Source organism: Ochotona curzoniae, unplaced genomic scaffold (genome assembly GCF_017591425.1).
Source record: "Ochotona curzoniae isolate NIBS_2020 unplaced genomic scaffold, NIBS_Ocur_1.0 scaffold_2476, whole genome shotgun sequence".
Classification (NCBI taxonomy): Eukaryota; Metazoa; Chordata; class Mammalia; order Lagomorpha; family Ochotonidae; genus Ochotona; species Ochotona curzoniae.
In genome coordinates, this window is record NW_024467095.1 from 18,795,955 (window position 1) to 18,940,133 (window position 144,179).

Below are 144,179 nucleotides of genomic sequence, written 5' to 3' on the forward strand. Positions count from 1 at the left end.
CCCAAAGTATTGGGCGGTTCTCCACTGCTTTCCCAGGCCACAAGCAGGGAGCTGGATGGGAAGTGGAGCTGCCGGGATTAGAACCAGCACCCATATGGGATCCTGACGTGTTCAAGGCGAGGACTTTAGCTGCTAGGCCATGCCGCCGGGCCAAACAGCTTAATTTTTAAATTAATCTTTTAGGAGAGATCTTCCATTCGCTGTTCTACTCTCCAGCTGGTTGCAACAGTTGTAGCCTAGCTGATCCAAAACCAGGAGCTAGGAGCTTCTTCTGGTTTTCCCACACAGCTACAGAGTTCCAAGGCTTTGTACTATCCTCTACTCTTTCCCAGGCCATAAGCAGGGAGCTGGATGGGAAGTGGAGCAGCTGGGACACAAAACCCACATGGGATCCTGGTGTTTGCAAGAAGATGAGGATTTAGCCATTGAGTCATCACATCTCATTTGTTTAATTGCATCTTTCCATCCTTTCCAAGTTGTGGTGAATGGTGACAGATCCTGCGATTCTCTCACTCCACACTGTGTAGTCACCAGGCTCAATGCACAGATCACAGTTTTTCAATGGATATTTATTGAACTCATTGGTAAATGAATGTAGCAAGCATCTCTATGTTAACTATGTTGAACACTATTCAAGGAACGAATATTAAACAACTCCAGGAAGCATGAATGAATTCTCTGATGAGAAATCTGAGGCATAGAAAGACTGAGTGATTTGCAATAAAATCACACACTAGCAGTAAATACCCAAGTCAGAATAAAACTCAGGCAATCTGGCCCCAGGCTCTAAGTTCTAACCATGTAGGTGAATGAATGAATGAAATATCTGTAGGTATTGTATAATCAGTACAATCATTCTGGGATTGTAGTTCCTTAAGCTTTTGTGGCCAATTAGTTTTCCTAATGGCCTCCTGATCATTTTCTTTCACTTGGGTTTGCTATTTTTCCCTGGCCTCCCCCTAGAGGAAATATGAATATTACAACTGAAAGCAGCTGAGTGAAGTACCAGATATTTCTGCCTCATTTACTTGATTGATTTTTTAGAGTCTCTATAAATGTCTCTATGTGGAAATAGTTTTCTAAATCTTAGGAAGAGAATTGCATCTTCAGGTACCTAATGAGGAAGAAAATGATAAGATTTATTTCCAAATCTGAAACAGTATTTTGCCATAATCCCTAAGATCCCAAATAAATTATGAAATTGTAGAAATTATGAAATTACAAAAAGTTCTCACATGGAACTAAATATATGAAACATATATGTAAAATATTTAAACCAAAACTTCTACTAAGATTTTTCCTACTCTGTTAGCTTATCTTATCTGTTCTATAAAATCTCATGCCATAAAAATAAGATCTTCTTAAAACTGCTGGAAACTTCTGGAATACTTGGAGAAAGAAAACACATAATTGGAAAGTTGATGTGCTTAAATATACAAACGCCTTTCTTTCTTTTAAATTTTCAAGTCTCTTTAGTGATGTTCCAATCATTTGGAATGAAAAAAATCACACAGAGCTATGCTTTCAAGTGTATTTCAAGAGTTATCTATACTGGGCTGATATTTTTTCAAATTTATTCTCATCTGAGTCTAAAAGTTATTTTCAGAACATGAGCCACTCGTGTAATACAGGCCTGATGCAATTGTAGATGTTCAGTCAGAACGTGCTGGTTGAAGAAGTAACATGGCAGGAAAGATACCATTAGATATCCAACTCTGAACGTACAGGTCAAAGTCGACCTCTTCAAAGAGATGTGACAGCAACAAATCTGTTTTCCAGAAAGTTTTTTTTTTTTTTTAAAGAAAGATCTGTTTATTTTTATTTGAAAGGCAGATTTTACAGAGAGAAAAGCAGGGAAGAGGGAGAGGCAGAGAGAAAAAGAATCTTCCATCTGGTGGTTTACTCTCTAAATGGCTGCAAAGGCCAGAGCTGAGCTGATCCTAAGCCAGGAGCCAGAAGCTTCTGGGCCGCCCGTGTGGATACAGGGTTCCTAAGACTGGGGCCGTCCTCTGCAGTTTTTCCAGGCCATAAGCAGAGAGCTGGATTGGAAGTGGCACACCTGGGACTTGAACAGCAGCCCATGTGAATGCTGGCGTGACAGAGCAGAGGATTAGCTTGCTGTGCTACAGTGCCGTCCCATTGTTTTTTTTTTTAATATATATTTTTAAAAAGATTTACTTATTTTTATTACAAAGTCAGATATACAGAGAAGAGGAGAGACAGTGAGGAAGATCTTCCGTCTGATACTTCACTCCCCAAGTGAGTGCAATGACCGAAGCTGGGAACCAGGACTCCCACACAGGTGCAGGGTCCCAAAGCTTTGAGCCGTCCTTGACTGCTTCCCCAGGCCACAAGCAGGGAGCTGGATGGGAAGTGGAGCAGCCGGGATTAGAACCAGCGCCCATATGGGATCCTGGCGCGTTCAAGGCCAGGACTTTAGCCACTAGGCCACGCAGGCGGGCCCTTGTCCCATTGTTTTCTAGAAAGTTTTTAGTGTTAATCAAACTGAGAGAAGAAATCATAAAGTATTGGGCCTGGCACGGTAGCCTAGTGGCTAAAGTCCTTACCTTGCATTTGTCAGGATCCCATACGGGTGACAGTTCATATCCTGGTGGCCCTGCTTCCCATCCAGCTCCCTGCTTGTGGCCTGGGAAAGCAGTAGAGGATGGCCCAAAGCCTTGGGACCCTGCACCCGCGTGGGAGACACAAAAGAGGTTCCTGGTTTCTGGCTTCAGATCAGCTCAGCTCCGGCCATTGTGGTCACTTGGGGGAGTAGATCATTGGACGGAAGATCTTCTTCTCTGTCTCTCCTCTTTTCCGTATATCTGAAGGGACAAGAGTTGCATTTGATTTGTCGGGACCATGTCATGGATATTGGCAGTGCCCATCTGAGCCATTCAGAACAATGGTGACAGATGTGACGCCAGCAACACCTGCATTGCTCTCCAGACCCTCTCCAGCTGGCAGCCTTCTGGCTCCTGCCTGTTTTCCAAAGCTGGTTCCCATTTCCCAGCCAATTCTGTGAGTCATCTGATAGCCTTCCAATAATCTATTTTCTACTCATGTTAGCCATGGTCCTTTGTTGTCTTCAGATTCAAGAACCATGATTAGCACAGCAAACACGAAGGTAGGAAAGTGACTCCAGCTGGTGTTGGCCTCTGTCAGAAACAAGCACAGAGGCAAGGCCCTCCAGAACCGAGGCCTAAATGGTACAACCTGTGACGCCGGGATGTACACTCTATCTTCCCACAGAAAGCTAGAGAAGCAAAAAGGAAGACAAAGTAAGGGTGGCATTAGTTTCTGGCAATTGAATAATTCTCTTTCCTTTTGATGGGGGTTAACAGGACTGTGAGATGATAAATGTTAGAGTTCTCTCCAGCAAATGGGAGCTGGTTGGGTGCACATGGGGAAAAACAGAGGGTCTAGAGGCAATGAATTGAGTATTCAGAGCGAAGACATCAAGTTCAAGTCCAGGTTTAAATCAATTGGAAGTTAACAGAGAGATGGCAACGGGTGTGTCACATGGAAATGATAAGCAATGGAGGAGTGATTCTTTCAACACTGATACAATTGAGCATTCCCACTCCATCCATTAGCAGCAGGAACTCATGTGTTTTGCTCACTGCCTTATCCTCTTTTGGGATCCACTGTAGGTTCTCAATTAGTATATTGAAGCAGTTTACTTCACTGTAGCACTTCATTGCTACAGGTGAAGCAGTGGAAGGATTGTTATAGATCGGATACTCACCATCGCTAAGCCTGGTGTTCCGCCAAGCATCCCCATGATATGTGGGATGTAATGTCATGTGGGGTTTGAATTCAGATCTGTCTGACTCTGAAGCCCACACGCTTCATTGATGAGCGAAACCGTCTACTTCCTAGACCCCAGCATCAGGAATGCTTACGATTCTACTGCCTGCCAAGTCATATATAGGAGCTGCTGGTGCTCACCAGGCTGTCTCTTGCTCTGGTTGCCTGCTCCGCCCTCTCTGGGCTTCATCCCACTGGATACACTGAATTTTCAAGGTGCCAAAACCGTTCTGAATTCTGGACAAATCTGTTTTGGATAGCACATTGTAAGACTGAATATAGAGATACGATGCGTGTATATCAATATCACACAGTCGCTTTAGGGAAATGTCTCCTGTGTTGAGTCATGCGTAGCTCACATGTCTCCCTCTCTCCAGCACAGACACCTGCATTTCGGTGCCCACAATACTCAGACATGAATTTATGGATAAGGATGAACTGAGACACAAATCCGAGTACAGACTGACTCAGTAGCACTCACTCCTCCGCAGTGACTAAGGTTTTGTTACAAGCTTGTATGCCATGTCCTTTCCTAGAGATTCTGTTCTCTCAGATATCTTGGGATCTACTACAGGTGGCTCTCTCACAGTCTCCTGGAGGTGCTCAGACTTCTATGAATCCCCAAAGTACAAGTGAGCACCTCTCTGAGGTTCTTCTTGGACAAAGCTGACAGCTTCAATCATCCATAAATCCTTTATAACTCCCATGAATCAAAAGCACTAAGATAAAGACTTTGCTGTATCAAGTTTCCATTTTCTATAAAAGCAAAATTATCATGAGAGCTGGACAATGGTTGCTCAAGGCAAGTGATGAGGAGGGATCATCCACAAGCCGGGCCACAAGGGAACTTAGAAGGGCAAGGGTTCCCTGTCTTTGATTGCCTGAGGTCACATGCTTGCAGATCTGATGTATTCACCTCAAAAGCAGACTGTTTCAAGAATGTGGATGGCGGCTAGCACTGTGGTACAACAGGTTAAGTTTCCACCTTCATTTTTGCTGGTATCTCATATGGGAGCTGGTTGAGTCCCAACTGCTCCACTTCCCATCAGCTCCTTACTAATGCACCTGAGAAAACAGTGGAATACGGCCCAGATTCTTGGGCTCCTGCCACCCAAGTGGGAGAACTGGTTGGATTGTAGGCCCCGGCTTTAGCTTGGTCCAGCTCCAGCCATTGCAGGCATCAGGAGAGTGGACCAGTGGCTGGAAGACCAATCTCTCTTTTTCTCTCTCTTCTTTCCTTTAAAAAAAATTTTTTTTAAAGTGGGTGAAGCTAGTTATGTGGAAGTTGATCCCAAGATATACAAGTGAGGAAGCTGGAAATGAGACACAGAAGAACAGAAAGTTTGTATTGCTGCCGGGGAATTGGGACAGGATGCTCATGCCCAGACCTATTGTGGACTCTGAGAGCCTAAGTCTGGATGCCTTAAAATTTCCTCACTAGGAGGACAGAAATACTGGTCTTTTTCTTCACCAATTAAAAAAAAAAAACCAACAACTGTTGTTGGAGGGCTGCCTGGTACATTAATTTGACTCGCATACACTCAGAGGTTGTTTCAGACTACAACCAAGATTCCAGTGACATACAAGTTTTATATATAGGAAGCTGGAAACTGTCTGAATCCAAAGCTGCTGTAAAGAACTCCAGTGCCATGGGACGGAGGATGGATGACACTTATGACACACGAACATCAGAAAGACTTCTTGGTTGCAGATAACCGAAAGCCTAATTCAGGCTTGCCAGAGCCAATGAGAAAGTATCTTAGGTTAGGGAACCACATGATTATAAGGCGCATGATTATAAGATCAATGGACTCAAACTACATTATTAGGCCTCTCCTCATTGTTCAGATCTGATCTTCTCTGTGGGGGCTTTATGTCTGTGTGGCAATGAAATGGATGCTAAGGTCTATGGCCATACCACCCTGAATGCGCCCGATCTCGTCTGAAATGGATGCTGAGAACCTTTGGTTTACTTGCTCCAGATTCGTCATCAGTGGGAATGAAAACATCTCTTCCTGCTTACTCTTGCCTAAACTTCTGGAATCTGAGCAGATTAACTCATATTGGAGTATCTGGGTTCTAGTCCTGGCTCTGCTACTGATTCTGTTCTCCCTTCCTGCTAATGAGGGCTCTGGGAAGCCACAGTGATGGTTCAGGTCATTGGGGCCTGGTGCCAGTTTGGGAGCCATGGACTGGATTCTAGCTGCCAGTGTTGGGCTGGACTGGCACTGGTTGCTGTGGGTACATGGAGAGTGAGTGAACCCACTGAGATGAGCTGTCGTTCTGCCTGTCTATCTGTGTCTCACAAACACATTTTAAAGATCAAAATGGAAATACCATTTAGTTTTGCCTGTTCTTGAACTTTCCATAAATTGTATTACACTACTATCTTTTAATCTGTGACTTACTTCCTTTGCTTTCTAAATTTTTTCAAAAGTCATTTGAGTTGTTTCTGGTGCTTTTACTGTTACAACTCATACTGATATTCAGGTTCATGGTTGGGGCAGGGGGTGGCAGTGCTGTGGCCTATAATATTGGGATTTGTGCCACAAGACTAGTATTCTCTTTCACAGCATTGGTTTGAATCTGGGTACCCCTTTTCCAGTCCAGCTCCCTACTAACACACCTGGGAAAGCAGCAGAAGACAGCAGAAATACCTGAGTCTCCATCATCAGGTAGGAGACCTACATGGAGTTCCAGGCTCCTGGCTTCAGCCTGGCTCAGTTCTGCCTATTGCAGCCATTTGGCGAGAGAACCAGTGAATGGAAGATACCTGTTTCTGTCCCTCCCTCTCTAACTCTTTTAAATAAATAAAATAAATCCTTTTTTCTTTTCTTTATTCACAAAACATTTAAAAATTTATTTTTCTATACAAAAGACAGATTTATAGAGAAGGAGAGACAGCAAGCTCTTCCATCTGCTGGTTCACTTCCCAAATGGCTGCAACAACCCGAGCTGAGCTGATCTGAAGCCAGGAGCCAGGAACTTCTTCAGGGTCTTCCACACAAGGGCAGAGTTCCAAGGCTTAGGGACATCCTCCACTGCTTCCCCAGACAAGCAAGGAGATGGACAGGAAGTGGAGCAGCCATGTCTTGAACTAGGACCCAATTTGGATGCCTATACTTGGAGATGGAGCATTAACCAGTTGAACCAACACACACACCCTATTCTTTTTTTTAACAAAAAGAAAGTCTCATGGCATACTTGTATTACAGATACATACATACTCATGCTTGCAGGAGTGGACTTATCTGGTTATAGGGGCTATATGACAGACTGTTTTGTTCTCTTATGTGAATTATCTAAAATAAATTGAACCAGTGAAGTCCAGCCTGAGAGCCAGCCACCTGAAGTTTCATTGGCACCAAAGTTGAGATTAGGGTAATGGAGGTGAGGTAATAATTACTAAATTCGGTCTGAGTCTTTTTCATCTATATTGTAACAGTCTGTTCATTTTTTATACTAGTCTTTATTGAAAAATGATCAAAACGTTTATCAACTCTTTTGGCACTCAAATCTTGTGCCTAAGCAAGCGCCTCATTTACCTCAGCTGCCTCAGCTCCACATGGTCGCATCCCCAGGCTGCTCCCTGATTGTTTTTCCCACCTCTATCTAACTGATCCATTTTTCCACATGGCCACAACATTGTGTCTTGAAAAGATAGTCATGTCATTACTTTGTGTTGAATCATTCAAGTCTCTTATTAAGATTCATTTTATTTATTTGAAAGATTGAGAGTTATATAGAGAGGGAGACACACACAGAGAGAGAGAGAGAGAGAGAGAGAGAAAGAGAGAAAGAGAGAGAGAGATCTATCCATTGGTTCACTGCCAAAATGTCCACAACAGTAGGGGATGTGCCTGTCCGAAGCCAGGAGCTTCTTCCAGATCTCTCACATGGGTAGCAAGGCCCAAGCACTTGGGCCATCCTGCATTGTTTGCCCAGGGTCATTAGCAAGGAGCTAGATTGGAATTGGAGCAGACAGAACTCAAAACAGAGCCCCTATGGGATGCTGGCATCACAGGTGGCTCGTAGTTATTTCTTACTCTATTCAGAATAATATCCAGGCTTCATGAAAAACCCTGGACCATCTGAATTTTGTCCCATTTCTTCACTTCATCTCCTACCACTCTGCCTTTGCACCCTGTCCCCCTATTTCACTGGGTACATTCCAACCTAGCTCCTACACTAGTCTTGGCATGGGACATCTTTAAATGGATATACTTCTAATCCTTTAAATCTCAGATTAAGTTATCTCTTCAGACTCACTTCCCAATCTAAAATAAATCCTTTCATGTTTCAATTGCTGTGACTTTTTCCTGAATACTCTGATAAAATGATATCTGATTTGCTTTATGTTTTTTGTAATTTATTTTATTTATTTGTATCTTGTGTTTCCTTGTAAGCTCTAGATTTTTGAGATAGTCTAGTGCTTTGCTTACTATTATATACCCAATATTTAGCACACAAATGTTCACATAATGAATAAAACTTGAAAAAGGTAGGAGATAAGGAGGCTGTTACAATCTCATAGCATACTAACTTCCACCTGTGGTGCCAGCATCCTATTTGGGTGCCAGTTTGAGCATGGCCTGTTCTACTTCTGATCCAGATCCCCAATTCCGCATCTGGAAAAGCAGGGAAAGGTGGCCTAAGTGCTTGGCCCTTGCACCCAAGTGGGAGAACCAGAAGAAGCTCCTAGCTCCCAGCTTTGGACTAGCTCAGCTCTGACCATTACGGCCATGTGAACCAAGAGTGAGCCCAGCTGGTGGAAGATCTCTGTCTTTCCCTCTTTCTCTTTCTGAAACTCCGATTTTCAAATAAAAACAAATAAGTTCTTTTTTAAGGAAGACTGGGAGTCAAGGGAAGATGCGCAGCACTGGCACCTTACAAGGGAAAGAGAAGAAGGGCATCAGCCTCGGACCTCAGGTGGACCAAGGAGAGGATGTTTTGGTGTCTAACATGCCTTTGCTTCTGACAATGACAGTTTTGTCCATGTCCCTAGTCTGTCTTGCAAGGAAACCATTTGCCATGTGATGAGGGGATGGGATGAAGGTGAAGGCTGATCGAGATGAGCCCTTGCCATGTGTGGCCATGTTGACTGCCTTGGATGTGGCCCAGAGGTGCAAGGAGCTGGGCCATGGTTGTTGCTTGGGAGCAGGACTCGGGCCATGGTTGTTGCTTGGGAGCAGGACTCTCCAGGTTATTTTGTTAGTAAATAGTCATAGTGCCAACAAAGCAAAACAAAACAAGAGAGAGAGAGAGAGAGAGAGATAAGACCAGAAGTAAAGGGGTTTTTGAGGAAAAAAAAGACTCACGGGTGGTGTTCCTTACTATTCATTAATATTAAAACAATCTTACGGGGCTGACATTGTAGCATAGAGGGCAAAACTTCTCTCTGCCATGCTGGTATCCCCTATTCTAGCTCCGACCCAGCTCACTGCTATTGACTATGGAAAAGCAGCAGAAGTGCCTGGGATCTTGCCACACACAGGGGAGACCTGAATGAAGTCCCTGGCTCCTGCCTGGATCAGTCCTGGCCAATGCCACTTGGGCAGTAACCAGCAAATGGAAGGTCCCTCATCTCGCTATCTCTGTACCTCTGATTATCTTTTCTTTTTAAACATTTATTTATTTTTATTGGAAAGGCAAAGAAAGGGAGAGAGAAAGATCTTCCCTCTGCTGGTTCACTCTGCCAAAGTTCACTCTGCTGGTTCACAACGGCCGCAATCACCTGAGTTGATCCGAAGCCAGGAGCCAGGAGCTTCTCCCAGGTCTCCCATGTGGGTGCAGGGTCCCAAGGCTTTGGGCTGTCCTTGACTGCTTTCCCAGGCCACAAGCAATGAGCGGGTTGGGAAGCGTGGCTATCGGAGCATGAATCAACACCCATATGGGATCCTGGCACGTGCAAGGTAAGGACTTTAACCACTAGGCTACCATGCCCAGCTCATTTCACCATTTTTCTTTAACTAAAGGTATAACATTTACAAAGGCCACTAAGTCAGAAAATCTGAAAGTCTTTCATGAAAATTTCATATCTACTTAGCCCAAAACCCTATTATTTAATGTCAACAAATTTATCTTCAATTCATCACCTCTTTCCGCTTACTGTCAGGACAATTAAAGCCACCGTCTAGATGACTGAAATGTTTGCTTTTAATTACTTGATCCCTTTTTGTTCTCACCTTCTCTAATCTAGAGCAGAATGATTCACTTAAAAAATGTATAAAACTAATTCCTATGCAATGCAGTAAATCAATGCAGCAATTTGTAAAAAACAGCTACATTCTCTACCTCTTTCCAGTCATAATGCTCCTAGGGCAGCAACTACATACTAAATATTGCATGTGTAATGAATCCTTCCCTTTTTTCTATGTTTATACAGAAGTACATTTTTTGAACTGCATTTTTAAAAAAGGGAAATCACATTATACACAGTATATTATGTTGTAATTTGCTTATTATTTCTTTAACTAACAATATAGTATTTGATTTGCCAAGTTTTTGAGGCTTCCAGATCGATATGTACTTTTTTTTTCTGGGTCTATTTTGATGATTCACATAAAATTCCAAAGAACTGAAGTAAGAAAATTAAATAACTTTCCCTTTGATGGACACTGAGTAGCATCATCTTTTAAAAAATACAAATAAGGGGCCCGCCTGCGTAGCCTAGCAGCTAAAGTCCTGGCCTTGAACATGCCGGGATCCCATATGGGCGCTGGTTCTAATCCTAGCAGCTCCACTTCCCATGCAGCTTCCTGCTTGTGGCCTGGGAAAGCAGTTGAGCACGGCCCAAGGCTTTGGGAACCTGCACCCGTGTGGGAGACCTGGAAGAAGTTCTTGGATCCTGGCTTTGGATCGGCATAGCATCGGCCGTTGCGCTCACTTGGGGAGTGAATCACTGGACAGAAGATCTTCCTCTCCATCTTTCCTCCTCTCTGAATATCTGACTTTCCAATAAATAAATACATCTTTAAAAAAAATATAAATAAGTTCTTTCTTTCCTCCAAAGACATTTTTTCCTGTAGAAAAAGAGCTATATTTCAGGTACCTGGCACGGTGGCATAGCACACTAATCATCTGTCTGCGGTGCTCTCATCCCATATGCATGCTGGTTTGAGTCCCTGCTGCCCTACTTCTAATCCAGCTGCTTATGGCCTGGGAATGCAGTGGAGAATGGCCTAAGTCCTTGGGCCCCTGCATCCACATGGGAGACTCAGAAGTTCCTGGCTCCTGGCTTTGGATTAGTTCAGCTGCATCAAAATGCTGGCCCCTACAATTTCTACTCAACTTAATATAAATTTTCTCTCACTAATGCTAACGAGGTTCCTTTCTGCTATTTGTTGCATCTCATAAACTCCTCTTCTTAGTACTTTCCTACTGATAAGCATACAGAAATGGAACTTTACACACTTGCACGTATTTGTGGGAATGCTTCATCTCCACATGCTGTTCTATGAGGACTGACACTGGCCAGTTTGGGTGACCCACCAGCACCGGGCACTTATTAGGGCAAACCTGCAAATATACGTGTAGCTACAAAGTATATGAGGCAATGATAAAAGGTAGTGCAGCAAAGGAGCACTGGTCTGAAATGGTGGTGAGTGCAACTGTCACTTTTTTTTACTGTCTCCACGAGGGATACTCAGTGCAGGTGTGGCATTGCCCCCTAGTGTTGGACATTCTGGGATGAACTGCAGGCCTCCTAAGTACAGGAACTAGGTACCCTAGGCAACCTGCAAATTGTGGGACTGTTTTCCTGTCTTCCTCATGACCTCCTAAACGCCCCAATGTCAGACGAAAAATGATAACAACTGTCTGAACCTAAGAGGTAGCCCCCACTTCACACATATTTGCTTTACTTCTAGGAGTGTATGTTCTGGGAATGGCTAGTGATCCCTGGAGAAAGATTCGTGTTGTCCACCAGAGGTAGTCACAACATCATACTTGTGTCAGTAGTTATAGCTTCCATATTCATGGTACATTTATTTATAAGTGTTTGCAAATCGCCTTAATTTTCTTATGGTCCTGCCTGAGCATTTATATACTGAAATATAAATCATCTCATACTTCCTTTGTGTTTTACATATTGTAAATACAGCAACATCTTAAAACAAAATCACATGCATGGTAGATTATGAGTTTCATTTTATGCAAATAAGAGACATTCTGAGAATTTATTTTAAGAAGGAAGTTTGGGCAAAACAAGGTCACCACTGCATTAGGTGATGCTTAACATCCCTTCCAGTGTTTTTTTTGTTTGTTTTCAAGATTTATTTATTTTTATTGGAAAGTCAGATATCCAGAGAGGAGAGACAGTGACTCCTCAAGTGGTTGTAATGCCTGAAGCTGAGCCTATCCAAAGCCAGGAGCCAGAAGCTTCTTCTGGGTCTCCCATGATGGTGCAGGGTCCTAAGGCTTTGGGCTTCCTCAACTGCTTTCCCAGACCACAAGCAGGGAGCTGGAACAGCCGGGATACAAACAAGGTCCCATATGGGATCCCGGTGGATACAAGGCAAGGACTTTAGTCACTAGGTTATTGTATTCCCCGCCCCCCTTTTAAAATCTATTTTATTTGAAAGAGACAGAAAAGTCTTCTATCTGGTTCATCCCCTAAGTGCCCGTGAGTCAGTATTAGGACAGACTGAAATGAGCCAGAGCTCTACTCAGGTCTCTCAGGAGCGGAGCAGGGGACCCAAGCCCAAGAAACATCATTTCCTGCCTTCCAGAGTGGACATCAGCAGGACACTGGCGGGGCAGTGGAGGCAGGATTGTATCCCGGCACTCCCATATGGACGAAGAGCATCCCAGCGGCAGCTTAACCCGCAGTGCCACGCAGCCCCTCCTCTCTCAGTGCTTAGGAGTTCTAATCCTCAGTAATACACAGGATTCTATTTTGCTCTTTTCATTACTTTGTTTATACACCACTACAAAATTGGTTATCAAGAAAAATAAGCAGATGGCTAAAAAAATTACAGGTAGATAAATAAAAAAGAGAAAGAAAAAAAAATTACAGGCCACTTGTATTGAATGTACAATCTTACCTAACAATGAATCCACATGATTTCCCAAATTTATTTACTAGTTAACTATCTTAAGTGTCTCATTTAAGATTTATAGTAGAATGTGAGCTTATTTCATATTTTTCCATTTGTACTAAATAATTAGCATCACTAGGTAGGAAGCCAACTCTCACCTATTCCCCCCCCCCCCTCTTTTTTTAAGGAATGAAATGTGGGCTTACCACTGTAAGATTAGGTGCTTGGGTCTACAGCCTTATCATCCTGAACCCACCGATCTGGTCAGATCAGGTGCTTGGATTTAAAAATACCGTTTCTTTCCCTACTCCTCACAATGATGACATACTACCCATTTTAACCATGAAATTTAAAAAAAAACTATCCTTCACCACAGTGCACAGACTAATAGGGACAGAGAACTGGGTCTAAGGAACACGGCAGGCACACAAGACTCGCCTGGAAGAATGGGTAAATCAACGCAAGAGGCAAAAAGGGACTTGGAGGAGGCACAGAGGAGGGACTTAATTTGGTGATAGAGGAGGACTGCTGGAAGCGGGCAGGGGTTACGGTGGTGTTCTTGCATTCTCCGGGCTGCTTCGGGGAGCGCGCAGTTTGCAAACCCGAAGCACACACCGAGCCCACAATGATGTGCACCGAAGTCCACACAACGCTGTTAAATTTACAGCGTCGGAAAACCCACGCTCTTGTTAGATCCACCGGGCCTCCGTTCTCTTGCGCAACCTGCACAGGACAACGGAAGACACATATTTTTTGCAGGGGAGAGTTGACGCGGCGGATAGGACCAAGGGCGGTGCCCCCAAAGCGCGAAAACACGGGGAAACTATCGCGCGCTCACCGACCTCCCACAGACCCCAGTCAGGATCAGAGTCTCTCCCGAGATCAAATCCCGCGCTCTTCCTTCTCCACCCGGCCTCCCGCTGCACTCCGCCCCCTTCGCATCCCTCTCTCGGGCGCGGCAGAGAAGACAGGTTCTGGCCTCCCTCCAAAAGGGTGAAGCTCGCCTCGGGTTTTAGTTTACCACTTGCGAGCACATACCGAGAAAACACAACCGCCGACCAAATGACATTGCAGCAGCACACGCGGCCCGAGAAGGAAGCAAAACACGAAGAAAGGCGTCAGTCTAGCAGCCACGTGAGGTGGGCGATCCCGTCTGCCCTCAAGGCTAAGGACTTCAATTCCCGGCTTGCCTCCGGGCGGGTAAACTCCGCAGACTACAACTCCCAGAGTGCCGCGGGAGAGGCCGCCTCAACCTCCCACTCGACTGCTTGCCGCTCCTCCCGCCCCTCCCCCGCCCCTCCCAGCCGGATCGGCGTGCGCCTGCGCACCGGAGGCCAGAGGAGTCTTACCCAAATGTAAGATGGTGGCCCGTCTGGCTGTGGAACCCACCGAAAGCTGAGAGTCTGTCTCTCAGCCGTAAAGGTCGGACTCGCTGAAGCAATCAGGCCCGGTTCTGGAGAGTTTTTTTCCTCGACACTCGTTCAGTGGTCTCTTTGTGAGGACGCGGCAGCGCCTGGAGTCGTCTAAGGGAAAAGCGAGGCAAAGCAGGCGGGTGAGTCTATGCGGGGCTGGGCTTAGGGGAAACCCGGGGCTGACCGGCTACGAGAGAGCGGAGGCTTCGCTGGGACTGTGCAGGCCGCACCCCCTTCCTCCCCACCCCCCCCGCTCATCTTCACCCTCCTCTTCCTCGGGCTTCCTCCTCCTCCTGCTCTTTCTCCCTCACCCCTCTACGCCACAGCAGTTACCACCAGGAAAAGGGAGCGAGCAGAAGACAGCGCGGCCACCAGCGCCGACTCTTCAATAATTTCTTTAATTGGGGAGGGTGAGGCGGCTTCTGGTCTTCAGCTCTCCCCCACCCTATATTTTCGTAGGGACAGGAATCTTAGGGCTCGGTCCTCCTCGTTTCCTCATCCCCGCACCCCGCCACCCCCTCTGACGTCCTTTCCCTCCGACCCCGAGACCACTCTGCTGCTGGTCAGTGCACCCCTGCTCCTTGCTCGCTCGTCCTGCTGCTTTGGTTTTTGCTCCACTGCTGCCTGCTCTGGAGTTCTTCTCCTCTGCCCCCCTCGGGTGCTTCCAGGCGGCCCCGGGTCCGTCCGGCACGGTTAGAGCGGCTTCCGATTTGCACCTTGTCTTCCTTAAACCGCATCTGTCAACCGAAAGCCGCCCCTTAACAATCTAGGTAATGTTGCTTGCTCCTTCCGACCCACCTGTTTCTCAGCCTGCTTGGGAATTGCCCGTCCCTGTCCTTGGAGCCGGCACAGCTTCTTTGCACACTAGAAAAAGCTTCTTTGCATGCTGGAAAAAGGGGTGCCCCGTCTCGGTCCTTGAGAACTAAAGCAAGTTGGGAAGTGAATGAATCGAGGCAGCATGCTGTTCCGCGCCGCGAGTGGGGATCGGCTCCAGGCAGTCCAGGAAGGAGCGCTTTCCTTGGGCTCTCAGTAGTCTGTCGATTATTCGCTCTGTTGGGACGTGGCTTTTGTTTTTGTTTTTCCCATGCTGCTAAGTTTTCTTCGGAATTGCCTCGCCCCAGGACACTTGAGGTGTCTGATCATACCCATAAACTAGTCGAAACATTTCAAAATAAGGTAAATCTGGCGTACACGCAAGCACATAGAAATGATGTTTAGACGATCTGTGGGTTACAGAATTGATTAGCTGATTATTGACCAAAGGGAGTTATATTGATGTTAAGCTTCATTGGTGACATTTTTTATTTATGGTTTGAGTGGAAAATTCCTCTCTCGTTAATAGCAGGTTTACTTTGGATTTGAAAAGTTCTGTTTGATGTTTCTAGAGTGAAAGTTAACTGAATCGGTTGTCTTCAATCTGTTATGTATACTAAAGAAAAACCAGTAGCAAGCCCACATCCCTGATACTGTTTTTTCCCTCCTTTTTAAGGAAAGGGGAGGCTGGGAAAAGAAATGACAGAGCTGGGCACATACCTGTATTCAGGGACTATCACTGTGCTGTTATCTAGAGCAGAGAACTGAAGCAGGAGGTGGCTTCTGATGTGTTTTGATGAAAGCACAATTGCGATGCACTAATTGTATGATGGAAAGAAAGGGCCTTTGCGCTTGAGACCCACTGTGAAAATGAATTAGCAGACAGGATGGCAGGATTACCTAGAGGAGATACAGGCAGGGCCATTTGACAGATAAATAGGCCATTAGGTACTTTAGATATATGTAAAGATGTTTAAAGTTACAGTAACAATCTCATTCAGAACCTATCTCTATTTGCAAAGGTAAGAATACCTTAAATGTAAACATACATACAGTACCCCTTTAGCTGCTTTTGCATATCACTGGATTACGTATAAAACCAGAATCTTAGATTTGGCATTATAGTCACTAGTTGTGATGAATGGCCCGTTGTACCCAATATAAGCTAAGATTAGAAAAGCTGTTTGTAAAACTTTTCCTGTCAACCCCTTAAATCCTGATTTGGAGAAATTAAATAAATCCCTGCTCTTCTGGGAATTGGAAGTAACTTACAAGAGAAATTGTCCTAGGTTGTAACTTGAGGTTTAAGAAAATACTGTCAAGTATGTTCAGTACAAATTGCTTTTCATCTTGTGGGTTATATCGCACGCTGGTGGAGGAGCTTTCCACTCTGAACAGTCCTAACTCAGGTTTGAAAACCCTTGGCAGTCATACTTGGCTGGCTGGTAGCATTGTGTTCTAGGAGAGGGCTGTTTGTGTGGCAGAGGGGGAAATCATTTTAATACATCCTTTTCTGAAGTGGTGGTTTTTTTTTTTTTTTGCTTTACTAATTATTTGTTCAGTTTTCTCTCATATTTCTTGATGGCAGTCATCAGAGTTTTAGTTTGAGCTCTCTCTAGTAAAAGCTGAATTCACGCTGGGGTGATTTACTTTGTCTGATGAAGATACCTAAAGGTCTTTGATATTTAGATGGAGAGTATCTTCAGTATCTTTGTCTAGATTTTTACTTGTGGCGTTATAAACATTGCAGCTTCCTACTTTATGGATTGTTTTAGCAATTTGAAATACTCTGCCAGATTCAATAGCTGAATACCGCACAGGAGTAGGTTATCGTGTAAGAAGGTTCTTGAACATGACTTAAAGTTGAGTTACTTCAAAACTGTTTTCAGAAAGTTGCATCGACCTTTAGTTCTGTTCAGATGTGACAGTTAAAGGGATAAAACTGTTTCAACTTAAGTCTAAATGGGAATACTGGTGATAGCTTACAGCTCATTGTTTTGTTGCCTGAGAATAAACTCCTAGCATTAAGGAATTTTATTTAAAAAAAGATTTTATGTCTTAAGAGAATGAAATAAGTATCTTTTCAGTTCAAGTAGTTTGGTTTTTGAAAGTCTTGCTTTTTTCTTTTCTTTTTGGGGCGTGGTGGGGGAAAGTCAGATACACAGAGAGGAGAGAGACAGAGAGGAAGATCTTTCGTCCACTGGTTCACTCCCCAAGTGGCCGCAGTGGTCGGAGCCTAGCAGAGCCGAGTGGAACCAAAATCAGGAGCTTCTTTCAGGTCTCCCATGTGGATGCAGGGTCCCAAGGCTTTGGGCCGTGCTCGACTGCTTCCCCAGGCCACAAGCAGGGAGCTGGAAGGGAAGTGGGGCTGCCGGGATTAGAACCAGGATTAGAACCGTCACCCATATGGGATCTGGGTGTGTGCAAAGCAAGAACTTTAGCCACTAGGCTACCACGCTGGGGCCAAGTCTTCCATTTTTCTTCCTACTCCCTGTTTTAAAGTGAAGTAAGCTGCTTTTGTCATTTTGATGAATTTTTCAGTGTGCTTGCAAATAACACTTAAGGGACTCAATTAAAGTGTTATTGTTTAGATTGGCCATCTAAGTGAGATAGAGGGTTTTAATTTGTGAAGCTTCACCTTGTGCTGAAAATTCACTTAGCTCACTGTCGGTAACTATAATAGTGTCTTGACTTTTGGCGAGAAAAGTTAGATGAACTCTGTTGGTGTGGAAGAAAACAGTTGGGAAATAGGTTATAGAGATATTTGCTGTTCTAGAAACAGTATAACGAGAATGTACTACATACTTTTCTCCAAGGATTTCTTCGTCTAAATGGAACTTGTAAATGGTTTTCATCCCACTGGGATTGTGCGTATTAGAGAAAACTTGTAACGCATTCTGAGATTTATGAATTTTACGTTACTTCCAAGATGTTAGGAAAAACTACAAGTAGCCATTCTTGAATAAAGTATGATAACAACTCCAATATTCTTAAGATTTCATATATATTTCTAAAAAATTGAGAGTATACAAGTCATAAAGACAACAACTTTTGTGATGGAATTAATCATATATTTAGTGGTTTTCTGATAACTTCAAAAATGTTTTTAATCTCATTGTGTGGATTCTTTATTTGAGGAGAATATACAGTAAATCTTACCTTTTTCCAGTGCAGTAATATCTTGTGGGTTCTGTCACACATTGCTTATTTATTGGAGAGGAAGTGAAAGCAGCAGGCAGACATGGAGAGCTCCCCTCTGGTGATTCTAGCCAAGAGACAACACTGGCTGGGCTGTAGCTGGGACCTCAGTCCCGGCTCCCAGGTTGGTGGCAGGAGCCCAGCTTCTGGAGTGGTCACCATTACATGAACAGGGAGCTGACATCAGGAGCCAAAGCCAGGAATCGAACTCAAGGCATTCAAACAGGGTGTGGGCGTCTTAACCACTGGGATCCTGCTCCCACATATTTCTTTTTATGTATTACGATCCTTTTTTTTTTTTTCAGTCAGAAAGTTGTTTATGGAAAATTTCAACACTCTTTGAGATTCTGGTTGCATGTTTTTTATCATGGGAGAAATGACATGCTACTAAAGAGGGAAAACAGCATGTTAGAGATAGAAGGGGTACAGGCAGGTTGAGTGTGAGTTTACTTCCTTTCTGAGGAGCTTCTGTGTGAGCCTGGCTTCTGCATTCAACTTTATACTTGGAGGTTGTCATGTTTTTAATTACTTTAGATGATGGGTAATGCTATTTGGATAAGCCTTACTATTTGTATAGGTAAATATCTCAGATATTGCCCAAAACTAACTCTTTTAAAGTTACATTTGGAAGAATCTCTTGAGTTGTTCCAGCAGTTAGACTCTGACTGAGGAGCAGGATGCTCAGATTGGTTGTCTATGCGACCAGTTTGGGATGAAGGGGGAAATCAAGGCAAAAAAGCAGTGTAAGTCAATTAAAATAGGTACCACGTGACTGTTTCTGAAAAGAATTAGTGAACAATGTTTTAGTGAAAAGTAATGTTTGAATTGTGCAAAGTAGCTATGGACTGAAATATCAAAGAGATAGAACATTCCTTAAACCTCAACAGATACGTTATCATTCAGTCAAATCTGGAATTCGGTCCTTGGAGTGAAGAGGAAGTGCTGTTTTCAGATTACTTAAGACTTTATTAACTCCTTCCCTGTTAGCTTTCTGTGTATTAGGAATTTCCGGAAATAACATTGGCTAATGCAGGATTATTAAACTTCAAATGTAGCAACTTATTTTGCTTTCTAAAGATTTCTTGCCTCACATGTTTTGTTTATAATTTTTCTGATTTTTTGTTTTCAGCAGTTAATTTCAGTGGACGATTTTGTGAATGCCGTAATTGGAAATTTGTAATACAGATAGTAATACTTTAACGATAAGATTAAATTTTCTTATTACCCCCTCTATCTTGATTATATTTTCTCCTCTAATTTATTTTTGGTAGTTCTTAGATAAGAATTAGGATATTGAAAGTTCTGTGTCAAATTATTTCTTTCTAATAACTTTTTTTCTTGTTCTCCATGTGGATCTATGTTTTGTTGGGTAAAGAAAATATTATTAATGTATTTTGGTGTTGCCATTTGAAATGAGTACACATCATCAATACTTTTGAAAGAAACTTCTTGTGAAAAATTGTAACAAAGTATAATATGAGCCACCAGCTTCAGAGATGATCAACTCCTAGCTAGTTTAATCTGTACCCCCACTTCATCCTTCCTCCCCATCCTCTTTTGTTTTGCATTATTTTGAAGCCAATTTGAGCATCATGTTATTCCATTTGTACTTCAGCTTTTGTGATTTAAAGGGAAAAAAACCTGATCTTTAAAAGCAGGATTATTAAATCAGCTTTTTCAAATAGTCTTTGGGTGCTTATTGTAGACAAGCTCATTGAAAAGTGATAGTCTTGTCAAGAACATTGTTAATATAACTGGTACTATTCATGAAATGTACAAATAGCACGTACATAGTCTGGACTGCGTCTGTCTGTTGGACTTGTCTTTAGACCAGAGATTTTGAAATGAGGCTTTCTGGAGAAAGCAGGACTTGAATAAGGAATATGTAGTATTATTTGTATGGTCAGAGCATCTCCCAAAGGAGAGCATTCCATACATTCCTTGTGGGGGAGGGGGCATGAGCAGCCACTTGGTCCTGGGGACTGGTGTGATGTGAGGGGCATGGAAGGAGTCAGAGCTCTGGAATCCTGTTACCTTTGGGCAGTGATAGTAAGTTTGTATAGCTAGGTTAGAAGTACATATTGAAGGATATCTTTAGGGTCATGTTGAATTCTTTTTTTTTTTTTAACCTTAAATATTTATTTTTATTTAACAGTCAAAGTTATATAGAAAGGGAGAGATGGAGATCTTCCATCTGCTAGTTTACTTCCCAAATGGCTGTAATGGCTGGGAATGGGCAGGTTCAAAACCAGGAGCCAGGAGCTACCTCTGGGTCTCCTGCGTGGGTGCAGGGTCCTAAGCACTCAGGCCATCTTTTGCCACTTTCTTGGTATGCCTGCAGGGCGCTGGATTGGAAGTGGAACAGTCCATATGGGAGGCCAGCATTGTAGGCTGAAACTTCATCTACAGTACTACACTGCCAGCCCCTTAACGTTGAATTGTATCTGCTAAGTAATAAGAAATCAGAAGAGATTGTTAGGGAACAAGAGCTAAGGGCCTTTTTTTTTTTTTTTTTTTCCTGAAGATTTATTTTATTTGAAAACTAGAGTTAGAGAGAGAGTTCTTCCACTGGCTGATTCCCTCATCAAATGACTGCTGCAGCCAAGGATGGGCTGGCCAATGACAGGAGATGAGAACTCTCCCCAGGTCTCCCATTTGGCGCCCAGCAGCTTGGCCCGTGACTCGCCACCAGAGCAGTGGAACGCAGGTTAGTGCTGCTTGGCCCGTCACTGCTGCCATAGCAGTGGAGTGCACATCAGCAGGAAGCTGAATCAGGAGCAGAGCTGGACCTCAATCCAGGTTCTCTGATTGGAATGCCAGTTTCCCAAGTGACCTTGTGACAGGCTAAACACATGCCCCGCAAATGTTTTTGACTAATTTTAGATAATTGATTCACTTGGGAAAATGCAAATCTGAAAAAATAAAATAATCTATGATTATCAGAGGCTACATATTTTAGTGTAAAAAAATTTTGCTTCATCTCTTTTTTGTGTTAGTTAAGAATAGATGGTTATAAATATCATGTTTTGAATGGCTATAGCCAGTAAATATTTTATATATTTTTTAAATATTTATTTTTATTGGAAAAGCAGATTTACAGAGAGAAGGAAAGACAGAAAGATCTTTGTCTGCTGTTTCACTCCCCAATTGGCTGCAGCCAGAGCTGAGCAGATTTGAAGCCAGCAGCCAGGAGCTTCTTCTAGGTCCCCCACACGGGTGCAGGGTCCCAAGGCCTTGGGCCATCCTCGACTGCTTCCCAGGCCACAAGCAGGGAGCTGGATGGGAAATGGAGCTGCCGGGATTAGAACTGACACCCATATGGAATTTTGGTGTGTTCAAGGCGATGACTCTAGCCGCTAGGCTACCATGCTGGGCCCACAATTTTGAGTTAATTTACTATCTTTTTTGTTGTTGTTGTTACCTCTAGATAATTAGCAAGTACAAATAATGAGAAAGATGGTAACAGGAGTAGAGTACATTATTGGGAAGTAACAGGTTGTACTGTCCTAATCAGCACATCCAGAATCCTAGGCATTGTGAGCACTGACATGATGCAACAGTAAACAGTCCCCATCTGACCTCACGTGATGCGTGGGTTGGTCTCAACAGGCAGACTAACTAAAAATACTGTTTTAGATTATCTCCAGGCTATGTGTATATATAGGAGATATAAATCCATGTCTAGACTTGAGTCCCACCACCCAGTATCTCGTTATGTATATGCAAATACTCCGAAATCTGAAACAGTTCCATTCCCAAGCATTTCAGGTAAAGGATACTTAGCCTGTCATCTATTTAAAATTGATGTTTCTTCTGTTGTTAGACATCCTTATATTTGTAACATACAGAGTTATTTTTAACTTTTTTAACTTCTTTATTTAGCTGGTGTGGTGTACTATCAACTATGACCAACAGACTAGAAACCTGTTGCCTTCTCCTTGGGAATTTGTTTTAATGGGGACTTTAATGTGTTAATTTTGAAGGTTGAATCGAGATCCTTTTTGTATGGGGGAGCATTAAAAAAAGTTACATGCTTTTGTAATAGTCCCCAGTGTTTGGGAGAAAAGTTAATGTCAAATGTGCTATGTAGGAGAATTTTAGTATTTATTGAAGATTTATTGATTTATTTGCAAGGCAGAGTTGCAGTACAAGGTGGGTAGGAAGTTCTCCTCACCATCTACCTGCTGGTTCACTCTCCAAATGGCCATAATGACTGGGGCTGGGCCAGGTGGAAGCCAGGTGCCAGAAGTTTCCTTTGGATCTTGCACAAGGAACTGGACCATCTTCCACTTTCCTAGGCACACACATTTTAGCAGGGAGCCAAAATTGAGCAGCTGGGACTTGAATTGACCCCTGTATGAGACAGTCGTGCTGCAGGCTACAGTTTAATGGGCTGCTCCAGGGTACCAGCCTGAATGTTAGTGATTGAGAATGCCTTCATTGGTAGCTGCCAATACAGACTTGTTGCCAGTAAATTTGTATTTAATCCTTTGGATTATGCAGTCATTGAGTGTTTCAGTGGATACAAGAGAAAATAGCTCCTTGGTTTGAAACTTTCTTCCAGATAGTTTGGGAATTTGAGACTTACTGAATTAATCTGAAATTATTAATAGTTTATGCAGTTTTTAAAGATTTGTTTTTTATTTGGAAGCTTTTACAGAGAGAGGAGACAGAGGGAGGGAGAGAGAGAGGGGTCTTCCATATGTTAGCTTGTTTCCCACGTGGCCGCAATGGCCAAGGCCAGACCAGGCCAAAGCCAGGAATCGGGAGCTTCATCTAGATCTCCCATGTGGGTGCGGGTCCCAAGGCTTTGGGCTGTCCTCTGCTGTCTTCCCAGGCCACAAACGGAGCTGGAACTGACATCCATGTGGGATGCAGGCAATTGCAAGTCTCCATTTAGGATTAACTTTCTAAGCCACCACACCAGCCCCTACATTTTTCATTCATATAGTGCTTGGAAGCAAGTTTTGTCAGATGGCTGTGGTATATCCGGGGTAGCTAGGAGGGTAGATTGCTTATCTGTTTAGGAGATGTCATTACAGGCAGGGGATAAAGTGGGCAATCTGATGTTTTAATAATGGTCCTTGTGCATAAGGTATGGATGGCACTGTCTCCTTTATTGCTCTTGTGTATATACTGTTTCTAAGTTAGATAGTTTATTACTAGTTGGAAAGGCAATAGTTTTCAGTCTTTTTTTTAAGATGTATTTATTTTTATTGGACAGGCAAATTTACAGAAAGTAGTAGAGTCAGGGAGAAAGATCCTCCATCCTCTGATTCACTCCCCAAGTGGCTGCCAATGGCTGGAGCTGAGCTGATCCAAAGCCAGGAGCTTCTTCTGGGTCCCCCACACGGGTGCAGGGTCCCAAAGCTTTGGGCCGTGCTCAACTGCTTTCCCAGGCCACAGGCAGGGAGCTGGATGGGAAGTGGAGCAGCCAAGCCATGAACTGTCATGGGATCCTGGCACATGCAAGGCAAGGACTTCAGCCACTAAGACACTGCACCAGACCGTTTAGCCTTTTGTTACTCCAACTAATGTCACTGTCTTGGCTTGTTCATTTTAATCTTTCTAGATCCAAATCTGACAATTTCATGACTTCTCATTTGGAAGGATTAGGGAGAAAATTGAAAGAGGAGAAAATAATAGTATGTGCTCATCTGCTCACATGTCAGGATTGGTGTGTGGAGGAGCCTCTGTCTTTCAGTTTGTAACTGTATGGAATCAGTTGAGAATTAACTTTATGAATTCTTTATGAGTCTTTAGAAGCCTTTAAAAAAAGGTTCTGTGACCAAGTAGAGTGGGTGGTAGGTCAAACTATAACATTTTCAGCAGTATATATATGAAATATATATATATGTTATATAAATATATTATATATATTTAGGAATTTCTTGCTTCTACTAAAATCTCTTCTGCCATACTGAGCCTATTTTTTTTTTTAAAGATTTATTTATTTTTATTGTAAAGGCAGATTTATAGAGAGGAGAGAAAGAAAGAACTTTCATATGCTGGTTCATTCTCCAGGTGGCTACAGTGGCCAGACCTTAGCGAAACTGAAACCAGGACCCAGGAGATTCTTCTGGGTGTCCCTGGTAGGTACAGTAGCCCAGGGCTTTGGGCTGTCTTCTACTCCCTTCCCAGTCACAGGCAGGGAACTGGATGGGAAGTGGAGCAGCCGAGATATAAACTGGCACCTGTGTGGGATGCTGGTGCTTTAAAGGAGGGTTAACCTTAATTGAGCCATTGCGCTGGGCCCTGGGTCTACTCTTAAATATGATTTTGTTTTCAACAAAAAGCTGCTATTCTTTTTTGATCTTTACAAAAGCAATGAGAGTGCAATATGTTAACAGAAACATGATAACCAATTGTTTGATATTCCTGTGTTGTCATATGTTCTTTTCTCAAAGCAATTAATATTTTTGGTTATTTTGGAAAACTCTGGATAATAATCTTGGTATGTTCATGTTTATGAGTTTTGCTTTGTATGTTTTTAAACCTTATAATCTTAAATACTTGGGAAAAAAAAAACTTGCCATGACATTAAAGAAAGTATTGCTCTTTAGTGTTTGGAGGTAATGATTTTTCCTAGTTTTTGATAGCCTTCAGTTTTCGGTATAAGCTGTTTGAACTGTCTGTATTTTTACTTGTTGTTTCTGCTTAGACTGTATGCAGTGTCCGCAGCCTGGGAAGAGACTGGCTAAATCTGAATCCTAGTTCTACCAACTTGCTCTCTGCGAGTCCTAGACTAAATCGCTTAACCTCTCTGGGCCTGGGTTTTTACATTTGCCGGAAGTCCTAGGACGGTTATCTAATTCATGTAAAGTACTTAGAATAGTTTGGCACATACTAAACCTTGCACTTTAGCTACTGTAATATTTGTAGGAATGAAAAGACATTTACCTTTGAAGATTTAACTTTTCCTTCAGTATGCTTTTTTATGTCTAGACGCTGGACATGGATTTTCAGTAATTTGACTAAATGGAAAGCAAGCAGTTAGTTTGGGAGGCGAGTCAAAGAAATGATGTGCCTCGGTATCTTTTGAATCAGTAATGAAAAAAGAATCTGGAAAGATAGGTTAAAGGTGTTTTCTTTATTTACTTATTTTAAAGGTTTATTTTATTTTTTGCAAGGTAGAGTTACAGAGAGAGAGAAGGAAAGACAGAAGTATTGCATATTGGCCCAGTCCCCAGATGGCCATAACGGATGGAGCTGGAGAAGGTGGAAGCAGGTCTACATGGGTGCAAGGGTCCAAACACTCAGACCAGTCCTTCAGATACTTGTGTGAAACCCCACTGCTGCACATGTGATCCAGTGCTTCTGGGAAGGCAGTGGCAGATGGCCCAAGTGCTGGACCTCTGCCTCTGAGCAAACATGAGACCTGCAAGAAACTCTGGGTTCCTGGCCTGTGGCTGGCACAGGCCCCATTGTGGCCGTTTAGGGAGTGAATCAAGAGGGTGAAAGATGTCTCTTCCTCGCTTTGTAACTTTGCCTTCCAAATGAATCTTAAAACAAGCAAACAAAAACCAAACCAGGGCCTGGCGCTATGGCGCAGTGGTTAAAGTCCTCGCCTTGCACTCCCGGGATCCCATATGGGCGCCAGTTCTAATCCCGGCAGCCCTGCTTCCCATCCAACTCCCTGCCTGTGGCCTGGGAAAGCAGTGGAGGACGGCCCAAAGCTTTGGGACCCTGCACCCACATGGGAAACCTGGAAGAGGCTCCTGGCTTCGGATTGGCTCAGCTTCAGCCTTTGCGGCCGCCTGGGGAGTGAATCATTGGATGAAAGATCTTCCTCTGTCTCTCCTCTCTGTATATCTGCCTTTTCAATTAAAATAATAATAATAATAATAAATCTTAAAAAAAAGATTAGCATAGAAATTCTTAAAAAAAAAAAAAAAACCAAACCAAACTAAGTCAACCAACAATATATTGGTTTAATCTGAGCCCTTTGTGCTTCTGTCTATACAATACCTGAGACTTAAGATTCATCTTGGGCCCAGTGTGATGGCTCAATGACTGAATCCTCACCTTGTAAGCATTGGGATATATATGGGTGCTGGTTTATATGCTGGATGCTCTACATCCCATCCAGCTTGTGATCTTGGAATGCAGTACAGGATGGCCCAATGTCTTGGGATCCTGCATGCATGTGAGAGACCTGGGAGAAGCTACTATTTGTATTCTTTGTTGTTAATCTTTTACTAGTATAGTGATTGTTTTGTTCCCTGGTGTGTCCAAGGTTCTGGAAATAGTAGTTGGCACATTATATGTAATCAATAAATGCTTTTTGGATGAATAAATTAATTATTCTGTAATGGGATGGATGGGGAAATGAGTTAGAATGCTGTTGTTGATACTGTTTTGGGGGAGGAGACAGTGTTCTGAGACTGATGTATGGTACATAGAAGTGGACTGTCTCAGTGATTCCTCTTTTTTGCTTAAATGAGTTCTTAAGTCCATTTTGGGACTGGTTTTCCTGGTACCCATTTAGCCGGAAAGGGAAAATGTAAAACAAATTTTTTTTCTACAGTAATATTTTGTTTGATTAGCAAATACAAGGTTTGAGTGGTTAGCAGATCCTAGGTATTAGTTTATCCTCTGTGTCATTAACTTAAAGAATTTCTACAGTGACCCTACTGATACATTGCAGTTTCCTTTCAGATCCTCATCAGGGGTCACGAGGAACCATTTTTGCTGTGAGATTAAGAACTCACTTCCTTAGACTGGTCCTCCCCTGGCAGAGAGCTCTGACACGGTTAGAGCTTGGCGCCACAGGCTCTGATGGAGTGCGTTGAGTCCTCTAGCTCTTTTTATGTTACTGTCATTCTCCCAAGTGACGTTTCATATCTCACATTTTGATCACTATAAGGTTTTGTCCGTATCCTATCTTTTCGCTCCTCTCCAAGTTTTGAAGTCTTGCTGTTGTGCAGTCTGGTAGAATTCATAGTCTTTTATCAGCAAAATTTCTTATTTTCTTTCTTTCTCTCTTTCTCTCTTTCTTTCTTTCTCTTTATTGCAAAGTCACATATACAGAGAGGAGGAGAGACAGAGAAGAAGATCTTCTGTCCGATGATTCACTTCTCAAGTGAGTGCAACGGCCAGTGCTGCGCCGATCCGAAGCCAGGAGCCAGGAACCTCCTGAGTTTCAAGAAAAATAAATAAAATATCTAATTTTATTTTTTATTTTCTTATTGGAAAGGTAGATTTACAGAGAGAAGAAAATACAGAGAGAAGGATCATCTGCCCTCTGGTTCACTCCCCAAGTGGCCACAACAGCCTAAGCTAAGCCAATCCAAAGCCAGGAAAGGAAGCTAAGCAGCCAGGATATGAACCAGCACCCATGGGATCCCGGTGGATACAAGGCAAGGATTTAGCCACTAGGCTATCATGCCAGACCCAATAAAATATATTTTTAAAAAATACAAAGTATTTAAAAAACTGTAGAGTTAGGAACAATGACAATAAGCTAGGAGCTCAACTAGTCTGGGGTGCAGTAGATGCCATTTAAGCATTTATGGACATATCACCTATTAACAGATTAGTTTCAAAGAAGAGAAGTAGTTGCTGGGTAACTACCCCATCTCCATGCTCAGTAGAATCAGGCTCCTGGTCAGTGGAGGAGATCAGAGGAGTGAAATGCAGTTTTAGCCTCAATGTATAGCATCTTCCAACTGACCCCGAAAGACACTGTAAGAAAAGCAAAAAAAAGAAAAAGAAAAAAGTAAGTGCCAATGTATTAGGGAGCTCTAGGGGAATCAATGTCCTCAAAAGCAGAAAGTAGAGAAAATCTTCACAGAAGGAAACAACAATAATACAAGATATTTGGGCCCGGTAAGGTGGCCTAGCAGCTAAAGTCCTTGCACGTTAGAAGGAAGCTGTCAGAGGAGGAACTGCCAGGACTTGATTTTGCACTCTAATATGGGAAATGAGAGCAAGTGTTGGCTTAACCCACTGTGCCATAATGCTGCCTCCAGACAGTTGCCTTAGGGAGAAGACTGGATCCTTTCCTGTTAAAATAATCAACGTCAGAGGGAGATAGAGAGTGTGAGTGAGCTCGTATTTGTATTTATTGATTTATTTATTTTTATTTGAAAGGCAGACTTACAGAGCGAGAGATTCATCTCTTCCATCTGCTGATTCACTCCCCAAGTGGCCTCAGTGGCTGGAGCTGAGCTGATCTGAAGCCACAAGTGTCTTCTGGTCTCCCACACAGTGCAGGAACCCAAAGCCTTAGGCCGCCCTTGACTACTTTTCCAGGCCATAAGCAGGGAGCTGGATGGGAAGTGGAGCCTCCAGGACACAAATCAACATCCATATGGAATCCTGGTGTGTGCAAGGCAAGGACTTCAGCCACTAGGCTACCACACCCTTTTAAAGTATTATTAAAGAATTTAAGTCTAGCACAAGTGGTAATGATGGACTGCATCTTTCATCTGGTTTTCTGGAAGCTTCAAACTCAAAAATCCTCTTACTGTTTCCCCATTTTTCTCTCGCAGTGCACTGGATTATCTTATGTTTATATATATATATATATATGTTTATATATGGATAGCACATAAATAACATGCAAAGGTAATTTTACTTCATCCTTTATTTGGGGATATTTGGGGAGCTGCTTTAAACATCACTGCCCTGGCCTGATTTTGAGTGCCTTCAATTAGATTTGCCTCTTCTAGGTTTTCTGAATACCATCTCTCTCCTATCTAACCCGTGACTGGGCAATCACTTGAGCATCATTACTCCTGACTTCTGTTTTTTTTTTATAAGATTTTATTTATTTTTTTATTGGAAAGGCAGATTTACAGAGAGAAGGAGACAAATCTTGCATCTGCTGATTCACTCCCTAAGTGACTGCAGTGGCTGGAGCTGAGCTGATTTGAAGCCAAGAGTGAGGAGCCAGAAGCTTCTTCCAGGCCTCCTACGTGGGGGTGCAGGGTCCCCAGGCCTTGCTTCATCCTCCTGCTTTCCCAGGCCACAAGCAGGGATCTGGAAGGGAAGTTCAGTGGCTGAGATATGAACAGCACCCATGTGGGACCCAGGCGCATGCAGCTGGGCCAGGTCTACTCCTGACTTCTTATTTGGCCTCCTGCTAATAAGCTTTCTTTGTACAGGGCATGATATTGGATTCAGTATTTTGGCCTTCTGATGTCCACAGGCAATGGGTTCATCTTGATTTGCCAACAAAAACAATAGTCAATTTCAAGATTCTTAATCTCTTGGAGCGATTTGAATGTGGGTTTCACTCAAGAGCTTGTGGGTTTTCACCCGAGAACTTGTTAAAAATGCACAATTTCAGACTCCCAGCTTAAGCCCACTAAACCAGAGTGTTTTTGACAAGATATAAGTGCAATTTGTGTACAAGATCAAGATTAATAAACTCCGGATGAAAGGGAAATTAAATAGAACTGTTATATATTGATTTCAAGAGAGAAATCATGGTATGGAGTCAGTATAGATTTGTTTAGATTCTATATTAGTAATTCAGTTGAAATGGAGATTAGTCAACATGTAAGAGACTCCTTAAAGAAATAAAATGAATAGTATTGAATAGCCAGATATTATAGGGTGAAGCAAAAATTTATTTTGGATGCTAAATGGAAAATTATAATCCAGTTTGGTACTGGGCTATTGAAAACTGGGTGGGCCAGTGACAGGAAGTCAGAAGCCCGGGTGGCATCACAAGCTGTGATTTTTAACTGTGAGGCAACTAGAATCCTTTGTTAACAGAAACTCAGCATCATAACAGCACTGTAGAAAATCTTGAGAAAGGAATGAAAAAAAAAAAACTTACAATTCCAAACTACTAAAATAAACAGTCTTTTCAATTTTTGTTTGCATGTTATCCTGATTTATTAAAACAGATCTTGGTTTTGTACTGTTGTTTAAAGTCATTTTATATACTTTTTAACATTGTAAGTATTTTTGCTTCTACATGATTTGATTAGCTTTAAGGGAATCTTCACATCATGAACTGCATATAACCACAAAGCTTTAAAAATGTAAATTGAAAGTGTTTGTGCATTTAGTATTTATATTTTAGATTATTAAGGATCAAAATGGTTCTGTGGGCTTTGCTGAGAATGTAGATTGGAGCAACCTTTTAAATGACAATTTGGCAATGATTCTCAAAGCTAAAAAAATGTACATATCATTCTTGATCAACAGTTTCAGTTCTAAGAATTTGTTTTACTAAATCTATATCAATTAACCTACAGGGTGTTCATTACATTTACTAATTGTCTTGGCTTATTCAGGAAATTATTTTTTCTAATAAATATAGCTCAGTCACAGCATATTATGGCAGTTTATTCTGATTTTTTTCTAGTCTTTCAAAGTGGATTTATATATTTTCTTAGCATTTTAGTATGTTGTTGTTGTCAAAGATTTATTCTATTTGAAAGGCAAATTTTATAAAGAGAAAGAGAGACAAAGATATTCCACGCAGGCCTGGTGCGAAAGCTTAGTGACTAAATCCTTGCCTTGCATGCACTGGGATCTCATATAGATGCTGGTTCATGTTCCAGCTGCCCCACTTCCCATCCAGTTCCGTGCCTGGGGCCTGGGAAAGTAGTAGAAGATGATCCAAAACTTTGGGATCCTGCACCCATGTGGGAGACCTAGAACAAGCTCCTGGCTTAGGATCAGTGGGTCTGCCTTTCCAGTGAAAATTAATACTTTTGTTTTTTTTTTAAAGAAAAAAAGATCATCCATTCACTGTTTCCTTCACCCAATGGCCGCAGTAGCTGGAGCTGTGTATCCGAAGCCAGGAGCTTCTTTCTGGCCTCCCACTTAGATGCTGGGCCCAAGAACCTCGGACCATCTTCCACTGCTTTCCCAGCTCACAAGGAGAGATTGGAAATGAAGCAGCTGGTACTAGATCCACTGCCCATGTGGGATGCTGGCACTTGTAAGTGGAGGATTGGCTTGCTATGCCTCTGTGACATGCTCACATTTTATAATTTTGTTTTTTTAAGATTTATTTATTTTTACTGGAAAGGCAGATTTACAGAGAGATGGGGGGACAGAAAAATTTTCCATCTGCTGGTTTACGCCCCAAGTGGTCTCAGTGGCTGAAGCTTAGCTGATCCAAAGCCCAGGTGCCAGGAGCTTCTTCTAGGTCCCCCACAGAGGTGCAGGGTTCCAAAGACTTGGGCCATCCTTACTGTTTTCCCACGTCATAAGCACGGAGCTGGATGGGAATTTGAGCAGCTAGGATATAAGCCGGCACTTGTACGGCATGCCTGTGCGCGAAAGGGAGGATTAGCCAATAGAGCTATCTTGCCAGGCCCAACATCTTAGTTTTTTTGATTGTTTTGTCTGTGTCATAGACACAGCTTGCTTTCTCGTGATTTTTGATTAAGTTTTACTGCTTTTTGTGTTGAACAGGACAATCTTAACTGTTGAATGATTTTGGATAGGTTTGGTTAGTAAGTTCATTGCCCTTGTATGTTTATAAAATGTTATGGTCATGGCTTGGTATTTATATATTTAGTGCTCAGAAAAACATTCCACAAGCACTAATTATTACTTCACTATATTCATAACATATATTTACTATCAATTTTTAGTGTAACCACATCAGTAAGAAATGCTAATATATTGGCTATTGCATTAAAAATTAAGTATACTTTCCTAGTTTGCATTGAAATAAAATATCTACAGATGGGAATAATAAAGTATTCAAATAAAAATAAAAAAGAGCTCAAAGACTTACTTAGATTCCATCATGAAAGATACATTAGAAATTTTAATACTAGAAATACAAAATCAGTAAATATATTATAAATATTAACAAATATATATTATGTAAATATATAACAAATAATATGAACATTCTTTAGCCCTTTCAATTAAAAAAAAAGAATACATGGCAAGGCATAAAGTCATGAGTCTATGCTTATATATACTTATTTAATCTGGGAAAACTACAAGAGTTATTTGTGGTGGTTTTTATTATTTTCTTTTGAATATTGTTTCCACAGTTGAGTGCCATGCATGCCCATGTGGACATCTGACTGGAGTGGGAAGGGTCCAGGCATGGGGGAAGGTGGGTGGGACAAGTGTTTCCCACTCTTCTTGTTCTTGTGTCTGCAGTTGGGAAAGGGGGTTGGGAGATAGTGATTTGATGACTCCTTAAGACCCTGATGTGGGAAGGAGTGTTTCCGGGGTGTTACTAGAATGGTTTGGATAATTCTGAGACATTGTTGTCATTGTCTTCATTGCACCAGGGTTGAGAAAACCTTTCCAAGGTCTATAGGCTGACAGATTCTAGCTTAGGAACATTTTGTAATGCTTGACCACACTTGTCCAACTTGTTCTGCTTTCAGTCCTCTGATGAGGCAGTTGACATGCTACCTGGCCTAGATGAGCAGGCTGTCATGATCCCTGTGTGCATCGGGCAAGTGCTCCACTGCACAGGTATCAGTAGCGGAGGAGGTCCAATCCCAGCAGATGCACTCCCAGATCGGATTGTACATCCTGTGATTGCTCCTGTGGCTAGCATCTGAGTCCAGTGATTAGTTGGAGATTCCCTGAGGAAACCTTGTCTTAGGTGACCTCAGACTTGACTCTTACGTGCCAACCAGTGCAGAGTCGAGTGTGGTCAGCTGCACCAGCCAGCACACATAATGTTGGTTGAAGCTGCCTAGTCCATTTCCGCTCCCAGCTGATGGGTGCTGTGGCAGAGTTGGGATGATCCCCAGTAAACTCTCCCAGGTCTATTCCCAGTGCAGTTTTACATGTGCCAGCGTGTGCTGTGTGGTCTAGCCCGGTAGGTCCCACATCCCATCTGATCTCAAGCACAAACAGTGGTTGCTGGGTCTAACTTAGCCTGATCTTAGACCTGGCCCACACTTAGCAAGGGTGCTGCTACCTTAACCAGCCTGGCCTGCCCCCAGTCCTGGTTTTCTTGCCTACCAGTGGAAGCTACAACCCAGCAGGGAGTTCCCAATCAGGCCTGCTCCCACCCCAGATGTTCTGCTTGCCAGGAAGCACTATGATTAGACTGACATGACTCTCCAGTCCTGGCATTTGCCAGTGGGTACTACAACTTAGCTACGGTTGCTGACCTGCACCCATTTTGACTCTCTCATAGTGGTGAGTATGGCAGCCTAGCCCAGCCTGGCCTGAACCAACCTTCCCCCAGTCCCAGCTGTGGAAGCAAAGACCCGGGAGGGGAGTCCTAGAGGTTCTCCTACCATGCCTATCCCTAGCCTTGGATCTTGCATGTGCCAGTAAGTGCTACGGCTCAGTCTGAGTTGGCATGCTCCCAGTCTTTGGCATTTGCAAGCAAGTGCTGCAGCCTTGCTCAGTTCAGCCAACACCCATTCTCAGCTCATGCTGGTAGATGCAGTAGCCTAGCTCAGTCCTCACCATCATTGGAACCTGGAGTGTGTTATGGTCCAACCTGAACTGGATTGTGCCATGTCATGGCTTTTACTGTGCCAGCGTGCACTGTGTACTGACCCAGTGTGGTTACTCTTGACTGTGGCTCTTGCTTTTACCAGTGGGAGCTGCAGCCCAGCAGGGAAGTCCCCAGAGTTCCCCTACCAGACCCATTTCCAGCCGCAGGTCTTGTGAGTGCTGGTGGGTGCTTCTACCCTGGCCTGGTCCACCCGTGGTCTTGCTGGTAGGTGTTCTAGCCTAGCCTAGCCAGATATGGACCACACCATATCAACCTGGCTTGTTCTTAGACCTGGCACACACAGATGTTGACCAGCACTGCAGCCCTTTCTGGTCCTGCCTTCCTCCAGCCCCAGCTGTTGTGTTCCCCAGAGGAAAGTGCAGCCTAGCTGGGGAATTCCCCAAGTTTCCCTACCAGGTCTGCTCCCATACCTGGATCTCACAGGTACTGGCCGGTGCTATGGCCCTGCTTGGCATGGTCTGCTTTCAGTCCTGGCCTTGCATGTGCATGTAGGTGCTACAGCCTGGCCCAGACTGGCCCTCTCCAAGCCCTTGTTCCCACAAGTGTCAGGTGAGTTCCGTGGTACAACCTGGCTCAGTCACTACCCGTAGCTCTCTGTGCAAACTTGTGAGGATAGCAGTCCCACAGCCTAGCCCACATCACCTACAGAAATTGTTCCTCATCTGGTTCTCTTGCGTTCTGGTGGGTGCTGTGGTCCAGTCTGATGTGGACCACCCCTGGCCTGACACTCAAGGGCTCGTACTGCAGACCAGCCTGTGTCCCCCAGCCTCAGCTTTTGCATGCGCCTGTGGGCGGTAGGTGATGCTTTTGAGCCCAGTGCTGACCTCCCTCAAGGGCAGGTACTTTGGTCTGATACAGACATGTCCTCTGGTTTCCACCTTCTTTAAACCACTCTGTCTCAGCTTCCTTGCCTGCAAGTGCAGTGGCTGGGTCCATGGAAGACCCCAGAATTCATTCCTTCTCTGTCAAACATGTCCTAAGCCACTCCTACTCCAGGATGTCCCCAGACCTTTTTTCTTAAGCCATCTGCAGCACCCCCAACCCTCCTGGGGAATGGGGTGCCATGTCCCGGCTCATGTTCCCCATATTTTTTTTTTTCAAAAGAATAAGCAACTATACTGGCATTCTGGTATAGGTAACACAAATTTGGCACTAACAGGGTGCAGAATACCTACCAGCTATTGGCTGCTTTTCTCCCAGAAGTATATTACTTGCCTTAGTACAAGGCAGCTTAAGCAATTGCCTGCAGCTGTGGTATAGTGGTTTTCATTAAGGCTCTAAAAGGTGGATTCATGTCTTTTAACTCAGTAGATCTATTGATTCTTAAAAGATACGAGTATAAGCATTTTAGTTATACTAAGACTGATGAATTTTTATTAGGTTATCTTTCGTAGGAATTTAACTAAACTTGCTTGTTTTCTGCAAAATGATTTTAAGTCTTTTGACTTTTCCCTCATTTTTATTGGGCTTATTTTAAAATTCTAGAATGAACATTTAATTTCTTGGTAGAATTTTTGTTCTTTGGAGATTATAGTTTTTGTATGTAAATGTTTTTGAACTTAGTTTAATTTAGTTTTACATTAAATTTACACAAATTTGTCAAATTGATTGAATACATGTAAATTACATTGTATTTTTACTCACAGTCTACTCAGTTTTTTTAATTAACTTTGCATTTGATAACCTTTATAAATTGGATAAGAGACTGATATTTTAGGTAATGTATGAAGAAATCATGAGCAATTTATCTTTCTTATTATAGAGCTCCTAGGCAACTCTGTTGTCAAATTCATTGAATCAGAATTTGCTCACTTCTGCGTTGGGATTGCCTCTTCACTCTGATCCTTTTCCAATATTGGATTTTAAAATATAGAATTCGGCTTGCTTGTGACTTGTTCTTGACTTTGATAAAGTTTTATTCCAGTGATTGTTCTACCATGTAGATAACAGTTGTGGAATACTGTAAGGCAATTTGGATGTCTCAGATATGGATTATATCAGATTTTTGCCTCATGAAAAGTTGACTAGTAAGTTGTATTAACTGCAATAGGAACTACTGTGCAAGGCATTTCTTTTAGTTAATTATTCATTTATGCTTAATTTTCAGACATTGAAAGAGATTATTGAATCAGTATACTATTTTTTTATTCATTATGGATTTCCCAAAGGATTGAGCCGGATTATAATACTATCAGCTCTCCAACTGTACATTTTTTTAGAATTAGCTACCACTGTTTAAATGCTTCATGTAGCAGTAACATGGTATGAAGTTGCTTCTGTTTACTTTTTTAGTTACTTTGTGTAGTAATTTAGTGTGAACAAGAAGTCAGAAGCAGGTGAAATGGTTGTGGCATGTAGAGTTTGTTTTAAATCCACCGAAGCCTTTCCTGTTGCTCCAGAGCCTCTCCTAGCCTCATTCTGAAGGTCTGCTGTGCAGTGCACCACGATTATCTTGAGTATTCCAGGTTTAGTGTTGTAGGATTGTCTTGGGAAACTTCTGTTTCTCCCCTTTCCTTCCTCTACTGGACCCTTTTGTTTCCCAAGTCTTCAGCTCCAGCTGAATAGGGGAACCAAATTCTAACAGATCAAGCTTGCCTCCTTGTTCTGCAGGGGTAAAGATGAGCAGAGATTTTATTATTATTTTTTTTTCTAAATTTCAGGTGTAATTTAATGCACTGAAATATAAATCTTAAATCCATGTAATATATTTGGAAAGTGCATACTCCCATGTATCCTGGATCTCCACCATAATTTAGAATATTTCCATTACCCTAGAAACTCTTTCTTAGTCCATCCTACTCAGGATCTGTCACCTGGAATCAACCTTTGTTCTGATTCTGTCAGCAGAGTTTAGTTTTGGCTGAAAGGGAATTTTTGTAAATGCAATAATTTCGTGGCTGGTGTCTTTACTTAGCTTAATACTTTCAGATTTATCCCTGTTAGATCTATCAGCAGTTCCTTTTTACTGCTGAGTGATATTGTAGTATTAGTATTTTATTGAATGAATCTACTACAGTTTATTCACATACTGGTGGACATTTAGATTGTTTCCATTCTGGCTATTACAAATATAGCTGCTTATGTTTCTTAACAAACCCTGTTGTGGATTGGGAGTCCTTATCTCTCCTTAAGGTTAGAGCCAGGATAATAATACTGACCCTCAGATGAAATCACTTTTCTTTTTGGATGAAAATGGTAGAGACGTTTGTTTGTTATGAGTTCCTACTGCTTTATAAATTAGAAATTATTTTAATTTTATTTGAAAGAGTTAGGGATCTTTCATCTGTAGGTTCATTCCTCCAATGCCCATGCCCATCTGCCATCTGGAGCCAGAGAAAAGCCAAGAGCCTGAAGCTCAGTCTAAATTTCCCATGTCTCAGTGGCAGAGACCCAAGTACTGGAGCTATCGCTTGCTTTCCTAGGGTATGAATCAGCAAGGAATAGAGAGAAGAGAGAGGGAGATCCTCCATCCACTGGCTTTCTCCCCAAATGGCTGCAGCAGCTGGAGCTGGATCAGCCTGAGGCTAGGAGCCACGAGTTTCCTCCCAGTCTGCCATGTAGGTGCAGGGGCTCAAGGGCTTGAACCATTTTTTTGTTGCTTTCCCAGGCTGCAAAGAGGGAGCTGGATTGGAAATGGAGCAGCCACGTTTTGAATTGTTGCCTATATGGGATGCAGGCACTGAGAGCAGACACTTATTAACCTACATGCCATGATGTCAGCCCCTTACAGATTTCTTTAATTTTACTACAATCTTTTTCAATCTAATAATTACTGAGGAATGTATTAGGCAAGTTTTTTTTCTGTGGTTCGTGAATTGATGTACATTTCCGCTTAATTTTGTATGTGTTTGTTTTCCTGAAAAAGGACTATATGTATCTATAGATGATTCTTCTTCTTCTAATAGTATTACATCTTCTAGAAGTGTTGCAGGTGTTACAAGCAACTTCACATAATTTGCTTTGCGTTATAAAAATTGTTTGAAATAATACATGGTGATGTTCGGGCCGCTATTGAATTTTAGGTGCTATTACACGATATGAATAATAGTATGATTTACTGTTGTGTTTAGCATGTTATCATGTATGTTTATTGTCACTCTCATTGGCTTCATTCTTACATTTTTCCCTTATTAATGCCTACATTGTAGTTTTTACAGTAATTGTAGTGGAAGATAATGGTTCTATGCTTCAGTACTTAATAAGACTGTAACTGTTAGTGGGCCACAAGGAGTCTGTTCACTTGAGATCTCACCAAATAATCAGCCTTCAGTGGGAGTTGATGAAAGGAAAGTTATTTTTGTAGCAAGTAATGGAAACAGTGGGTAGGCATCGTTCCCTAAAGAAACTGCTGTGTTTCCTCCTCCACCTCAGCAAGATTTATTTTATTTATTTGAACGGAAAAGTGACAGAGGGAGGGGGGAGAGAGAATTTCCATTTGCTGGTTCACTCTTTAAGTGCTTTTGAAATCCAGGCCTAGGCTGGTAGAAGCCAAGATCTAGGGATTCCATCTGGGTTTCTCATGTGGATTGTAGGCCCAAGTACTGGGCCATCTTCAGCTGCTTTTCCAGATTCAATTCTAATTTGAAGTGAAGTGATTAAGAACTTGATACAGGTTTCCTGTCTTGCAAACAAGCTATGATTACTTGTTTATTCATTTTTTAAAGATTTACTTATTTTTTATTGGAAAGTCAGATATACAGAGAAGGAAAGACAGAGAGGACAATATTCCATCTGCTGGTATACTCCCAAGTAGCTGCAATGACCAGAGCTGAGCTGATCTGAAGCCAGGAACCAGGAGCTACTTCTGGGTCTCTCGCAGGTACAGGGTCCCAAGGCTTTTGTCCATCCTCGACTACTTTCCCAGGCCACAAGCTGGGAGCTGGAAGGGAAGTGGAGCAGTTAGGACACAAATCATCACCTATCTAGGATCCCATCACTTGAAGGGAGATGATTAGTCATTTCAGCCATCGAGCTTGGCTTGTAAGAATCTTTTTAAAATTTTGCATTTCCATGTTTAAATAGCCTCTTCTTCTGAAGAGGCTATGGTATACTCAGGTTCTACTCTTGCTCTGGCTTCTTTGGCTCTGCCAGTTACGTTCTCCTGCTTTGCACAGTCCTAGGTTTCATGACATGTAGTTTTTGCTCTGAGTCCCGTCTGTGCATATACAGCATGCTCTAAAAAAGGGGCCGGTGTGGACTAAAGAGTGTAAGACCTGTTGTTAAAGCATAACACTTGGAACACTGTCAGGACAGAATGGGGAGCATACAAGATGCTTTTGTCCTTCGCTTTGGAGAAACCAGAAAAAGGACAGTTCGGTAACAGCTTTGCTTACTGCTTTCACTGGTGTGATTCAGAATGGCCTTGATTGGCCCCAGCGCGATAGCGTAGTGGTTAAGGTCCTCACCTTGATCGTGCAGGGATCCCATATGGGTGCTGGTTCTAATCCCAGCAGCTCCACTTCCCATCCAGCTCCCTGCCTGTGACCTAGGAAAGCAGTTGAGGGTGGCCCAAGACTTTGGGACCTTGCCACCTGTGTGGGAGACTTGGAGGAGGCTCTTGGCTTTGGATTGACGCAGCACCAACCATTGTGGTCACTTGGAGAGTGAAATATTGGACGGAAGATCTTCCTCTCTGTCTCTCCTCTTTGTATATCTGTCTTTCCAATTAAAAAAAAAATGTAGCTGATTTATTAAAAAAAAAAAAAAAAGAAAGAATGGCCTTGATTTTATTGTTGTTTTGTGGCAGAGAAGTGTTGTGTTGCAGTAAATAATTTTCTAGTAATGTGTTTATTCTCTAATTTTGTCTAATTGGAAAATAAGCCCTTGTCATTAAATTATTTAATTTTTCAAATTTTGCACTAAGAGTATGAAGATGCATAAAGGAGTTTTTACATCTTACAGTAGTACTAGTAGATTCTTTCATACACCTGCTAGAGTGAAGGCCTGTGTGAAGGAAAAGAAAAAGATTTTCCCTATCATGTTCTCTGTCCTTGATACCGCGTACTTCTGCGACCAGATATGGGGAGGCTCTCCCCACACACCAAGCTGTTTTCCAACATGCACCGACTGAATGTTGTGTTATTAATTCAATTCTGACATTTGTATATTGAGTTAGGTTGTACAGACTAAGAGCTCAGTCCCACGGACTGCTGCCTTCCCCGTGTCAGACGCGTGCTGCCAGGAGTTGCTGTCTGTGGCCTGTGCGGACTGGTTAGAAATCAGGGTTCCCACAACCTCCTTCTCAGATTTGATTAGTTTGCTAGGATGGCTTACAGGACTCAAACATTTACTTAACATTCACTGGCTTATTAGAAAGCAGATTATGTTTAGTACAGATGAGCAGCCTGGTGAAGAGGCGGAGTGTGAGGTGTAAGGGTGGGGAAATGCTGCTTCCGAGGCCTCCTTGTGCCACCCTTCTAATGCCTTCAGGAGGTATTTAGTTGTAGAATTTTTGTACAGCATCATCTTCATGCTACCTGCCCAAGGTATGTGAATGGGATTGGAAGTCCAGCTCTTAGCCACTTCCTGAGGGTATCCTCAGACACCTTGCAAACTCATTATCATAAACTCAGGTGTGGCTAAAGGATTTCTTATGAATAACAGAATGTTCCTATAGAAAAATTCCAAAGATTTTAGTAGTGCTATAACTGGATGCAGGGACAAAAACTTTTCATATTATATTGCAGCATGTAAAAGTTAATGCTTGGAGTGGAGAGAAGCATTACTTAATGTATTAAGAAGACGACTTCCTCAGAAAAAGAAAGTTAAGAACAACATATGTGAAAGAAGCCTGCAGCTTAGACTTCTACTCAATTTTTATGCTGTTTAGAGCAGAGGAGGAATTGATCAGCTGTGCTTCACTGACTAGGTGTTTGTTTTTGGAAAAAAGATAGATTAATGTATTGGTTGTTGTTGGAAAAAAAATCAAAACTTGTATTTTGTGTTATGTAACATTCAGGTGAAGTTTAAATTTCAATATGCAAAATTTTTTGAACATAACCACATTTATTCCTTTGTTTTGTATGACTACCTTGGTATTTAAATAGTAGCAGGATTGGGCCTGTGGAATAGGCAACACTATATGGGTGTTGCTGTTTCTGGTCCTGGCTGCTCCTTTTCCAATCCATCTTGCTGCTAATGGCCTGAGTCTTTGGGCCGCTACACCCATGTGGGAGACTAGAAGAAACTCCTAGCTCTCTCATCTTCAGACCAGCCCAGCTCTGACTGTTTTAGCTATTTGGGGAGTGAACCAGCAGGTGGAGGGTCTGGTCTCTCCTTCTATCTCTGTTACTCTATCTTTGAAATAATAAAAAAAAAAAACTTAAAAAAGTAATAGCAGGATTGAGTGATTGCAACAGGCTGTATGTTCCACAAAATGTAAAATCTTTCAGTGTTTAACCCCTTTTGCAAAAGCCATACTGATAACCGGTTGAGACTTCTTTTTCTTTTCTTTCTAAAGAATTATTTATTTTTATTGGAAAGGCAGATATAAAGAAAGGAGGAGAAGATCTGTTTTTGTTGTTGTTTGTTTTTTTGGAAGAAAGATTGATTAATGTATTGATTTGAAAATCAGCTTTGTACAGTGTGGGGGAGAGAGTGATTCCGTCAGCATAGTCACTCTTCAGAGGGTCACAGAGGGCAGGGCTGAGTCAGGCTGCAGCCGGGATGCAGGAATGTCGTTCAGGTTGCTCATGTGGGGTAAGCGAGTGAAAGCACTTGGCCTTTCTCCAGTGCTTTTGCAGGCTACTGACAGGGAGCTGGTTTGGAAGTAGCAGCTGGGGCCTGAACTGATGGCTGTTTCGGGATGCCTGTGTACAGATACAGTGGTGCCCCCGGATTACGGGTTTGATGAGACCTTCACTTTGTAAAATGTTAGGAGCTGTATTTTCCATTCCATAAAACTAAGCAGGATAAATTTGATGTGAAAAAAAAAAATATATAAATTCCCTGCAATGATTTAAGCTATACATTTATTTAAATAGATCATTTGCTACTTGAATAAATATTTCTTTTTTGTTTGCTTTTTAAATTATTATTTTATTTTGACAATCTTTACATAGTTGATTAGGGCATAAAAGGTCAAGGGCTACAGGAAAGTGGGTAAGACCATTGTTTCCACGTTTCTTTTTCTGTATCTGGGGTAAGAAGAGAGACAAAAGGAGAAGCCCCACCCATCCCAGGGTCCCTGATGTGCCGCATTCTCGGAGGGCACTGCTCAAGTGGTTTTGATAGTTCTACAGTTCTGAATTGCTGCCAGTCTCGCCATTCCAAGCGCGATGTAACCTCCAGAATCCACTGGCTGACATAGTCCCCCTTAGAGTCTCCGTTTGCCCAGATATTCACTGCCAACACTTGGATAGGGCAGTTAGTTGATTGATTTGTTCTGTCCTTGATCCTCTGTTGTGGTTCCAGGTGTCTTGTGCAGGCTCTAATGGATTACCATATCCTCCATGTGCACTTGGATATGCTGTCCACTGCTCTGTCTAAGCCATTGAGGAGGCTCAGCTTTGACACATGCACTCCATGGTCAGACCATGGAACCTGCACTTCTCTTCATGGTTAGGGTTCTGAGATCAGTAGTTCAGTTGGAGGGATTCTCAAAGAAACTTTGAGGTGATCCCAAATCTGATTCTTCTGTGTACAGGCCGGTACAGGGTCTGGCACAGTCCGTTGCCCCAATCAGTAAATAAATGTTTCTAAGTTACTTTGTGTCACTGTCCCACAGCAATGGACTTGGTGCATGGAGCCAATAATAACACGCATAGACCCTGACTGATGGTCAAAAGCCAAAGTTTATTAGTGGCATCAGACTTTATACACTGAGGGTCATATGGGATAAGGGAGGAAATATTGAGTTCATCAACAAACCCCAGTAACAGTTTCTATGCTTTTGTTTGGAACTCCTTTTGTCTTGTATATTCCACCAACTGTTCTCCTACACATGCTGTCCACTCAACTGTTCTTATACAAATGATCAAGGATACAAAAGGTAGCCATTTGGTTGTTCTATGCAAATATTATCCAATCAACTGTGATCCTGTGCGCTGACCTTCTAGGGTCACATTGTCCTCCTACAACTTTGCTTATAATTGACCATGAACTTATATATTTGGAAGGAAGATTTGGCGAGCAGGAGAAACAGAACTTCCATCCACTGATTCACTCCCATAGTACACAGAATGGCCATATCTGAGCCAATAGGAAGCCAGGAATCAGGAACCTCCTCCAGGTCTTCCACATTGGTGCAGGGGCCAAAGACTCAAGCCTGTCTGCTCTGCCTTCCCAGACTATAAGCAGGTAGTTGGATCAGAAGTGGAGGAGCCAGAACACTGGTGCCCATGTGGGATGACTGCACCATGGAAGATTAGCTTGCTTTGCCAGATGGAAGATTAGCTTGTTTTGCCATCATGCCAGCCCTAATGAACTTATCTTTTTTGTGTTTAAACATGTTTATAGAGATTTATATGCACTTTTTTTTAAAGATTTATTTTTATTATTTTTTTATTGGAAAGGCGGATATACAGAGAGGAGAGACAGAGAGGAAGATCTTCCGTCCGATGATTCACTCCCCAAGTGAGCGCAATGGCCCGAAGCTATGCCCATCCGAAGCCAGGAGCCTCTTCCAGGTCTCCCACGCGGGTGCAGGGTCCCAAAGCTTTGGGCCGTCCTCGACTGCTTTCCCAGGCCACAGGCAGGGAGCTGGAAGGGAAGCGGGGCTGCCAGGATAGAACCGGCGCCCATATGGGATCCCGGGCGTGCAAGGCGAGGACCTTAACCACTGCGACACCACGCCGGGTCCTATATGCACATTTTAAAGATGAATAAAACTAGCACTACAGGTGAAGATGCTGGTTAAGATAACATGTTAGCAAAAAAAAAAAAAAAAGATAACATTAACAGTTGGATTTACTAACTAGCTCTGTGTCCTGTCTCTAGCTTGCAGTTAATTTCTGTGATGAATGCAATATTGTTGTTACTGACCATGTGGAAACTTTGAACTGAGCTCCTTATTCAGTCCTGACTGGGACTGAATTTCTGTCTTTGCTTCTCTGCTGTTCAAGTAAATACATTTTTAAAAAAAAGTTAAAAAAAACACCAACCAGCATCTACATCTCCTGTTTATTTTAAGGTTATTTACTTACTTGAAAGATAGGGTAACAGGGGAATCAAGATGGTGGAATAGGCTGAGGACATGTTTAAACAGACAGAAAAACATTAGCTAGTATGAAGCAGAGAGGGCACATTCCAGGAAATAGGAAAGAATGACAGCAGAAGGGCACCTGGAAACTGACAGACACAGGAAAGCAGTAGACACAATACTGTGGTGTTGCAGTGACCATTACCGCAGCAGCATCAGCAAGAAGGGGTCTGAACTCCACCGGCAGCCAGAATTCTACCAGCAACTAGGTGGGGAGGAATGTTTACTGGGAGCTCAGGAGGTGAACCCAAAGAACTGCCCATCCTGCTGGTCTGTTTGATTTGACCAGGAGCAGAGACAGAGTGGCAGATCCCAGACGGGCAATAAGGAAACAGGGTGGATTTCACAGCCCAGTCTACCACCTAGAGCCAAGTCTTGTGCCATTTTGTGTAGGACGGCAAAGGCTGTGGACAGTATTGTGCATGCACTGAGCTGGGAGTGAACTCATATCTGGTTCAGTGAACTGCAACAGCGTGGCATCCTACGGGCTTCACCTAAGATAGTTCTGAGTAGCCCTCAGACCAGATGGCTAGCTGATCAAGAACTGTAGTAGTGGCACATCAGGCACCAGCCATTGTGTACAGTGTAATTAAGACTGCAGAGACAACAGTGAGCTGCGCATGTGCTGAGCTGGAGCTAACTCACTGAGTCAGAGCATCGCACTGGTCCTGCAGGGAAAATAATAGTGACTTTGGCATTGTATGGGTCAAAATAGGTCCGTGTGACGCTCAGATTTCTGGCCATCAGGTTCTGGCAAGGTCTGCATCACCATCAATCTAGTTATGTAGGTCATCTGGTGTCTCCCTAATCCTGGGACCTGCTTGAAACAGAAGTGGGAGGAAGGTTGTATAGAGAGCAGTATAGCCTCAGCACAGCATCACAGGGAGTAGTGGAGACTGGTGAGCCAGGAGCTGGGGCTGCAGAGGCCATGGTGGAAGTGTAACATAAGAACCCAGACCTGGAACTCGCTGGAGGGAGTGGCACAAGTGACTGCAAACAAGGAGCCATGTTAACTACAATAAGTAAAATTGAACTGTAGACCTGTGTGTGACATAGCTTAGAAACCTGCCCCAAGGAAAAGAACCTGATAACCAGAAGACATCGAAGAAATAGGGGATACAGAATTTAAACCACTATGTAAAGCTTATCAACATTGAGAAGCACATAAAGCAGGTGTTCAAGGAATATAAGGAATATGTCACAGGAAATGAATCAGATGAAAGCTGATACATTAGAAACGAAGAATACAGTGGAGCAAATTAAGAGTACAGTGTAGAGTCTCCAAAATAGGATGAAGGAGGCAGAAGAAAGAATCTCAAAATTAGAAGATATTTCCTGTCACCAGGGGAAACAAACAAAAAGCTAAAAAGTATTCAAGAATTGAGAGGCACTATTAAAAGGCCAAATATAAGAGTTATGGGAGTTCAGTAGGCACAGAAAGAGAAGCTGGGATTAAAGGTGTATTCAATGAAATAATAAGAGAAAATTTTTCTAATCTAGAGAAAGAATTGGGAAACAACATCCAGGAGGGGCACAGAATTCCCAGCAGGTTTGACCAAAAGTGATCTTCACCAAGACACATGATCATCAAGCTCTCTTTAATCGAACATAAGGAAAAGATTCTCAAATGTGCACATGAAAAAATCAATTGACAAATAAAGGAATGCCAATTAAATTCACAGGGAACCTCTCACAGGAAACTCCACAGGCCAGAAGAGAATGGAGCAACATATTCCATATTCTAAAAGCATAATATTGTTGGCCCAGGATAACGTACCCAGCAGTTTTCCTTTGTCTTTGAAAATGAAATAAAATTCTTCCACAGTAAAGAAAAGAAAATTCTTCCACAGTTAAAAGAATATGCCTCTTCCAAACCTGCTCTACACAAGATACTTAAAGATGTTCTCTTGACCAAAGCCAAAGGCAAATGTGAAGAACATCTCAGTAAAATAACAGAAGACTGAATCAATTAACAACCCATTGCTAAACTTACAGGACCAAATTACCACCCATTCATATTAATTCTGAATGTAAATGACTTAAACCCATCAATCAAACATCATAGATTAGTTAAACCCATCTGTTTGTTGCCCACAGGAGACACATCTCAGCAACAAAGGCCAGCGGAAATTGTATCTAATGGATTTTGATTTTTTAAATTTAGTTTCATCTTTTCTAAACACTTTCTCATTAAATTCTTCACTGATTCATAGATCATACATCATTTTCTTCAAGAAGGTTCTTGGTTTTCTTTTTCATTTCTTCAGTAGGCATTAATAGCATGTTATTTAACTTCATGGTATTTAAAATTTTTTTTCTTCCTGTTGTTGATTTTGTTTTGTGGCTTTTCATTTAACGGGATGTATGGTAACTGTGTAATGGAGACTATCATATTCAGATGTGAGGATACAATGCAGTATACATTTCTACTTCCAGATCAAAGATAGACTTCCAATGAAACTGTTATCTATATCTTGACAATAGGATGCTGGACTCTGCCATTGCCCATGCACACAATGATGGACATGACTGTTTATGAAGAACTATGCTGTAGTTATCATTTGGGGGGGAACTCATTCGGGGGGAGGGAACTTAGGGAGGGATAAAAGAAATCCCAGGGCTTATGGAACTGTATCAGAAAATGATAATAATAATAAAAAAATATATATAAAAAAGAAAAGGGTAACAGGAGATAAAGGCAGAGAAAGTTTGTACCTCAAATTCCCCTAGTAACTGTATCTGGGCCAGGCTGAAGACAGGAGCCCAGAACATTGCGTGGGTGATGGACCCTAGTCGGTGGAGTCATCTGTTGCCTTCCCCGGCACATGACCAGGAAGCTTTTTTCTGTTAAGCACTTTTTACCCACATTAAGCTTTTATGAATTTCTGAACTGAAAATATGTTGATATATGCAACTGTTTTTCTTGACAGGTTGCAGGAGTGTGGGAGAAAACTAATTAGCACACTAATTAATCCCTTTGATCTTGTGCAGATTTGATTTTGACTTATTAATAACACTTTCATCATACTTATCCTTTAATTTCTTGACCTCGTAGCTTCCTCCTGAGAGAGCATCCAGTTAGTAATGTACTGATGCTGATTGTCTGTACATTAAGGTTTTTTCTTTTTTTTTAATTTGCCGCAGAACCCATTGGTTTACGTAAGAAATGGGCTGGAGATTGTACATTAACATTTTAATCTCATAACTTTACTATTTTCTTTGTCAATATTAGCAGGCTGTGTGATTTTCCTTGAATTTTTGCCATTCATATTGTTCTTCACGTTACCAGTGGAGCAGTTTATACCATTACCTTACCAACTAGGCATATTGTTTATTTTATTTTATTTTTTAAATATGACAGATATAGATGTTTTATATAGAAATACATAATTTATTTACTATTCCTTCATTTTCTGTTGTTTAATTTCTGATTATTCTGTGATCATTTTTCTTTTCCCTGAGGAGATGTTCCATCATTAGAGTCCTTTTATTATTAAATATATATTTTTGTTTTATTTATTTTAATTTTAAATTCAGCTTCATTATTTTCATTAAAGCTTTATTCGTTTTTATTTGAAAGGCGGATTCATAAGGAAGGAGAGAAGAGAAAAATCTTATATCCACTGGTTCACTCCCCAAGTGGCTGCAGTGACCAGAGCTGAGCTGGTCTGAAGCCAGGACCCAGGAGCTTCTGGGTCTCCCATGCAGGTCAGGGTGCAGGATCCCGTGGGTTTGGGCCATCCTTGACTGCTTTTCCAGGCCACAAGTAGGAAGCTGGATGGGAAGTGGAGCAACTGGGACATGGAAGGGTGCCCATGTGTCATCCTGGCATTTGCAGGCTGAGAATTAGCCAGTTTAGCCATTGTGCCAGCACTGCATTAGTTGACTATCATAAGAAATATAATTCTGGGTCCAGTGTGGTGGCCTAGTGGCCCAAGTCCTCACCTTGAACACACCGGAATTCCATATGGGTGCCGGTTCTAATCCCCGCAGCCCAGCTTCCCATCCAGCCCCCTGCTTGTGGCCTCGGAAGACCATTAAGGACGGCCCAAAGCCTTGGGATCCTGTACCTGGAGGAAGTTCATGGCTCCTGGCTTTGGATTGGCGCTGCACTGTCCATTTGCAGCCACTTGGGGAATGAATCATCGGATGGAAGAAATTCCTCTCTGTCTCCTCCTTTCTGTATATCTGACGTTGCAATAGAAAGAAATACATTTTTTTAAAGAAATATAGTTCTTCCCTCAGTGAAGATTTTGGCTAGGATATTTGGAAGGGTGAGATTTTATTTCAGAGTTGACCCTAGAAGTGAGCATTTGGGTGTCAGTTAAGCCAGTGTTTACCATTGCTATCAAGCGTGCCCAGGTTTGATGTCCAGCCCTAGCTCCTGACCCCCCGGCTTCCTGGTGATAATGCCCAGAGGAGACATCTTTGGATTTCTGCCACCCACATAGTGAACCTGGATTGAGTACCCAGCACCTGACTTGAGTTTAGCCTTTCCCATTTCTGGACAAGTTGATGGGAATTGTGTGTTTACCCTGCCTGCTGCTCCATCCCTCTCTCTGCCTCCCTCTGCCTCTGCGTCCTTACCTTTCTCTCTGCCTGTCAAATCCAAAGTTTTTAGTGCTTATTTTAAAAACTTGGTTCAGAAGTAGTACATTTAGGAATTCTCTTTATTGCCAATGAATTTGTGTCTGTTTGTATTTTTAGACGAGTAAATAATGCCCTTTAGCTTTAGAGTGTTGTTTTCGAGGTCATATAGCCACCCGGTGGGAGATGTGCCGCAGAAGTCAGGTGTTCTACCAGGCTAGAATACCCTCCTACGTTTTATCCTGCTTGGGTGGCACTCTCCAAGGTGCTAAGAGTGGCCCTGTTTTGCCTTTGAATTCTGCCTTTCCCCAGTCTGTTGCTGGGAGCTGGATCAGATGTGGAGCAGCCCGACACAAATTGGGCGCCACTGTTACAGGCCACAATATTAGTCCCAGGCACTTGTAATTCTTTTGTGAACTCCCCATCATATACTGCTTTCATTTTTTCTGTTAACTTACTTGCTTTGTTCTTACTGCTTTGTAACATCCCGTTATACATCCTGGACACTTACAATACGTATAAAAGACTTTCCTCTGATGCTTGCCTTTAATTTGTTTTTGTTTTTTGCTTAATGTGCTTAAATCAGTTGTAGGCTTTTAACAGCTCCTGAATGTTTGGTTGGGGGGGGGCCTCTAGCAAGCATTTTTGTATACCAAGATTGTTTTGATTGACTTTTCTATTCCAGTACTTGAAACAGTTTGTGTGTAACTTTTTAGCTATACTCATTAGGTCATTGGAAATTTTTGATTGTAGTGTAAGTTTGATATACATATATCTTCTCAAAATTACAGTCTAATGTCTTTATACTATTTATAAAATGGTTCGTGAGTTTACTTGTAATGTTACTTTTATTCACTATTACAACCACATAAATTTATATATATTTCTAGGTTCTTTATTCATTCTTTGTTCTTTTGTCTATATTTACACTAATGAAATTACTTAAATGACTTAGTTTGTAGTACAGCTTGGTTTCTCACAGGCCAAATTCCCACCTTTTAAAAAGGTGCTTCAAAATGATTATCATGCATTTATTCTTTTATGTAAACTTAAAAATAGTCCCTGGGACTTAAATGGGGTTATAAGTTTGTAAGCTCTGTTTTTAATTCAAAGTGGTGATTTCATCCTCACCTTGAAATATAAAGTGATGTTAACTTAAATTGTTACTTAAAATTTTTTTAACTCTCCATAGTCTTAAAAGTAGTATTTAATTTTTAAGAAATGTTTGGGATAGGAGAGTCTGTTGTTTCTTTTAGGCTTTTTATATAATTGTGATAGAAATACTTTTTAACTAATGTGCATATTTTTCTACAAGCTTTTATTGGTATATTGGTATATAATTAATTCTAAAAAGGTTTTCTGAAATGATTTTAATCTTACCTATATTTTCTATGGCAAAAGTTTGATAGTAATATGTAATAATAGATGATTGAAGTCTTTTTCAATGCTGTGTTTTGTAAATTGTGACACATTTTAGAAGAAATAGTCTTCAGCTGGGTGGCCAGTATTGTAGATCAAAGGTGTGAGATACTATAGAGAATATTTTAGAGGAGAAAATATGTATTTATTTCTCTAAAATGTTAACGTGTTCATAAGTTAATTAGTACTGTATATTAGCAAAAAGTAAGTGTTGTTGAGTTTGAAACCTAAGATAGACATTTTATCCTGATGTGAATGTTTTTAGAAGTCCTTCCTGAAATCCCTTCAAAGATGTTAGCATAAGTTGCCTGGTTAGTATTTTTTTTTTGACAGTTGATTTTTGATTGTTAAATAAAGTATATATATGTTTTTTTTATGCAGGTCATCAAAGTTCTGTTTTAGTTCTCTGTGCTGAACTTCCTTCTCCCTTAAGTTATTATAAACTTTTGCTGCTGTTTGATAAACGTGAAGATGTCTCGCAGTCCTGACGCAAAGGAAGACCCTGTGGAATGCCCTCTTTGCATGGAGCCCCTGGAGATAGATGATATCAACTTTTTCCCTTGCACCTGTGGCTACCAGATTTGCCGATTTTGTTGGCATCGAATTCGGACTGATGAAAATGGGCTTTGTCCTGCATGTAGAAAGGTAAGTACTTCAAGAATTATATGAAATTAGGAAAACATATTATATATTACATGTAGAGGTACATTTGCTTTAATTTGCTAATACACACTAGGAAAAAAAAGGTAGGTTAAAATGACAGACATCTGGGTTCAGAATGTAGTAGCTGTTTACTTGTTGGGCCCTTGTGACATTTCTAGGCTAATCGTCACAATATTCATTTTACATGTGAGAAATTAGAGCTTATGTGTCTGGATTTATCAATTGATAAGAGATAGCAGTGGTATTAAAATGTCTTTTGTAGGTCTTTGTTCTGTACTATTGTATTGAAAAAACCCTTCATTCTCTGGATTTTGTTGTTTTTGAGAAAGTGTACAACATAGTTAAGAGTACTGACTGAAGTATTAGAGTGGTTAGAACTGTGCATTTCTATTTTGAAATGCATTGTTTGTCAGCTTAGAGATTATTACAAATATCTGTTGCCTTAATATAGAACCTCTTATTTATAATTATTTACATATATTGTAGTACTGTTTTTGAACATTTGATATACTTTAAGAATTGTGAATATAAGGCTAAATGAAAACCGTATTATTGTCTTTGGTCAAAACTATATATGTGTGTGTATAATTTTTATAAATTTCAAAAATTTCATCACATTTTAAATTTAGTTTCCAGCCACTTTGTAGAAAACAGTCATATTAATCTATTTCATTGAAGAATGGGTGACTTTCATGATCACTTGAGTCTCCAAAGATTGCAAATTTTGATTAGCTTTCTGAAGTTTATCCTTTTTTGTCCTTTTGAATATTATGAAGCAGTACTTGTAATATGAACCGATTATTAAATTGTCATTGAAAAATCAGTTATTTGGGAAATCACAAAGAAAATTGTTTGTCTTAAAGAGAATTACTTCACATCCCTATAGAAAATAGAGAAAAATGGAAGCATTTACATAGAAAAGCAAAATAACTTTAGTGAATTAATTATCAGTAGAATGGTGCCTTGACAAGAATAAACCATGTGAGGAATTTTGGAAAGACTGAAAGCCATTGTGTTCTTTTTAAGAAGGAAGAACTAGTTTTGGTCCAAAGATTGCTGAAGAGAGGATCCTAGAAGTGCTAAGGAAGATAGCAGCGGGTTACTGTGTGTGGCATCAGGTAGCCTCAGGTAGCTGTGTGGTTCTTGTGTGATGTAGTAGAGACAGATGGTCAGTGTGGGTTTCAGAAAAACCAGTATCACAAGAGGCATGATTCTTAAAATGCATTAGATTGAAGATCCTCATATAAGGAAACAGAGACCTTTACAAAAAAAGATTTATTTATTTTTAATTGGAAAGTCAGATTTACAGAGAAAAGGAGAGATGGAAAGATCTTATGTTCGCTGGTTCATTCCCCAAGTTGCCGCAACAGCCAGAGCTGAGCTGAACCAAAGCCAGGAGTCAGAAGCCTTCTCTCGGTTTCCCACATGGATGCAAGGTACCAAGGCTTTGGGCCGTCCTCCACTGCTTCCCAAGCCACAAGCAGGGAGCTGGATGGGAAGTGGAGCAGCTAGGACACGAATTGGCGCTCGTATGGGAACTGGGTGCATGCATGCAAGGCGAGGATTTTAGCTGCTAAGCTACTATGCAAGGCCCAAAGAAACCTTTAGGGGTCACTGGTACTTTTCAAAATATAATAGTGTGGTATATTCATGCTTAAAGGATTTTGCTATTATTTTATTACTGTTTGAAGATTTACTTACTTGCAAGAGTTAGACAAAAAGTGAGTGAGAGAGATTTTCTATTCTCTGGTTCACTCCCCAGAGGACTGCTGTTGCCAGGACCTTACTAGGCTGAAGCCAGGAGCCAGGAACTTCTTCTGTGTCTTAAGCTCCACATGCCTCCCACATAGGTAGCAGGGCCACACAGCACATATCAAGGCCATCTTTCACTGCTTTTCCTGGGTCACTTAGGGTGTTGAATCAGAAATGGAGCAGCAGGTATGCCAACTGTTGCTTACATGGAATGTTGGAATTAAAGGCAGTGGCTCACCTGTTATGACACAGGTGCTGGTTGCAGAAATGTCTGATTAATTTTTATTGGAAAAGGCAGGCTTACAGAGAGAAGGAGAGACAGAGAAAAACCTTCCATCCACAGGTTCACTCCCCAGATGGCTGCAGTGATTGGAGCTGAGCTGATCCAAAGCCAGGAGCTGAGAGCCTCTTCTGGGTCTCCCATGCAGATGTAGGGACCCAAGGCTTTGGCACATCCTCTGCTGCTTTCCTAGGCCACAAAGCTGAAGCTGAATATTGTCTAACTTCATGTTGATATCAATTTTTTTGTTTTTTTCACTCTGTCGTGGACTGTGTTTTCTGGCTTTGTATTTTAGGGGATGTATAATAGAAGTGTAGAAGAGACTGTCAGGTCCAGATGTGGAGATATCATTCATTATGCTTCTTTGCATCCATACCAAAGATGGACTGCCAGTGAAATTGTTGAATGTATCCTGACAGTGTGAAGCTGGACTGTGACGTTGTCCATGCCTATAATGTTGGGAAACACTCCAATAGCGAAATGATGGGCTAATAACTGTTCCTGAAGGACTACCCATTATACTACTAGAAGGGAAATCAATAGGGAGTGTGAAGCTGGGGAGGGGATGGGAAACCTGAGAACCTATAGAACTGTATCATGAAATTGAGGGTGGGGAGATGGAACTGAACAGGAAGCAGAGCAGCCAGGGCATCAACTGATGCACACATGGGACCCCTGTGCTTGCAAGGGGAGGATGAGCCAATTGAACCATTGTGCCAAACCCGGAAAGATTCTTATTATAAAAAAGAATCAGTTGCATTTTGAATATGAACACTCTATGATAATCTGAAGAACAGAATAGTTTAAAAGCACATTGTACTTAGCCTTTTTCTTCCTTCACAGAATATGAAGTAAAAGGATAAAAAGTAGAAAGCATGAAAAAAATGATCAGCAAAATAGAGGATCCATGGATTCTAGTGAATGCTGAGAGCAGTTGTATAAGGAGATAACTAAAAGTGGATGGGAAGAAATAATGAAGAGGTTGAATGTGAGAAAACAGATAAGTTTTTTTGAGGACTATCAAGGAAATGAAATGCCAAATAATTATCCTGGAAAAAAAAAACCACTATAATACACAGGGGAAAAATAATCATCAAAAACCGATTGAAGAATATTTCTTGGAATGACTGGATGCATTTCCAGATTGAAAGGGACTGTCAAGTGCCCAGCACAGACTTTTTTGAAATATCAGAATACTGTAGACAAAAGAACTTCAGGAATCCGCAGAAAGGAAAAACTAGGTCATATTAAGAGGTGAGGAGTCAGAATCATCTCAGACTTCTCAACAGTAAGACTTGAAGTTAGAAGACCCTTCTGGAGGAAATCAATTTTTCATATCTGATCAACTGTTAAGTGTAAAGATATGCTAGAAGAAATGCTCAGACTTGAGGAGTGGAAACCTTTTTTTTTTTTTTAAACCTCATGTGCATTTACTCTTGGGAATGTACTGGGTATGTACCATACTAACATGAAAGGAAAACGTGAATGCCTGGGATACAGGATACAAGTGATCCAACACAGGGGAGGTTCCTGGGATGATGGAGGAAGTGTTAGCATCTGAACCAAAATGTGAATCATCACAAAGTTCCAAGTGAAATTCCTAAAAAGATGAAATTGGAAGAATAGTTATCCATTCAGAGGTGAAGTGTGTGAAACCATCGGGACAACTTGAAGAGATCTGATGGTTGAATTAATAATATATGAGCACATAGCAATATAACTAGATAAAGCATAGTCATTAACTCTAGGGGAAAGTAAAAATGTTGTACAGAAAAGATAAAGCATTAGTTTATAATAACACCTCTGAGGGAGGAGCTGAGCTCCTCCCACCCCCACAGCTATATGGATATTCTGTTGCTGCAGCATCTTTTGTAGAATGGACTGTGCCTTCACTATTCAGTGGATTTGGAATATTGAAAAATCAGTTGATTCTCAGGACTGTGTCAGTTTATTTCAAGTGTTTGTATCCATTGTTCTAACTTTCATTGATCAGCATGCCTGTACTTATGCCAGTACTATACTGCCTTGATTATGTCAAGCTTATAACAAGTTTTCTGCGTTGCGACTCTTTTTAGGTTTTATTTTGGGTGGTCTAAATATTCTCAGGATTTGTGTAGAAATTGTTGTGCCCGTTTCTATAAAAAAAACCTGCTAGGATTTTGATTAAGAGTGTAGAGAAAATGTAAAAAAAAAGTCATTATGAAAAAATGATATCTTAAAAAATAATGGATTACCTGATTCAGCATACAGAATGTGATAACATTTAAAGTTGAAATATCAAGAGATGGTAATACAATGAAAAAATTTCTAAATTTTCTTCAATGTTTTATAATTTTTAGTGTATATATAATATGGTTTATTTTTATAAGTATTGCATAGTTTTGAACAATGACATGATATTGCTGTGAAGTATCATTCCAACCGCCATTAGACAGAGCATTATTGTACAGTTTTATGTTTGACCATCTATAATGCAGCATTACTTAATAGATTTTAGGACTTTCTACATAGGTGATCATGCCTTTTGTGCAAAAGGACAACTTTTCCTTTTCAATTATTTTTCCTTCCTTATTTCGCTGGATAATCCCTGTAGTACCATGTAGGTTAGAATTGATAAGAAAGCTGTCTTTGTTTGAATCTTAGCAGTAAAATGTTGAATAGAATGCCACCAAATGCTGGCTTTGCATTTGCTGTGAGTGGTTTTTATAAGGAAAAAATGTTTTGTTTCATTACTTTTTTTCCTGAGAGAATTTTTACTATGAATGGATGTTGAATTTTTGGCCTTTTCTGTTTCTGTTGACTGTATTCCTGCTACCCATTCCCACTATCTGTTCAGGTTTTTATGTTTATTGTTTTTTGAGTCAATGTTCATTAATAGATAAACTATTTAATCATGATGTATTATCTTTTCTTGTACAATTTGTTAATAATTTCAGAACCGCACTTTGTGTGTATAATATTAAAGTTACTGTGACTTAATGTTTAAATTGTTTAGATTTGGTATTACAGTAATACTGGCTTCATAAAATGAGTTGGTAAATATTTCCTCTATCTTTTCTTCTAAGTTTGCATGTAGTTTACATTCTTTTTATTTCTTCTCCAAATCTGTTACCGGTGTGCTATTATTGGAGTTCTTCACTGGAGAACTGTATATAATACCCAGCGGCCATAAAATTCCTCTATGTTGATTTCTGGAATTCTTGAGTTAGCTCCCTCTTTGTGGTATTTTGCCCAGTAAATTACTATTGCCTCTTTCTCTACAAACTTTGATTATTTTGTTCTTTACTCATTATTACAATTGAACCAGTTGTTAAATCAGTAAGTATTAGAAGATTAGAAAGTTGAGGCAATCATGATTTTCACCTTTTTCTTTTCTTTCAGGGTTATAGTTCTGCTGTTTACTGCCTGTTGTTCAGTTATTTCATGTTTTGCCTAATTTTCTAATTGTTTTTGGGGTTGGTGTACTTTGCTGCACTCTAGCATGTGATAACTAAAAGTGGAAGTGAGCAAATAATGTTTGTATCTTACGATAATGTAATCCTGAGTATTGATCTAACCAAAGTTAGGGTAGAAGTTAGAATGTGGACTTGGGATTTGTGGTAAGGGAGGCTGAAAGAGCTGACTCTTGAATGTGCATAATATGATAATTTTTAAAACTGAAAAGTCATGACTTAATAGTAAAAGCATTTTATTTAGAAATATAGTTGTAAATGACGGATGAAAATCTAAAAGACACAGTAAGGTTGTTTCTAGAATGAAGCAACTGGCACAGGGAGTAGGGAACTGTAAGAATGTTTTTTTGCCTACTAAGCCTTACAGGACTGACTGACGAGGCACATGAACAAGGCAACTTTTTAATGAAATGTGGTGGGAGACATAGTAAATTAAAACCAGAGAGGAAAGTACAGATATTAATAAAATTAAATTGAATCCCACTTAATTGTATTTATTTTTAGAAATTACTTGAGAGGTCAGCTTCGTGGTGTAGCAGGTAAACTGTCCCCTGGGATGTTGGCCTTCCCTATGTGATTCACTGTCCTAGCCACCCCGCTTCTGCTCCAGCTTCCTGTTAATCGCCTGGGAAAGCAGCAGAGGATGGCCCAAGTGCTCTGACCTATGTCACCAGGCAGGAGGCCTAGTTTCCTGGCTCCTGGCTTTGGTTTGCCCAGCCCCAGCCATTGGGGCCATTAAGGGAGTCAACCAGCAGGTGAAAGATCTCAACCTCTGTCTTTCCCTCTCTGTAATTCTGACTTTCAAATAGAGAACTAAATAAAGCTTAAAAAAAGAAATGGTCAGAGAATTTCTCAAATGCTATCAAGAACCAAGGGTGGGACAGATGGAAGCTGGATGTCAAGGATGCAAATCAGGTCTTCCAGGTTCGCTCCCCGGGTCTGTAAGAAAATGTAAGAAACTAGAATCAGGAGGTGAGATTGGGCTTTAATTCAGGAGTCATGACATGGAACACTTGTGTTTCATCTAGCAGCCAACTTATAAACATTCACTCTGAAAACAATTTCAAAGGGCAGAAAGGATTTTTATTTATTTTTTAACTAATGAAAGGCCCAGAGAATCAACCCCAGTAGACATGGGAAATGTTAAGGGAAATATTTCACTTACTGATATCTGTTAGCATTAGTCTGGGTTTATTCCCAAGTTGGAGGGGGTTCATTTTATTTTTTTCTTATTCCAAAATGTAAAGAAATCGATGTACCTTTATGTTAAAGGCATAACAGACTTCAGGCTTCTGAATATTCTTAGTCTTTTTATTCTTCTTGGGATTTTTTTTAACCTGTCACAGCTGTACCTCTGATAGGGACAATTTTCCAACCAGTTATGATTTCTATTCCTGAGATCTCTTCATGTGCAATTTTAAATGTTACTGCAGTTAATGTTCCCCATCTTCCTTTTATCATTAACTTTATAAACAGCAATAATAACTAACTTTTTGAGTGCTTATGCAGGACACTGATGAGAAAGAATAAAAACCTACCTATGGTGAAATTGGAAGTATTTATTGGGAGATTATTATATGCCAGTAATGATAAAAATTGCTTTATAAATGCTATTTATTCTTATATCAAACTTTATTGTTACTTTAATTTTACATTTGAGGGTATTGAAGTGTAGGTTTTAATTAAGTTATCTAAGGTGGTGTGACTATGAAGTGTAGAAACATTAAACTCCTGAGGATGTGTGTGTGTGTAGATAGTTGTTTATTTGCCCATCTTTGTCTTGGGGAGTACACTAAAGAATAAGTGTGTAACTTCATCAATCTTCTAGCATGTTGTAGGCTTTCACTAACTGATTATAATATAGAAAGCCTATATTTTGAAGAGAAAACAGAATACACTTTACCTGTCACGTAGCACTTCATAAGCTTAATCTTATAAACTGTGAGATAAACACTACTCTATAGGGAATACCAAGAATGATTTGCTGCTGGTTTTTTTGTTGTTGTTTGTTTTGTTTTGTTTTTACCCCACAAAATACAATGTCTTTAGGACTTCATTTTATTAAGCATTTTAGTTGTTACTAAGTAGAAACATTTTTAAGCAGTTAAAACATTCACAAAAGGAAGAATATGAGACACCTCAAAATGATTAAAAGATAAATTGACTTTGATGCAAAAAGATTTATAATCCATGTGCAGTTTTTTCTTTTTTCTTTACATGAAAGGCAGAGACAGAGTTGCTGATTTTCATCAACTTTTAAAGGTGTTCTGCATGCTTTGATTTCAATATGTCTTGTCCCCAAATGAATTTTTACATTTATTAATGTATGTGTATATTGATTTATTTTAGTGAGGCAGAGAGAAGATGTGTGCACATGAAAGCACCCGTGCATTGGAAAGCTCCTCTCCTTTGGGTCACACCCTGAGTACTCACAGCAGTCAGGACTGGGCCACGCTGAAGTCAGGACTTGGGAAGTCAACCTTGACCTTTTGTGTACTTGATCCATTACAATCTGCCATTGTGCGTATTAACAGGAAGCTAGGTTTAGGAACAGAGCTAAGTCAGATCTAAGTATACCAGTAGGAGAATGTTCCGCCTATAATATAACTGTCCCTAAGTTTACCTTTTAATTTAATTTTCATGAACTCTACTCTCTAGGGTTAGGTAGTTGTTATTTATGTTATTTTTATGCTTATTTACCTAATGCTAATTTCTTTTGTTTCATGCTTAAAGCCATATCCAGAAGACCCAGCAGTTTATAAGCCACTCTCCCAGGAAGAACTTCAGAGGATAAAGAATGAGAAAAAGCAGAAACAGAATGAGAGAAAACAGAAAATATCAGAGAATCGCAAACATTTGGCTAGTGTACGTGTTGTACAAAAAAACCTTGTCTTTGTTGTAGGTCTGTCTCAGCGGCTGGCAGACCCAGAGGTAAGTCCTTTTTTGTTTCCTTTGACAATTTTTTCCCCTGTTTTATTACCTTAAATTGAAGTAACAGCCTGCTCAACTGCAGGATTCCTCTGAAGATTTTAAATCTTTGGAGAAAATAAGCAAGGATTTTAATAATTGCTAAGACACTCATGACCCATTATGGTCTTTCTGGGCCTCAGTCTCTTCAGTTGCAAAACTGGAGAAGTTGAACCACATTTCTAATGTCCTTTTTGGTGCTAATAATAGTCTGTGAACATTGGATAATAATTCTGGTTTATTGATAAGGCTAGTGTGTGTCATTAGTATTCGGTAGGGGAGAGAGAAACAGTGACAGCAAAAGAAGCAACTCTAGTTTGCTGGTTCAGTGCTCACATGCCACCTCAGGCTAACAGCTCAGTGCAGGTCTTCCAGGTGGCAGGGACCCAGCGTCTTGGGCCAGAACCGCTGCTTGCAGTGGTCTGTGTCAGCAGAAAGCTGAAGTCAGGAGCTGAAGCAGGGCGTGACCCTCAGTGTGTTCCTAACCAGTGTGGGCTCCTAAACAGAGGCTGAACTCTTAGGCATAACATCCACTCCACACTGCCTTCTTGACACTGCTGCTCCATATGCTACTAGAACTCTGATCTTGGGTTTGATCTAATCAGCTGTAGAGGGTGAGAAATGGAGCAGTGCACAAAGAGCTGGGTGAAATTAAGCCATTGCCTGAATCTCAGGCTTGGATTATAGCTTTCTTCCCTCTTCTTTTGAGTTTTTGAAAGAGTTTTTATATACTCCCAGAGATTCCTTATTCTTATTTGAGGTAAATACATATTACTCTGAAGAGCTATTATGCAGAAAGAGATGAATCAAGCTGCTGAGAGGGCATTTTGTTATGGGTTTTAAGTATATGAGACTACACAAACTTCACATAAAATTGCCATTCTAATCCAATTTTCCATCATATTTTTGAGGATCACTCACATGTATCAACATTACTTTTTAAATCTTTTACATTTTTCAACTCTTTGCTTGGTAAGAAGGTGATAAATTTTCTGAAACATTCATCTTATTTATTTCTCCTGAAAACCCTGGAAGAACTAGAGATAAGTGTTTTGTTGTTTTATTCCGTATTGCCACTTCTAAATCATATTTTTCTTAAAGTTGAGTTCACTAGATTATTCAAGAGATTCAAATTGTTATTGCATCTTCCAAGTCATAGAGAATCCCTATAATTCACTTACCTTTGATGACAAGTTGATGTTTCACTAAATTTTGATGAACAGAAAAGTTTAGGAGTATTTGAAGCTTATTTTGAAAATAAATTTTGTGTGCCAGAAAGCTTCATTCCAGAATGATCAAATACATTCCTTTATTGGCCATGGCAGCTAAAAATACATATTGTTTCAGGTGTGTAAGTTGAAAACTCAAGTTTCAGGCTTGGTGCAGTAGCCTTGCAGCTGAAGTCCTGCCTTAACGTGTGTCAGGATCCCATATGGGCACCAGTTCTAATCCTAGAGGCCTCACTTCCCATACAGCTCCCTGCTTGTGGCCTGGGAAAGCAGTTGAGGACGGCCCAAAGCCTTGGGACCCTGCACCCGTGTGGGAGAGCTGGTGGAGGCTCCAGGCTCTTGGCTTCGGATCGGCTCAGCTCTGGCCATTGCAGCCACTTGGGGAGTGAATTATTGGACAGAGAAACTTCCTCTCTGCCTCTCCTCCTGTCTGTATATCTGGCTTTCCAGTAAAAATAAATAAGTCTTTTTAAAAAAAGAAAACTCAGGCATCATGAAATGCTATTTTTTTTTTTTCTGAAACAACAGTAAAAATCCCACACCGAGCACATGCAGTCTTCTCTGAATTGCTTTATTTGCGGTCCTGTAGATTCAGTGTGTGTCAAAACTGGAAAACTGCTTTGTTTTTACACATAATATAACATTTGTTTCTAGTTTATTTAATTATAAGTAGGTATTTCAGCCTCCTGAGTGTGTCATAGGATATTTACAGGGTGCATAGGGTGACTGTTGGGTAGTGCTAGCCCGAGCATTTCAGGTCAGCTCTTGCTTCCAGCTTGTGGGTGCTGCTAGCGTCTCAGTCCTTCGAACAGTGCTCCTTCTAAAGCTCTCACAGATCCCCAAAGTTCTCCCTTGAGTGCTTCCACTTTTTGAGAACAAGTGCTATAAATTCACACACGATAGGAAACGCTGATGCAAGATCCCGTGTGACCAGCCTGATGGTTGGAGCAGGTGTTTTACCTGTGAGGCTCTGTGCTGAGTTGTGTTTACCTGGACTGTTTGAATGCAGTATCAAACTCCACTGATTGGAAAGCTTTCAGACTATACTCTTTCCAAGCCGTTAATCCGAAGACTACTGTGAACGATCGCAGCATTTTCTTAGCTACAAATATCATGTTTTCCCAGAGCGTTTAGGAAGAAAGAACATGAAAAGCCAGTATCATGAATTTACCTTTTAAGTCATTAAAATTGGTTGCAGCCAACATAACAGGTAAATTTGCAAACACTGAAAATAAAATTTGGCAAGTTTAATTACTTAATGTTAATTAAGTTGAACATTGTTAAGAATTAATCATCTGCTAGCCACATGTTATCAGATTTTAATTCTAACAAAGTTGGACCATATTTGTTAAATTATTGATGTGTGAGAATGTCATCAAATATAAATGGAAAAAGGAATATTTTGCCAAATTTTAGCAGGTATATAGAAAGTTCTTTTAGTGACACTTCACTGTATGGACAGATGGAAGGAATAAGTCTGTTATTCTAGGGAAAAAAAATAATCTAATTTTGAGGTAATTGCAAAGAATCATGGGAGAGATTTTTATATTATTACTACTCAATCAAGGTTAAGTAAGTTTGTAGGAACAGCTGTTAACAATCTATGTAATAATTCACAAAGTAAAGAAGATAAGATAAATATAAGGGGAAATAACCATTATTATATCATCCAATAAGAAAAAGACATAAATTTGTTTCCCACATGTTATTTACCAGGAAAAGAGGAAAACAAAAAGTCACGAGAGAGTTGAATATTGTCAAATTGACGTAGGAAATTGCACAGTGCATTTGGCATAGGTCAGGGCAGCACTCTTAGGCAAAGGAACTGCAGCTTGTAACAGTGTCTTAACAGAATACATTAAATGTTGCTGCTCCTAACGGATCTGTTACATGAAGAGTAGAGGCTGTTTCTATTCATGGCAGTTCTGGTCCTTGTTCAAGAATGACTTTGTTATAAAACCGTCTGTTAATGACAATGTAGTGGATAGCTTTGATCTGTTTCATGTTTGCTGTGAAGGTAAGATTCCCGCAAGTTATTGGTGTTGGTGTTAGGAAGTAGTTGATAGAAAAAAATAGCTTGAGTGAGTCTTAATTTCTGCAGTGAATTAAAAAAGAATAGTCTATCACGACTGGATATGAACTGTACTACTACAACAAAGTGTAGGAATCCAACATGGCGGGAGGGCATGGGGAGAGGTTGGGGGAATCCCAGAGCCTGTGAAACTGTGTCACAAAATGAAATTAAAAAACAAACAAAGGAATAGCCTAGGAATAGTTTTTACAATATTTTAAAGATTTCTATGGAATAGCTATCCAGATTAAAGTTGCAAAGTATACTCACACGTTAGAACAATTTCTAAAAGTTAGCTATTTTCCTTTCCCAGAAGACGGCTGTGGTAAGTGATGATGAGTGTCCCCGTTATACTGATAAGATTGATGAAGATGGGGACAGTTTATATTATTTCTTCTTCTTTTGTAGGTTTTAAAACGGCCAGAATATTTTGGGAAGTTTGGAAAAATACACAAAGTGGTCATCAATAATAGCACTTCATATGCAGGCTCACAGGTAACTAATTTAGAGGAAGTTTTGCCTTTCTTCTCTACTCTGGGCTTGACCTGGGCTGTACAGAAGGAAAGCTTGAGGGTCAGAGCCTTAAGCAGTGTAGTGACCTCTGCTGGTGGGTTGGGGAACTTTTGGTGCTCATTTCACCCTCTAGGACTTTCAATAAGTTGACAATAAGAGGGGAGTAATAAAACAAAGGTTTGATAATTGCATAAGAGGACATGGGAGTTGATTCTGTTATTGGATAATCTGGTAATATTAGCTAGTAAATTTTAGTTCATGTTTGCAGATGTTAAAAAGGATCATCATATTCACAAAATATTCCTGAATATGATTTTTGAGAAAGCATATTTTGACACGGCATCTAAAAATCTTACTTGTTTTAATTTATTTGAAAAGCAGAAAGATGGAGAGGTATTTTAAAAAAATATTTTCAAAATGTTTTGTAACCTTGACAAATCAAAGATCGATCCTTTTTTCATAGATAATAGTCTACTTTTAAGGAAAAAGAGGGGCAAGCCACAGATGATAATTTTTTTTTTATATATTGCAGTCTTTAGAATCAGATAAAGTTCATTAAGTGTAGTTACTTTTAAATGAGCTAGCACAATTTTTAATTAAATCTTCTAATTGTCATTATTGTTATTAGTAGTAGTAGCAAAAGTGTTTGGCATTCCCAAAACAGAGTGCAGGAAATTTTTCTGTTTTCTAGTGTTGTTCACTTTGACATTGTAATCATGACTGGGTGGGATGTTTTCACTTCAGGGTCCCAGTGCCAGTGCTTATGTAACCTATATCCGCTCAGAAGATGCTCTCAGAGCCATACAGTGTGTCAACAATGTGGTGGTAGATGGCAGAACACTTAAGGTAACTTTGTTTGTCCTTCCCCCTGGTCCCCCCCCCCCTTTTTTTTTTTTGGTAAACGAGGGAGATAAGATAAAGTAGAAGACAAAATAAGTATGGGAAAATTGGCATCTGCATGTGGAATTTGAAGATTTTTACTTAGAATACTTCTGTCGACCTAATTTATTCACTGCTGACTTGTGGAGACTCCTATTTTACCAAGTAGGAACAAACACATTCATTAATAGGGGATAATCATTTTAAAATCTCCTATTTCTACATATATCTTACTTTATGAAAAGGAACCACTATTATTCTCACCAAAGATAGGTAATAGTTCTGGTTTTTTTGTTTTTACATATCCGGAGTTGGACTCAAAGTCTAGTGAGAGCTTCTACCAAGGCAATGCTTTTTGCAAGTAGAAAGGCTGTTGGCATAATTAGAAACTTGAGTTTGCTTTTTTATATACTGAGCCTTTTATAACATAGAACTGATTTTTGTCTAGTAAAGAAGATGCTAGAAGTTCTAGAGATCCTAGACTGCAAACTCTTCCAAATGAGCATTATCCTTAACAACTCTTACCAGTAATAGTTCAGCCCACGTGGCAGCTGTACTCCTTGTTTGTCATGTTTGTGTCCCATTTTAGATAAAGTGGAAATAAGAAACTGGAATTCCCACTGTGATATCAGTTTTCGTTTTGAATCCTCTTTTCCCCACCCCTCTTCTTCTTGCAGGCATCTCTAGGTACAACAAAATACTGCAGTTATTTCTTAAAGAATATGCAGTGTCCAAAGCCTGACTGCATGTATCTACATGAGCTGGGAGATGAGGCGGCCAGCTTCACTAAAGAGGAAATGCAGGTAGTAAAGTCATGTGGTTAAGGGGTACATGTTCTTTACATGTTAAAATTATGAAAGCAAAAGCTAGGTATTGAATTTTCTAATCAGTACTTGAAGTAGCATTTGCTAAATGAAGTGTTCCATGCGCTGTCAATCCTGCAGGGTATTGTTAGAAAAAAAATTGGATTTGTGGTCAAACTAAGTTTAACAGTGCCAGAGTATGAAGATAAGCACATTCCTTCGCAATGGCGCTTCTCAGAGTCTTTAATAGGTTCATACATAGCCAAGCAAGGGATAACTGAGAAGCACAAAGACAACCAGAACTTAATTGACCAAGGGAGACACTTTGGGAAATGCTGCTTTAAGGGAAGTGTCAGCAAAATGAAGGCTAAGTGAAATACTGTAAATATTATTTTTTTCTCCCCAATGTCTAGTCTTTACAGAACATGCTATATAATCATATTCCATCAAATGATGTTGATACACAGTAAAATGATTCTCCAACCCAAGCATCCATTAAGTCAGTGTCCTATGAAGGGTTAATTGAAGACATTATATCCTGTGTACTTTTTTTTACATCTCCTCTTCTGTCTCCTTTCAATTTGTAGTATAAACATGTCTTTACAAGTAAAAGTGTTGACCATATGGCTTATTAAATGAGGACTGTACCCAAGCACAGTGCTGCACTTCCCTATTCTAGATGAGGACTTCAGATTGTGGCTGTGGACTTGTACAGCAATACCTCTTTGTGGAAGGTGGGGGGCATTCACTGCTGCCTTTCGTTCTCCAGTTCCACTAGAGAAAGCCTGGAGAGGCTTGGAGATAGAGACCACACTGCTAAAGACGGTCAAGCATCAGCTGTTTCTGACTTGGCGTTAGTGCGGATTAAATCCCATTATAATAAATATATTGGAGGTTCTTGACATTAAAATTTTTATAATTCACAAGTAGTGTTAAGCTACCACACCGAGTCTTCCATAAGCTTTTCAAAGATCCTTTCCAGTATATGTATGGGCTTCAGACTTTTTTTTTAAAATACCAAAATATGCCCATCTTTTAAATGCCGTTTTCTGTGAGTTTTGAAGTACTCTTTACATATACTTTTCTATTGTTGGGCTTATGGTAGGAGTTGGCAAACTTTTGCTGTAAAAGGCCAGTTAATATTTTAGGATTTGGGACTATATGGTCATCATTGAATTTTGGGACTTTGTAGCACAGTGGGTCATGTGGCTGCCTGTGATGCCTGCATTCCCTACTGTAGTGCCTGGGCTCTGGTCCTGCCTCTGTTTCCAGTTGGGCTTGCTCCTCATGCCCTGGGAGGCAGATGATGGTATAATTACTTTTATCCCTATCACTCACAGGGGGTTTGGATGGTTTCAGCCTGGGAAGAGTTTGTTTGTCTTTGCCCATCAAATGAGCTGATCATTAAAAGAAATCCTCCATTCTGATGTGCAGCCGTTGACACTGTGTAAACAAATGTGCATTACTGTGTTCCAAAAAACTTGCAAAAACAGATGAATAGCTGTTCAGTTGCTTACCATGGGCCTAGAGTTTAATTTTTACTTTATTCTTTTTTTTGAGATTTATTTATATCTATTGAAAAGGTAAATAGATATACAAAGAGAAGTCGAGACACAGAGAGAAAGATCTTCTGTCCACTGATTCACTTCCCAAATGGCCACATTGGCCAGAGCTGAGCTGATCTGAGGCCAGGAAACAAGAGCTTTTTCTGGGTCTTCCACGTGGGTGCAGGTTCCCAAGACTTTGGGCCGTCCTTGACTGCTTTACTAGGCCACAAGTAGGGAGTTGGACGGGAAGTAGAACAGCTAGGATGGGACAGGAACTGGCGCCCATATGGGATCCTGGTACATGCAAGTCAAGGATGTTAGTTTGCCACTAGACTGTTGTGCTGAATCCCTGATTTTTTGTTTTGTTCTTGATAACAGAGGAAAGAATATATATATATTCATATCTGTATGTGTGCATATTAGCATCAAGGTAATGAATACGAACCTGGTGCGGTGGCTTAGTGGCCAAAGTCCTCGCCTTGAACGCTCTGGGATCCCATATGGGCGCCGGTTCTAATCCCGGCAGCTCCACTTCCCATCCAGCTCCCTGCTTGTGGCCTGGGGAAGCAGTAGAGGACGGCCCAAAGCCTTGGGACTCTGCTCCCACATGGGAGACCTAGATGAAGTTCCTGACTCCTGGCTTTGGATCGGTGCAGCACTGGCCGTTGCAGTCACTTGGGGAGTGAGTCATCGAATGTAAGATCTTCCTCACTGTCTCTCCTCCTCTCTTTGTATCTGACGTTGCAGTAAAAATAAATAAATCTTTAAAAAAATAGGATAATGAATAATGTGGTGTAACTGTTTATCTGTACATTACTGAATGTTAAATCTCAAAATAAGACAAGGGGATTGATCAGTTTTGGGTGATCTTGAGCAAACTCAGTAAAGACCTATTAAGAACCTTCCTTATCATTACATCAAAGACTTGAGGGTAGGCTTGCACTTGTCCTGTTCGTGTGAGCTAACAGAAATGTTCTGTCCTTGATATTTTGTTCCTTTATCTTCAGGAGCATTTGTTGTGTATTCCTTATATTCAACAAAATTGTAAATTTGTTGGCGTAAGTTTTCGTTGGTTTAGGAATTTTGTGTCATCATCCCCCTCCCTTTCCCCAATACTATGAAAAACCATTAGGTTTTACGTAGGATATCTTTAATAATTTGAAAGAGAACTCAGTGCTGTGTATCAACCTTTTTGTAAATTCCACTGCAGTTTTCATTTCCTCTTTCATTAGGCGGGTAAACACCAAGAATATGAACAGAAGCTTCTTCAAGAATTATATAAATTAAATCCTAATTTTCTTCAGCTGTCCACGGGTTCAGTTGATAAGAATAAGAACAAAGTGACACCACTGCAGAGGTATGATACGTAAGTACTAATATTAGTACAGTCAGACATCTTACTCTTTTGCTTGGTTTTTTCATGTTTTTCAAGGATTTCCATGCAGAATCCTTCCTGATGAAGCAGATCATTTTAATGGAATTATTTTGTTATATGAGAAGTGACAAATCTCAGTTGTTGGGTTCCAGTATTGTGGCCTAATATTACCTGCCGAAGTTTCATGCTAGCTTGGTAGTTTCGCCTTTGGTTCTGTGCAGGCTGCCCTGAGCCCAGAAAATTAAGAGGGTGTTGGGTATTAACAGGCTTTGTCTCCTGGTTGAAGTTTAATCCAGCTGTAATGAAGGGAATTATTTACTGTAAAAGGGAGAATGGAAATATCTGAATCATTGTGTTTTAGAGATACAGATATTCAAATTTGTCTAGTCCCAGGAGTCACTGAAGTCATGTCATGTGAAGGAGACAAATTATGTTCTGTCCTCCGTGTCCAGCATGGTTCTGGGTAGACCAGCTCGGGTCAGTGTTCAGATACATTTGTTGTCTTTGACATCAACTCTCATTCTGTTACTGTGATATTAATGTTTTGGATTATATTTGGTTGTGTCCTGTCCATAAATTGTGTAATTAATAAAAGTGATAGTCTTGACATTTTGTCCTATCCTGAACTTTTAAAAAGTTTGATGTTAGTATATTTGTTCCATTTTTTAATTTAAGCAATTTAATTTCTGTGAAATTAATTTCGTAAAGCAAATGATACATTTAGACATGTTGACTTTTTGCTGCTTCTTAAAGTTGCATTTGTTTAAGTGACGGTTCTATATCTGGGTGTCAAATATTATAGCCCAGTGTGTATTTAGCAAAATAATGTAAGAACAGTTTTCAAATGTAGATATTGCTAATTCCATGGATTGTTGACATAGTTAATTTCCTCAAAATCATAATCTTGTGTTTAAAATTTTGAAGTCTGTGTTTATTACCTTTGATAGTGAAAATTATTTATGAAAAATTAAATTTAAATACTTCGAATGTGTACACACATATGTACTTATGTATATGTGTATGTAAATATATTTATGTAGCATAGGCTACAAAGCAAAGTTTCTGTATAGTAAGGTATTTAAAATTTGTTTATATCAAAGCTAAAAATAAAAGTTAAGTCCAAACAGAAATCTTGTTGGATTGACAAGCTTTTATGTTTTTGATTTGTTGTGCCTCGCTTTTATTAGCCTTGTGTGCTTACTTTATTAGGAACCATAGGCTGTTTCAGCTCAGTGGCTACTAGTTCTATAGTGCTTGGTAGAAAAATCAGATTGTTGTAGTAAACATTCATTTCAGATGCATTCACCATTTTATGCCCAAAATTTTTATCGTTAAAAATATCACTCTAATTGAAGTCTTATTTAGGATTTTAAACCCCATAGATTTCAGAACAAAATTTTTACATTTAGATTATTTCTTTTGAAATAGCATGTTATATTCTGAATATGAAAGTAACATTTTTTTAATTGAAGGAAGTGAAAATTTATGGAAGCATACTGAAGAAAATAAATATTGTATGTGATCTCAGTAATCAGATTTTCATTGAAAATGATTTGTATATTTTTCTTGCTGTATGTATTTTCTTATTTTCATTTTCTTGTGAACGTGTGTGTAGCATTATACAAAAAATATGTTGGTTTGTTACGTGTGAAAATGTAATACACATTATATACATTTTGTTGCTATTTATGTGATATCATAAAAACATACATTTTTATAGCTACATAGTTATATATGGATATTTCAGATTTATCAAGCTAGTCTCAGTTATTTTTTAAGTGGTGTGTCTTTTTTTCCTAGAAGTGTTGGTTATAACTTTGTTTCCTGAGCTAGAACTGCTGAACCAAAAAGTGTAGAGTACCTATTTCTTTTTCCTCCTGCATATTTACAATTTGGTTAAAAAGAACTGTTTTATTTTAATTTCATCTTCATTTTAATTTATTGATAAAGTGAACTTTTTAAATGCATTATGAATTTATATGTTTCCCATGTTTGTTTTATACGTTTAGGTGTTCTATATGAGACCTGACTTTCCCCAATTAGTTGATCAATTATTTGTGTTTCAAAATACATTGAATTTATAAACCAGTTTTGGAAGAATTCTACAATATTGAGTCCTCCCAACTATTAGCATGGTATATATCTCTTTATTTAAGTCTTTTTCTCAGGAAAGAATTTTTTGTCTTTTTTCCTGTTGAATTGGATCGGTCACTAACTCTTTCTGGTTGAGAATCCTAAGGCTGAAAATGAAAAGAACAGCATAAGACAAGTGGCAATAGTGGAAGTTCATGTCTCATGCTTTACTCTTGTGAGAATACCTCTGCATTTTTATTCAGTATTCAATTTGATTTTGATAATTTATTTGAGATAAGTGTCATTAAGCAGAATATGAAATTACTTTATTGTTCCTAATTGAGCTTTTCCCTTTAGAGTAGAAGTGGATATTAGAATTTATAAGTTTTATAACTTTTTGACATTAACACATTTTTAGCTTTTCCTTATTTTGTAATCAGTTAATAGATTTACTGATATTTTATTGATTTTGCCCTTCATTATGTAGTCAGATACTCCCCACAGGGCACATTTTCTTGGTGACAAAACAATGTCACTGAAGTCATAAGTTATAGGGGAGAAATTAACTTTGCTTAAAATCAGTGCTGTTATACCATCTGGAGCTAGAGTAAATCTTGACATAAGTATCCATGCTTTGTACAAGCACATGACACCTGGAGGTGTTTTCTTGGGCTGGAGGTGAGTGGGTGGAGGAGCGGAGCAGCAGGGAGGTTAATGCAGAATTTATAAAGTGCTAGTTAAATGGCCCATGTCACAGAGTGTCTTTTCTGTTTGTTTTCTCTTTGTAAGTTCTGATAGCCTCCATTTTTTTTTTTAAATGCCAGTTCCTGCAAGAGAGTAAGGCTTTTTTGCTCACTGCCACACTGAGTCTGCACTCGTCTCAACTTGGTCTCAACTTCCACATTGCAACTCTCCAGAATAAACGTAGAGAATCATTAGATGACAGGAAAGAATTTCTGGAGAAGGTTCTTCTCACAGGAGAGATTAGCTGTTAACGTGATGAGCAGCTCAATTTTTTGGTCTTAACCAAAGATGAGTATTTTTGGATAAGAGGTACGGTCTTATCCAAAGGTTAAACAGTTTCATTCCTCAAGTTAAGATGTGCAATAAAATTTTTAGGGGAAAAAAAAAATCGAAAGTAAACTTTCACTTTCCTGTTCCTTGGCATTCTAAGTATTGAGTAGCAGTTCTCTTTTTCTCTCTTTTGAATTAAGCCAGAGTACATAGCTCAAGCCTGGAATAGCTGCTGGTCTACCCAGAGCCATGATGTATGGTTCCTTGTTACACAGATGTTATTAAGTGGAATTTTCTATAGTAATGTCTTACTCCTGTCTTGCTTACTGAGCAAAAATATCTGAAAAGGAATTTGTTCACTCCTTTCATTGTTATGAATATGAGTTTTATGTGCATGTGTTATTTTTCTATATGAAGAAGGTACTTTGAAATGATGAATAAGGTGATGCGAGCAGGAAGAAGCCATTGTATTGGTGATGCTGAAGTATGGTTTTTTATGTTTTAGTCTTTGAAAGTCTTCCATTGGATTGAGAAATTCTGTGGAGAGGTGGATACTGTGAATGGAATACTAGCTGGATAGGCTGCTCTACCGATTACTGGGGATATAGTCTTTTTTTTTTTTTATTTTTTTTTATTAAGACTTACTTGTTTTTAGTGGGAAGGTGGATCAGTTTTGAGACAGAAAAATCTTCCATCTGCTGGCTCACTCTCCAAATGGCCACAATGGCTGGAGCTGAGCTGATCTGAAGCCAAAAGCTAGCAGTCTCTTCTGAGTCTCCAACATGGGTGCAGGGGTCTCAAGGTTTTGAGCCGTCCTTCACTGCTTTCCCAGGCCACCAGCAAGACGTTGGATGGGAAGTGGAACAGCTGGGTACACGAATTGGTGCCCCTGTGGAAGCAGGCTGTTGTAAGGTGAAGAGGTGATGGGTTAGCCATTGAGCCATTGTACTGAGCCCTTATCCATACCTTATTGAGTTAGCAGAATGGAAATGGTCATTGCCTGAATCGTGTTCTACTCTGATCTTCTTTGGTAAGCCTTGTAATTTAGGAAAGATATGGCCAGTGATGTGTAGTAAATAGTCTCTAACAGAGCTTATTAAATCGTCAGTAAGCCTGAGGGTATCTACAAACTTTGAACTTTTATATGAAATTTTGCATGAGCACACATTTTTTTTGTGAAGTTCCATGACCTAAAAATGATTCGTGATTGGGCCCCAGGCATGGTAGCCTAGTGGCTAAATTCCTCAGCTTGAACATGCCCGGATCCCATATAGGGTTCTGGTTTCTAATCCCAGAGGCCCCGCTTCCCATCCAGTTCCCTGCTTGTGGCCTGGGAAAGCAGTGAAGGATGAGCCAAAGCCCATGGGATCCTGCACCTACATGGGAGACCTGGAAGAGGCTCCAAGCTTCTGGCTTCCTGTCTGCTCAGCTCCAGCTGTTGTGGTCACTTGAGGAGTGAATCATCAGAGGATCTTCATCTCTGTCTATCCTCCTCTATCTATATATGCCTTTCAGTTAAAAAAAAATAAGTCTTTAAAACAATAATTTCTAATAACTTATGTAGGGCTATTTAACCTAATAAATTGGGTGGGTAAGTTAATTAAGATTTGATGTTTGAATTGAAAACAGTGAATTTTTTGCCCCTTGGAATCTTTCCTTATTTCTGTTAGATTTTCTTCTTCTGCTATGCAAATGCTTATATTTAAACTTCACTGCACTAATGCTTGAACAACAGAAACCTATTAAATGAGCTGAAATATCTTGGCCCACCTAAATACAGATGACGAAGTTAGAATGGTTGATTTGAAGTGTCGGTTGCAGTCGGTTGCTGGAGTGGCATGAGTGTGAGGAGGGGGGACAGCTGTAGATGTATATAACCTTACTACTTTGAACTAATGCTACATCAGATAAGAGCTGAGTATCTTAAAATTTAGCTTAAATATATTGTATGTTTTTCATTTTAAAACATTTTTGAATACTTTTATTTTTCATGATACAGGCCATAGGCACAGGGATTCCCCCTTCCAGCCTCTCATCCCCAGTCACTATCCTTCCCCCGTTTTATTACAGTAGTATAGTCCTTCAGCAATAGTCACAATCCAGCATCTGCTAAGTGTATCATTGCACTGTGGATAATGGAAGACGATGGTAGAAAGTCTAATATCCTATTGAAGCGATACATTTAACAGTCTTATTAAAGAATAAATTTATTGGGGCCAGTGCATTGGCTCAACTGGCTAATCTTCTGCTTGACAGCACAGGACTTCCATATGGGCACCAGTTCGTGTTCCACTGTCCCACTTCCCATCCAGCTTCCTGCCTGTGGCCTGAGAAGGTAGTGGAGGATAGTTCAGGTCCTGAGGGACTTGTGCCCGTGTGGGGGGACTTGGAGGAGGCTCCTGTCTCCTGGCTTTGGTCCCCTTGGCTCCAGCTGTTTTGGCCACGTAGGGAATGAACCTTAGGATGGAGGATCTTTCTCTCTGTCTTTCCATCTCTGTAAATCTGTTTTTAAAAATTGCCTTATTCTGTGGTATTAAGGATATTGGGTATGTATCATTCAGCTTTAATATTAAAAAATTATTTCTTTGTACTTACTGTTAGTTAATCAAACGTTTATTTTTATTCATGCTGATTCGGTCTTGGGGTTATGAGAAAATTTCGATTAAAATTCTATTTGCCCAACTGCAATCGCTCCAGGTTTGTGGGCAACTTTTTTTTTTCTTGCTATGTTAGTAACAGTTTAAGATGTGGTCATACTGAATAGCAAATTGAAACTTCAAATTTTAATATTTGGTAAGTAGTGCCTGTTGATAACTTAATTATATCTTTTGTGATAGCAGATGTTTAAATATTTATATGTATGTATATATCAGTTGTTTTGGACACTGAGGAATATAAAAATTAAAATGATTTTTCTAATTGAGAAAAGGAACATGCATAATTTGGAAATGCTCATTATATTGACACTTGCCCCGAATGTGAATTCTATCATGTTCAAAAGTGTAAGAAAATAAACAGTCACGCTTTTCAGTATTATTATTTTTTTAAAATAACCTTCAGTCCTCACAAATTCTTTCATTTGACCCTCTGCTTTATTTTTTTTGTTTGTTTTGAAAAAAAAAAATCAGCCATGAAACTGCTTTCAGTGATTTGGCTGCCATCACCTTTATGGACGTAAAAGGAAGTACAATTCAGGTATCGCCTCTGGAGCAAGAGTGCCGGGCTTGACCAAGCACCTCCAGATCCAACTGAGGCCCAGTTGGCACGTGGTTTTGAACTTCGTTTTTTCCATCTGTAAAACAAATAATCTAGATTTCATCTTATTTTATTTTTTAAAAAAGATTTATTTATTTTTATTGGAAAGACATATGCAGAGAGGAGGAGAGACGGTGGGGAAGATCCCTCTGTTGATTCACTCCCCAAACAGCTGCAACAGCCAGTGCTGTGCCGATCCAAAGCCAGGAACCAGGAGCTTCTTTCATGTCTCCCACGCGGGTGCAGGTCCCAAGGCTTTGGGCCGTCCTTGACTGCCTTCCCAGGCCACAAGCAGGGAGCTGGATGAGAAGTGGGGTCTCTGGTATTAAAACCGGCACCCATACGGTGTCCCGGTGCGTGTGAGGCGAGGACTTTAGCCACTAGGCCACCATACCAGGCCCTAGATTTCATTTCAATTATTCATTCTAATTCCTGCATTCTGTTAATTTGAGACTTTGAGGAAACGTAATGCTTTTAATTGTCTGTGTTTCTCTTCTGTTGCAGTTACAATCAGCAAGTATTTTTGTTCAGACTAACTGAAGCTAAATGCCTAGGGATGGAGTTTGGATGTGTATACTTTATGTTTTGAATAAATAGAAGAATAAACACACACACATACACACACACACACACATTTTTATTTCTTGTACAGCTCCATAGCAGCTGATTCCAACTATTTAGCTTGAAAGATATATATATATTCCTAAGAACTCTGTCGTTAGCACCTTCAGCTTACGAACAGTTTAGGATTAGGACTAACAACATCTATTGCCCTCTGGAAATAAAATCTTATTATAGTTTGAGATGTTAACCTACTTACTAGCGCTTCTTAGTTCCACTGGAATCTAGTGCTCTCTGGTCAGCTGTGTGGTGTTCACAGACTTCCGTGTCTTGAGTGCTGTTTCTTTCAGCAGGATGACTGTTGTCATATTGGAACTGTTGTTGCACATTAGCCTTTTCAGAAATAGTTGATTATCTATTTTTGCCCCCTTGTTCTTTAATTTCATTCAGTTTCTATTTTCTGTTTTTGTTTCTATCCTGGTGAACCAAACTGATAACCTTCAACTTTCTATGCTTCTTTCATTACCAGACCATTAAAATGATTGGTAAACATTTTTCCCACTGAAACTTTTGCTTCAAGTGCAAATCATGTTTTTAGTGCAGCAGAAGAGACTGGATCGAAGTTTGCAGGGTTTTTGTTCTGTACGTTAGTGCCTCGAACTCCTTAGACCCGGTAACATTGGAGCCTGGTGGTTCTGGAACGGAGACAGTCCATTTTGTGGAGTATGCCTCTGTCTTAATTAACAAATGTGATATTTATTAATAAAGTTTGTGTTCTTTTTAGCATGAAAATAGGTGGATAAGTTTGAGACAAATTTGCTAATATGATTACAGTTTAAACAGACACAGAGGTTGACCGATCAGAGAGAGGGTTCTACATTTGATACCAGTGGAATTGTGAGAACTTTGATTTTTTTTAGTAATAGTTTTTGGATAGCTCTTTTCCATATTAGCATTAAAGATGCAGAGCGTTCACATTGTATTGGCATTTGTAAATATACTTTGTCTTTCTCTTGGTGTCAGGTGTATATTTGCAGGAACTCTACCATGTCTCTTTTCTACTTTTCCACCAATAGTTCATTTATGTCAAACTTAAATGCAGTTGACATTGCAAGGCCTACATGAAAAATATCCTTTATATTTGTTACGGTTTTTATTTATTATTCAGTTTATTTAGTACATAAATTGGGAATAAATATAAAACCAGAATATAGACCTAGTGGTATTTCAAGTTTTTTTTTTTTCCCACCAACTCTTATTTTGGATTAGTAACTGCAATTAAAACATTTTTTAAAAAGATTTACGTGTTTTACTTGGAAGTCATAATTACAGAGAGAGGGAAATGAAGAGAGGGAGATGTTCCATTCATTGGTCCACTCCCAAATGGCTGGAGCAGCTGGAGCTGGAAATCAGGAACTTCTGCTCTAGCAGTGCAGTGGCCCCCAGTCATGGGCCTTCCTCTGCTGCCTTCCCAGGCCATAAGCCAGAGAACTGGATCAGAAGTGGAGCAGCCGGGATTTGAACTGGTACCCGTATGGGATACTGGCAGTGCAGGTGGGAAATTAGCTGCCACACTGTTCTTCACCCCACACTTTTTTTTTCCAGTTGTTTTATTTTGAATGTTCATGATTTATCTCAAGATTTACAGAGTTACAGAGAGTTGGAGAGGTGGTGAGGTCTCACTCCCCAAATGGCTGTCATGGCCAGCACTGAGCCAGTCTGAAGCTGTGAGCTGGGAGCTTCCTCCTGGTCTCCCATTAGCATGCAAGGACCCAAGGCCTTGGGCCATCCTCCACTGCCTTCTCACGCTATTAATAGAAAACTGGATTGGAAGGCGAGCATCTGGGACTTGAACTGGCACCTATATGTGATGACAACACCTCTGGCAGAAAATTAGCTTATTCGGCTAGCACGCCTATTCCCTTCTAGAAATTTAATTTCTGCATCTAGAAATTTAAAGGTTTTTTTTTTTTTTTTTTTTGGAAAGGCAGATTTACATAGTGAAAGAGAGACAGAAAGACAGAAAGATGTTCCATCTGCTGGTTCTCTCCCCAAATGACTGGAAATCTGAAGCTGAGCCAATCTTAATCCAGGAACCAAAACTTCTTCCCACAGAGGTGCAGGGTCCCAAGACATGGGGCCAGCCTCTGCCTGTGCAGGCCATAACTCGGGAGCTGAGTAGGGACCAGCCTCTGCCTTTGCAGCCATCAGCCGGGAGCTGAGTGGAGCGGCTGGGGTGCCAGGAACTCATGGGGAAGATTAGCATGCAATGCCACCATGCCAAGACCACCTCACCCCTTCTTTTACTCTAAAACCCCAACCCCTAATGTAGAAATTTGAAAACAAATTTGATCAGTTAACTGTAGCAATGAGGTACTTTTTTAAAAGTTGAATTTATATGTAGGATTCAAGGGAATTGAATATTTTTGAGACATTGGGAATCTTAATTTTGTATATCAAGCTGTATCAGAATAAAACATTTAGATAACAATGATTTCGTTCATTTGCTGAACAAAATGCTACAGAAATTACATCACCAGATAATATAAAACTTTTGTCTCTATAAGTCAGATATGTTAAAATTTGAAGTTAACCTTTTTTTTCTTACTTTACCTTGGGAGTACACTTTATATGAAAATAAATTGTTAATGTTTATAGGACAATAGTTTACAAAAAGGTGTTTATGTAACTTGTATATGTGAGCATCCATATGTATGGCTCCTCTAGGGCACAGAAATATTAAAATAAATTTCTTGCTCTTAAAAACTTGTGGAAAACATTTCAGTGACTTTTATGTCTTTTTGCCAAACATCTAAAAAATGGTTCAGCATTCTTTGAAAATTCAAAAAGGGGAGTTTGCTTATTGCGTGCTCAATAATTGGTAGTAGATTAGATTATCCACCTGTTGGAGTATTACCTGTTTTAAGATGTACCTTTGTTTTTGGAGAACCGAATTAGAATGTCCTGGAGTAGGCATTTAGTCTAGTGGGTTGATGCCTGCAGTCCACATTTTGGAGTGACTGGCTTTGATTCCCAGCTCTGGCTTCTGACTCCAGCTTTCTGCTGTTGCCAGCCCTGGGAATCAGCAGTGAGTGCTAAAGCAGTTGGTCTCCTGGCACGCGTGTGGTAGACCAGGATGGCGCTCCCTTGCTTTCCGCTCAGGCTTTGGCCCTGACTTGGTAGCCCCAGTGTTTTGGGCATAATAGTGAGCCAACCATGGGTACTTCCCCCCTTTTTCTGTCTGCCTTTCAAATAGTCATCAAGGGCAGAGGTCTCCTGTATGATCTTCACACCTTACTTCCTGTGTTATATCATAGCACCATAGCGCTTCATTGAACATTTGTTAAGATGATAAAATTTAAATTTTTCTGACTTTCAAAAATAGTTTGTTTTTATTGTGGGAGAATGCCTTTACTGTGATTTTATTGGATTTGTTTTTTGTTTTTGTTTTTGCCTTTTTACAGCCCCATTGACAAACCTTCAGATTCTCTCAGTATAGGGAATGGTGAAAATTCCCAGCAGGTAAGAATTGAAGAAGGTATTGTTTTATTTCTCTACCATAGTTCCCAAATAAGATATCTGATCTAAGTGATTTTTCTACAAATATTTTAAATACTGACAAAATTAGAAGAATTTTGGTGGATATCTTGATGAATGTATTATCTCAGAATATATTTGAGCATCCTTTAGCCCTTTTTTTAAAAAAATAATTACAGACATACATTGTTGCACTGAATATAATATAATACAATATGAAGTATAATATAATATAATATAAGTTTGCTGATGTTACTATTCTTCTTACCCCTATAGCAAATGGTCCCAGTCCAGCATTCCTTCTGAATTCATGCCTTTAAGACTGACTTCTATACCACATACTCCTTTTATCCCTTTGTAATTTTAATTTTCTCTTTGAGTCAGTGTTCTTCCCCCTAGCAACTTTGCTGCTTACTTGTAAATGCCTGACACCTTTAAGATAAACTACTCAAAGTTGTTTATATCACCTTCAAAAATAAGTTAGGTACTGATCGTCAGAACATGGTTTCTGTCATTTTGTCTTTGCTCAAGGAATTTTTTTTCTGCTAGTTTTCTTAAAATGTTTAAAATGTTTATGTATATCTCTTGCCTAGGCGTAATTCAGTTCTAACATTTTCCATAAAGAATGGCTAGTTTCCCACAGAGTATATGTTAAAAACTTAGGCAACCAATACAGTGCTTTGCTAAACTTTTAACTCACTAATTCTATAAAAGAATTTGAAAATGTGTATCTCCCCTTATGTATTTTAGAAAACATTACCATTTTATCATTAAGTCAGAAGTTGTTGCTAAAAATGTAATTTCCAGCATATGTATTGTGAGTTTTTCACCAGTAGTGTTATATCACTATGAAATAAATATCTGAGAAAGTTAATGTTTTGGTAACCCAACAGAATCTTCAACAGATCTTTTTTTAAAACTGGAAATGTTACTTTATTTCTTTTTCCTTCCTGAGCTTTTCTACTTCTCTTACCATTATGTTGGTGTTTGAAAAACCTGTGTATATAAAAAAATAGGAAGTTTTTAAAAGATGTTATTTATTTTTATTGGAAAGGCAGTTCTATGGAAAGAAGGAGAGACACAGAGAAAGATCCTCCGTCTACTGGTTTACTCTCCATGTGGCCACAATGGCCGGAGCTGAGCCAATCTGATGCCAGGAGCCAGGAGCTTCTCCCACTTGGGTTGCCAGGTCCCAAGGCTTTGGGACATCATTTACTGTATTTCCAGGCTACAAGCAGGGAGCTGGAAGAGAAGTGGAGTATCTGGGATATTAACTGGTGCCTACATGGGACCCTGGCACATGCAAGGCAAGGATTTAGCCACTAGGCCATTGTGCTGGGCCAAAAATAGGAACATTTTAAAATTGAAATACAAATATTTTTGTTGTTAGTAAGTTTTAAGTTATATATTTGAATTTCTGTTAGTATTTTGGAGTTTGACCAAAAGAGTATGCACAAGTATACATACAGATTTAGATACAAGTTGAGCATTAGACAAATCTTAAATAAATTATAATGGAAATTCACCTCTTAATAAGATGAATAGAGCCATTTTAAAATTAGTTTTCACATGTTCCTATTGGTAAAGTGAGGCAAGTTTCACTGGCAATTATTTTTTTCTATTAAAATTAAGCTATTTTAATATTCAAATTATTTAAATATCGGTAAATTCTATTCAGGACTATTAGAAGTAAATTCAGTAGATTGTCTTTCTTAGAGTAACAAGAGTGGGTGTGGCAGAAGAGAAATGGGTATCAAGAGTTTTGCAAGTGACCTCCCCAGGCAGGGTACTCATCCCAGCTTGTTTTGAATGACAGCCCTGTACCCCTGGTCTCATTAGCAGTTATTTTTTAAGATGTAAATACTTAGGTCCCTTGCTCATTTATAAGCAGCTGGAAGAAGGAGTAGTATTATAGCAATATCATTCAATATTTGGATGTTATCTGAATTACATAAGAATCATAAAGAGGCATAAGATTACATTTTAATGTTCATGGTTATTGAAAACTAAAAAAAAAATTGAAATTGGCTAGTTTGCAAAAGGATTTAGGTTTTGGAATTAATGTACTTTCTATCCGCATTCTTGATTATTTCTCATAATTTAGGCACTTGAAGGTTGTTACTCTTGAGCAAAATACTGAAGTAAACTCTCAAAGACTGAGAAATATTCTTGTAAATTGAGAGACTGGGTAAGATAAATGAAAGGAGACTAGTGTTTTCAGACAGATCAGTTTTTGAGAAGAATACATATCAAGTTAGTTGTTGACCTAGCTTCATGTGTTCATGAGAAAGTTTTCAAGTGCTGTGAAGATGACTTTTCTGGAGTATTAATTATAGATCTTGATTATAGGCTATTAAAATGTATACATTTATGCTGATTCCTTCCTTTTCCTTTTTTATTTAGATATCTAACAGTGACACACCTTCACCACCACCTGGTTTATCCAAATCTAATCCAGTCATCCCCATCAGCTCATCAAATCACAGTGCACGTTCCCCTTTTGAAGGGGCAGTAACAGAGTCACAGTCATTATTTTCAGACAATTTTCGCCATCCCAACCCTATTCCAAGTGGGCTTCCTCCTTTCCCCAGCTCCCCACAGACGTCCAGTGACTGGCCGACAGCACCAGAACCACAGAGTCTCTTCACATCAGGTACATAGCTGTAGCATAGCTGCTGGTAACCAGGCGCTGAGCGTGTCATTAATAGACCGATGTCAAACTCGTGGGCTTGGATGTCTTTTCATACTTTATCTACTCCCTCTTGTTAAACATAAGCATCTAAATTGTATGAATTTAGAAAGCCATATAAATTTTTGCATGACCCTGAAGTTTTTCCTGTACGATTATATCCTTTTCCCAATACTGAAAAGCTTGTCCTTCTGGGAATTATTGAAGTCTTGCATTTTTTTTAATTAGAATTGTGCTTCTATAGTTGAATTTGAGATTCAACAGAAAGAGTTAAGTTATGTTAACAGGAGAAGTTATTTTTGACATTTTTTGTGCTATTTCCTGTTTGCTCATTATAAGTTATTAATGTGAAAAGTGATATAAAAGTGATATCAAGAACAGCACCTATACTGCAGACCAACAATTCTAAGAATTTACTGTAGTACTTTTTAATTAGATTACATTTTCTTAATAGTTTGTAAAGATTGTGTTCAAAATTACCTTTACTTTGCCAATGCTAACTACCTTAAAAAAAAAACTTATTTTAAAGAAGACTTCTTTGAAAGAGTTACACAGAGAGAGGGAGAGAGCATTCATCCACGGGGTCACTCCCCATAGGATGCAATGGCTAGAGCTGGGCCAGCACTTCACATGGGTCTCATATGGATGCAGTGGCCCAAGGTGTTTGGGCCATCCTGCTTTGCTTTCCCAGGCCGTAACCAGAGAACTGGATTGGAAGTGCGGCAGCCATGCCTTGAGCTGGCACGCACATGGGATACAGACACTGTATCTGGAGGCTTCTCCTGCTATGCCATGTTGCTCACCCCTGAAATTAGTTACGTAAAAAGTTGCTACTAGAACTAACATTTACGAGGTCTTCTATGATTGTATGATTTTGACATGCTAAGAGATCGTACTGAGTTTGCCTATGCTTATTGTGTGACGTAAGAATGAGCTTCTATCTACGCTGTTTTTCTTCCTGACAGAAACAATACCAGTATCATCCTCTACAGACTGGCAAGCAGCATTTGGCTTTGGTTCTTCTAAACAACCAGAGGATGACTTGGGGTTTGACCCCTTTGACGTCACTCGAAAAGCCTTAGCAGACCTGATTGAGAAGGAACTGTCCGTCCAAGACCAACCTTCCCTTTCGCCCACATCTCTTCAGAACTCCTCTTCACACACTACAACCGCCAAAGGCCCAGGCTCTGGATTTCTGCACCCTGCTGCGCCTGCAAACGCCAACTCTCTCAGTAGTACCTTTTCGGTCTTGCCACAGAGGTTCCCTCAATTTCAGCAGCACCGAGCGGTTTATAATTCGTTCAGTTTTCCAGGCCAGGCAGCCCGTTATCCTTGGATGGCCTTTCCACGCAATAGCATCATGCACTTGAACCACACAGCAAATCCCACCTCAAATAGTAATTTCTTGGACTTGAATCTCCCGCCACAGCACAACACAGGTCTGGGAGGGATCCCTGTAGCAGGTAGGTTCATTTAAAGCCTTCGAGAATTCGTGAATAACTCATAACTTCAGCCTACTGGGTGGGCAGGGAGGGAACTGCAAAATAACTGAAAGTGCTTAATGTTATACTTGAAAATTTCTGTGAAAACAGTCTTTATTATGATTTTAAAGGGAGTTTTCTTAAGTTTTTGATTGGATGGATGCCTTGTAATATTGAGCTTTATGAGGATGGTGGAGTATTATACCTAGTATTGTTTGGAATCATTTTACTGAAAAGGATAGTTACTAAACTTTTATGTGATATCTAAATGTAGAAAGAAGAAGAAAAGGGGCTATAGATTATTGTACTATGAAGTCTAACATCATGGTGAAAAAAAATCTAAGTTTTACATTTCTAGGTGTAAAGTGATTTAAAAAATTTAATGACTAACTCTGAGAGCATAAGGAATAAAGCCACTCTGCTTTTGGTAATTATTTTGACTGAATACATACACACTTCAAAACTACTATCTTTGTAAAATGCTCCATTTGAAAATTAGTAATATTTCAGAAACATATCATATGTCACAGACACATAGTTTCTGTGAAGCATAAATTGTTTAGGGAGAGATATTTTCCTTTTTGGCTTGCCATATTTTTATTTGTAGGGGAAGATATTAGATGTATACTAGGTAATAAAGATATGATGCCAGAATGCTTCTCATTTTGCACTGCTACCCTTGATGGTTTCAGAACTTTGGGGTTTAAAATTCCATGTAGTAATTTTTATAGTAAGTGTCTTCTGTGTCAGGGAATCATTATATTAAGGATATTCTTGTTTAATTTGGTCCTCGGAGATGATGTAGTCTTCTCATTCTTTTAGGTACAATAGGCTAGTCCCTCTCTCTGGCGTAATGTGTGTAGATAGTTTCTGTCCTTGTCTTAGGCTTAAGCTTGACCTGGCACAGCACAATGTTAAAATTGGAATAGTGTGCTGTTACCATTATTGCATTCATTTTTTTTTTTCCCACATGATAGATGAAATCTGTAGAGATCCATGCTAATTCCTAGGCTTTATTGTTCTTGGGGACCAAGAGCAATTTATATTGTAGACAAACAGTTGGGTTAAGAGTTTAATTTGTGAGCACTCATACTGTAAAGTTACCCTTGATACAGGAAGTTAATTTGCAAAAGCTTTAAAGCACCTAATGGAGTGAATTGCAAATCAGTGGGGTTCATATTTGTTCACTGAACTGTGGTAATTCATACATAATCCAGAATTGAATTTTTGAGTTCTCTTTCTTCTTCATATTCACTTATGAAACACAATAGATGTTCAGTTCCTGGTGGTTTTTTTTTTTCTCCCCTTCTTTCTTTCACTAAGCATAGCGTGTTAGAATCCAACCCTGCCTTCTCTCTTTGGTTTGATCATTCAGAGTATAGTGTTTTGATTGGTAGAATATCTCATAATTAATTATAACATTCAAAGTTAAAGTTCCCCTTAATATTTTAAACATTTAAAAATAAGATGTTGCAGCAATTACAAGGAATATTTGGTGCATGTTTTCCCATCCATGAACGGGACAGTGTAGGTACTAGAAAAGAGATCCAATGTGTGTGTACTATTCACAGGTTCTTTACAGTATAGTTCAAGAGGTAAAATCATGTAAATTTGGTAACTGTACATACGGTGCTGCAGTCAGAGACATTCATGCAGCCTACAGCGTTAGGGGAGGCAGAATTTCTTTGGAATAAAAATCGATCTCTCTTATGGTATCTTTGCTTTTGGTTAGCAGCCAGGGAAAAGACCTTTTATGTTGATGGAAACTCTTGAATAAAGGTGTAGAGGCAGGAACTAGTATGTCATTAATATTAAAAAGCAGGAGGGTTACCTTCCAAAACAGGAGGTGCTTCTTCAGTTGTAGAAGAAGAGCAGTTCTGTGAGTGAGGTGACAGTGGTGATGTGACACAGGACTCTTAACTCTTGGCTGTCTTCACTTTCATGTCACTTAAGACCATCTTCAGATATATTTTCTGTTCTTCCAGTTACTTAGTCAAGATGTTACTCAATAGCACTGAAAAGCAGTTCTTATCTAAATGTTTCAAGCCAGTAGATATTTTGAAAATACAATGAGAATAATGAAAAATCACTGGTTTGTAAGTATAGTTTTCTTCATGTTAGTCATTTGAACTCTTCATCTATAGTCAGCATTTTATAGTAGAAGGACATTAATTATAGTCCTATCTTTCAGACTTTTTTCTTTTATAATATATAGAAGAAGGTTTTTTCAGAGATGATAAAAATTAAGTCACCAACTTCAGGTTCGCAAGCATTATTGTGTTTGGTGAGGGTGGGGAGAACTGGTTATTTCCAGATTTTTAGTTTTGGGCTATGTATACATATTTGGTGTTTAAGTGGTGACTTGTGGTCAATCTTATTAGAATATTTTTAGAGCTTAAATGGATAGAAAAATTTAGTTTTAATGCGCCAAATATTTAAGTTTGACAGAGACACACCAAAATCCTCTCATGGCTTAGAATATTTAGTTGATCATGTACCAAGTCTTAGAGCAAAGTAGTTGTATGATTATAGCAGGTTGTTTAAGATTTTCAATAACTGTTAGAAATAACAAGAGGTAAAAATCTGGAGAACTATAGATCTTAAGTCTGTGTGCTTTGAAGCAACTTAATACCTAGATACTGTCTGCCTCCCCTGTTTGCAGTTGTAATTCGGCTTGAAAGGGGTTCAGTTTAGATCCTCCAGCGGTTCTCATGACGTCTTACCGCAAGGCTCGGTGTTCATTAAATGCTTCAGTCACAGAGCGTCCATATGTGCTTCAGTGGAACCTGGCACTTTAAGATATGCTTGGAGTTTCAGCTAATTCTACACTAGGAAAAGAACGTGCATTTATTCTTTAGATATGTACAGAAAATAGGATCCTTGACCTGCAGGAACAAATCAGAGGTAGCAGCCATCTCCATACCATACAGATACTATGTCTATCTACGTATTTGTCCCTAAATTTTTCCTTTTAGTTTGTTTCGTTTAGTTTTAAAGGTCTGGTTTATCTGAAACCTATCATGGGAAAAACAGTTGCCAGAGGTTTGGCAGAAATGCAGCGTCCATTTCCTTGGTAATTAAAAACATTTACATTTAAAAGTATATATTACTTAATTAGGTAAAAAAAAAATTTTAGCAACATTTTTTGACTTGCCAAGTTTTAGAAGGATTTTTGAAGTAAATATTCTTGGGGAAAAAATGTATTATTGGAACTATATGCCTAGTTTTAAGTGACCTATCTGGTGCAGTTCCATCATTTTAGGAATGGCTAAGCTGCATTCCAGAATGCTTAAATAATGTTATAGGATACAGATTTGATTAGTAGCAGATTACAGTTAAAAAATTTGAAATTCAATAAGGAAATGGTTTTAAACTGCAACGCTGGTGATCTTCGTAAATAGAAGTCACTGCCATGTGCTTTAACTTGGCTTTTTTCCCACTGTAATTGATTTTTGCTCTCACATACTGGTAAGTTTCTTTACGAATAGTATCTATTCATGGAACAAATTGGCTCAGCTCACACATATGGCCTTCAGTTAGAAAGCGGAATGAGGTATATTGACTTGCTGAAAATCAGCCTCTTGCGAAGTCCTCATTAGTATCGTTGTCTCATCAAGAACCTTGAGTCTACACGGGCAGACTTGATATGTACATGGGTTTCGTAGAATCTTTACCAAGTTACTGAAAGAAATGGATGCGAAGACTCTTTTCCTGCATTGTGTCAGTTGTGCTATCTTTCCCAATGTAATTTTGCAGATTTACTTTACGCAGAACTCTGCCAAGATGCTTTTATTCCAGTGTGCTAAAATTTATTTGAGAAACAAATAACGGTAACTTTGTAAGCATTGATATTTCATACTTCAGAAACTATTTAAGGATTGGATTTTTTTCATGTTAATTCAAATTTTATATATGAAAAGGCATTTTTCCTTGCTTTTTTTGTTTCTGTATTAACCATTTTAATGGTGACTTGATTGAATTTTGAGTCATGTGTGAAACAAGTCACTTGAAGTTATAATAGGAGTATTAATTTCACTCAGGAATAGTTTCCTGATCTAGAAGCAGTCATCTTGTTTTTAGTTAATTGGCTCATTGTATTTGAATTATGTCAGTTCCCAACTACTTCAAAAGTACACGTTGCATTTTCAGATGCTCTATGTCAGTTTACAAAGTTAATGTTTATATTATTTTTCCAATATATGTGATTTATTATTTTAAAACATGGATTTATAATTTTTTTTTGAAAAATCAAAATTCTCCACTTTTGTAAATGGAATAATTTTTTCACAAAATACTCTACCCATGAGGAATCCAATTGGCTTGGCAAAGAATTGCTTTCGTGGTATTTTTTAAGTGTATTTGTAATTTAAATCTATTATATTTGTTTTTAAGCTCTGACATAGTGTCAAAATTGTGGGTGTGTTTGGAGTGTAATTACTTACGCTAGGTACTTGCTACGTTTATATTTTAAAATTCATGTCTTGTTTCACACCCAGATTCCAAGCATTATGCATGTATTTTATCTGTGTATCAGTATTCCAAATATTGAAATCATTTTAAAAGGGACTGTTAACAAATCTAGTCACCCATAACTAGACCATGACTGACTTTTCCACAGGGGAAGAAGAGGTGAAGGTTTCGACCATGCCACTGTCAGCCTCTTCCCATTCATTACAACAAGGACAGCAGCCTACAAGTCTCCACACTACTGTGGCCTGACAACAGAACTGAGAGGAGAGGATTAGACTCTGGGGTGCTTGCATGGGCAACCGGATTTTTGCATGATTCCTTTCTGATTTTGCATTTAATGTATACATCCAAAAGAGCCAATATAAACGTTCCTCATGCCTACAACTAGTGTGTTACCTCATAGTTGCTAAAGTATTTTATTAGGCCTTTAACATTACTTATTAGCATAATGATTTTGGCATTGTTTTTCGTGAGTGATGCTCTTTTTAACTCAAAGAAATAAACTTGTAGTACTAATTATGATCCCAGATGAGATTAGCTAGAGCTGTTCTTCTTTTGGCTCTATTATTGAAAATAATACAAAGGTAGTGGTAGTTCTTTGTTTTCTGATTTGTGAAAAAAAAAAGTAATATTCTTATCTACTGAAAAATTTGGAAATTAAGAAGCTAATGTCTGTTGCATTCTTTGAATACTTGAGAAGAAAGAATACATATAAATCAAAATTGGTGGTGTCAGTGAATTCTTAGAAGGATGTTGTCAGCAATTGTCTTAGTTGTTTGGATTTATATCCTTCAATTATGCATTACATGTGTAGAAACGGTTGTGTTCTCATTTGCACACTTGCACTTTCTTTTTGAATGCTTGTTAATTATACATAGATGGTTGAAAGATAATAATTATTGTAGCCTAAATGCAATATAATCTCTTTTTGAATGCACTGCCTAGTATACCAGGAAATGCCTCACAAACAGAATTTCAACTTAATAAGTTGACTCATCAGAAACTTGAATATGGGATAAACATTGTATGTGAGAAGTAACCGTAGTTCCACATTTTTTACTGAACAAACAATAATTCTGTGTTGTATCTGTTTGACAATTTCATTGTTTAATAATGTGTGATTAAGCACCTGACCAGATGAGAGTAAAGTGAAAGACAACAGATTGGATGCCTTCCGAAATTAGGCCACATAAATTGTAACACATAATCATAGTAGACAATGGAGTATTTTATTGGACCAGAATAATGTGATGTTTTTTTGATTAAAAAATTTTTTTCTTGAAATAATTTTAAAACTGATGAAGAAATTCAGTTTAGTTCTGAGCTCTTGGCAAAAGCTGAATCAGGAAACATGAATTCCTAAATGAAGCATCTGTGAAGAAAGGGCAAGTCAGACCTCCCCTTGAGGTATGGGAAAAAAAGCATTTGTGATATGAAGTCTGCCTCAGTTTATTAAAAACAAACATACAACATGAAAGGCTTTTGTGAATACCCAAATGAAGCTAAGGTTTAAATTAATAAAATATCCAAGGAGCTAATACTAACGTCATATTGAGTTGGAATTTTATATGTAAAATCAGTTTGTTTTTTATTAAATATTATATATACAATAAATTAAATGGCTTTATCCCCACGTGTGATGAGGTAAGCAATCTTCTCATAGGTGTTCTTAGTTTGGGTTAACTGGATGCAGAAACAACCCGTTATTTTTGAGTTATTGTTGTCAAATTCAGGATAACTATGAGCCTTTACTTTCTATTCAGAAGTGTTTTTACATAAGGAAATTGAAACATACAGTGAAGCATTGTAAATGTATTAAACATCAGCCTTTAATCAGCGCTTCTGTTAATTATGATTCTGATTTTTCGTTCTAAGTGGCCAGTACTTCATTTGTGTCTCCTGTGGGCCTAGGCTCCTGCACTTTGTTCACAAACTCTGACTTCCCATCATGATCCTTATCATCTCCTAGTGTTTTCCAGCCTTCATCATTAGCCTTCCATCATCTGGATCTTCTTACAAAGCCGTGGCAGATATCTAGCTCTTACTCATCACTTCTTTCTTTGGAGAGATACATGTGTTAAGTACCTCTTCTTCCCTGGGAGCTTTCTCTGTTTTTTTCTTGATCGTGCTTTTGTAGAAGAACTGTTAAGTCATTTGCCTGGTCCTGCCAGAGACCTGGATAAAATCCATCTCTGTACCTGCTTGCTTCCAGGCACAGCACAGGAAATCAAACCAGTCCTTTGAAGCAATTAGGTTTCAGCTTTAAAACACATTTTTTAACCTAGAATGACAAATAATGATCTTTTAACACACTTTGTAATTGCTATGCCTTGTAAGCCTCGTGTTTTTGCTTACATGTCTCATTTTACTCGTTCTTTAAGTTCCAGTCTTAAAAAATCATAGTGGTGATTAATTTTGCATAGAAGAAATTACACATCACATAGATGAAGTATCACTTCACATCACTGCTAAATTGAAACCAAAATGCTGATAAGATTAAATTGTGATAAATTTGCTCCAAGTTTGGTGTTGACCAATTCCCACATGATCCATCTTGTATGAAAAAAACCATTAGGTACACTTACATCCTTAACTTTTATAAAGTGACATGTTGTTTCCTTAACACGGGAATTTTTAACCTGGTGTCCCTAACTATATAGAAGTACATACAAACTTAGGGGTCTGTGGGTGTGTTTTCCTCCGGCAAGAAGACCCACAGTTAGTAGATGTGTTGGCCACCTCCTGAATAATAGTAATAAAAAGTTTCAAAATGCTGTCTTGAAATGTTTTTAGTGCCACTGTAAGAGTTCTGCACCAAATGATTTCAGGTCTCTGATGAATGTCAAGTGCCTCTTTACTTTTCTTAAAGACTCTATTATAAAATATTTTGATTAATGCTGCTTTCTCTTTCATTCTGCTGTTGGATTTTGTTTTTTTTTTCCCGGTGGTGCTTTTGTATATTGTCTTATTTCAGCAGAGTATTATTTGATTACTTGTTCTGTGTGGTGATCTGAATTACATCTTTAGAGATACAAGACTGAATAAAATATGGACTGTATCATGAACTATAATACTCTAGTGGCAGCCTTATTTCACATTTCTGACAGATTTGTTCTTGATGCATTTTAAACAGTGTTAGCAGTCCAGAACCTATTCACTATTCATCACTTAATACCTGCTTTATTACTGGCAACAATGGAGTATTGAATATTGCACTTAAGCTGTTAAATGCCTAATAATTTGGAGTAAGGTACAAAAACCTTAACAGGAAAGACATACGCCTTATTCTAATTTATGAATGTGTATGCTTATGTCTCTTACTCCTTAATTAGCATCCTGGGCGTTAGATAGGACCTTCTATATAATGACCCCTTTAAAGAAAACAACTTTGATGCATTTGGGCTGTGTGCTTTTCTGCAACATGGCTCCTTTTCCTTGGTTATAGTCGGAGTTTCCTTCCTTCTGCTGTGACAGAAGCCTATAGGGAGGTATCTCCACACAGGCGTTATCTCAGAAAATCAAAAGAAAGGGCCAAATCGCAAATACATTCAACATGTTCAAAATCAAGATCACTGTGCTGTGCATGTTTTCAAGCCAGCTGGCAAACACTCACCCTGTGTTGAGTTGTAAGATTTTATGTTTTTGTCTGTGTGTGTGCTTATTCAACTATAGGATTTTCCCAGTCTGATTATCACTGATAGATTAGTGTCATACAGTTGAAAATGTGTTTTTTTTCCTTTTAAGTTACTTTACAAAGCAATAATCCAAAACAGCAATATATGTGTCTTTATTCTTCAAAATTGGCCGAGGTCAGATTGGCTGGTTTTAAGCGAGGCATTTTCCTTTTGTGCTGGATGTTTCTGTCAGAATGAGTGTCTGTCATGTGACAGCAATATATCCAGGCACTCACACATGGAATGTTCAGTGAATAAAATAAATCAGATACTCTACTGATACAAACGTAAAGATAGGAATAAGTGTAAAAAGTGCCTGTGAGCTAGTAAAGGTGCAGACTTTAAGTTGTGTGGAACTTAAAAAAATATCTTTTAAAAAATTAAATGTATATAAATAAAACACACATATGTGTATAAACATATATATGTATGTATACCTGAGAATGTGTATATGTATGAGCTCCCAGGTACTGACTACTAGTGAGATGCCCACAGAGGCCAGAGCGGAGAGCTGGGATGCAGTTGAGGTCTCCCACAGGGATGGCAGGAAGCCATCACAGGAATTGTCACCACTGCCGCCTCGAGTCTGGAGCCGGAACAGGAATCAGGGCGGGGTACAGAACCCAGGTATTCTAATAGGTTACATGCGTGTGCCAGCTGGCATCTTAACCACGCAGCTCAATGCTTGCTCCTGCTAGGACTTCTCAATTCTGGAAGATGGCTTAGGTTTAGGTGAAGACAAGGAAACTGTGTATAATGAAGGAGACAGAACCAATCTGGGACCAGAGACAGAAGTGAACATAGTCTGTGAGGGAGGGACAGTATCCTACAGATAGACTTGGCCAGGTATACAGGTCCTGCAGGCAAGCACAAAGAAGAGTTCCTAAAGCCTTGAGAATTCAACTGGTGTTATCTTAGTATGGATCTCTTTGGCAGAGATGTAACATGATCGCAGTATTTTAATAAGAGTGATTCTGTAACACGTTAGTGCAGTTTGGACCAGTTAGCAGTTTTAATCTGCCATTGTTGGCCTGTGCAATTAAATTGGTCTGAATTAGACTAATAACTGTTAGAATAGAAACAGAAATTAAGAACTGGAAATGAGAAAGCTTAATAAATAAGAAAAACTTTTAGGTTTGGCTAAGTTGATGATCTTTAAAAATGTGATTTTTTTTTTTTGTAAAAGGCTATAGATTGGAAGCCAGATTTATAGGATTCATGTGGCATATGTATACAGCAATTACTGAAATTTTAAAAAAATATTTATTTTGTGTTTATTGGAAAGGTAGATTTTACAGAGAAAAGGAGAGACAGAAAGATCCTCCATCCCCTGGTTCATTCCCCAAATGGCTGCAATGGCCGAAACTGAGCCAATCTGAAGCAAGAAACCAGGAGCCCCACCTTTCTCATGTGCATGGTGCCAAAGGCTTTGTGCCAGCTTTCGTTGCTTTCCTCAGACCACAAGCAGGGAGCTGAATGGGAAGTGGCGAGCCAGGTCAACTGGCGCCCACATGGGATCCTGATGCTTCTGGGGGGGAATTAACCAACTCTGCCTGGCCAAGTCATTGACTTCTAACTAGTTGGGTGGTAGATCTTAGCATCACTTTAATATGAAGAAGATAGATAATATATAATGGCCAAGCATAGAGGGCCAATTTAGAGACTGAAGAAGAGATAGGCTGAATCAGTGGCAGATGCAGAGGCCCTGCCAAGACACTTGTATCGTTAGAGAGGTGGGATATGTCTTCCTCTGCGCTGTAACAAGCAATGAGAAGATCAGGGAAAGAGAAGCTAAGATTCTAGAAAATGAGAATTAGATGAAGGGACTAATATTAGAATGCGTTATTGGTTGAGAATGAGAGTGGAAGAATGGAATTGGGATCCTGATAAGATTAAACAATAACACATGAGAATTAGCTTAGAATTATGTTCGAAATAAAGAATTTGTTATGTGAAGATGAGTGAGCTTCAAGTTTTTAACCACTGGATATGGATGGTTTTATATTATCCTGTGGCTTAACCCAAAGTAACAGGAATGGGGAAAGCAAATATTTGGAGTTTTGTTCGAAAGGGAAGAAGGAGACAAAGCATTTAAAAAGACAACATTGAAATACTTTGTCTTGTAAGTTCATTTTGGCAGTTGCCTGTGAAATAGTGCCGTTACTGGTGTGGAGAGATTTCAGTGATTTGATTTGATGAGAGAAAAGAGCAAGGTGATATTGAGTGGTGGTAGTAAGGAGTGATGAGATGATTTAGTCAGTGCAGTCTGGAGGTTGGAAAGAAGACTGGCTTTGGTGAACATTTCTCACTGCCCACTTCCTTGAGAGTTAGGAATACATGAGAGAGTTGTAAGAAGCATGATATTGCCTGGGGACTTCTGGGTTAGATTTCCTGCAGATTGGAAATGATCCAAAAAGGAGCTGTGAAAAAGCATGAAAGGGGAGGATGCTTGACTGGTGGCAAAGCTCGGTAAAGCCAGCCAAAGATGAGACAGGTGTCAGCAAGCCCAGCAAGAACAAGGCATTGGCGAGAGCATCACCTTCCGTGAGAATGACTTAGGCTGAAGGAGAAGGTAGGGATGGGAATGAGTGAGTCTGGCAGGCGCAGAGCCTTTGTTGCAGGTGAGCTAGTGTCAGAAACAAAATAGAAACTTGTTTTTGTTGTTAATATGGACATTCCACCTGTACAAAGGAAACATATTTCTCCTTACATAATTTGATTAGGCTATTCCATTTTATCCATACAGCAAATTAGAATGGAAAGCTATATGCTAATGAAAAGCAGAGAGAAGTTATAATTGGTCACAAAAAATATTTTGATAATTCTCCCAAAGAGAATGTGCTGTGTGAGTGAATAAAATTTTGAAATTATGTGATTAATCTCATTGCTTAATATTTCATGTAATTAAAATGCAACCTTTAAGGAAAAAAAAACTGAAGATCTAGTAAAGCAGAAATGAAAATGTTACATAAATGAAGGTACTTCAAGAAGTCTGAAAAATGGAATGAAAATGTGTGAGGTGTTTGGTGTGTGTGTTGGCTGGGGGAGTTTTGAAATACATAGATTTACACAATACTCATTTTTTAGTTACATTTTGAAGACTTCTAACACATTTCTCCTTAGCCAGTTAACAACAAATTCCTAAATTTGGACGCAGCTTTAGTTTCCAGACACTAAAAAGATTGATTTATTTGAAAAGATTTATTTATTGGAGAGTAAGAGAGGGCTTGGTGGAGTCGCTGAAGTCCTCACTTGCATGCGCTGGGATCCTGTATGGACACTGGATTGTATCCTGGCTGCTCCACTTCCCATCCAGCTCCCTGCTTGTGGCCTGGGAAAGCAGTAGAGGACGGCCCAAAGCCTTGGACTCTGCACCCGCTTAGGGAGCTGGAGGTAGCTCCTGGCTCCTGGCTTTGGATTGAGTGAGCTCCAGCTGTTGTGGCTGCTTGAGGAGTGAACAAATGGGATAAAAGGTCTTTCTCTGTAAATCTTACTTCCTAATAAAAATAAATGAATATTTTTAAAAAGATCTATTTATTTGAGAGTGACAAGGATGGGACCCGGCATGGTAGCCTAGCAGCTAAAGTCCTTGCCTTGCACGCGCCGGGATTCCATATGGGTGCCGGTTCTAATGCTGGCAACCCCGCTTCACATCCTGCTCCCTGCTGTGGCCTGGGAAAGCAGCCAAGGACGGCCCAAAGCATCCATGTGGGAAAACCGGAAGAGGCTCTGGGCTCCTGGCTTCAAATCAGCGTAGCTATGCCCATTGCAGCCACTTGGGAAGTGAATCAACGGATGGAAGATCTTCCTCCCTGTCTCTCCTCCTCTGTGTATCTGACTTCCCAATAAAAATAAAATAAATCTTTAAAACAGATAGATCTTCTGTCTGCTGATTCACTCCCCGAGAGATGGCAACAAGTGGAAGTGAGCTGGATCACAGACAGGAGTCTTGAATTCCATCCACGTCTCCTATATAGATACAGGGACCCAGGGGTTCAAGCCAATGTCTGCTGCTTTCCCAGGTGCACCTGCAGGGAGCTGGACCTGAAGTACTCATCATGATACAGGGTGCTGGTGTCACAGGTGGTGACTTGGTCCACTTGTGTCTCAGTGCCAGCCTATGACACCAGAATATTTTTATAGCTCACTGGCCTGTTTCCATATGAGTTAGCTGAGGCATTTAACAGTAACAATGGAAAGGAAAAAAAAAATAGTAATGCCTCAGGAGTCAGGTCATTGCTTAAGAACGCTGTGTGAAGGCGCGCTGATGGACCAAGCAGCTGCAGCTCCTGGAGCTTCCTTGCTGCCTTGGGAGTTGCTTCTGTAAAGTGTTCATCTGGCTGCTCTGCCTTGCTGGTCGGACCAACCTACAGTTTCCTCAACAGCTATGAATTACTTTGGCCAATTTAAGATTCATTAAGTAAAGGATTTATTGTGTCTTGGTCTCTTAAAGGGCCTATCCTGGGTTTGAATTACACAGAAATCTAGTTTACACCCTTGAGGGCATACACCTGGAGGCAAGTTGAACTGAGAACCCAGGTTCCACGTTCCTCTTGGCCAGGCCTCCTATGCAACTAGCACTTTCGCTGGCTACCCGGCTTTACCTGCCCCTGAGCCTTCTAAGATTCCTAGGAAGCTCCTGGCTGCCCCTGAGACAGACTGTGCCTAGAACAGTGTGGTTTCTACTCTTGGGTGGTCGTCACATCCACTGTTACGCTGTTACAAAGCAATACTTCAGAGATTTTTTTTCTTATGTAATTTTATAAAGTTCTTGTAGTACCTGATTGTTTTTATATAGAAGATTCACAATGCATATAATGAATTCTTTTAAAATTACAATTCACTGGCCCAGTACTGTTCCTTAATTATCTCAATGTTAAAATAGAATGAATAGTCCACCGCAGCTGTGAGAGTTGTCTGGGCCATGTGGTAACAGCTGCCCCAACTCCATATATTACACATTGGGTTGAGTGACAAATGTTAAACTTTAAAATACAAGTATTTTATATTTCTATACAGTAGTGGCACTTCAAATTTAGCTTATGGCTGAGGCAGCTTTTATAGTTCCATCCAAAGAAGAAGCAGGAGCTCTAGGCAAGCGTAAAGAAGTTGGCCTCCTTGATTAGTTAGAAATATCTGAAACAATAGTCTGGATACTTCTGGAGTGGTGATGTCTTACTGTCTCTGGAACACATAATTAGCATCATGTAAGACTTTGCTGAGCAAAGGTTAACTCTAAACCTAGGTGTGCTTATGTGTGTTGTGCACGCCTATCTATGTTTGGGGTTTTATATGAAATGATTTTAATCCTCCTCCTGGAGAAAAGTCGCAGGCAGTTTTTCTGTGACTGCGTATTTGTAGTGTGTTCTGATTAATTCTTCAGTTCTGGATAAATTTTGTGGTTTTATTTCTCTTTTTACATTTTCTAAAAATATTTCTATGTGTTTGAGAAGCGAAGAGACAGCTCTTCCATCCACAGGTTCACTCTCCACCTTGTCCCCTGCAGACAGCATGGACTTTTGGACCTGCCCCTCCGCTGCTGCCTCCCAGGCTTGCGTATAAGCAGAACCTGAGGAACCCAGATGTCCTACTGTGGAATGCAGGGTACCCCACGCAGTGTCATCGCTGCACCACTGCACCCCTGATTTGTCTTAGAAAGCAGAAGCTATTTAAATGTACCATACTCTGGTCTTTTTTTTTTTTTTTTCTGAACAAATACTTTCATGGCTTTTCCTATCAGCCTCCACTCCAACTACCAAGCATATCCATCTCATAAGAAAAGATTTGTATCGAAATCATAAAGCTTCATTACTGTGTAGTAATCCTTTTTATTTGAAAACCAGATTTTTACAGAGTGAAGGTCCGTGGAGAGACAGAGGTCTTTCATCTGCTGGTTCACTCCCCAACTGACTGCAGTGGTCAAAACTGAGCTGATCTGCAACTGGGAGTCAGGAGCTTCTTCTGAGTCTCCTACTTGGGTACAGGATCTGACTTTGGCCATGCTCTGATGTTTTCCCAGGCCAGAAGCAGAAAGTGGAATAGGAAGTGGAATAGCTGAGAGATGAACTGGCACCAGTGCGGGATGCTGACACCACAGGATGGAGAATTAAGTTGCTGTACCACTGTGCAGGCCCTAGTAATCCTCCTTTTAAGACCAATTAATTGGTAATAATAGAGCAGGCTCCTAGAAATTATGATTTTTTTTCTGTTTATTGATATAAAGAAAACATGTATTAAGACACAATTATAATAGCAGGATATTTCCTTTTAAAAAGTTTTTTTTATAGTAATGTTGTCAATCTGCCTTATAATCCCAGGCTAACTACTAAACTAAATATAACATTCAACTAACAATGATTTTAAGTGCCTTTAGCCGTTAGCACCTGAAATTGCTTTCGTAACATGTATCAGTGGAGAAAAAAGCTTGCAAGATTTAGCTTACTTGTCTTTCTTGTATGTCTTATAGTTTAATTTTTACAGTATTTTTTTCAAGTCAGAGACTTTTCAACTCTTAAGTATTCATGCCAACAATAAATTGAAGGCTTTATAATATACATCAACTGGCAAATGTTATCATAGGTCTTATAAGTTATGAAATCAACTTTGTGTTGCTATGGCCTTGTGACTTTGGAGTAACCTTAGAAGGGAAATAACAGTAATTTTCTAATTACCAAATTCAGAACTAAAAGGGTAAAGAAGGTAGGATTTGATTTCTCTACATTATCAAAGAGCACTTCAGGACAAATACATGTGACCTCTAGCTTGGTCTCTTCTAATATTACAATGTGAAAAGATCTTACGGTAGTGGCAGTAAGATGTATTACACCTACACTAATAACATGGTCTTGATTTTATTCTTTAAGGAAAATTGCCCTGTGCTACGCCATGACACCATGTCACCTTGTAGAATGATGAGGAATTTGGTTTTTTTAAAATGTGGAGATTGTTAACTTTTGAGCATGGTAAAATAGGGAAGGCTGCATAAAAACTTAAGATAATACCATTGCCATTTCCAAGACAAAATTCAAGAAATCTGACTGCAGTCAACCTTTGTGCCTTAGTTCTGTTTTCAGTTGTCAGATGTACCCTAAGGATTGCGTCAGCATTTACACTTTATCTGTCTTGTGAACCAAAATAATGTGTCTGTGGAGTAGAACATAATGATCTGAAACTTTGTTGCTATGCTTGGGTGTTGCCATTTGCAAACAGTCTGACACTGAGGCGCTTCATTTTTTCCTTAATTACATCTGAAAGTTGCGTGTCGAAAAATACATAAAGGAAACCCTGAATGGCCTTACATGCCATTGTCCCACTTAAATTTTCTCTATTAAAAATACTTATATTCGTAAACTTTCATTGTGCCCTACTCCCTGGTACCCAATTAGAGTTAGATTTGCTAATAGGTATGTGTCTTTTTACTTATAAACTTACTGTTTGCAAATTAAGCTAACCATGTTTTGCCCTTGACAAGTGTAGCATAGATGAAGATTTTAATCCCTAGTTAGTGGTGCAGGATATAAACTCCTAAGACTGCACCTGTGTTTTGAAGTGACAGTTGATTATTTAGTTGGAATGAAGCATATTACCAAAATAAAGGCTTTATGTAATACCCAGATCAATACACAAAGCCTTGTAATTTTTGTTTTATGACAAGCTTTCCGATTTCCATTTTTGATTGCCACAAATCTCATCACTGATGCGCCCATCTCTATACAGTTTCTTTTTCTATCAGCAAAGAAGATACAGTTTCTCTGTGTACCTTATAATTAGTGGGGGGAGATCATCACTACATCTGAATGTCAAACATCTGTAGGGTGGCCCCCAGGATCCCTGACAGGCCTGCATTTTCCCTTTTCAGAGAAGAGCACCCTCTCCCCCATTAGGCTGCTGAGGGCTTATTTAAAGTCTTTCCTTAGGTCATCAGGCCCTCTACTTGCAGTTCTATGAATCTTTCACTCCGTTTCCAAACTTGCTTAGTGCTTAAGGTGTTCAGATTCACTTCTCTCTGTTACATCAGAGTGGCATATTGAAACAGAAGGCATAATCTGGGTTTTGGAATAGATTGAGTAATAGCGGCTGCATTGTTGAATGTTGACCTGATAGATTTTGTGTGTTGTAAGACTTTAGTATTGTTCATTTAACACAGTTCTTAAAATTCAATCCTTAAAATTTAGTTTAAAAAAATTTTTTTTAAAGATTTACTTATTTTTCTTGGAAAGGCAGATTCATAGAGAGGAAAGTTAGAGAAAAATCTTCCAACCACTGATTCACTCCCCAACTGGCCACTATGGCCAGAGCTGAACTGAGCTGAAGCCAGGAGCCAGGAGCTTCTTCCAGGTCTCCCATGTGGGCTCAGGGTCCCAAGGCTTTGGGCCATCCTCGACTGCTTCTCCAGCCCACAAGCAGGGAGCTGGGTAGAAAGTGGAACAGCCAGGACTTGAACCGGTGCTCATACAGGATGCTGTTGCTATAGAAGTGGAGGATTAGACAGTAGAGCCATCTCACCAACCCCAGAAATAGTCCTTTTTAAAAATGAACAATTATGTTACAGCTATTTTTATGTTCACAGTAAAATTGAGTGGAAGGTACAGAGCTATCCCGTAACCTGTCTCTCCCCACATGCGTACCTTTGTCCATAATCAACGTCCCCCACCAGAGGACAGTAGATGAATCAGTCACCCACTGTCCAGAGGTTGCTTCAGGGTTCACCCTTGTTTTCCATGTGTCTACCATTACTCTTCGGAGTAGTTTCAGTCCTTCAGAAACCCTCTGTATTCTGCTTACTCCTCCTTTCCCTCCTCCTTCCCCCGAACCACTTGGGAACCATTGGCCTTATTTGTTATTTCCATAGTTTTGCTTTTCTAGAATGTCATCTATTTAGAACCATATGTCATACAGTTTTTTTTTTTTTCAGTTTGGGTTTCTTGATTTAGTTATATGTATTTTATTTTTAAGTACATATTTCAGATACTAAGAACAACCAAATTGTAAAGTATACATTCCTGTTTGAAAAACACATTTTAAAAACCAGTCTGTTTTCAAAACAAACAATAAATATATTTTAGTTTGGATAACTGGTATGAGAAAGAACTTGAACCATTGCTCATATGGGATGCCAGCATCACAGGCCATCATTTAACCTGCTGTGCCACTCTTTTTTTTTTTTTTAATTAAAATTTACTTTATTTATTTGCAAGAGTTACAGAGGGGTAAAAGAGAGAATCTTCTATCTGCCGATTCACTCCCTGAATAGCCACAACAGCTGGAGCTGGGCAGGTTTGAATCCAGGAGCCGGGGCTCCCTTGGGGGGTACAGGGGCCCAAGCACTTGTGCCATCCACTGCCACTCTTCCAGGTATTGCAATGAGCTGAATCACAAATGGAGCAGCTGGAACTGGAAGAATTTGTCAATCACAATCATGGTTCAGAACAGAATAGATACTTTTAGACTTATCCAGGTGTGTTGTGACTTTGATATAATTGTACACTGGTGGGGGAAAGGATGGGAATGCTATTCACTATGTAAAAAGGACTGTGTAATGGGAAGCAGTAACGAGCTGGGCTTGATGCTTTAAATAGACTTTAGTATTTGCAAAAGCTACTTATTTAAAACATTGCTCTAACTTTCACAATATTTGGAAAATAATGAGCATCAGAAATTGTAGAAATTGCAGATGACATATAACTGTAAGAAAAAGTTCTGCTGCATGGATAGCAAACTGCTTTGGTCTGACTGCAAGCCTAGACAGAAATAGTACCCTGTTAAAAATATATGTCATTGGCACAAACCGATCAAGAACGGTCACTGACTTGGATCTGTGTGGATAACCTCCGGTGATCCTCTAAAGAAATCGGACAACAAGCTAACAGCCTGGTGGTTAGGAGGTGCTGAGAATATTATGGCGTCAAACTCCAAAGAAGGTGATACAAAGTGAACATTCAGTAAATTGATGGTTGAGAGAGTTGATGTTGCAAAGCATGTGTATGCTTTGTGTTAAATCTGCATTTTGTAAGAATTTAGTCATATTCGTTTGACACTTGGGTTTTGTTTCTATTGTGACCTCACTGTTAGGTCTACACTCCTTTCTCCAACATTATGATTAGTTCTTTTGTTCCTCACTAACCTTTGAACTCAGCCCTTGTCTCTTCCCTATTTTCCCAGTGATCCTCATCATATCTGCACCTTCCTAAAATGTCACCTGTCTTCTATTTGTCTTGCCACTTGATTTTTCATTTGTAATACAAATCTATATAATGACAGATTTTTCTCGGAAACATACATAATTCTGAAAACCTCTGTAAAATATGCACTTTTCAGGCCCAGGTGGGGTAGACACATAGTCCCTTCAACTCCCTCCATTGTTTCAGGTGAAGATGTTCTGTAAACTGGAACAAGTCCATGGCTTTTTTCTGGTGTCCGTCCACTGTAAGGAGCAGGTTTGCCCGCATTCTGCTGCCTCTGCATCCTGTAATCATTAACATGGTGCAGTTCATGTGAGGAACAGAAAGAAGCCCTCTGTCTGCTGTAATGGTGACTGGGCTCACCTGCCTAAGCTCTTCCCGATTTAGGATGTTTTATAAAAAGTCTGCTGCCAGATTACAGCTTAATTTTACCTTGTAATGTAGTTGTTACTTATAATGTCTTTCTCTACACCTCCTAGTAAGTATTTAGACGACTTAATGTTAAAAAAAAAAAAAAAAAAAAAGGAAGTGTCGGATAGTTTCAGCCTGTTGTTAGATTTCCAGGTTCCCGAGGGCCTTGTAGCTAAAACACCAACCTTATGAATGCTGCTCTTTTGCGCTGACCAGCATGTTCCCGCATGTTCTCCACTGGCCTCTTATTCTACTGAAATCTTGTAGTGTTTCTTAATTATGTCAAACTCTGACCATTGCTTTTTCTTTCTTTTTTTTTAAGAAGTTACAGTGATTATTTTTTTTCCTAAAGATTTCTTTTTATTGGAAAGACATGTTTATACAGTGAAGGAGAGACAGAGAGAAAGATCTTCCATCTGCTAAGTCATTCTCCAGGTAGCCACAAAGACCAGAGCTGAACCACTCCAAAGCCAGGAGCCAGGAGTTTCTTCCAGGTCTCCCAAGGTCCCAAGGCTTTGGGCCATCTTCACTGCTTTCCCAGGCCACAAGCAGGGAGCTGGAAGAGAAGTGGAGCAGCTGAAATATGAACTGGTGCCTATATGGGATCCTGGGCATCCAGTCGAGGACTTTAGCCACTAGGCTACCGTGCCAGGCCCTACAATTATTATTGTTAAAAGATTTACTTATTTTTTTGAAAGATACAATTAGCGATTGGAGAGATCTTTCATCTGATGGTTCACTGCCCAAATGGCTGCAGTGGCTAGAACTGGGCCAGTCTAGAGCCAGAAGTGAGTTGCTGCTTTTGGGTATCGTCCTTGGTAACAGGGGCCCAATCTCTTGGGCCATCCTCTTCTACTTTCCCAGGCACATTAGCAGTGAGCTGGGTCTTGAATGGAGCTGCCAGAACATGAACAGTTGCCCAGATGCAGTGCCAGCAGCACAGGCAGTGGCTTGACTCACTATACCACAATACCAGCTCTATTTCTAATGTGGCTTTTTGTAGATTGCAGTTGTTGAGCTCTTGGTATATTTTCTGTTTTCTCACTGTCTAGACTTTAAGCTTCTTGAGAACAGAGGTCGTGATGTCAGCGTGTTTGTGATTGCACACTGAAAGCACTCGGTAAACAGTTGCTTTGGTTTTATTGGATCTGTCAACTTGCTTAGCCTGTGATGATTAACCTGATATGGATTGGGTGGGAGTTGGGCTACTGCCAAGCCAGCGGACTTGGAATCTTCTTTAGTAAGTTTTCTGAGTCAGGCATTTAGAAGGCAGACTAACACTTCTTACACAGTGTAAATGATCTAAAAGCTACTGTGTAAATTGTATTTCTTTTGGTTCTGTGCTCAAAAATAAAGCTGTAAAAACTACCTATTCCCCTCTCCTGCCCTCAAACTGAAAAGTGTTGTGTTGTACATATTTATATGTTCTAAAGTAAAATTAGTCTTAGCATCGTAAAACATTTAAGCATCTTAACAATAATTTAAAAGGAAAATCCTTCCCTAATACTTAATTTCTTACACAATAAAAATAAATATTATTTTAGATATAAAATGTAATGTATCTTTCATTATACTTAGTTTGATCTTTCAGGTCTTTCTTATGGGAAGTGAAGTACCATTCTGTATCTTATTTGTCTGCATATTTTGGTGATGAGAGAACTTACTGATTAGGTAGGTTACACAGTACCTCTATGAGAATGATGTTATTCCTGAGTTCCTAAGAAGAGACTTGTGCATAGGGCCAGTTCCAGGCAAATAAGAAATCCCCTGCCTTGGTTTGTTAGGAAAGTCATTATAGATCATTAGTACTGACCACCGGATAAGCATTCATTGCTGTCATATAATAAATGTACTTTAAATTGCTTTATTTTATTTTACCCTTGTAAGGGTAAGGCAGGTGCTATTGCTATTTATGAAATAGGTGTGCCAGAATACTGAGACTACACAGCTACAGTGCTAGTCTTACGTACCCTGTCTGCAATTCTCAGCCAGATGTTTCCTTCTTCAGTCCTACAAATTTGCACATACTCAATTCTTTCAATGAAGGGACATGAAGTTACATCAAATTGAATGGGCAAGCAACATCCTTATACTGTTAGTCGTGAAGATATAGGTTCTAATGGGATAATTAAGACCTCTAAAGCTATTCTCATTGGAGATTTTTCCAGGAGACTTTTTCCAGTGTCTAAAGACATTGTTGATAGTAACCACCGTTGGGGTGGAATGGGGTGGTGTATAGCTTTAGAACTAATTACTAACAGCTACCGATGCTGCTAAACGTACTGCAGTGCTTTGACAGCCCTCCATAGAACATGTAATCTAGAATGTCATTAGTGCTTTGGATAAGCCCTACAGTGAGTATCTCACGGAAGAGAATTGTTTGAGTCACTTCAACCAAAATAGATTGGGTCAGATGCAGTGGGACAAAGAAGGTAGCTTCAGATGGAGCTGGACCAGACTGAGTGTGAGAAGCTATTCTACTCCAGTTAAGAATTCAGGCTGCCGCCCTTTGTTTTAGTCTTTCTTTATGCCAACATTTGGCATAGCAGTTGTGCAGGAGATAAGTGAAGGTACAGTTTCTTCTAAGCTACTTGCAATGTGGTCCCATTTCAATAACAAAAGATGTCAGCCCACTCCGATATAACGTTTGGGACTTCACTGTAAATCAACACTTGTGCCAGTAGGCTCCACAGAAGTCTAAGGACATGACTTTTTGGTATGTGTTTATAGAGTGAGGGGCAGTCAAGATTGTTCAGTTACAAACTAGCAAACCAATTTCCCCCGGGGAATCTTATAATCAGTATACCTGGTAGGATCTAAGTTTTATATTGTTTCTCTATCAGGTGTGCCCTTGCTAATTTTTTTTTTGTTAACTTAAGTGTTACTTGATTTTTATTAGTCCACTACATGATCCAAATGTCCTTTTAAAAAATAAAAATTGGACTTTGTTACGTAGGGTGGCTTTAAGTTCACAGCAAAACTGAGTGGGAAGTAGAGTTCCCATAAACCCCATTATTGTCTTTTGACTATATTGGAATACTAATTTTCCAATAAACATATAAATGCAAGTCTTACAATATTAATGCAACATTAGGTATTTCTGAATTTCTTGTCTCATCAAATGTAAAACAAAAGTTGTATAAATATGAAAGATACATGTTTTAATGAATTATATGGTATTTTCCTCTTAAATAAAGGCTTATCATCTGCATAGATCTTCCTCTCTCTCTCTCTCACACACACACACACACACCCCTTCACCAACTGGTTTACTCCCCCAAATGGCAACAGCCCAAACCAAGAGTTAGGAATTCCATCCTGTCTCCCACATGTATGCAACGACCCAAGTACCTCGGATCGTGTTTCCACTGTTTTCCAGCAGCATTAGTAGGAAAGTGGATTTGAATATGGTGTAGCTGGGACTCAATCCACCACTGTCACTGGGTATGCTGACAGTGCAAGTGGCAGTTTAACGTGCTGCACCACAGCACTGCTCCCTGCATAGTCCTCTCCCCTTCCCTTCCTTGCCCTGCCCTTCTCCTTCCTTCCTTTCTCTCCCCCTCTTCCTCACCCACCCTACGCACCCCCAACTCTTTCTTATTTATTTACTTGAAAGACTTGTGGATCAAGAGAGAGAGAGACAGATCTGGCTGCTAGCTTATGCCCTACATGGCCACAGTGGCCAGGACTGGGCCAGGCTGAAGCCAGGAGCTTCATCCAAGTCTTTGTCAATGCCTGCCTGCCTGCCTTCCTTCCTTCCTTCCTTCCCTGGTTTATTTTATTTGTCTAAAAGACAGAAAGAGAAAGATAGGGAGAAAGAGAAAGAAATCTTTCATTCGCTGGTTCTCTTGCCAAATTGCCGCAGTAGCCTGAGTTGGTCCTGGCTGAAGAACAGAGCTCCACCCAGATCGCTGACGTGGGTGCAGGGGCGCAGGTACTTTGGCTGTCTCCCACTGCTTTCCCAGGCACATTAACAGGTGAGCTGGATCAGAAACAGAGCGGCCAGGACTTGAACCCATGTTCCATACGGGATGCGGGAGTCACGGGCAACAGCTTAACCCATCGTGTGCCGTGTCCGTTTATTTAATGACTGTGACCACGTTTCCCACACGTACTTATCTTCCTGAGACATTTTTCCATGTAGTTGTACATCTCTCTTTCTGTCTTTTAATTTCCAAAGGATTTCATTTCCTTTCTTTGAAATTTTTCTTCTTTGGAGTTGGACTGTTGGTTAATTATAAACAGTTTGAAATTACCTAGCCTGATAATATGACAGCTTTAACAGATAGGATTTGTCCCAGACCAAAAACTTTTCTGTAATTGAGGACATTCTAAGACTTCAGTTTATCACTGTGATCTTATTTATGTCTTGTGCTCATACAGAGCCAAGGGGAGGGTTTAATGATTGTATTTTTTGTTAGAAATCTCTCTGGTGTCTGTAAAACATCTGCTTTGTTCCATCAGCCAGGCCGTTTGTCCTGCCAGCCACAGCCAGTGGAAATAATGTGACGCTTTTGTGTTTCTTTGTATCTCATAGGCTGCAGGTTTTCCCATACATAGTTGACCTGTTAAACAAACAAACAAACAAATAAAACCTCAATTATTAGTTACACCAAGTAGATAAACATAGGGAGCATGGTATTAAGAAAAAAATCGTGGTAGAAGCAGGATTCATATTTTCAGTAGTAAGTTCTGTGAACTTGGGTTAATTAGGGGTTTTTTTGTGTGTTAAATACAGATCATTCTCTGCCTACCTCTCAGGGCTGTTGTGGGGATCCAGTGCCAGGGAGGATGCCTCGCTAGACTGCACAACACTGCAAGTGAGACCCCATAGGCAGGTTATCAAAAGGGGGACGCTTGGTCGAGGACATGGACCTTGAAAGGCGCTTTGGGGGATTATTGCCTTTTGTTTGTACGGTGGAGTGTTTTCTCTTCATTTTAAGTAACCTCAGAGATGATTCACATGGGGTTTGGTTGTATCTCTTTACAAATAAGGTCAGTTGAGGTAAAATCCCTCATTTGCTGAAACATAATGTGATGTGGCATCGAGCAGTGATTGATGCGAAGCAAAATTATATAAAGAAAAATCTGAATTCATCAAATTGCACAAACTGTTCCTGGTGGAATGTCATTATCATCCTCATCCTCCTCCTCATCCTCCTTCATGCTGACTGCTGATCAGTTCTGCAGAGCCAGGAATGTTTTCCATGCCTTCCTTCCCCCTCGGAAGTTCCAATTGGTAATTTCGCCGGTGTTGTTATTATTAATGAAACACAAGTATTCTAAGTAGTTGCTAGACTTTACCCTTGGGGGGCAGTCCAGCCTCTGTACACTGATGGTGTCTTACCATAGTCAGTATTATTCATAAATACACCCGGAGAACTGTAGGACCCCAGGACTCGCATGCTTAATAATCCGTCAGGTTGCTGGAGAGCAGTAGGGAGGCTGCGTTAGACATTCTAAGACTTGTCTTGGACCCTGTTTCTTTGGACTAATCAGGAAGTATTCTTTTCAGACTCAAAAGTCTTTTCATTACCACCGTTCACCTTTGAAAACCATTTGTATCATTTGATAATCAGGAAAAATTTTTGCTTTTCCTATTGGCTTGTGATTGTTCAGGAAATTACTCTTCTTCTATTCCGTGGGTTCAGAAGTGGACTTGCATACCTGCTCTTTTTCGTAGTGCTCTGCTGGTCAAAAAAAAAAAAAAAAAACAACTTTGCTAATTGATACTTCATAATGTAGCAGCAATCAAACTGTGCTCTGGAGCGTTGAGTCTTTGAACTGGATTAGTGACGTGCGCACACGGAATGAGGAAGAGGCTCCCCCTTCTGTCCCCAGAGCAGTTTTTTCCTCACTCAGCTTTGGGGGGCTCTGAGCTCACGAGCAGAATCCTAATCAAGTTTGTCTTGCTAGGACAACCCGTTATAAATGCTCAATAAAGAAAAGAGTAATTCTTCTCCCGCTTAACCACTGAAGAACAGCACATGTTTCTAACGTCAGCTTTTTATTTTTTTTTTTTTTTATGTTTCATTTTTTTGTTGGTAAATCTCCCAGACAACAGCAGTTCTGTAGAGAGTTTAAATATGAAGGAATGGCAGGACGGGCTAAGGGCACTTCTACCCAACATTAACATCAACTTTGGTGGACTGCCCAATTCTTCTTCCCCCTCCAACGCCAACCACAGTGCACCAACGTCCAACACTGCCACCACCGACAGCCTGAGTTGGGAAAGCCCTGGCAGCTGGACAGACCCAGCCATCATCACAGGTAACTCTCTCGCTCCCTTCAGCTGCACTCACTGCCATCAGTTTGTTCTTAGCACGGCTTTAAAAAAAAAAAAAAAAGAACTCTTCAACAACTGTTTCTTTCCACAAAGCCACAAACTTGGGGTGGCTTGTCTCATTCTCAGGGGACCGGTCAACCTAGTCCTGTTCAGAGGCGTGGAGTGCTTCGGTTTGCTTCTTTTGGTCTAAGTAGGTGTTACCTGGCAGCCTGCGTGTGTTTTGTAGGCCTCAAAGTACAAAAGGATCTGAGTTAGCCTCCTAAAAGGAATATACTCCACTTTTTTTTTTCTTTTTCTTTCTTTTTTTTAAATAAAGCTCTCTATTATAAGGCTATCTTGTTGATGTATCCCTGTTAGAGAAGGAAAGGTATGCTTGGGAAACACTACCTTCCGGGCAATTTTTTTTTTTCTTTTTTTTTTTTGCAGCTCCACCTCTATGACATTGGGGGACTAAGTCTGTAGTTGAAGTGGAGGCAAGGGTTTCTGTGACAATAAATCGCGGTCGTTGCGGGGCAGGATAAAAGAAACAAGGTTTAAAAGATCTTCCATGGAAGGAGTTTAAAGTTGTCATCTCTTTTTGGGTTCCTTCCTGGAGAAAGTAAACCTTTTTGTTGTCTAAAACTTTTTTTTTTTTTTTTTTGGCGTTCCTCCTCCTGCACAAACTCACCCTGTTTTCTTCGTGTTTTCTTTTCTCTCCTTTAGGTATTCCAGCATCTTCAGGAAACAGTTTAGACTCTCTTCAAGACGACAATCCTCCACACTGGCTAAAATCCCTTCAGGCCCTCACAGAGATGGACGGCCCCAGTGCTGCTCCATCACAAACGCACCACAGCGCCCCCTTCAGCACACAGATCCCTCTGCACAGAGCCAGTTGGAATCCCTACCCTCCTTCAAACCCTTCCAGTTTCCACTCCCCACCCCCAGGCTTCCAGACAGCCTTCAGACCCCCCAGCAAAACCCCCACAGATTTACTACAGAGTTCAACACTGGACCGCCACTAGGCAAAGAGGAGAAATCATTAGCAAATGCAGGATTTGTCCCACTCTGTTTTCTGTCTCTCAGCCTACCCACAGCTCCCTTCTCATCTCTTACGTTCTGAAGAATCCAGTTCCTGATCAAATTTTTTTCTCCCTACCCCCAGATGCGATGCGATCACAGGGTCATTACCACTTTTTTTTTTTAATTGTGAAAGTTTCTGTTGATCCAGCATTAGAGTGACACTGTTGAATGTTTCTTTTAAAAAAAAATGCCTTTTTAAGGAAAGGAAAAAAAAAAAGAAATCAAAGGGCAGTCTCGATACTTAGAAAATTACTGTTTGTCTGTTGCGCATAATAATGACATAATCTGCTTAGCAGAAAATGACGATTAATCTATAGGAAAGGTCACGTAAATGCGTTGTCAACTGCAGAAGTTTGAAAACCAGGTTAATTGGAACGAGATTGCTAAATGCACGGGGGAAAGTGGTGGTCCTGGCATCCATCTTGTATTCAGCTTATCACTATTGCAGGAAAAAGCTTTTAATTTAATTTAATTTTTAACTCTTTTGGCGGGTTAATGGGGGAGGACTTGATTGTGTGGTTTAAGCAAAAGAATTATTGGAAGTTGATGGAAAGACAAATTGATCTGTAGTAATAACTTACTGGCCTATTGATAAAGAGTTTATAAGAAGAGGGGAGAAGTGATTTTAAGGAGAAAAAAAATTTTTTTGGCTTTAGAGTTCAAGCAAATTCGTATGTTTTAAAGAAAAGATATTCACAAATTTAATACCGATACATGATGTAAGAGCTGAAATAGAAGTGATTTCCTCAGCCTTTCTCCTCTGTCGGGCTCTTTTTTCTTTGACCTTACCTTGAGGGCACCCTGGGGCCGTCCTCACCAGCAGGAGCAAATCTCTGACCTCCTCGCCTGCAGCTTTTACTTACCCCTATAGTTCCTGGACGTTTGTGCAGTATTGAAAAGACAGGAGAAAACAGAAACCTGGTTATAACCTGACGCTAAAACTAAAAACAAGGACATGTACCTCTTTCTTCAGAATTAAAAACTAAAATCTTAAATAAAACAGAAAACTTGATGAAGACCCTTGGGTTCTTGTTTTTGTCTTTTCCATTTTGTTGCATGTGAATTTGAAGCTTTTTCATGACAGGTGCCATCCATGGTTTCCTTAGTAGTAGTAGGGGAGGTGATTTCGAAGAAGAAATTAGGAACCCCATTTATTGTCAGTCACAGGCGTTTCTGAAGAGCAGCCTAGATCATCCCCGGGAATTTCTCTACAGTGGCTCCCTGCAGAGGATGCCTCTTTCTGTGGTTTTATTGCGAGGGACAATCCTTCTCAACTAAGACGCCTTGGAGGGCCCAGGAGTGTTTGGGTTGTTTGACATGCTGAGATGCTCCTTGTCTTGCGGGGGACCTGGTGGGAGTAACAGGCAGCCTTCTGCGTAGGAGCACCAGCTTGTGGGCGCTCCAAGGGCAAACACTGATGTGGATATTGCTGAGTCCCCTGGCAGCTGGGCACGATTGGCAGCACTTCACTGCGGACAGTGGGTCCCACCACTGATGGAAACCATAGAGGCTGGAAACTGAATGTTCCCTGCCACAGTCCTGGCCTAGGTTAGCCATCTCTGCTAAGGGGATCTCTGTGAGAAGAATTAAATAGATATAAATAGTGCATTCTATGGCTTTGCATTTATTTTCTTATCCTTACCTTGACTTTGTATTCGATTTGTTAAAAAGGATTACCATTTTTGAGAAACTTAAGCAAGGTATCAAATAGGCATCACCATGAGCAAACTTGGGCCTGGTGGATGGTAAATTCTTTTTGTAAAATTAACCAATCTCTTACTGCGTTAGGAGAGGAGACGACCAGGTTCCCTTTGTTCTCTGAGTTTTGTTTCTCTCTCCTAAACCTTACATCATCCTGCAGAATGACAGGCCCTACCCACAGATATTCTTCAGAAAGCAATGATTGTAATTGAACCTTTGGGTGTTTAGGAGAACCCCAGGTTGGATATATCAGTAGAAACACTTCTTGTTCTGTAAACAAATAGGTATTCCACTTACAAGGCTGTGCTACAATTGTGTGCATATTTAATGAATCGTACATATAGAAGAACTTAGAAAAAATCATGTGTCATTTAAGAAATTACCAGAAAGGCAGAGTGGTTTACTCTCCAAATGGCCACACCAGCTGGGCTGGTACAGGGAGAGTCCAGGAATCCATCTTGGTCTCCCGTGTGTGTGGCAGGGGTTCAGGCACTTGAGCAATCCCCCATGTTTAGCAGGGCACATTAGCTGGGAGCTGGATTGGAAGCAGAGCAGTCAGGATTTGAACTGGTGCTCTGAAGTGGGATGCTGGCATCATATGCTATGGTTTAACATGCCACACCACCACACCATCCTCCAGCATGGCTGTCATTTAAAGAACAGAATTAAACAATCATCAGCCATGTGCCTGCTACCAGATCAAGAATAGTTCTAGCAGAATCTCAAGTCCCCTAGAGTCCTCTTTCCAATTCTACTTCCTTTTCAATAACTCATATTTTTAAATATAATTACCTTATTCATTTTTAAAAGTTTTACTTGAAAGGTCAAGTTTCAAAGAGGGAGGGAAAGGCAGAGAGAGAAATCTTCCATCTCTGATTTATTCCTGCAACTGTAACAGCTTGGGTTGCCAGGCCAAGACCAGGAGGCCGGAGCTTCTTCCAGGTCTCCCACATGGGTGCAGGGGCCCAAGCACTCGGACCACATTCTCATTCTTTCCCAGGTGCGTTAGCCGAGGGCTGGACCAAAAGTAGACCAGCTGGGATGCCAGCCCCGTGCCCAGATGAGATGCTAATGTCACCGGGAGCAGCTTAACATGCCATGCCACAAGGCTAGATCCAATAACTTGATTTCTATGTTAATCTTTTCACTTTGGCTGCTGCTTATGTGTTTCTGAAAGAATATTGTTTTATTTTTTGAAAGCTAAATGATAAACCAAAACTTAACTGTGTCCTGAAAGGACAGCATTGTCACTATTAGATAAAGACTTTGAGGAAAGGATGAGTAAACATAGTCCCTGGGTTCTGGAAAACGAGACTTTGCAGTTAAAGAGTTTTTTGACAGTTCTGTTACTTGAACCCAGCCCTGGGCATCTGGAAGAGTAGTTTGCTATTTGTTTTTGTTGTTTAAAATCACTTATTTGCACTTTATTTGCAAGACAGGCTGACAACTATTGTCAATTTGCTGATTCATCCCCTATCCCTCCTCCTCCCAGGACTGGACCAGGCCAAAGCCAGGAGCTTAGGAGTCAATCAAGGTCCGCCGTGTTGGTGGCAGGGACCCAAGTACTGGATCCATCACCTGTTACCTTCCAAGGAAGCTGGAACAGGAATGAGACATTCTAGGAAACACCTTGGCTGCTGCTGCGCACTGTTTTCTGAGTCGTCCCTCCCAGCAGTTTCCTTGCAGTCCTCCACAGCAAAGCACAACACTTGGGGAGAAGACGGGAGGGTTCAAATTAATTCACCAGAACATGAAGGGGGAAACAAACTTTCTTAGATTTGGTCAAAATCAGATAAATATAAAGAACCTGGACCAAACTGATTGAAGTGTGCTGTGGGTGCTTGCAGTGGGAATTTGAGTTTTGTAACTGGTAGCTCTCAGGATGTGTCTCTCTGATCACAACAATCAGATCCCATATATGCAGTCAATACATTCTATATATCTACATTTGTTTGATTTACAGAGTTCGAGCTTCTAGTTTTCTCATCCCATTTTGCTGCAATGGCATTCTTTAGTAATCTGGGAAAAAGATGTATGTGGAAAATCTACATGCCTGAGTATGGTACATAGTCTGCTATCTCAATTAGTGATTCTAAGTTGTAGGTACTTTCTTCCTTCAGAATTTTGGAGACAGTATTTGCTTTCTGTGTCGATTCAAGCTACTCTTGTTTTTAGTGTGTAGTTTCTTTTTCGTCCTTCTATGGATACCTGTGGCAAGTTTGTTTTCTGTGTTCTGAAATTTCACAGTGAAAGTCATTGGTGAGGGCTGTTTTAATTCATTGTGCTCAACACAGTGGACATACAGTAGCCTATGTAAATCTGGCATCTCAGATTTTTAAGTCTGCTGTGTGTCCTAGACTCATTTCATTAGTGAATTTCTCTTGCCCTTATTTTTTCTGTGCCCCATTTCTGAAAATCCCATTTTTCAAAGATTGAAATTTCTGGACTATTCAAAGATTGAAATGTCTCCATTCTCTATTATATGCTTCTCTCCCTGGGAAGATTTCTTCTTGCATTGTCGCTCTTTTTTAGAAATTAATCTTATCTGTTGCCTTTTATCTCTGTCTTCCATACTACAGAATTCTCAGCTGCTTGGTAATCCTTGGTTATCAGTCATGAACAAGACTCAAAATTGATGAGAAGTTTTAAAAACATGAGTGGTGCTTTTCAAATCTTAACTCCTTATTGGAAATTCCGAGTCATCTTTCTTCTGAGAAATATCTGTTGTGTCTGGTTGTGGCCTTGTCTCTTAGCTGGTCGATTTCCATAAGCTTAACAGGAGATGACCTTCAGGGTGAGAGCCAATAGTTGTTTCAGAGCTGTGTCGGTGCTCACTGCATTTATAATGTACATCCTATTGAACCCTCCTGTTTTTAGTGTTTTCCTATCTAGAGATAATAGCCTCTAAATATTTGCCCGTGTTTGAAAAGTAGAGTTACACTATCATGTGGAGTTGAGGCATGAGTCTTTACGAACTAGCTTGTTAAAAGAGCTAGCCTGGTTGTCTTTGAGCCTTACCTCACACATTTTATCCTTTGCTCTGGGGATGTCTGATACTGCCAGTTTCTATGTCCTTGAGGATTTCCTGATGTAAACTGGATTAGGTCTCAGCGATCCCCACTGTTGGCTTCAGGTTGGATTTTGTCACATCAGCTAAGTTTGTCTACCTGAGGTAGGTGAGTCACATGCGCATTCTAGGGTCTCCACATGTATTTGCTGCTGTCTCCTCTTGGTTTGTCCTGCTTATATATATATATATATATATTTTACTTCAGTGGACTTTTAGGAAGACATGAAAGAAATAGGTAGGTTTGATCTGTCATCTTACCTATGTTTGTGTTCTGGTTAAACTAATATGCATAATTGGAAAAGAGGTTCGTGGAGCATTCTTTGGCCACTGACCAATGAGCGCTGCCTACCTTGCTGTTTGTTATGAACATGAATCACTTTCTGGGCTTAGCTGAATTAGAACAATTCTAGGAATTGCAGAAGAGGAAAAAATAAACCTACCCTTCAGTATACTTTGAGGATAGGTAAGAATTATTTTTGTACTATCTGCATTAACTCAATAAAGAGCCGAGTTCAGTTAGTGTTCACCCGAAGGATTGCCTAAACTTGGATGTAGAATATAATGCACATGCTATTTGAGTTTTTAATCAAATTTATGTCAGCATTTAAAGAGTTGCATTTGTTAAGATACATAAACTTTTCAAGTTGGAAAGCTGATATACCCTAAACATAATGTTGAGTTTGATCCCTTATCAGCTGTGGTTAGTGAACCCTTGCCTGAATAGTCCAAACAGGGAAACAATGGCAGGCAGCTCATTAGCATGAAATGTTTATATATATAGTAACAAAAATTAGTAATCTTCTGGTTAACAAAGTGCTAATTTAGCTGTGACTCGGCCTGTAGACCTTCACATGCAGTTTCCTAACAGGAAGTATTCCATTTGGAAGTGCATTCTTAGAATTGTTTATGAAAAAGCTTTAAGTTGTTTTAAAGCCTTAAGAACAGCATAATTATTTTCAGTAATGGAACCCAGTCAATTTGGGAAGGGAGGTAAACATTGGAGCCAAATGTTCAACATAATTCCAAGTAAGACTGGAACTTTCTAAAGAGTGTGTTCTGCGTTCGATGCACCTAGTAGGGAAAACTAGTGTACTGGGCAGGTGTTGGTGCAGTCATCACAACTTTTTTCCGTGGTACATTCTTACAGTTGCATGTGTTAGGAAATGAATAGCCAAATGGATTTTATGTGTTTATTGTCTAGGTACCTTTAAACCTCCAGGACTTAAATAACTCAGGGACATCTAAGGAAACGCAGCAGTCTGTGGCTTATTTTCAGCTTTTATGTGGTTGGTAATAAGTATGAATCTTTCAGCTTTTACAGACTCTTTCATGTGCAAATGTAGACATGCCAAATTTTGTTTTGGGTTACCATGTCAATAGCAGAGCTAGAACCCATTCTTGATCCTGAACCACATATATTCATGACTTTGATTGGCTTCCCTTTCTATTCTAAGGGTGACCTTATCAGCTCTCATCTTATTTTCGCCAAATAGTGGAGGATGTAAAGAGATACCATCTTGTAGGAAGAGTTGAACTTGGAGTGGGAAGCTCTTTAGATGTTGCTTGATTATTTTGCGTGCGTGAGTTGTGCTGGCGTTCAACTGGATAAACACGTTAGCCAACATCTTTGGGATATTTTACAGATAAGGCACAAGGACAGGTAATTGCCTTCAGATATTTAAAGGGCAGTTAGTTACATTGAAGAGAAAATACAAAGAAGGGCGCAATGGAACTAGGAGACTTGACTTTAATTTAGTCAGACAATTGGAAAACACATCAAGATAGCTCAAGAAGAAAGAGCTTTGGATGAACAGAGACTTTGATTGGAGGCTGGGCAGGGAGGAGGTCGGAGAAGAAACTCTGAAGAGACTGAAATGAGACTGTGGAGGGGCTTGTTGGAGCCTGTGTTTTAGTTCAGAAGGAACAGAGGGGTTTGTGTTGGAAACATGGAAGAAAACCCAGAAGGATGAATTGGGCACAACTGCTGTTGGAAATTATACCAATAATATATATTTTTAAGATTTATATATTTATCTCAAAGACACAGAGAGGGAGTGATTCCATCCACTGGTTCATTCTCCAAATGACTGCCAGCCAGAGCTGGACAAGTCTGATGCCAGGAGCTTCTTCTTTTTCTTCTTTTTTTAAAAGATTAATTTATTTTTATTGAAAGGTAGGTTTACAGAGAGAAGGAGAAACAGGAAGATCTTCTGTCTGCCCCCAAGTGGCTGCAATGGCCTGAGCTGAGCCAATATGAAGCCAGGAACTTCCAGGTCTGCCACATGGGTGCAGGGTCTCAAGGCTTTGGGCCGTCCTCTGCTGCTTTCCAAGGCCACAGGCACGGAGCTAGGTGGGGAATAGAGCAGCCGGGACACCAACCAGTGCCTGTATGAGGTCCTGGCACATGCAAGCTGAGGATTTATTCACTAGGCCGTCGCACTGGGCTTAGCCAGTAGCTTCTTCTGGGTCTCCCACGTGAGTGCAGGGACCCTCGACTGCTTTCCCAGGCCACAAGCAGGAAGCTGAATCAGAACTGGAGTATCCGGTACTTGAACCCAGTACCCATCTGGGATAGCAAGTTTACACACTGCACTATGCCACTAACACCCCCCACCCCATCCTCCAATGATGTCTAACAATTTCTAAGCCGGGGAGAAATGTGACTGCATTGGGCTTTATGCAAGGCATGAAGGGCTTGCCTTTAGATGAGTTCTTTAAGTCAATGAAAGAACATCAAAAGTCACTCCCAAACTGCAAATTATGCCTTGTATCCATGTTTTTATTAAATCATTGGAAAAAAAGGCCAGGATATAGCAAAAAGTCCAACTTTAGCTAACCTTACCTAGCTAAAGGAATAGTCTAGGCGATGGTTTCTGACTAATAAAAGGGTCAGGAATGGAAAAAAAAGGAAAACATTTCAAGAAAGTGCTCATAAATGACATAAAATTTTCGCACGTTTCCAGACAAATTTAGAGAATGAAAGAAAAGCTGCTTCACAAGTCTCTTAAATTCTCCTAGGTGATTTTTAAAAATTATCATTTCTTTTGAAAGTCCTGTTACAGAGAGGAAGGAGGAGGGGAGAGAAAGAGCAAGAGGGATCTTTGTGCCTGTTCATCCCATAGATGCCTGTAGCAGCCGGGGCTGAGCCAAGCCAAAGCCAGGACTAGGAATTCCATCTGGGTCTCCCATCTGGGTAGCAGGGATCTGAGTACTTGAACTGTCATTTGCTGTCTGCTAGAATGCGTATTGACAGGAAGTTGCGTCAGAAGCAGAGATGGGACCTGACCCAAGTCACTCCAGTAATGGAAGGCGGTAGTCCCAAGCGAAGGCTTAACTTGTTACATCATAATGCTCACCCCCATGTATAGATATTTTAAAATATGCAATTTACCCCACCTCAGGGATTGGAGCCATAGCATAGTAGGTTAAACCTCTGTCTTTGGTGCTGGTTCAAGTCTAGGCTTCTCCACTTCCTACCCGGCTGCCTGCTAATGTGCCTGGTTGCAGTAGAGTATGGCCCAAGGATCTGAGCTGCTGCACCCCTGTGGGAGACCCAGAAGAGCTTCCTGTTCCTGACTCTGGGCCAGCCCAGCTCTCACCATTGGGGCCATTTGGAGAGTGAAACGGTGCATGGAAGGTCTCTCTCTGTCTCACTACCCCTCTCTTTCTTTCTTTTTCTTTCTTTCTTCCCTCTTGTCTGTAAACCTGTCTTTCAAACAAAAAAAAAAAATAAATCTTTAAAATGAATAAATCTTAAAAATGAATAAAGTTAAAATATGTGATCTCCAAGAACTTGACTATAGTTTTGTATTACACGATTGTGTTGTTGTTGTTTTGTTATTGCTTTTTGTTTAATTAATTTTTAAAACTTTTTTCAAAAAAGATTTTAAAATGTTTAAGTCACATTTAAGTCACATTTGCAGAGAGAATATCTTCCATCTGCTGATTCAACCCCCAAGTGGCCACAATGGCTGGAACTCAGCTGATATAAAGCCAGGAGCCAGGAGCTTCTGCTGAGTCTCCCACAGAGGTGCAGGTCCCAAGGCCTTGAGCCATCCTCGACTGCTTTCCCAGGCCACAAGCAGGGAGCTGGATGGGAAGTGGGGCATCTGGGATCCCCCAAATGGGATCCCAGTGTGTGGCGGGCAAGGCCTTTAGGCAATAGGCTACTGCACCGGGACCTTTTCTTATTATTTTTTAAAAATCTGGATTCATGAAAGGGAACCACTGTAGTTCAAAGAAATGATTCTTATTTTAGGATTTCTTGGTTTGAGGTTCTAGGGTGTAATGTCCAGGAAATAAATGAAAATATAGCTGTAGTACAGAGGAGAGAAGCCAGAGGGAGTCACCTGTGTAAGACGGGGAGAATAGAATTTCGCTTGGCAGAAATGCAGGTGCGTGATGCAGAAGTAACTCCCAGAGTCCCGTGTTTGCCACCCACCTGCTGCAGCCGCCACCCGCGGGGTTAGGGCTCCTCAGCCACCTTTCCAGTCTCACCTGGCATCTTGCTGCAAGCCGTACAAAGTGAAGAAAGAAGGAAGGAAGGGCTGGGGTGATCGTTACCAACAGACACGTCAGCACTTGTGTGGCTTACTGCACGTAAGAAGGGTCATGCCGCCTCCGTGCTAAAGCGTTCCTAACATCCCCTCGCCCCAGCCCAGCACCTTTATAAAGGTCGCTCGTGTGGGGCCCAGTGCCATGTCCCATAACAGAGGAATATTCCCTACTCCGTCTGTCTGTGCCTCTCTGTTCTTTGGAACGTACAAACAATTCATCTGATCCCTGTCACTCCGCTCCTTAAAGCTTTCTCTCATACTCCTAGGACGATTCAGATGGGCCCAAGTCCCTTTATATCTTACTTATGCCTTTATCATACTCTAGCCTCCTTCGATATGAGGCTTTTCTTTTTGCTTATATAGCTTGCCCCTATTTGTGGTCCCCACATGTGTGGTTTCAACCCATAGGGATAAAATATTTGGAAAAATATTGTAATCTATACTGAATACATATTGAATTTTTCTTGACATTATTCCTTAAGCAGTATAGTATAACAATGACTTACGAGACAATTGCATTTATTATGTGGCATAAATAATCAAGAGATTGAAGCACATGAAAGCGCATGCTTGGGTTGTATTTGACTTAAGTGACCTGGGTGCCTGGAACTCTGGTATCCAAAGAGAGACCTCGAACCAGTGCTCCGTGAATCCACGGGGATGGCAGTCTACACCCAGGTCTTAGTTTAGGGTCTGACACTTAGTGTAAATGGGTGAGGAAATACAAGTTTTGGGTGGTAAAGGGGAGCTGTTAAATTTTATTAACGGAAGATTTAGTAATGATCTTTAAGGTATTGGTTATAACCTAGTGGAGGCACGGGAAGCCGATTGCAAAAAAAAAAAAAAAATGAGGAGTGAAGAATGATGGAGAGTTAAGAGTTGGAGATGGTGCAGGTGAAAAAAATTTGATGGAGGGTAGTAACAATATGGGGTTTTTTGTTGTTGTTTTAGATACTTGAAAGGCAGAGTTACGTATTACAGAGGAGAGAGCACGAGAGAGGTCTTCTGTCTGCTGACTCATTCCTCATGGGCCAGGCTGAAATCAGGAGGCAGGAGTTTCTTCCATATCTCCCACGTGAGTTCAGGGGTGTACACACGTAGGCCACTGTCCCCCCACCCCCACTTTCTCTGGCACTCTAGCAGGCAGCTGGTTTGGAAGTGGGGCAGCCCATGTGGGATGCTGGTGCTGCAGCTGGGGGCTCTACCTGCTGCACCTTGTCTTTTCCCCCTACATGGGAAAGGGAAGAGGAATCCTCCAGGTGAACATGGGCCGCGTTAAGGGGATCGGTCAGCTCGGTATAAGGAGGGGCACGAGCTGAGATCAGGACCTGAATCTTGAGAACCACAACATGCGCCCCACTTTCTGGAATGCACAGGAAGGTTAAAGAATGGAGAAAACACGTAGCAGGAGTCCTGTGGAGGTTAGCATCTATCGGAAATGGACTCGGTCAGAATTTCACACAACCCAGAAATCCTCATCTGTCCTAGAGAAAAACAAAGGATGGGACGTGATGACTTTCACCTTGCAAATTAGTAATGGCAAAGCAACAACAACAAATAAACAAACCTGGTCCTCGGACTTGGCAAGGGAGCCAAAATACCAGAATGCTCACCCTGAAGTCAAGACATTTCAGCCCACAGGACAGCACCAATAGAGGGCGCTCTCAAATTGTTCTGTTAGTTTGAAGAGACGCAGAAGTCGCACAGTTTATTGTCAGAAGAGCGTACCGGCAGTGCCACACCAAACAAGTTAGACCTCTCCTCTCTGTGACCCCTAAAACTTCTTTCAAAATTCTAGATTTTATGCTAATTTGGAGACTACTGCAGAAGTTGGCAATCATTAGAATTCAAAATTCTAAAATTTAACAGTGTTCACAGAATGCATCCTTTTATAAAAATTCACAATAGCCAAGTTCTATTGATTTTGTTTCAGGAAGGCCTGTATTTTCTTTGTTTTTTTTTTTATTAAAAAGATTTATTTTATTTGGAAGGCAGAGTTACCAAAAGAAAAAAAAAGAGAGAGAGTTGTCCCCAAATGGCTTGATAGACAGGGCTGGGCCAGAATCAGAGTGTGAAACTGCTTGGTTTCCCACACAGGAGGCTGGGACCCAGGCATATGGGCCATTTTGCTGTGTTCCCAGGCACATTAACAGGCAGCTGTATCAGAAGTACAACAGCCAAGACTTGAATTGGTGCCCCTATGGGTTACTAGTGTCACAGGCAGCATTTTAACACATTGTGACAATAAAAATAATGGCCCATGTGTTTTATTTTTAATAATATGTCATGCTGGGGCCCGGCGCAGTAGCCTGGTGGCTAAAGACCTCACCTTGCACATGCCAAGATCCCACATGGGCACTGATTCTAATCCAGGAGGCCCCGCTTCCCCTCCAGCTCCCTGCTTGTGGGCTGGGGAAGCAGTCAAGGACGGCCCAAAGCCTTGGGACCCTGCACCCAATGGGAGATCCAGAAGTTCCTGGCTCCTGGCTTTGGATTGGCTCAGCTCTGGCCATTGTGACTACTTGAGGAGTGAATCAACGGATGGAAGATCCTCCTCTCTGTCTCTCCTCCTCTCTGTATATCTGACTTTCCAATGAAAAATAAAATAAATCTTCAAAAAAAGTAATACATAATCCCTTTTAAAAAAACTTCTATTGAGTATGTATATACTAGGCTATGATAGGCGTTAGGTGCACAGTTGGAAAGAAAGCAGAAGTGAGTCCCTCTAAGAGCTCATGCTCAAGTGGTAGAGATGATGTTAAAATTTTGATAAATATGCAGTTATATAAAAATGCAGAAGGAACATATGTGTAGACAAGACATACACGATTGAAAAGGAAAAAAATATTGATCAACTTACTGAAACTTGACTTAAAATTCTTACAAATCCCCAGCTGTAGGCGACTGCCTACGTTGCCTTGTTCCTAGGCAAGCGTTACATTGCTAGAGAAGCCAGTGGCTGGTTGGCACTCTGGGCCTGGTCAATGCCGAGTCTGTGTTAACTGTACCAGTGTGATAGCATAGTTGCCTGTTTATTTTTTTTCTAAATATGTGGTTAAGTTGGGAACTCCAGACTGGGCCATGCCACCAGCCCCCAGGTGGAGGGGCTGTTTTTCAGGGTGCTGCAGTTTGCCCAAGGAAGAGAGTCAGGGGATGTGTTTGGAGTGGGAACAGTTGTGGGCTATTTGACATGGAAGGAATGTCTTCTGGAATCTCGCATGGACCATGCCACTGCACTTGCAGGTAGGTGAGGGAGCTAAGGTGGAGTGGTTTAGAGGTGGGTGAGGCGAGCCAGAGGGCATGTTTGGGGCATGCCAACACACATGGCCTCATGGAGACTTGCACTGGGTATCACTGTCATGTGCTGACACACACAAAAGCTGGGACCAGGGGGACATGCTTATCTGGCTGATGTGCAATACCCAGCTGCAAGTGTCGGTGCGGAGGGTGGTCCACGTCAGGCTGGGCCATAGTACCCAGCAGAATGTGAGAGAACAGGATCTAGGGAGGATTCTGTAAGGGACTTGTGTGCTCACCTCTGTGGGACTGCAACACCTGTTGATTTGCACTGAGAGTTGGGGGCGCGGGGTGGTGACAGATCAAGTCAGGCTGGACCACAGAAATCACCTTACATTCATTGGAACCAGGGCTAGGAGAGGGCTGGGCTGGGCCTGGCTGCAGCACCCACAGGCACATGCAAAGGCTTGGAATGAGGGCAGACCATGCCAAGAAGGGCTGCAGTATGTGCTGGTATGCATGAGATCTGGGTCTGGGAGTAGACCTGGTAGGGGGCCTGGGTAACTCCCCTGCTAGGCCGAAGCTCCCTTTGGGGAACATAGCATAGCCAGGGCTGGGCTGGGCCAGGCCAGATAGGGCTGCAGCACTCATCAGCATTTGTGTGGGGTGGGACTGACAACAGGCCAGGTTGGCCAGATTCAATACCCGCTGACACAAAGAAGAGCCAGGACAGGGTATGGGCTGCACCCAGCTGAGCTAGCTTGCAACACCCACCAACAGAGCTGAGGCTTCAGGTGAGCTGTGCCAGGCTGTGTTGAAGCAGCTGCCAGCACATTCAAGGTCTGGGGCTGGGAACAGGTCTAGTAGGGGAACTCTGGCAACTCCCCTGCTAGACTGAGGCACCTACTTAATGAGTATGAGAACCAGGGATGTGGGTAGACACGGCTACGCAAGGCTGCAGTACCCATAAATTCATGTGTGGGTTGGTTTTGGAGGTGGGCCAGACTGGAATAGGTCCCAGTCCCGTCCCTACCCCCCCCCCACACACACACACAGACACACACACACTGTCACATGTGAAAGCCAGGACATAATACAAGCCAAATGGGGTTGGACTGCCACACCTGCCAGGTAACGTGAGGGCTGAGAGTAGGCCAGACTAGGCTAGGCTGTTGTACCCAGCAGTGAGAGCTAGGACTGGGTGCAAGCTGGGCTGAGCCAGGCTATAGCACCTGTTCTTGAATGCCAAGAATGAGGATGGGCTATCTCAGACCGTCACAGAGCACCCACTGGCACACACACAAGACCTAGGGATAGGAGCAGGCCTGGGAGGGCAACTTTGGGGATTCCCTTGTTCAGCTGCTGCCTCTACTGGAGAGCATGAAGCTGGAACTGGGGGCAGGCCAGGCTGGGCCATGCTGCCATAACCACTAGCATGCACAAGAGCCGAAATGAATGCAGGTCAGCAGTGCTGGGTTACAGCACCCATTGGCAAGTGCCAGGACTGGGTACAAGTTCGGTCAGGTTGAACTGCATAACCCCTTGGCAGGCATAATACCCAGAGTTAAGAACTCATCTGGCAGGAAAACTGTAGCTTCCACTGGTGATCATGAAATCTGGGGATGGCTTGTCAAAAATCCAAGGCCAGGCTTGTCAAAGCAGCAGTAGCCACTGCCATATGTATAGGCTGATTCTGGGGGTGGGCCAGGTTTAGCTAAGATGCAGTACCCATGAGTGTGCACAAGAGCCGGATGAGATGCAGGATGGACCAGGCTAGGATGCAGCAAATACCAACACATATGCAAACTGGCCAAGCCTGTATTCCATTGGCTCTCATACACACCCTTGGATGCTGTGGCATAGCTCAGCCCAACCCACCCCCAGACCCAGCCTTATGTGTGATAACAGGTGTCACTACCTTACTCATCCTGGCCCACCCTAGCCCTGGTTCTTGTGCTCACCAGTGACAGGTACAGCCTAGCAGGGGAGTATCCACAGTTCCCCTGCCAGGCATGTTTCCAGCCCTGGAGTGTTGTGCCTGCTATGGAGCACTGCAATACAGCCTGACATGATTCGCACCTGGGAGAACTTGCCTTCTCGGCTATCCCAGCCCAGCTGGCCTGCACCCAGTCTGGCTCTCAAGCACACCACGAGGTACAGTGGCCCACCCCAGCCTTGCCCTTCCAGACCAGTCCACACCCAGTCCCAGTTTTCATGCACACCAATAGAAGCAGTGGCCCAGCAAGGGTGTCCCCAAAGTTTCTCTACCAAGCCCACTGCCAGCACCAGGTCTTGATAGTGCCAGCAAGTACTGTGGCCCAATATGAGATGGCCCACCACCAGTCTCAGCATTTACCATCAAGTTCTAAAACCTGGCTCAGCTCAGTTTGCCCCCAATCCCAGCTCTTGCTCCCCAATACACCAGCCTAGTTCAGCCTGGCCCATCAAATCTTCATGTGAAATATTGGGTGTTATGGTCCAACCTGGCCTGGCCCATACCCTGTGCTGGCTCTCACTCGTGTCCATGTGGAATGACCCTGTCTGGCCTGCTCTCACACCTGCCTCACATATATGCCAACAGGTGCTGCAACAAAGCTTAGCTTAGCCTGCTCCCACTCCCGGGTTCTCTTGCTCACCATGAGGAGCTGTAGCCTAGCAGTAATGTTCCCCCAAATTCCCTACCAGGCTCACTCCCATCCCTGACTGTTACAGCCATCTGGAGAAGAAATCAGCAGGTAGAAGAGCATTTATTCTCTCCATTCCTGTCTCTTTAACTCTACCTTTAAAATAAATTAATAAATTAAAAAAATAAAGCAGTTAACAAAACACAAATTTTAGAGCACCAATGCTGCTGGTCTGGTAACTGTGACACCCTGGGGGGTGTCTCCCTATTCCTGGGCACTGCTTGAACTAGAAGTGGGAGAAAGGTTGTACAGACAATGGTGCAGCCACAGCATAGGATCACAGGAAGTGGAGAGTGGTGAACCAGAGGTTGGGGCTACGGAGGGAGTCTGCTGGAAGCCAAGCATAAGAACCCTGGCCTGAAACTCACTGGAGTGAGTGGCACAAGTGACTGCAAACAAAGAACCTGGCACCAAATGCAGTAAGTAAAATTGAACTGTAGACCTGTGGGTGACACAGCTTAGAAATCTGCCCTAAGGAGAAGAATCTGCTAACCAAAAGTACAATGACCAAGAATAAAAGAAGAGACAAAGGCACAATGAATATTTCTGAAGACTCCCCTGCAAAGGAGCAAAGGCCTTTCCCAACCTCACAATTAACTGAGAAATATGTAGAGGAAATGGGAGATAAAGAACTTTAAAAACTTACTACAAAGCCTCTTATCAACAATGAGAAGCACATGCAGCAATTTAAGGAATATGTCACACAGGAAATAGCAACACTGAAACAAAGTCAAGCAGAATTGTTAGAAATGAAAGATACAATGGAGCAAATTAAAAATTCAGTGGAAAGTCTCAGTAAAAGAATGAATGAGACAGAAGAAAGAATCTAAGAATTGGAAGATATTTTTTTTCCTCAATGGTGAAACAATTGGTGGCAGAAAAAAGAGTTGGAAGAGGAACTGAGTCAAACTAGCAAAATTATTTAAGAGTGAAAGGACACTATTAACAGACCAAATATAAGAATTATGGGAGTCCCAGAAGGTACAGAAAGAGAAACTGGTTTTACAAATATATTTAATGAAATAAAAAAGGAAAACTTCTCTAATCTAGAGAAAGAATTGGGAAACAAGATCTAGGAGGGGCACAGAACTCCCAACAGAGTTGACCAAAAATGATCTTCACCATGACACATGATCATCAAGCTCTCTTCAATCAAACATAAGCAAAAGATCCTTAAGTGTGCACATGAAAATATCAGTTGACATATAGAGGAAGAGCAATCAGATTCACAGCTGACCTCTCACAGGTACAGTGGCCTTACCCACAGAGGTCCTCCAGGACTCCTACCCAGGATCGGCCTGGTAGGGATTATTGGGTGTCATCCCAACTAGGCTGTGGCACCAACCGGTGTGCTTGAGAACTTGGCCCAAGCCACAGCACCTGCTGGTTTGCCTGACACATGGGGCTGTGAACAGAAATGACCAGGTAGCTGCATCCACCGGTATGTGTGTTGGTCAGTGCAGCTGACAAATTGCCTCTGATCCTGCCCTGGCTGATATCACACGAGAGTCAAGTTTGAGGTCACTCCAATCGAGGGGTTTTGTTTGTTTGTTTTTAAAGATTTATTTATTTATTGGAAAGTCAGATATACAAAGAGGAGGAGAGACAGAGAGGAAGATCTTCATCCGATGATTCACTCCCCAAGTGAGCTCAACAGCCGATGCTATGCCGATCCAAAGCCAGGATCCAGGAACCTCTGGTTCTGCAAGCGGGGAGAGAGGATGAAGAAAGAACAGAAAAGGGTCTAATAGTGTGATGTTTTTGTAACTGTGAGCTGTTTTAATTCGATAAGTAATTATCACTCAGGAAGATAGAATGAACAAGAGAGGGTGAGAGATGGACATAGAGACACATGGAGGGAGGGAATTCTTCCAACTGGTTTAGTTCCCAAATGCTTACAACAGCCCAGGCTGGGCCAGGCTGAAGCCAGGAGGCAGGAGCTCCATCCAGGTGTCCCATTTGGGTCATGATCTACTGCTGGCAGGTGCATTACCAGGAAGCTGGAGTGCAAACAGACCTGGGGACTCTAATGGTCCTCCACACAAGACGCTGGCATCACAAGCAGCCACTCAGTGTGTTGCACCACGAAGCTGGCCTCTACAGTGTAATGGTTTAGACTGAGGGTTAGGAACTCAGGTTGCTAGATCCAATAGTCAGCTCCACAATTGGCCAGCTCAGTGAGCAAGTCACTTGAGTCTCTAAAGCTGAGTGTCGTACATCACAACTGGATAACAGAGTGTGTACTCTTTCAATAGTATTGCAAGGTGAGGCTTAAATAAAATATCTCTGTAAAGTACTTACCATCTTATCTCTTCAACAAATAGCTGTTGAACATCATTATCTGTCCTATTGTTGTTGATATAAAAAAGAGACACAGCTTAAGGAAACGGTCACATTTAGGCCAGGAGAAGGGGGACCGCCTACATATATTTTGAATGCTTTTCATTGAAGAGTTAGTGGGTTTTTTTTTTTTTTTTTTTGGCAGATGTCATTGTTGGTAAAGACTTATGGTATGTAATTGAAGGGAGATCCAACATAAGAAAGATTCAACAATGGCCAAGGACTGATAAAGGAAATTCCTTGCCTTTGTTGAATGAATGGACTAGCTGGCCTCCAAAGTTCCTTCTGAATCTAGAGCTCACTTACTGGCAATAACTTCAGATAGTCCTGGAAAGGAGTATAAAGGTGATGGATTCACCTTACGGCCTTGGGAAGACCAAGACCTTCATCTATGTGCAGAAATTATACTCACGTGGCTGCAAGGCTTTCATAAAAAATTGCAAATGAAGTTGCCCTGAAGACTAACATGCAATACAAATATAGGGAATGATTGCTGTAATAATTTTCTGCAGGATATAACATACTGTTACCACACTTTATACTTGTGCCTGGGGATTTAGGTATAAAGCTGTTGGCTGTATGCAGCAGGTCACATTGCTCTCTGGGCCTCACTCTTGGGACTAGCAACCCCAAGTTTTCATCAAGAAGACTCTCAGCCCAAGTGGCTTCCAGGTTTGAATTCTGGTGATGAATCCTCCTGGGAGAAAGGTTTGATTGCTTCAGACTACGAAGCTGACAGCTCTGAGTAATTATCCTGATTATATTTGACACCTGAAGAGCTACTCATCTTTACCAGATGTTGTGATAACAACTGTTATTACACACACACACACACACACACACATGCAGATGCATACACCACACACCACAAATAGACTTCAGAAGCTTTTAATTTGGGAGAAAATGTCTCTTTGCAATATAAAACAAGGTATCCAGAATATAGTATGGAACACTGTCCCCAAAAAGCCTTCTAGGAACCACCTAATATGTCCTAGTCTATACAGAGGAGGGTTAATTTTAATCCAGTGTAGATAGATGAATATTTAATTTATTTATTCATTGAACAAATGTGTACTGAGAGCCAACAGGAGGGCCAAGGAAAACAAGACTCATTCCTGGCCACTACAGAAATCACCAACTCAAAAGGAAAGAGTGACACAAAAGGTTCTTAAAGCTTTTGATTGCAAAGTGTAAGACATAGTGAAAAGGGCATGAAGTCAAGGCATGCAGGCACTATGGTTAGATGGTGGGGGAGGGTTGGGTTCAACCATGGGGGGCCAGGGCTGACAGCACAGGGCAAGGCATGCAGAAGCTAGTCTATAAAGGATATAAGTAGAGTTTGCCGAGTGAATACCAAGGATTTTGGGTGACAGAAGCAGAGAGAATAGAGAAAAGATGGCCTTCCAAGGCAGGGAGGTGGCAGGTACAAAGGCATTGAGAAAGGCATGGAAGTACTTTTCAGAAGTATGGTGTGATTGGAGTATTGTTGAAGGAACAGTAAGAGGTAAAGTTGGAATGTAAGATTGGCCAGACTTTGAAAGGTCTGGTCTGCCTTGGTAAGAAGTATAGGCCTTCTGTTATAGTCAAGTTGGAAAATTAGGCCCTTCTGTCTTTTAGAAAGGTACCATACCAAAAAGGATTGGAAGGGGCGGGTGTTGGTTGTATAGTAGTTAGAGACACTGCTTCGGACGTCAGCAGCCCATATCAGAGTACTTGCATGTGCTCCGAGTTCCAGCGCCTACTAATATGCACCATGGAAGGCAACAGGTGATGCTCAAGTAGTTGGGTCCCTGCCACCCACATGGGAAAACTCAGGTTGAATTCCTAGCTCCTGACTTTGGCTTGGTCCAGTCCTAGCTGTTGTGGACATTTGGGAAGTGAACCGGAAGATGGGAGCTCTCCTCTCTCTCTCTCTCTCTCTCTCTCTCTCTCTCTCTCTCTTTCTACCTTTCAAATAAATAAAATTCATTCTTAAAAAGGATTAGAAAAGAAAACCCTGAAGTTGTGAAAGCAGATAAGAGCTACTGAGAAAAAAACAAAGAGAAAAACAATTACATGACTTCATTAACATGAGGTGCCTAGGTTAGTCAAGTTCAAAGAGGTAGCATAGTGACTCCCAGGGGCTGGAGGGAAGCAGAGACTGAGGCAGAATGAGGAGTTACTACTTAATGAATATGGAGTTTCAGTTTGGGAAGACAGAAAAATTGTGGAACTGCAGAGTGGGGATGCTTGTACAACAATGTGAGTATACCAAACCCACTGAATTGCATGCTCAGAAAAGGCTGAGATGGTGAATTTTATGTTGCATATATTCTATCACACACACACACACACACACAAAAAAAAAAAAACCTCAAAGCTATTGCAGTAGTCTTGGTAAAAAAGTGCATTTGGGTCTCAACTGTGACATTGCAATAGAGAGGAAAAGCATAAATATTTTGTCTCTCAAAAAGAGCAATTTAGGTTTCAGAAACATTTCTGGTACATAACTGTAGGGCTGAATGAAGAGAGCAATAAGGGGACAGAAATGACCGAGACCTTGATCATCTGGACAACCGTGTGCATGTTGGCTTAATAGGGAGAGAATTATGAGTTAGAGTCTGTGGGATCTAATATACAGGAAAGACATTCACACACACACAGAGTTAGAGCTCAGGAGCAGACAGACTGGGTCAGGGTTGTACCACAGAAGCTTAAATTGCCACCTGGAATGCCAGCATCCCATATGAGCACTTGTTCGAGTCCAGGCTGCTCCACTTTGATGCACTTCTCTGCTAACGTGCTAGGGAAAGCAGCAGCAGATGATCCAAGTGCTGAGGTCCTTGCCACCCATGTGGAAACCAGATGGAGAACACAGGGCAGCCCACACGGGGGATGTGAAACTGAGATACTACAGGAAGAAGTAAAGTAGGGAGGGGAAAAGCCATCAAGAGGACATTGGAGAATATAAACAGGTGGGGCCAAGAAAGAAGAGAAAGAAAAGAAGCAGGAAAAATACAAAGGTTTCATGGAAGCTGAGAGAGAAAAGAGCACCAAATGGTATCCAATGTGATACCATTGAAAGAAGGCAGAATGCAATGAGCAGATTTGGAAACTTGGAAGCCATTGATCTCTGTCCCAGAGGGAACACAGAAGTACAGTGGCAGTGGGTTACAAAGTGGATGTATAGAATTGAGCGAGCGACAGGTCCAAGAGGCATGGGTCGGCGCTGAGCCATGGTTTCTGCAGGACTGTTCCACTATTTACATCACGGTGCCTAGGAATCAAGCGCTTGGAGAACTCTCAACAGGCAAAAAGAAGTCCAAAAAGCAAAACTGTTGATAAAGAACAGAAAGAGGTTAAAAAAAAAAAACAGTAAAAAGTAAAAATCACACAAAGCACCTGTCCTCTGGAGGGCAAACAAATCTGAAATGAGGCAAAATAAGCTTTATCAAGAGAAAGCTTGGCAGCCTCTTTCCTGGAGCCCGGGAGAGCAATTACAAACCATGACGCAATCAGTAATCGCAGTGATTTTCATTAACAGTATTAAAGACAAAGAACAAGTTCAATATCATCTCAACTACCTGAAGAAAAGGTTGTTACAACTGTCTGAAATTCTCAAAGCCCATTCCAAAAAGCCAAGAGCTCTAATGTGCCAAATCTGCTGCAAATGGAAATAGCACAAATAGGACAAAGTTAATGAAGATGAGCTGACATTCCTGCAGGAAGGAATAGAAGAACTAGTAGGAAATGCAGAGTTGATGACTGGGATCATTCAGAGCCTAAAGAATAACATTCAGATTCTGGCAAATGAGGTGGAAGAAAAGGGGCAAAAGGTGCTTGAAATGGGTGGTGGTGGTGGGGTGCTCTCATCCACAACTTTCTCAGAACAGCCTTAAAACACCTGCAATTCAGAAAGAAATTGACACTAATTCCAAACCAGGATGTGCTTCTGGAGGGCTTGGATGTTCTTCATAGTGCATCCCGAGTGGAGAACATGTTACTGTTGGTCAAAGATGCCTATAAGAAACTAGAAGCCTCTTAAAAAGAATTGTTTAAATATTGTTTTCCATTAATTTTTTTTAATATTGCTCTCCATTAATTCTGTGCTTTGGTATTTGAAGTTGTTAACGTATGATCATATTGCAAGGGCTAAAACTTAATATATACTAATGTGTACATTAAAATCAGCCTCTTGGAGCAAGTGCTTGGCCTGTTGGTAAAGGCGACTGTGCCCCACACTGCAGGGCCCACCTTCAGCTACCAGATTCAGTTCCTGACTCTGGGTTACTAATGTTCTTTCTTCAGCATCCCAGGTGTAGCTCTGAGGACAACCCCTTGATTGTTCAAGTGACCGAATTCCAGCCACTCTCATGGGAAACTCGGGTTGTGTTCTGAAGCCCAGAGCTTGGCCTGAACCCTTTTGTGGCTGTTGGAGGCAAGCAATCAAATACTCACACTTCTCAAATAACATTTTTTAAATAAATGAAAAGTTACAGTTATCCTCTGTAGTTCTATTATTAGCATCTAATATAGTCCTCAGAAATGTGTTTTTGGCAGTTGCTAATCCTGGAAATTAATATTTCTAGTCCTATGCTTATTTGCCTAAAACCATAAATGAAAAACAATAATGTTTTTGTTTATTTGGAACTCATCTATTGGTGAGCACAGAGGATTTATAATATGATTTAATGCCTAGTGAATAAAAAACACAGTGCTTATTATTATAAAGGTGAGTGGATAGGCTCACTTATATGTGAAATCTGAAATAATGGAATTCATAGAAATAGTTGAATGCTGGTGGCCCTGGGTGAATGAGAAGGACTTTGGTCAAAGGGGACAAAACCTTAATTAGGAAGTAGGAGTAAGTTCTAGCGACCCATCACACATTATGGATCATGCAAAAATGATCAATATTTGAGATGATATGTTTAACTGGCTTGATTCCCTAATGTCCACATAGACAGCAGAGCATGGCCCTGTACCCCATAGGTATCTATACCCATTATCAGTCCATTATAAATGAAATAAAATTGAATTTCAAAACAGGTAAATGAAGTTCCTGGAGTTCCTGAGAAGACTCAAGCCCACTTAGGACTGTTACTGCTAGTCCCGGGAGGCTGGGCAGCTACCCCGCCTCTCAGTGGCACCAGTGGATTACAACAGCCCAGAAGATGCTGCCCTTCCCCTATCTCCCCTTGCAGTAATTTAATCCCATCATGAAAAGCTTGAAATTTTATAAAGGAATAGAGTTTGCATTCTGTGAAATGCAATTTTGTGTATGAATGAAGAAGGCTTAGGAAAAAGTTCATTACCGGCACATTGTGTGTATGCAGTGTTGCAGTCGGTCATTATGATATTTTGTTAAGCATTGTGGCACCACAGGAAAGGACAAGCTGTATCTTTTTGTAAACTGACTCATCTTTAATTACTAACCTTTGCAACCTTCCCAGCATGAACCAGGGTTTGAAGAAAGGGTGACACATAAAGAGAAAAGATGGATGTTTTTGAAAGTGGGTGGCCTGAGTTCCTCTTTCCATGAGGGAGAAGAATAATTCAGTGCTCATCCTTGGGCTTTTATTCACTTGGGGAACCATATTTCATGTCGACTTGATTCATCTGTGGGTCTTTTGTTTACTAACGAATCACTGTCCCAGCCAGAAAAGCCTCGGGTGGTTTATTTTATGACTGGAAGGAAGAGAGCAGAATTGTGGCCGGTTACCTGAGGAACATGTGCTGCCAGGCTCTGGCCTGGCCAACTGCAGACTCTCCTATAGCTTCTGATCTCAGAGCCCCGTCAGCGAACTGGCTCCTGGGCGGAGTCCTGGATGGATGGGTTTCCTCCAAGAGGCCAAGCATCCATTTCTCATTGAGACGTAAACTGTATGTATCAGTGGTTATGATAGTTCTTGAACTGTGATACGCTGAGTATTAGACGATCTAAACTCCTTGTTAGCCTCCATCCCCTCAATGACTGGTATTTCACCTTTCTGGATTGCATCATCTATAAAATGAGAAGTTTGTAGTGAGAGATTCTGAAAATTTTTCCTATGTTCTCATGCTAGTTCATTCCCATTGCAAACCTGCCCCTATGGCATCCATTTGATTGGCTAAGGTCACAGATACAGTGTTGGACTGGGGAATTCAGCAGAACTCATTGGTCTGCTCTGAGACCTGGTGTACAATTCAGTGGTGTGGCTTGCTGCTCAGTTCTCTTCTGCACAGAGCTCTGAGGCCTCATGGCTTATTCCAATTTAGTAAGCCCTTACCCTAGGCTGATTCCTTAGAATCATGCTGTTGATTCATGTATTACTTAAGGCCAGGAACTGATGTATAAATACATGGGTAAAGAAGGTAGAAGGAACACATTGGGGCTAGGAGCCTGAAAGAAGTGGGGAGAGAGCCCAGTGGATACCTCACATTGTGTATGATCAGTAGTGCCCACATTCAGTCACTCATGAGGACGGACTGGCTGGATGACATGTGGGTTTCTAGTATAAGTCCCTAAAAATAGCACAGGAAGGGCTTCACTCCAAAGCAGTGACAGTAGCAGCAAGTTAATTACAAAATCTGCCAAGAGCGATGAGAAAGCTGGCGCATTTCCCATTCAGCTCTGCACTGTTCATCATAAGCCACACGTTTGTGGAGCTGAACTAAGGCACAGACTGAGAGAACAGCTCCTTGGAGCAGGCTTCCTGGTAGAGATCCAGAAAGGCTGACTTCTGGCCCCTGCATCCGTTCTCAGATCAGATGACATTTCAGTGGATTTCCATTTTTGTATCTCATATCACAGCCGGTTTGTATCATATGTTTTCATATTTAACCCATCTAGGTTTCCTGATGTTCAGTTGTAAACCTGGTCTGTGGAGCAGGTGGGAGTGAGAAGGGGGGGTATTACCTGTGGTTCAGTTTGGGATGAAATAAAGAAAAAGTCCAGCAGCCTTGTCAGAACAGTGACCACAGAAGAAAGGTAGAAGGCGTATGTGGAAGCACTCAGAGAATGGAGCAAGTGGGTAGGAAGAGGGGGAAATGGGCAGGAAAAAAGGGAGGGATGGGAATGGTAACATGCTCCTTTGTGGGATGTGGCTCTCTGGGATGTGAAGAGCTGGTGCCTCAGCCAGCTTCCATTGTGGGAGGAATATGAGGTTCTCTCTCCCATATGTGGGCTGGAGCTCAGGAATAACCAGTTGTGAGCAAATTTCCCCCTGTAGACCAGAGTCCTGCTTGTCCATACGTGTTCACTGTCTCTTCACACCCAATACATCTAAAACAATATTCTAGTTCCCCTCACCTGTCGGCCCTCCCTATCCTATTTGTAGGTTTCATCTGTCAGTCCTCACGACAGGTGGTTGGGGCTTGGTGGGGCTGGGGTGGAGCCGAGTCCCAGAGTCAATCTCACACTGAGTAGGGCATCTCCAAGAAGATCATAGACCATTGCAAGTTGGGAAACACTGGTGTGGCATCATCTGGGGTAGCTCCTGCCCCTGACATAACGTCACTAGGTAACATAACACAGGACACATATATCTCAATTTTCAGTGCAAACAGCTGCCAGGTTCCACAGGAGTCTTTGTCAAGGCTGGAGGATCAGCTGTGTCCACGTCGCAATGTGTTGGCATGATGGATCACCTTTAAGTAAGGACACAGGGCAGCCCACAGGCCTGCAACCTTACTTGTGCCTCAGTAACACAACCCTGCTTGTGTTGTAGTCTAAGAGTCATGCTGTCTCCAACTATTTCTGCAGGCTGTCCTCTTTCAGGAGATTTGCAGGAAAAGAGAGCCAGCCAGTTCCTCTTTAAAGTTCAGCTCCAAAGAACCCAGTTATGGTAGCGTGGAAGGTTTTTTCCTGGGAGCTGGTGTCTTGGAACAGTAGGTAAAGCCACCTTCTGTGACACCAGCATCCCATATAGGTACTGGCTCCTGTCTCAGCTTCCAATCTAGCTCCCTGCCAATGGCTTACAAAGTTTAAGTGTGCGGGCTACTGCCATCTACATCTACATGTCAGTGCTTCTGGGGGTGTCTTAGACCTGGCCATTGGCGTAAGGAACTTCCTTGGACTACTGCAAACAAAAAGGAAGGAGGGAGGAAGAGGGGTAAGGGAGAGAGTAAAGATGGAAGGATGGAAGAAATTAAAGGAGGAAAGAAAAAGGGAAGAAAAAATGAGGAATTGCAAATACATGTGAATTATGACTAGGAATGGTCTTCCTTCCTCTGGTTCACTCCCTAAATGGCTGCACCAAAGAGGACTGGACCAGGACAGAGCCAGGAGCCAGGAACTGAAATCCGCTGTCTTCCCAGTTGCATTAGTAGAGAAGCTTCAGAAACAGAGCAACGAAAACTCAAATTGGCAGCCACATAAGATGCCAGTATGGAAAGTGATAGTTCAACCTGCTGGGCCATAATTCTTTTTTCTGCTCTTGACTCACCATCACCAGGAAGCTGCTTTGTCATCTCATTACAGGCCTTGTTTGGCTTTTGGAGTGAGTTCTGTTTCCACTGTTTCACTGTAAAGCAAGCTAAGTCCAGATAACCAATTCCTGGTGGAAAATGAACAGGAGAGAGAGGAGGGCAGGTGGTGGCAGTGCATGTTCAAGACCCTCATGCTGCCTCTGGTGACCCTGGATAGAGAAAAGGAGCTGGTAGGGATGCTGAGTATGGGTATGGATGGAAGGAGGCTGCTCTGGGGAACGTGCTCACTTCTGCAGGACAAGATGAGCTTGTGTTAGGGCCTTGGTTTCTGGAAAGAAGAAGTGGAGGGGGCCAGCAGATATGTGAGTGGAGGCAATCAGTTCTGTTCTGGCACCCTCATCTCACTGCTGCCCTGTCTGAGGGCACACTCTGAAGTCACTGAGACTCTGCCTAGCCAACACCACCACAACTGGGCTAGATATGCAGTCTGCCTTGAAGTGGTGCTTCTGGGAATCTCATCTGGGGCCACTGAGATGGATCAGGCAGGAAGTGTGCTGTAGCTTCAGGTGTCTTTTTAGCACCAGGCCTGAGAAGCCAGCTCTTCCTCTTTTGGAAATGAAGTTATACATTGACCTGCACAATTGTTTGGTTAATGCTTGTCTCCTCCACTAGACAACAGGTTCTGTGTAAGGGCAGAGATTTGTGTGTTTTTGTCCACTGTATTATGCCCATCACTTGGTATGGGTAAGTAGATGGGTGGCTGGAAACAAGGGATTCCCATTTAAAGGACATGCATGAACAAAGCTTCAAAGCTCCTGTTCCCCTTTGGGTTTCTGTTACAGTCTGAAATGGTTTTATATATTGAGAATGGTACTTTTTCTGTCCTTGCTCTCTCCTAGGAGAATTAAAGGGAATGGGTCCTTTGGCAAAAGCAAGAAACTCAAGCTTTTTTGTTTGTTTGTTCAAAGACTTATTTTTTAAATTTTTATTGGAAAAGCAGATATTCAGGCAGGGAGCTGGATGGGAAGTGGGGCTGCCGGGATTAGAACCGACGCCCATATGAGATCCCAGGCGTGCAAGGCGAGGACCTTAACCACTGCGCCATCAAGCCGGGACCAAGAAACTCAAGCTTTGAAACAGAAAATTAGTGCTGGTAGCTGCATTGGCTGTCCTCTCTCATAGCTACCTTACCTAGCTTGGTTTTCTTCCCACTCTGGGATGCTAGCACCATGGACAGCACTAAGGCCTCACCCCAGGAGGAGGATGTCCAAAATTGTGACCTAGCAGAGGACTCTGGGTGTACTAATCCTTCCCTCTGTGGATGTCACCTGCTTTCTATTTCTCCACTGGGTGTCACTGCCACCCAGGTTCCTTGTTACTCTAGCAGACTATAAGGTGATACATTAAAATTAAAAGATCACCCATATAGGGAATGCTGGCTAAGCCCAGCCATGGGTTTTAGTTTATGTGTACTCCTTACTGCTCAGTGCCCTGCTTGATGCTATTGGTGAGGTTGAGGTAGGGAAGCTCTCTGAAGGAATTCTTTGCCTGTACCTGTTCACTGCAGTCAGAACTCCCTTTCTCTTGTGTCTTCCTATCCTACGTGCGTCACCCTCTGCCAACGTCTGAGCTGGGAGATGGGCAGGATCACCTGGGAAAGTGTGTGCTCAGCGTGCCCAGGCTCTGGGGTTCTCAGCTTCACATGGGTAGGTACAGACACATCCCAGAGCTGTTCCTGGAGACTTTCCTGTGAAGGAAACAAAAAGGGAAGAAGATGGAACCAGCCAGGATGAAGGCATCATGAATGAGAGACACTGCTCTGTGAAAGCATCCTTCGGACCTCAAGAGTGACTGGAACAAAGATTTTGTGAGGAAGTGGCAGGGACACCTTACTCGTGGCTCCCTCCCATCAAAAGAAGCTCATAGTGTGTTAGCATCAGTGGATTCGCCCTCTGGGATTCAAATGGTAGCTCTATCTCCCTTAGAAGAGACCAATACTCAGATCCTAAAAAATAGCCCCAGAGCTCAGGCCTGCCTTGTTGATGTAGAAGCTGAAAGTGGGAAAGCAGAGGCCTGACCACTGCGGCTCTTTAGATGGATTTAGAGGAACTGGCCAGGATAAAGAGAACTCATGCCAAAGAAGATACCCAGCCACCAACCCTTTGGCCCACTTTCACAGCACAAGTGTCTGGGCCAAAAACACCATGAGGAATTGTCTTACACAGCATTGTAAATGCCCTGAATGACACCACACCACAGCCCCACTGTGACAATTGGAACATAGATCTGTTCTGCCTTCCACTGGCCAGGGTGGGGGATGAGGAAAGGAACCCCCTTGTCTCTATACCAAGAAATAGTTTGGGAAGAAAGTTTGTCATCAACTGTGAAGCAGCAAAATGCCATCTGCTGGTGTTACCAAGGAAGGCTGGAATAGAGGTTCTGATATTCCTGTAACAAAAGAAATCCACTGATTCTTTCCACTGTCTTTCCACTGATTCTTTCCCACCGCTCCATGGACAAAGGGTTTCCTGAGTGTGAAATAAGTGAAATTCTTTATTAAAAATAAAGGTTTTATTACCCGATATCATCAGAATGGGTATCTCTTTTGGTGCCAGCTTTCCCTTAGTGGGAAGTTATTGGTGTATTGGTCTTCCTACCCAATCCTAGCAGCTTGAGAGGGCTGTGTCCTACACAAATGTCTTTGTGATTATGAAAGGTCACTGAAATGGGCTCACACTGTGATGACTCCACAAGAGCAACAGGTGCTGACCCTCTCTCTCTGATCCAGCAGCACCATGATCCCCATTTGTGTATTTCCACAATCACTTCTGTTTTTTCTAAAAGCCCATCTTTTTAATAGAGCACCCTCAGCCAGTGCCAACTGTATGACAGCCAAGCAGGAATACAACTCTCCACAGTACCACTGCTTCTATAACCTTCTACCTTCTGCAGGAGTTGTGTTGTCCAATTCTTGAATATTCTCTGTGTCCTGTCTGGGTTTTCCAGCATATATTGGTCTGGGTGGCAAGTTTAGTAAGTGGAGGTTTCATGACAATTCAGAATGTTGAGTGATTTCCCTGCCTGTGTTCAGAAGAAGGGTCCTCTGTTACATGCAAACAATCAACTCTGAATTCAAGAGTCAGGACATCCTTGATGTGGGAATCCTTGTGAAGGGTGCTGGTGCCTCCTCCTGCATTACGAAGGACAATGAGACCTGAACCACGGAGCAGCCAGGAGGCTCTTCTAGCAGAAGTTTGCTCCAGCCTGGGTCCTGGCTTAGTCACATGCTTCTGCTTTGACTCGATGCCAAGACCCTTAGCTATAATTCCCAAAAGCTTCCCAAATGCCCACAACAACTGAGGCTGCACCAGGATCAAACTGGCAATTAGCAACCCAATCTAGGGCTCCCGTGTGGGTGGCAGGGATGCATCCACTGGAGCCATCAGTGCTGTCTCACAGAACGCACATCAGCAAAGATCCTTGGTTGTTTTGTAGCCAGAGCCATGAACGCTTGAGGCCAACATCTTTATGGACAGAGATCTGGACCAAGACCTCAGGGTCACAATGTAATGACTGAGTCATGCTGAGGAGCATTGGATAATTTGAGTCACTCCAAGGACTATGTCAAGTACCCACTGTGTGTGCCAGACTTCGTGTAGTAGTGGTGGTGAACAGTAAGGCTCAGGAGCTGAGTCACAGCATTGACCATGTTGCAGATTTGTTTTATTTTAGCCTCAGGGCACAGGGGACTCAGGAATGGGTCTAAGAAGCAAAGGACATGACTAGATTGGTTTTAAGAGTCTATCCAGGGGCGATGCAATGGCTTAGCTGGCTAATTCTCTACCTGCAAGACTGGCATACTTTATGGGCACCGGTTTGTGTCCTAGGTGCTCCAAGCCTCAGGCTCCCTGCTCGTAGCCTGGGAAAGCAGTTAAGAATGACCCAAAGCCTTGGTACCCTGAACCCATGTGAAAAACCCAGAAGAAACTCCTGGCTCCTGGCTTTGGATTAGCTCAGCTCTAGCTGTTGCCATCATTTGGGCAGTGAACCAGCAGATGTAAGATCTTTCCCTCTGTCTCCATCTCTCTTCTTTCCAATAAAAATATAAATATACATCTTTGAAGAAAGAAAGTATATATTCAGGTTACTGTACTTAAAACCAGTTGGGGGAAGGAATGCAACATATAGGGAAGCTGATACAAATTAAGAACAATGCAGGTAGCTTAGATGAGCTCATAGAGTTGCTAACATTAAGGAGGATTGGACACATAGGAGATGTATTTAGGAAGTGGAATTGGCTGAATGTGGCTAGAGCAGCATCTGGCAGAGCAGTTCACAAAGACAATGCCCAGTCTGTGTTGTGGGCAATTTGGAGGATGTTGGTATTATTTGGTGAGATGATAAATCTGGATTAAGTAGCTCCCTCCTCCCTTCTCTGGGCCTTACTCTCCTTTACTGTTCTTTCCATAGACATCCATAGTCTAGATTTCTGCTCCCAAGAAATGTAGAGACAGAAGCAAGCTGGAAGATTACCAGAGGTTCTTAGTGACACAAAAGCAGAGACAAGAGTGTGGTTGGCACGGTGCCTATTACAGCTGTTCCTGTTAGCAGCCCTGGAGGAAAGTCTGCGTTCTGCAAGACTGAGTTGAAAGGAAAGCTCAAGCATGTTTAGTTAAAGAATTGAAAGAGCAAAGCCAGTATCAGTTGAAGGGCAAGAGGTGTCCTTTTTAAGAAGCACTTTGTTACCCTAGCTATTTCTAACCAACACTTACCTACGTTGCCTGCTATTCAATTATAAATATGAAGGTACATGCTGATGAATTTTTAAGTTAGGTGATTATTTCTGCACAGAAAACCCCACTTTGTTAACTATAGACTTTGAATTTGTGTGATAATGGAGTAATGCCATTTTAATAATTAATGCATAGATCTATGTCAAGATGTTACTAGTAGAAGGAGCTATGACTGGGTGGAGCCAGAAGAAGCTGTATCTTCTGCTCAGTTTTTGTATTAAAAATGTCTCTAATGCCACTAAAAATATGAAGCATATTTGAAAAGACATGCATTTCTGGATTGGTGTTCTAGAGTAGGGATTGATAAACTTTTCCCATAAGGACCTTATGGCAATTCACAACAGAGTGGAACTGGCATAGGTCTCATGAACTGTCCCATCAACATAGTCCCATGAATTGGCATAGCGTTCCATTCTATTGTGTGGACGTGAAAGCAGTCAGATTCTGAGTGGTGAAGCTGAGAGCTGTCTCCTTCAGCTCAGTGACCCATCATTGAGAAATTCTGAGCCTCCTCTTGCTTGTGGTCAGGTGGGAATTGCCTGTACGCTGAATGGTGCGCACCTTCCTATGCAAGCCAACCAGCCATTCCCTTGTCACCAGCAGGCACAGGTCTTCTTGCCGGGCCCATAGCTCCACAAGGACAGCACACTCAAAGAGGTGAAAACACGTTGTGCCTGCATTGGCATTGTGATGTTTCTGTCCCAAATTGATGTGTATAAGGGTCTGAACTTGAATTTGAAATTGTACATTTATGGGTTGTCCTAGTTAGTGTTGCTGAAGAATATACTTCCCCTGGTTTCAGTTACCCACAGTTGACTAGGGTATGACAATAGTAAGTGGAAGATTCCAGAAAGAAACAATTCATAAGTTTTAAATTGCGTTCAGTTTAAGGGGTTAGCACAATGGCTCAATTGGCTAGTCCTCCACTTGCAAGTGTCAGCATCCCATAGGGCACCAGTTCATAACCCAGTTGCTCCACTTCCCATCTAGCTCCCTGCTTGTGGACTGGGAAAACAGCGGAGGGTGGCCCAAGTCTTTGGGACTCTAAACCCATGTGGGAGATGTGGAAAAAGATCCTGACTGCTGGCTTCAGAACTGCTCGGCTCTAGCTTTTGCAGTCGTTTAGGGAGTGAACTAGCATATGGAAGATCTTTCTGTCTCTCCCCTCTATAAATCTGACTTTCCAATGAAAATAAATAAATCTGCAAAAATGGCTCCTAATTCTGAGTGGTGTAATGAAATTCTGTGCTCCCCTTCTCCATTCTGCTTTGGACATGTGTCATCCCTTTGTAGATAGTGTGTGCGTTACCCTCCCATTAGTCATCTTGTAGCCATCGCCGGCTGCATTAGCACATCAACTATTGCAGAATTCCAGGGCTCACTTTAGCCCTCAGGGAGAAGCCTAGTGATGCATCATGATGCCCACTGCTCACGTCAGCCATTCATGTCACTCCATTTCTTTATATAGGTGCAAGATCCTCACTGCACATCATCACAGGAAAGATGAGAATAATTAGAGATATTTGAAGGGAGAGAGAGGCCACATTTACATGCCTTTTATTACAGTATGTTGTTAGCATTGTTCCAAGGGTGGGCTTTGTGGTGAAGTGAGTCAGGCTCCCCTGGAATGCCCACATTCCGTAGCCGAGTGTTGCTTTTCTTTCAATCTTGCTCCTGAGGAAACAGCAGGTTATAGCTCCAGTACTTGGCTCCAAGTCACGCATGTGAAAGACTCAGATGGAGACTAGGGCCCCTGGCTTCAGCCTGGCCTGGCTCTGGCTGTGTTAGCCCTTTGGAAAGTGAACCAGTGCAAGGAAAAATATCTCTCTGTGTCTACCCTCTCTCTGTCATTCTTTAAGATTGTTGTATTGTTATTATTTTTATTATTGTTGATCTCTGTTCCTAATTTATAAATTAGACTTTGTCATAGGTGTATATGTATAGGGAAAAAAAGTCACAGTTGAGGGCTTGGTACTCTTTTTGTGGCTTCAGTGTTCCACTAAGAGTCTTAGAATGTTTCCCCTCAGAGATGGAGGATGGTTGCACAACAACCTATGAGGCTTCCAGGCAACAGGAATGTCTCTCTTATGGTTCCGGCGGTTGGAAGTCTGATATTAGAGTGTCCTTCACTGAGGTTGCAGTGGCTTCCTATAACACACTCCCATTCCTCTCCCATTGTAGAAAGAGAGAAGGGTCTCCTTTCTAAGGGACTCCTAGTTCCACTGCTAAGGGAACTACCCTCATCACCCAGTCACACCCCAGAGGTCTCACTGCCTAGCACTACCACATGGGTTAGGGCTTCCACGTGTGAACTTTAGAGACACAAATATGTAAGCCACTAGAGCACAGTGGAAGCATTTCAATTCCTGCAGGTGTACAAGCAAAATCATGGGTTCCCAGGGACTCCTCGTATTCTTAAAACTTTTATTTATTTATTTACTTATTTATTTGAAAGGCAGAGAGAGAGAGAGAGAGAGACTTGAGCTCTTCCAACTGCTGGTTTACAGGCAGGACTGTGAAGTTTTGATTTAGAGGAAGTGTGACTCTCCTACTGGTGGTGCCTAGGTCCCATGGCCACTTCGTGGGACTGTTGACCTCATGGCTGCTGGGCTCCCCTGCAACAGCCAATATGCACCTTTCTAGGTTGGGCCAGTTACCAGGCAGGGGTTGAGAGCTCTGCCTTCTGCAGGTGCAGCACCCACCTGTTACCATCCCCTTGACCCTGGCTGTGGATATGATCCTCTAGGCTTGAATCTCAGCACCTGCATTTACTATGACCTTGTGGTGCAGCACCTGACCCGAGTTTCTTCGTGACATGAGGATATGAGTCTAAATTTGCAGTGCGGATGAAGGAAGGTGATAGGAACATATAGGCTGTAGCTCAATGTGGGAGGTTCTGTCAGCATCGGCTCTCAGGGGCTTCTGCTTCTCTTCCTGTCTCAGGCTTTCAACCAAGGTCCAAGCCAGACCTAGTTCCTTCCTCTTCTCATTGTCCCATTTTTCACTGGGGCAATTCCCATTGACTTTCACGTGGATCTTGCTAATGTGTTTCGTCAACTTTGGAATATTCGCAAATATTCCACCATCATAGGTAACATAGGGAACTCAGTTCCACCCATTCAGAACATTCTACTGCCATGAATGGCTTGGCTTCCTTTGGCCTCCACTGAGTAGAGTTTGAGAAGGGCCGTTCAAGAGCTCTGCACAAAATAAGAGCAAAACTAAGCTTTCCCAGGCCTCATTCTTGCTCTTGCAGGCAGGCTGCCAGCTATTTCAGACATAAGTCATTCTTTTCCTCCATCTCTTACTTGAGTGACTGAGGCCTTTGCCCAACCCACAAGCCTCAGAAACTGTTGCCAAGACAGGCAATCACCCCCTACCCTTGCTAATCTTCCTGCCCAATGCTTGTGTCTTGGGGCCCGGCCTACGTTTGTTATCTTGGCAGTGTTTTCGTTTCCAGCTCAACCAGTTTGCAGCTTAGAGAAGAAAAAGGCCTCTGTTTGACCCAAAGCCTCACCCTGACCCTGGAACCTGTGTTCCAGAAAGTGCTTGGGGCTGCACCCTCACAGTGCTCCCTCCGCCCCACAGTTACCCAGATTTACACATTAGTGTCCATTTGTCACAACTGAATGCACCTGGCTCAGCAGGCCAACGGCCCTGAGGCCCCTCCCTCCTGGGGCTGCCCAGGCAGTCACTGGCACCTGGAGCAATTAATCTCCCTGCCCAGCTCAGCCGGATCAGCTGGGATTCTGAATTCTGCTGCTCCAGAGACGACAAGCCCTCCCCCCCTCCTCACCTTCCCCACGTTGCCATGTCCTCTACTGGGAGCTGGGAGCCTCCCAACTCCTTGGTGAGTGCTGGTGGGGAAGAGCAGGAGAGGAAACGGGAGGGGAAGGAGGTTGGGGAGCCCCCAGGGGCGGGGGCCTGGCCTGGTCTTGGGCCCTGATTCACCCTCTCCCACATGCTGCACACAAGTGGTGCACTCTGCAGGTTAGGGGTAAGATTTTTTGTTTGTTTTTTAACACATACCTAACTTTTATTGAAAAGGCAGATTTACAAAGAGAAGGAGAGACAGAGAGAAGATCTTCTGTCTGCTGCTTCAGTCCCCAAGTGGCTGCAAGGGTTGGAGCTGAGCTAATCCAAAGTTAGGAGCCAGGGACCCGTGCAGGGTCCCAAGGCTTTGGGCCATCCTCCACTGGTTTCCCAGGCCACAAGCAGAGAGCTGGATGAGAAGTGGAGCAGCCAGTACCCAAACTGGCATCCATATGGGATGCTGGCACTTGCAAGGGAAGGATCAGCCAGTTGAGCCATCACTCCAACCACAGGGGTGAAGTGTTTTTGTTGTTTTGTTTCATGTGTGTGTGTGTTTAAGATTCACTTACTTTGTGAATCTTTAGAAGTGTAAAGATTCTTACACAAGGCTGGCAGCTCCCTGCCTGCGTCCAGCCCTGGCTCCCTCCGGTCTGTGTGCCCTCAGGTCACAGCAGTCACAAGCTGAGCTGGAACCAGAGGAGGAAGGAGGGTTGGGTTTCCTAGCAGGGCAGGAGGGGTCAGTGCACCTGCTGACACCTGTAACCTGAAATAGAGAATGGGGAGGCTCCGCTCTCTTGTTCCCAATGTAACTGTAGATAAGTGTCTCTGAATCTCAGTCCCCTTATCTGTCAGGGGAAGGTGACGGTGGTGCTTGCAGTCACCCAGGAGATGTGCCGGCATTTCCTGGGAGGCCAGGTGCTCTTGGAAGTCCTCTTTGGATCAGACTTACAGAGTCCTCAGGTTTCTCAGAAAGAGAAGTCAGGTAAAGATAAGAACGCTGAGGATAATAAAGGAGATAAGCAAATGCTGGCTGTAACCACTCAGGAAATTCCCAGGATTGTCATAGCCCAGAAGCCAACCACTGTGTATTTGCCTCTATATCCCCACTCACTCATCCCTCCAGTGCTTAAAAAAAAAAAAAAAAAAAGTCTCATGCCGCTGGTCTTTAAAAACTCAAGAGTGTAGTTCTTCAAGACCCAGCCATTATGGAAGGATCAGGCCGCCACCCTCTATAGTAAAATAAAAGATCTTCCTTCCCATGAGTGGTCAGTTTCCATTACCGTGTCCACTCGGTCCACCTGCTGTTCACGTGTAACCAAGAAAGGCCAGTAAGGGTGGTCGACAGAATGCTGTGTCTACTTCTCCAAGCCTCACATTCCCCATTGTGAAGTGGGAACAGCAATAGCCTTAGCAATGGCGTGTAAGAAAGGAAGAACAGCATGAAAATGGCTGAGGCACACTGACTATTTAGGAACCATT

At 41.2% G+C, this 144,179-nt stretch overlaps 1 protein-coding gene across 10 annotated transcripts; it reads left to right on the plus strand.

Moving 5' to 3' along the window:
- The first annotated feature begins 14,163 nt into the window (after nt 1-14,163).
- CNOT4 (CCR4-NOT transcription complex subunit 4) lies at nt 14,164-109,132 on the plus strand. Of its 10 annotated transcripts, none has more exons than XM_041002274.1 (12): nt 14,164-14,400; nt 50,278-50,541; nt 58,777-58,974; nt 62,719-62,805; nt 63,568-63,669; nt 64,380-64,505; nt 67,285-67,409; nt 77,795-77,852; nt 80,271-80,520; nt 81,522-82,019; nt 106,831-107,043; nt 107,762-109,132. In XM_041002274.1, the coding sequence occupies exons 2-12, from the start codon at nt 50,368-50,370 to the stop codon at nt 108,058-108,060; spliced, it is 2,130 nt and encodes a 709-aa protein (XP_040858208.1). In that variant the 5' UTR covers nt 14,164-14,400; nt 50,278-50,367; the 3' UTR covers nt 108,061-109,132. The 10 variants fall into 10 exon arrangements, with proteins under 10 accessions (XP_040858208.1, XP_040858212.1, XP_040858213.1 ...); XM_041002273.1 differs by having other exon boundaries at nt 14,186-14,400; nt 67,285-67,418; XM_041002275.1 differs by having other exon boundaries at nt 14,186-14,400; nt 58,777-58,908.
- The last annotated feature ends 35,047 nt before the right edge of the window (nt 109,133-144,179 follow it).

What these genes read in the sequence shown, in the direction of transcription:
- CNOT4 (XM_041002273.1), top strand. Translation starts at nt 50,368, where the DNA reads ATGTCTCGCAGTCCTGACGCAAAGGAAGACCCTGTGGAATGCCCTCTT. An exon ending in TAGATGGCAGAACACTTAAG is followed by an intron (nt 63,670 to 64,379) that starts GTAACTTTGTTT and finishes TTCTTCTTGCAG; the next exon opens with GCATCTCTAGGTACAACAAA. An exon ending in CCACTGCAGAGGTATGATAC is followed by an intron (nt 67,419 to 77,794) that starts GTAAGTACTAAT and finishes GCCTTTTTACAG; the next exon opens with CCCCATTGACAAACCTTCAG.